The sequence below is a fragment of the Notothenia rossii genome, assembly GCF_949606895.1.
Source record: "Notothenia rossii genome assembly, chromosome: 9".
NCBI lineage: Eukaryota > Metazoa > Chordata > Actinopteri > Perciformes > Nototheniidae > Notothenia > Notothenia rossii.
In genome coordinates, this window is record NC_136907.1 from 37,799,394 (window position 1) to 37,943,572 (window position 144,179).

A 144,179-nucleotide genomic window follows, 5' to 3' on the forward strand; every position below is an offset into this window, starting at 1 on the left:
ACCTCACAGTTCCTCTGCAGTGCAGTCAGGTGGCCTTTAGGCTTGTTATTAGAAAACAAAAAATGTTTTTTATAATTAACTTTTCAGTTAGTATAAATTCACAGCTTCCATCTGAAGTCCCGCAGGTTTCTACAGAGAAAAGAGATGAGGTATTTCCAGCTCAGTGTGACGCCTCACACCTTCACTCTCAGAATATGTAGCACATGACCTTGGCTCAGGCGCTTTAATTCATTCTGCAGCAGTTTTGAGGGCAGCCCCGCAGGCGATGCTGCATCCCCCCCTCCCCTCCCCCCCACACAACCCCAGGCTATCTGTCTGACAGTCAGCAATTAGAACTTCAGCAGTAACTACCCCAGAGCCTCATTACCAGTTCATTAAATCTGGTCTATCAGGAATTATCAGGAGGAACACCGGAGGAGAGTGGCAGCAGAGCTTTCGTTCGAGTGATTCCCCAAACTTCTGATCATGCACCATCTCTGAGCCTTTATTCCCCATGCTGAATACTAACCACCTAAATATGAGATCTATGGGACACATGACTTCCCAGCATGACCAGGAAGCAAACAGAGACATGTTTCACAATCATAATATACAGTTTTTATTCCAAAGAGCAGCGTGTACCAGCGGAAGCTTATACACATTCAAATTCAAACAGCAAAAAGGTTAAAATCCTCCATAATTTAAATACACCTCGGAAAAATAACATCCATTTATTTATCCTTAAAACAGGTAATAAAAGCTACAAAATGACTAGAGATCTATGCACAGAAATAAAAAGATAGAAAAGTCAGAGTGGACTCCATCTGCTCCTCCTCTTCATCATGGCTGCACCTTCAGGTGAACTTATATGTGGGCCTGTCAAGGAAACTCACTGTGTCTTCTGAACGTGATGAAAAGGTGTCAGAAGAATGTCTTCATTCACAGTAAGGCAGGATTCTTCATATCACAAATATGCTGTCTACATCACTATATACTCAGTATATAGTACATGCGGGGGACATATTCAGGATCAAGTGGATCATTAGGAAGCATCATGTGACATGCAAACAGAATAAATCAAATGTCAATGGAAGTAACAATATTGACTAGTGTGTAATATGTGTAAATGTCATTCTGCAGGAAGTATTGTGGAGCTGCAGTGATCCAGATCCATATTCGACTAACGAAACAAAACATCTGTATTTGGTACAGATCCTCTTCAATCATAAGAATAACGGATCTGTCTGTCTGTGTGTGTGTGTGTGTGTGTGTGTGTGTGTGTGTGTGTGTGTGTGTGTGTGTGTGTGTGTGTGTGTGTGTGTGTGTGTGTGTGTGTGTGTGTGTGTGCTTCAGGGCTATAAAGGATATGAGTCGTAGTCCAGCTTCTGGGTAAGGACTCCGGTCAGGATGAACTCGGCGTTGTGGACGTCTGGAACAGAGACAGCCGAGACATAACTTCACACACAATGCTGCTGACCATGTGCTCTGCCAAACACTACCCCTCCTCACGCCATCACTACCAATGACAATATGTGTGTGAGCAGCTGTGCTTCTACTCCATGAAAGGCATAGTGGGCATGCTAGGGATGGGAATTTGAAAGCAAATGTATATTCAAATATTTCACCCCCGAAAAAACGGTTAACCGGTTAACCGAAATGTACATATCCTATAAAAAATCGTGAATTCTGTTCAGTCACAAAACATATTTTTTTTAACACTCATTGTTCATTAATGTAACTGCTACACTGATACACAGCTTAAAGGTCCCATCACATGCTTTTCCGGTTATTACGTGTCCCCTTGTGTGTTATGAAGGTTTTTCTGCATGTAAATGGTCTGCAGAGTCATAAACCATCAAAGTACACCCTATAGTGTAGAGAGTAAAACTCTAACACAGAAAATACCTGTCTATGCTGCCCCAGAACGCCTCGTTGGACATTTCTCTTTTTCAATTTTTTTCTTCCGGGAACTAGGGATGGGAATTTGAAAGCAAATGTACAGGACTGTCTCAGAAAATTAGAATATTGTGATAAAGTTCTTTATTTTCTGTAATGCAATTAAAAAAACAAAAATGTCATACATTCTGGATTCATTACAAATCAACTGAAATATTGCAAGCCTTTTATTATTTTAATATTGCTGATTATGGCATACAGCTTAAGAAAACTCAAAAATCCTATCTCAAAAAATTAGAATAGTTCCTCAGACCAAGTAAAAAAAAAAGATTTATAACAGCAAAACACAATCAAACATTTGAAAATGTCCATTAATGCACTCAGTACTTGGTTGGGAATCCTTTTGCACGGATTACTGCATCAATGCGGCGTGGCATGGAGGCAATCAGCCTGTGGCATTGCTGAGGTGTTATGGATGCCCAGGATGCTTCAATAGCGGCCTTTAGCTCATTAGCATTGTTGGGTCTGGTGTCTTTCAGCTTCTTCTTCACAATACCCCACATATTCTCTATGGGGTTCAGGTCAGGGGAATTTGCAGGCCAATCGAGGACAGTAATGCCATGGTCAGTACACCAGTTACTGGTGGTTTTGGCACTGTGGGCAGGTGCCAGATCATGCTGGAAAATGAATTCCTCATCTCCATAGAGCTTTTCAGCAGACGGAAGCATGTAGTGCTCTAAAATCTCTTGGTACACAGCTGCATTTACTCTGGGCTTGATGAAACACAGTGGACCAACACCAGCAGCTGACATGGCTCCCCAAACCATCGCTGACTGTGGGAACTTCACACTGGATTTCAAGCAACTTGGATTTTGCTCCTCTCCAGCCTTTCTCCAGACTCTGGCGCCTTGACTTCCAAATGAAATACAAAACTTGCTTTCGTCTGAAAAGAGGACTTTGGACCACTGTGCAACTGTCCAGTGCTTCTTTTCCTTAGCCCAAGTCAGACGCCTCTTCCGTTGTCTTGAGTTCAGAAGTGGCTTGACCATGGGAATACGGCTATTGTAGCCCATTTCCCGGACACGTCTGTGAACAGTGACTTTTGATACCTGGACTCCAGCTTCAGTCCACTGTCTTTGAAGCTCCCCCAAATTCTGGAAGCGACTCTTCTTCACAATGCTGTTAAGGCTGCGGTCATCTCTCTTGGTTGTGCAGCGTTTCCTGCCACATTTCCCCCTTCCAACAGACTTTTTGTGGATGTGCTTTGAAACTGCACTCTGTGAACAGCTTGCTCTTTGAGAAATTTCTTTTTGTGTCTTACCCTCCTGATGGAGGGTGTCAATGACGGTCCTCTGGACAGCAGTCAGATCAGCAGTCTTCCCCATACTTGTGATTTAGTTTACTGAACCAAGCTGAGTGTTTTTCAAGGCTCAGGAAACCCTTGCAGGTGTTTCGAGTTAATTAGACGATTCAAGTGATTCGTTGAACACCCTACTAGTATACTTTTTCATGATATTCTAATATTTAGAGATAGGATATTTGAGTTTTCTTAAGCTGTATGCCATAATCAGCAATATTAAAATAATAAAAGGCTTGCAATATTTCAGTTGATTTGTAATGAATCCAGAATGTATGACATTTTAGTTTTTTTAATTGCATTACAGAAAATAAAGAACTTTATCACAATATTCTAATTTTCTGAGACAGTCCTGTATATTCGAATATTCGACCCCCCAAAAAACGTTTAACCGGTTAACCGAAATGTACATATCCTATAAAAAAATAAATGTGACTAACCTGGTCGAAATATTTCCACACATTACTCCTTTTTGACGCCATGTCTGTTGTGTAGAACTCTTCTTAGAGTGTAAATAATTACCGGACTATGACTGGTAAAATATGTTGAATACCAGCAAAACTAAATCTCTCCTGTCAAAATGTCTATGCACTTTGCCGCCACACACGGTTGCCAAGCAGCGCTTATTGTTGTTTAGGCTGGCCACTCATGTGTCGCGAGTGTTGACAGGGGGCGGGGGAGCACGCTCATGAACTGTTAGCGCAGGAACCTCGCAACAGCTGCGGCCGCATTTGGGCATAAGATGAGGTTTGAGTCTGCGTGATCTGCGTGTAGGGAGGGGCAGCAGCCATATCATTAGCTAGAACTAGCTAGATCTGATGGATTTGGACATAAACGTGAGTGAAGTATAACCGGACGCGAGAGAGAGAGAGAGACCTGCAGCTCTGCCCGCTGTGAGGGACCGGTGAGCGGAGCAAAACACACCTTTAGACGTCACCTAACACATTTAGCTAGGGCACTGTCATTGAATTATTCAATTTGATAATATGTAATCAACTTAGGCATCACTCCCAAAAAATAAAATAATAATAAAAAAATTAATAACTCATATTCGAACACCTGAATAATTATTCGAATACCTGAATAATTTCGAATATTCCATTAATCGTTCCCATCCCTAGTGCATGTCCGGCATTACTTCCTCTTATATGCGCACTGCAAATACAAGTGCTCCTGCCGGTAACACTACTTAAGGCAGGGGTGTCAAACATGTACACATTTCAGAGAAGACATTACCTGCAGCTTTCACATCTTTGATGTATTTTGTATGTATACATTTGATAAATTAGCAAGGCAAGGGATAAGTTAATCTTCTTCTTTAATAGTTCCCACTTTCAGTGATGCAAACACAGGTATGGTGAAAAAAGAGAGAACTATTCGAAGCAGAAAAAAACAGTGTAATATACCGTCTGAAAAAGGCCTGTGCTATAATCCTTCAATTCACTGGCTATTCTTTATAATATACTCAGATCAGTAGGAGACAGAGATGTTAAGTTAGAAATCAAGGGTTTTTATTATTATTTACAGCAGGGGTGGGGAACCTTTTTCCTTTCAATTTTTACAACATCCTCCGAGGACGTACAAATTATTGAACTCAACCTCTGGTTAAAAAAATAAAATCACAGCCCATTGATTTGGCCTTTCTTTCATGTTGTGCAAAGAAAAAGCAACTTCTTAATCCAGATATTTTACCATGACTCACGGTTGTGGCATGACCACCAAAACAGAAAGATATGGACACAAGATGTGTGTAAATGTATTTAGTTTCCTATCCATGTGAACATGGGCATGCTCCCCCGGGAAGATTTTTTTTAAAATATTGAAGTTAAAAGCAACAATCTGGTGCACTTTGAGAGCAACATGAGGAGATCTATGGGTACATCTCAACACCCATTTGAAACAGAACTGAAAGCAGATTTTTCTTTTTGGATATTTTACAAATCACTCCCCTTTTAAACTGTATTTTTGTTTATTAATAACAAATTGGTTTTACTGTCATATAGTATTTTATACCTGTTTTTCATTTAGTCTCTAATGTCTCATTAATAACTATAATGATCATGTGTGCCTTAACCTCACTGAGCTGAGGTTATTTGAGCCTCTCAGGAGAGAGCTCTCTTCCACCTGGTTGTAGAAAAGCTCTTTAAATTCGTTAGCATAGCTAGCTAACCAGATGCTAATAACAACAGATCGCCACTGTGCTTACAACTAAAGACACAGCCACGCAAACCCTGCGGCATGTGTACGGCTCCTTATGGGTACTGTAATATTTGATGAGCTGGAGCGGCGTTCCAGTGCTCTCCGTCAGCAATCCTTTCAGACGAGACATATACCACGTGAAGACACGTTACGCTCGTGTTGTGTTCAAGGAACCTGTCCTCGGCCAGGAAAAACAGTCACTCGCTTGTTTAATTATTTTGCGATCTAGATTTCTTCTTATTATTTGAAGCGAGAAGTTGTCGGATGTATGGACTGACGGATTTTAAGACTGACGGACACCCCCCCCCCCCCACGAAAACTCTTCGGTTCTCCACGAATTACACAAGTCACCCAAATCAGCGTTAAAAAAGCGGGAGGCGCCGAAAAGCGACTAATTTGCATCACTGCACTTTAGCTTGTATGGTGGTGTGTCAGGATTACTGCACACAGGGTTCCTGCAGGTTTCGCCAACTCAAATGTAAGACCTTTTAAGACCTTTTTAAGGCCACTTTGAATAGAATTTAAGACCTATTTCACGGCAAGAAAGTATGAAGGAAAATTGCTAAGAAAAAAGAAATACTTCCCATAATTACTTACAAAGTAAATGTATTCATGTTCAACATAAGAACAATGACTGAACATAACAGCATAACAGTACAGAACTGTGTTAGACAAAAAGCGTGTGTGTGTCTCAGTGTGTGTGTGTGTGTCAATTAATCGTATTCTAATCGCAATTACGATTTTGGCCTGCCACAATTACGAAAACAACATAAGCGAAAACATTTTTATTTTAGTCTATTTTTATTTTATTTATCATATTTATATATGTTTAATAACTAGTGGAAGTGCGCTCCAAAATATTTGATGATCCTGTTTATTGGTATTTATTATTTTGATATTATTTATTTAAATATATCATTTATTTAATTTATTTTGTATTGGTTTTTCAGTTGAATTATACGTTCAGGGTAATCAACCGTCAAAGATACTGTTCAAATTATTATTTGTTTTAAAGTTCAATAAATTGACGTTTTCAAAGTCAATGAATAATCGTATTTAATAATCGTGATATTAATTATTGACCAAAAATAATCGTGATTATGATTTTTGCCATAATCGAGCAGCCCTAGTGTGTGTGTGTGTGTGTGTGTGTGTGTGTGTGTGTGTGTGTGTGTGTGTGTGTGTGTGTGTGTGTGTGTGTGTGTGTGTGTGTGTGTTTGTGTGTGTGTGTGTCTTACCAATGTTTTTCAAGAAGTACTCTCTACAGAGGTGCAGGTCGTTGTCGCAGGAGATTAAGATGATCTCTGGGAGGTTCTGAACAACACACCAACGTGGAGTTTGTGAATAAAAGAAGTCCAATAATCTTTATGAATAAAATGCTTATAACTATATTATTATATTCTACCTTATATGAAAATGAAATGCATTATCATGATTCCTTCATAACATCCCTACCACTCAGTGGCTGTAAGGACTTTCTATCATGTGATGAAAGTGTGTGAGCACCTTGTTCTGTTTGTGCTCCATGATCTTCCTGTAGGACGGCTGTTTGGCCAGCAGCTTCCCTCCTGCGCTCTCCAGGATGGGCTTCATGGTGCTGAGGCTGGGGCACATTCCCGGGGTGAGGTAGAAATACTTCCCCTGCACCCCCATCAGACAGACAGACACACTCATTAGAGGACAGGGACACACTCATTAGAACCAATCCATGCCCATCAAAGCATTCTCCACAGTATTTAAACTCTGGAGTAACCAGACCAATGGCAGACTTGTTGTCTCACCTTGAAGAGCGGTGCATTGTGGGCCCTCTTCAGTGAATCTTCCAGACTGAAGCCAAACAACACCTCTGCCTCTGCATCCCTCAGGGTGTAGCTATGCTCATCTTCAACACACACAAACTTGTTTTGTTAAATTGCATACATCCTTATTCTTTTCATTAAGAAAATGTGTAGCCTTAATGTAAAAACATACCCACAAACTTCTGGCTCCTCCAGCTCTCCTCCAGCCACTCGGGGCTGACGATGTGTTTCACCACAGACATGGCGCTGAGGAACTTGACGGTGCGAGTCACCTTACAGGCCACCAGGTGAGAGACCTTCTGACTGCCGTCTGCTACCTCCCCCCCTAAAGCATGTAACCTCTGCAGGGGGAAAGAAGACACACTGTTAGCAGTAGGAGACAGAGGAGCTAATGCTAAAAGGAAATATCACTTTCTTTTTGTTTATATTCCTATATCTGCCTCCCCTGTTTTTGTACAGCTTTTGGGTCGTGCATCCTGAGCCACCCCGTTACAGCTTTTGGGTCGTGCATCCTGACCCACCCCGTTACAGCTTTACCTTATTTTGCTTATTATGTTTAGGATACAGTTTGTTTAATGAAACCATTCAGTTGATGACTTTTACTTTACTTGTATATGAATTGTGACATATTAAACCCATATCATTTTGTTATAAAATCGGATCTGGATATTCTTATTTTTATAAAACAAGTGTCAATTGAGAGATGTGTGGATCAGAAAGATCGCACTCTCATTGGTTGAGGCTCAAGCTTTATCAGCAGGGAGAATTGAGTCTCCACTGACCGCACAATGTCTGACGGAGCTAGCTGGCTAGTGCTGCCATCCAGTGGAGACTCAGACAAAAGGTTTCCTCCCCTCTTACACACACACTGGGTGTTTCTCAATGTCGAGTAAGCTTGCTTGGTAGCACATGTCTTCCGAGCGTCTTGCTTCAGAAGCGAGGCAAGAATACTTCTTGGCATTCGGAAAACGAAGAGTGGAACAGGCGAGCAAGTGTGTAGGTGTGCGTCATATGAGAGGCCCCGCCTTACATTTCCCGCCAAAGATTTGGGGAAATTGGTCCGTGCGCAAAGCATTGTGGGGATTTTAAGACCACGGAGTCTACACATGTACAGCATCAGAATTTCTCGCTACGAAGTACGCCGGGCTCGGTAGAATTCCAAGTATGCTGGACATTGGAACAGTCCTTCGGCGGCACTCGATGACGTAGTATGCTGGAAATAGTGGCTCTGGAGCAGCTTTACTCGACATTGAGAAACACCCCGCGACCTACAACAGGCTCTAGATGTTTAACAGCAAACTATAAGGTCAGCATCTTGTCTGAAGGTCACTGTCTTTAAACAGCGGTGTGAAGTCTCATGCTTATTTAAATACATGTGGTTTGTGTGCGTGTGCTTGCATGTGTGTGTGTGTGTGTGTGTGTGTGTGTGTGTGTGTGTGTGTGTGTGTGTGTGTGTGTGTGTGTGTGTGTGTGTGTGTGTGTGTGTGTGTGTGTGTGTGTGTGTGTGTCAAGCCGACCTCACCTTTGTGTACTGCTGCACTTGTGCCGGCTCAAAGCCTGTGAACATGACTCGGGGAGTGGACTCTAGAGGAAGCTTCTTATTGGGCGACTGGATGTCTTCCAGCCTGAACACACACCATTGGACTTTTAGCCACAAAATGACACATCGTAACACGGTACTCTGCAAAGCTCCAACTGTGTGTGTGTGTGATACAGAGTGCACTGACCTGGCCTTCTTGTTGGTGGGCTGGCTGCTGGAATCGCTCATCTTCTGCTTGTGGAGCAGCTGCAGGCTCTACACAGCACACATCAGGACAGAACCACACTCAGATGAGCCAACATACACACTCAAACAAGCAGAGCAGCATCTACCATCCACTGTTTGCTCGTTTCTTTCTGTGCTGACATCTTTCACATTGAGATAAATGTGAAACACTACACAGGGTTCTTACACCTTTTCCAAAGTCAAATTCAAGCACTTTTCAAGCATTTTCAAGGTGCATTTTCAAGCTTTTCAAGCAGCGTACAGCTGTTGTAAATTACATATTTATATGCACATACTTATACTCAAATGATTATTTCCCTACCTCACATTAAATCAGATGTTCTTTATGCTATAAACAACCAAATGTGTGTTTCGTAATAGCATTCTACATAAGGATGACGAATTAAAGATAAGAAAACAAAGTTTAATATTGTAAAATGAGTGACCCATATCATATATAGTAGACTGGGCATCCAATATAACCTGGCTGAGCCAATATAAAACAATCAGCCAACTAACTTTTCAATAAATTCTTCATTAACACTTTTAACATTTTTGAGGTCCTTTTAGGGTGGCAGTAAACATACGGCTCTCCAAGGTTAGGACAAAACCATTGAAACACAAAGCTGATATAAAAAAAAGCGTGTGCAGAGATCCTCTTTCTTTGTAAGAGTTTTGGAGGTTTCCAGGGAATTTTTTTCAGAAAATGAAACTTTTATTGCCAAAATCTCCCGATGAATATATGTTTGAAGCTTGTAAAGGGAAGATGACTGCTCTCCCTCGCACTAATGCTTTTACGTAGCGATGCTCCCCCCTCCCTCCCGCTGACATTATGAATGTATGGCGTATAGTAATCATAGATAACACGGCAGGGTCCGTTACAGTTTGTTTTCATCTGATTTCAAATAAACAAAGTCTTGGCTTTCAGAATATTAAACTTGTTTCGGCAAATTCAGATGATAAATACAACTTTGAAGCTTGTAACGGCATAATTACAAGCGGAGAACGGAGTAACTTTACATCAAAGCAGGCATAACAACAGCCGGTGTTTCTCGTGAGTGTTTTCCCCGTAAAAAATAACACAATACACACAAACGCAAAAATACACAAACACACACACACACACACACACTCACGAGCTTCCCCCAGACCAGTAATACAAACGAAAATATGTTTCCTCCGTTAGAAAGCTAGGAATATCCTCTTTCCAACAGTGTATAACTCAAAATGTGTCTTCGGGTCAATGTGACTGATTTCGATGGAGCAAGTTTAGGCACGAAAAATACTACCAGTAGAAATACATTGCTTTTATGTGCTTCATCCTCTGAAAACCACAGGATGGCGACAGTCGCACATACTGACATAGGTACGCCCCTTTTTATTATTGTCACCTGCATAAGCAATTATCCCACATCGAGTTCGCTAACGTTACTAGCTTAAACAAACGTAACATGCAACGTTAGCCTAATCCAAAATGCTCTACTACGGCTTACCTTTCATATTGCTCGTCAGCGCAGACTCTCCCATCGCGAATAATTGAAATTCTTTGTGGCAAACTGTGCAGAAGGCGAATCGTTGGGTTGATCCTCGTTTTAGCCACAGCTTGTATTTATTTTCGGATAGCCAACGCTCGTTAAAACAGCAACCTCCTGGCATACTGTCATTCTCTCATTAGAATGCCCAGGTCACACAAAAATAAAACACTCGCAGGTCGCGCGCATAGCGTGGGAAGGCCGGAGCGGAGCTGTTTTACGTAGAAGCGAAGCAACTAAGCTCGCTCCGACTTCTTTATGTTCTTTTAATCTAAAAAGCGAACTATTGTAAAAGTAAAGCATTTACAATTTCAAGCACTTTATCTCAAATCCAAGCACCATTCCCAAAATTGAAGCACTTTTCAAGTCATGAAAACACCTCGTAAAAATTCAAGCATTTTCAAGGATTTCAAGCACCCGTACGAACCCTGACTACAGAGCATTGCATCACATCAAAGAAGTAGGCAACAGTGTAAAACACGTCATCATAGACTTGCAATTAATAAAGGGTCAATAGAATGATTTAGGGTAGCATTACAAAAAATCATTCTAATGTCGTTGAACTTGATAAAAGCCATTTTATTTTGTATTTTTCTTTGAATTATTCTCCAAAAGCCCAGCCAGCCTGATTTGACTGTAAGGCTGCTCCTGTGTGAGTCAATGTGCAGCAACAAGGCAAACACACAGAGTAAAATCGTCAGACTCACCGCCACAGCCTCAGGAGACACTTTGATTGGCGCTCTCCAGGCGCCTGCAGAGGGAAACACAGAGGTCAATGCAGGTCATAATCTTTCCTGAGATAGAATATTCACAAAATGTAGACATACATACATTTTACTGCAAGTCCATACACTTTAAAAGCACCGATTACAGGGCTGATCCACAAGGAGCAGTGCTGTTATTGAAGGAACACACTCCAACAGAGGAGTGTGTGTGATAACTGCTGCCTCGCTTATTGTAAGATGACCCAGATATTATCTTTAAGGAGTGTGAAATAAGGCTTGCAGGATTTGTGAAGAAAAAAAGTATTCGCTCCATGACTAACGGCATTGGAGGGATTAAACAACATAAACGATTCTTATTCTTATTATGATTGAAGATGATCTGTAACAAATATTGATGTTTTATTTAGTCACGAGAATATGATTTGTAAACGGATCACTGCTTTCTGCAGAATGACATTTACACATATTCTGCCTGTGAGGAATATTGCTCTTCCTGGCATTTGGATATTGTACTAGTCCATATTGTGATTTCCATTGACATTTGATAGTGTGATCCTTTCTGAGTCTCACAATTAGTTTTAGATTTTTGGGGTCAAGATTTGTCTTTTAATTCAAAATGAATCCCGCTCCTGCTGTGTGCTAATAAAGACGTTGAGGCATACTATGGCATGAAATCAGGGTTAAGTGTGCAAAAGATTATGGCGTGTTTCAACAACAAAAATATATATTGAAATAATAAAACACACCCAAGCTAACCCTAGAACAAAGGTAACATTAATAAATGCAAGCCTTTTATGGGTGGATTTCTGAATTCTCAGTGACTAAATAAATAAAATAGGTAGGTCCAGGCTAGCTCACAAAAATGCTTGACATTGATGTTACTTTGACTAGGTGACCTTTCTGTTTTTTTATTTCCCTATTATTTGACCATTTGACAATTTCTCCATTAAAATAACACTCATTATCCAAGATAAAACGTGTGTGTGTGTGTGTGTGTGTGTGTGTGTGTGTGTGTGTGTGTGTGTGTGTGTGTGTGTGTGTGTGTGTGTATGACTGTATCCATTTACTCACCCAGCAGGTTCTGGACCAGGTGTGTGTTGGGCACCAGGGGCTCGGGGTGTGTGTACATGCAGTATCTGCTGTGCTGGACCTGCCGCAGGGCTTCAAAGTTGCCAAGCAGGATGTCACACAGCCACTGCGCGTTCACACACGGGATCTTCCACTCCTTAGCCTTCTCATATTTCAGCCCACTGGGTCTGAGGAGAGATCAGCAAGATGACCATATGACTCACACTGTTAGCACTCTTTCGTTTAGTGCTAATTCAGAGGCTTGGCATTAGACTTGTGTTTTGTTTAGGTAAAAATGGTTCATATCATCAGGTAGCTGACTTTCTTCCCGTTAAGTGGGTATAACACATTCATAGTTTGTTAAATGTTAAGAAGCATTTAAACTTGACACTTACACTTATTGTCAGTGAAAATAATAATAGCAGTTTCTACATCTGTTGTTAAGACTAGAGCTTTTGAAGGAGATTTGAGGTTGCTTGTCTTTCATAACCTTTGATAGTTCTGGGGGCAGGACACCAGGCTTATGAACATTGATTTAGTGTTTTTTTTTGTGGAAATATATTGTAATCCCCAATCCTTCTACAATCCTCTCAAGTACCCCAGGGGTCCTCAAACCCCCGGTTTGGAACCACTGTCCTAACACAGTCGACAACAAGTGATAAATAAACTCTGGGGGAGGACACCCGTAAATGGTCAACCACCGACTACGGATGGACGGGTACCCAGAGCCCAGGTATTAGCATGGTATCGACTGGAAGTGTATGATCAGAGCTACAATTGACACCTGCAGCAACCCCCCCCCCCTCACTCTTTGCAGATGAGGACGGTGTTACTGCGACATAGATATCCTGTGTATCTGGCACCAGCCAGGTAGGCCATCAACTTCAGGTCGTCCCTGTCAGCGTCCACAAAACCCGTCACTGAGATTATCTGATGGAGAGGACAGGCAGACAGCATCAGACATACAATAGTAATATACATAAGACACTGAAAATGACAGAAATGAGCAGAAAGTGAAATAATAAATTAGTATTACTTATGGTCTTAGCCTACAATGCCAAAAAGAAAAAAGGCACTTCCTTGTGTTGGTATATACAGTACACCATCAGATAACACTCATGAATGACAGCAGCAGACATGTGTCGGCTGGACCTACGTGCTGAGAGCAGGGTTTGGCCCCAGGGGGGAAGGCGAAGGGCAGATGTAACGTTCGATGAGGAGGAACCATCCTCTTCCTCTTCAGGACGGTGTTGAGCCAGTGGGCAGTTACACAGCGCTTCCCCTCTCTGAGAGCCTGCCACAGAAAACAGCATAATCATCAACGACACGGACAAAGATGGACAAAAGGTTGCTAGCGTGAACTGTGGACTCGCCGGAGCATTGCAGCGGTGGTAGTACGCAGGCTACTGTCCAGCAGCTGCTGCCTCTCTGTTGGACTCCGGTACTGCACATTACTGACGAGACGTTTCTCAGTGAAACATTCGGGGCTTTTCAGAAAACATCCGGGGCTTGAGCCCAAGTAGCCACCCCCTAGCGCCCCCACTGTCACCGATTAACATCTGAAACTTCTATGTGTTTTAAAAACTCTGGACGGCTAACATCTCGCTGTTACTTAGCCGCCTTAAGCTTAGTAGTTGTGATATTTGCGACCGTGATGTAGATTATTTATAGCAGAAATGTGTGAGACACAGAGCACATTTCCTGCAATTATTTATTTTGGGTCTGCCTACAGAAAAAGTCATCACTGCACCACTCTATTAATGCAAAATGAATGTACACATTACATTGAAGGAAAGTCTCTCGGGAATCGGGTTACATTAATGTAGTTTCTGGACAATTTAGACTTTTTGCACATTACACATTATTCATACCATGCACATTCTTTAAACTTTGTTGTATAGCTCTTTTGTGTTTAAAAAATATATTCAACAAATATCACCAGATTGTTTTCTCTTACTATGTTTACTGTGACTGGTATGCACCTAAACACCAAGAAAAACGTGGGATTCTGATTGGTTAAGACGATCTGCAGTGTTTAACATTGGTAGAGTTCTGTTCTGATAGCACACATTACCTGAACATACATGCTGCTGACTTGACTCTCACACAGCAAGTGTGTGCAGCGGCTGGACAGGGTGGGGTCTACAGCACCCCCACATGCCTGGATCACCTGAGGAAGGGGTTTGGCAAACATGAAATAATCCACAGCAGAATTACATTTTATTCTCCATCTTTGCTTATTGGCACTATTTTAAACACATGTTAGATGCATTAATGTCTTACTCTCTTCCATGTAGCAAGGAGTTGTTTGTCAGCCATCTGTTCTGGGTAGTCAGCAATAGCAAACACACAGCCGAGCAGGAAGCCATCCTGTGGAACTGAGAGTTGGAATAGTAAGAAAGTGAATCTGCAGGTTCTTGTTCTAGTCCTTAATTAATGCGATTAGTTGACTAATTGTTGCACGTATATGATATATTATGATTATTAATATTATGTATAAATATTTTCTCCCAAAATGGTTTCATGGTATGAATTAAATGTACATGTAGAAAGCGAATGAGACCACAGAGTCACAGCGCACCGCACGGACAGGGTTAAGAATTCTTAATGTGTGTTGGAACAAGCAGCGAGGACACACACGGAACATTTAGGTCTAGTTTTTAATCATTCATATCTGAATATAACAACTATAAATACTACACAGGAAACGGAAACACTGAAAATATGCGTCGTCATGGAATTAAAGATTTAAATTATCGTTTTATGAGGTCAGAATGATTATGTAAGGGATAATGTGTAGCGAGGCGTTCATCATCATGAATTATTATACACATTATCCCGCTTATCACATGGCCACTTTCTCAACAAAGTAACAATATGACTCCCAATATTTTTTAAATGCTTTTATGGATTTAGAAAAGGATTTTATTGATTTAAAAAATAGTTGTATGTATTTATTTAAATTGACATGCATCCGCTAAGAAAAATAGTCCGTTGTTACTGTTTGAAAAACGTAGCAACGTCAGGAACTGCTTCGATAGAGTTTTTGAGGTTTTTTTATGATTACAGATTTGAAAACATCGTTGCTTGCTTTAAAAGTAGCACAATTCATTATGTCAAACCTTGGAAAGTATCTAGATATCCCTGCCCTAATGCCAAAGGAACTGGCAACTGAATATGTGTCGCCGTCTGATGTCTATGTCTGGACCGCTGCATAAAAAGGAGGGTTTCTGCCCGTTACTTCTCCGCTGTTTTCTTGTCGCTCTTGTCTTGTCAGTTCGAAAAGCAAACTGCAGTTTGGTTTTCAGCCAAACAGTTAAATCGAACAGAATTCTTTGTGCAGATGTGAGCGTCCTTAACAACGGTCAATAAGTGCTTGACAGCGGTCTGTCTGTTCTGGATTAACAACATCATTATCCATCACACATCCTCTGTTTTATTTATTTGATTTTTTATATAATAATAATAATAATAATGGATTTAATTTGTTAGCGCTTTTACAGGTGCTCAAAGACGCTTTACAGATAATAGTGAAGAGAAAAGAAAAGAGAAGAAAGGAACAACAAATAAATATATAGTTAAAGTTAAAGTCAAATAATACAAAAACAATCACACATTAAAAGCCAGATTGAAGAGGTGAGTTTTTGTGAGTTTTTTTGAAGGTGGTGAGGTTGGTGCAGTCTCTGATGGGTTGTGGGAGTGAGTTCCAGACGGAGGGGGCAGCGACGGAGAAGGCTCTGTCCCCCCAGGTCCGGTGATTGGTGCGGGTGGGGATGGATAGGAGGTTGGCTTCTGATGAGCGGAGGCAGCGGGAAGGGGTGTGGTGGTGCAGCAGGTCTGTGAGGTAGGGGGGGGCCTGGTTGTTGAGGGCTTTGTAAGTAATGAGGAGGACTTTGAAGTGGATTCTTTGACGGACGGGGAGCCAGTGGAGGTTCTGGAGGATGGGAGTGATCTGGTCCCGGGAGCGGGTGTGGGTGAGGAGGCGGGCAGCAGAGTTCTGGATATGTTGGAGTTTATTGAGGAGGTTTGATGGTATGCCATAGAGCAGCGGTTTTCAAAGTGTGAGGCGCGCCTCCCCTGGGGGGCGCCAGAGAGCTTCAGGGGAGGCGCAGCGTGAGACACAAAAGAACGAGAAAAAGACGAGTAAAGTGACACTTGCCCACTTGTGGCTGTCTGTGGAGACCGAATTCCCCCACCTCGCCAAAAAGGCTGTAAAAGTGCTCATTCCCTTCACCTCCACCTACCTGTGTGAGTGCAAGTTTTCCGCATTGACTTTGATCAAAAGCAAGTACCAGTAAAGGCTGCAGCCAGAGTATGATCTGCGTTTATTCCTGTGTGCATCAAAGACGCAGACTCATTGTTCCCACTAAAGTAGGGGTGAGTGTAATGAGGAGGCAAAGTTGACGTTCAGTGTGTTACCGGGAGCATATAAGGATGTATCCACCATGTTGAAAATGTTAAAAAAAAAATGTCTTGAGAACACGGCGTGCGGAAATATACGGGTCGTGCTTCAGCTAGATGTGCCTGTCCTCTGTAAGAAGGTGTCGGCGACTGACATGCAAGGAAGAACGGCTGTCCACAGGCTGTTCCAACTTTAACAACTGTATTAACTTCCAGGGTAGTGAATTGAACATGCAATTGTAATTGGGTGTGTGGTATATTTTCATGCACGGACACGCATGTTCCACAACACACAAACTGAACAACACTCAATTTTCAGATCGCTACCAGCGTCCTTGCGATCTTGTTATAATAACAAGTGCACGTTACTGATGCAATATGGTTGAGACCATTCGGGCTTATTCTAGAGGGGTGCAAGGAATAGTCCAAGTAGTGGGGGAGTTTTATACAATATGTTTAAAACATACAAATAAAAAGGTTTAAAAAAGTTATTGTTTAATGTTTTAAGGAGGTGACGCTACTCAGCCAATCAAATCGGTGCAGTCAGCACGATCGATTCAAACACACACACACAGAGACGAGACAAGAGGAGAGAAACAGTCGGAGTAATTTCAAATGGGGGAAGGTAGACAGCGAAAACAGAGCATTTAATTACATTTTCTCTTACTGGACCTCTTTGAAAGGAAATTGAATACCCCTGCATTATACCAACAACAACAATAATAATAATAATAATAATAACAGCAATAATAATTGGGAGGGGGGGCGCGGCTGTTCTTATGTTCTCTGAGGGGAGGCTCACCTACCCACACTTTGAAAACCCCTGCCATAGAGGATGCTACTGCAGTAGTCGAGTCGTGAACTGATGAATGCATGAATCAGGGTTTCAGCAGCAGAGGAGGAGAGTGATGGGTGGAGACGGGCAATGTTTTTGAGGTGGAAAAAGGCGGTCCTGGTGATGTGATTTATGTGGTGGTTGAATTTGAGCTGACTGTCGAAAATGACTCCGAGGTTGCGGATGTGAGGGGGGGGAGATAGAGTGTGGCTGTCAATGGTGAAGTTGAAATTCTGGATGTCTTTGATACGGGATGGGGGGCCGATGATGATGATGTCTGATTTGGCACTGTTCAGTTGGAGATAGTTTGTTTGCATCCATGCTTTTATTTCTGAGACACAGTTGATGAGAGTGGATATACAGCATTGTCTTGTTTATGTTTCTTATGCTGGTGTTATCTATTGTGTATCTTGTTTTTTATGTGTTTGTACGGCGACCTTGAGAGCCTTGAAAGGCGCCTATATAAAATAAATGAATTATTATTATTATTATTAACTTCAACCTCTCTGTGAAGGTCAGGTTTAATGCTCCTCAGAAACTATTAGAAACAAGTATTTGACAAATAAACAAAACAATTGACAAAACTTTGAACTATGAAATATATTAAACTTTGGTGAGCTTCAGCGGGGTAATGCCATATAGGAGCTCCCTCTCAAATACCCAGGGGTTCAATTGGGCCGGGCTGTCCGGGGCTAAGACCCGGCACATAGGACGATGCTCTGACGTCATCACCCTCACACATTTGTCATATGTTTACAAAAGACGATATATATGTTAAGACTTTTCTCGTTCTTAATATAGACTATATTTAGGGTCGATATGTGTTGACTTTACTTTAAAATAGCAGATCTCTGTGACCGGATATAGTTTGGCTTCGTGAACATGTGTCTCTTCCTTGGAGGAGCAGCATCGCCCGGACTCCGCTGCTCCTCAGCGGCTCCTCCGTACAGAGAGTCTGCACTGCAGCGCTGTGTGTCAGCGACGTGCAGTCAGGGGAGGAACGGATTGGCCATCGGGAGAGTCGGGACTTAAACACCACGGCTTTCTGGCTAGCACTTAGCATGTGGGACCGGACAGCTTCGATCCCCATCAACAGACTCTACCCCCCCCCCAGAGCGGAGCAAGGCAACAAAACTTAAAATAAGAATTAGCATTTTACGGCGCGCTATGCATGGGGCCGCCTTGAGGGAGTTTCCCGACATGTCGTTTCAGTCAAGTAAAGGGTGTTTCATGTTGTCATTGCTGTGGACCTTCTTAATACCTTGGAAAATGCCGTTTACTTTTTAATAGCCTTAATTTTCGCTAAATTGATTTATCAACTTCCGCTGCTGGTTCAACGGACATAAAGGGCTCATCAGAGATCTGCGGTTTTACAGCAGCAGAGCCACAAATCTGCATCTTTGATACTCACAAGCAGTACGTTCTATACACAACCTTAATGGAAGTGAAGGGGAACTCTAAACCGCTTGGATATGTGTCGTCTGGCGTGGCCGACCGTGACCCCATCATGCCAAACTATTTTCTTATGGGGAAGCGGAATGCAACCCTGCCTCAAGCAGAGGTCTTAGTAAAAGGTAAAGTCTACAAGAGACCAGTTGGTGGTGGCGAAGTCCATATGGACTTAGCTTGGCAACTGGAAGGTCACCAGTTCAAGTCCCGGGAAGACCAAGTGCTACCGAGGTGTCCCTGAGCAGGGCACCGTTCCCTATACTGCTCCCCGGGCGGCGTTCATAATGGCAGCCCACTGCTCCTAACACTAGGATGGGTCAAATGCAGAGAAACCATTTGACAATAAAACTGTTTCAGCTTCCTGACATCAAGGACAATACCACAGGCACTTTCCTGTTTTGCACGTTTCCTGCACAAATTACATTACATTACATTGCATTTAGCTGACGCTTTTATCCAAAGCGACTTACAATAAGTGCGTTCGACCAACAAAATACAAACTTGAAGAAAACAGAATCATATAAGTACATCAGGTTTCATAGAGCTAAAACATTTCAAGTGCTACTCAACTGGGGGGGGGGGGCTGTCAATAATTATTCATGTTGTACCGTACGTAACCATCCATGCTCTGGAAATAAAGACATTTCATTCTATCTGATGATTCTGTGCTCTCTGACCGGAGCCCTGCCCACAACCCGTTTAAAGGGGTCCAATACCCAACAACTGCATAAAGATTAGACTTGACAATTACAGTGATGCAAACACAGGTATGGGGAAAAAAGAGAGAACTATTCGAAGCAGGAAAAAAACTGCGTAATATACCATCTGACAAAGGCCTGTGCTATAATGCTTCAATTAATATACTCAGATCAATAGGAGACAGAGATGTTAAGTTATAAATCAAGGGTTTTTATTATTATTTACAGCAGGGGTGGGGAACCTTTTTCCTTTCAATTTTTACAACATCGTCCGAGGGCCGTACATATGATTGAACTCAACCTCTGCTTAAAAAAACTAAAATCACAGCCAATTCATTTGGCCTTTCCTTCATGCTGTGCAAAGAAAAAGCAACCTCTTAATCCAGATATCTCACCATGACTCGCGTATGCATGCATGTGCACGGTGTGGCATGACCACCAAAACAGAAAGATATGGACACAAGATGTGTGCAAATGTATTTAGTATCCATGTGAACATGATTTAAGTGGGGGGGACCTAACCTCCTTTAGGGGGGGTCCGGGGGCATGCTCCCTCGGGAAGATTTTTTTTTTAAATATTTAAGTTAAAAGCATCAATCTGGTGCACTTTGAGAGCAACATGAGGAGATCTATGGATACATCTCTCAACACCCATTTGAAACAGAACTGTAAGCAGATTTTTCTTTTTGGATATTTTACAAATCACTTAGTTTTAACAACTTTTTTGTTACTGTCATATAGTATTTTATACCTGTTTTTCATTTAGTCTCTAATGTCTCATTAATAACTATAATGATCATATCAAGGTGTGCCTTAACCTCACTGAGCTGAGGTTATTTGAGCCTCTCAGGAGAGAGCTCTCTTCCACCTGGTTGTAGAAAAGCTCTTTAAATTTGTTAGCATAGCTAGCTAACCAGATGCTAATAACAACAGATCGCCACTGTGCTTACAACTAAAGATACAGCCACGCAAACACTGCAGCATGTGTACAGCTCCTTATGGGTACTGCAATATTTGAAGAGCTGGAGCGGCGTTCCGGTGCTCTCCGTAAGCACTCTAGTCTAGTCTACACTCCTTTCAGACGAGACATCTTCTTCTTCTTCTTCTCTTGCTTTTGGCGGATTGCAAACAACTTAAAAGGTGCATACCGCCACCTACTGCACATGAGTATGCATAATCACATCATTCCAACTCATTAACCTATGTTCTAATCAAAATTAAATTAAAATAAATCAATCAATCAATAAAACCATTAAGTAAATAAAAAAACAAAAACAAAATAACAAATCTATGTTCTTTCCTGACCTAATGTTAAATTATTTTTCCTACCCCAGTTTCACTCAAGAATTTAAACAGTGCCTTTCTGGTAGCTTTTACTCCCTCTCCTTTTGTTCCCAAAACACCAACCACACTCCACTCCCTCTCTGCCTCTAAGACTTTAGCCTTTAATTGTTCTCTTTCCGCTTTATAGATATCACAATGTAACAATATATGTTCTACATCTTCTTTTACTGCACAGTTCCCACACTTGTTACTGTCACTTTTCCCCATGATATACAGCGTACTATTCAAAGCCGTGTGATTTATTCGGAGTCTAGCCATCATGATTTCCTCCCTTCTGTTTCTTTCTTTATGAATATTAATTGTAATTGTATTTTGTACTTTGTGATAGTCCTTGCCTTTCTGGTCTTTCTCCCACCTTTTCTGCCAGATCTCCATCCCTTTCTTTTTAATGACTGCTTTTCCTTCTCCTTTACCAAGTTGAACTGGTAGTGTTATTTGCTTTTGTAGTGCAGTTTTTGCTAATCTATCAGCACACTCGTTCCCTTTCACCCCCTCATGTGCAGGCACCCAGCAGAACTGAAGATCTATGCCGCTTCTGTGCACTCTTAACAGGCTATGATTCAGTTCTATGAGAATGTCTTCTCTAGTAGTTGTTGTTGATTGTATGCTTTGTAATATGGACAATGAATCTGTACATATAACCACCCTATCTGGTCTGACCTCTTCAACCCACTGCAATCCTATTATTACAGCAAGCATTTCTGCTGTATACACTGATAATTGATCAGATGTTCTTTTTAAAATAGACATTTTAAAGTCTGGGATGTATATGCCAACTCCAACACGCTCTTCCTTGTTCTTAGAGCCATCTGTATAAATTTGCAGGTAATTGTAGTACTTTTTGTTCAGATACATACTTGTTTTAATTCCCACTTCATTTATTTGCCACTCTTTTTTCCTTTCTACAATACTCATATCTATTTTAGCTTCTGGGAACAGCCATGGGGGAACACTGCTAAATTGGGTTGCTTTGGCAAACGTGATATTCTCCACTCCATATGCCCTCGTTCTTTCCTTACTCGTCCAGCCAAACCCACGTCCCTGGAATTTTGCATATTCCCAGCAATCCTGTAATATTCTGTTTGTAATATTTTCTTCTCCACAACCTTGTAGTCTGACCCAGTATGACAGAGCAAGTTTCTCTCTTCTGATCTCCAGAGGTGTCTCTCCTGCTTCTATCAGAACTGCATTAATAGGGGATGACTTTATTGCTCCAATACACAGCCGCAATGCTTTATATTGTATTCTATCAATTTTTAAAAGCGATGTTTTTGCTGCTGCTCCATATACTATACAACCATAGTCTATTGTGGACCTCATAATTGATCTGTAAATGTCTATTAATGCTTGTTTATCTGCGCCCCAGTTGCATCCAGCTACAGCTCGCAATAAATGTAATACTTTTTTGCATTTTGTTTCCACTTGATTAATATGCAGCATTTTCCATGTGTATTTGATATCAAACCACAGTCCTAGGTATTTGAACTCATTCACCTTTGTCATTGGACGCTTTTCCCGCTGCTGGAGAGGACGCTGGCGTTGACTGTTCGCCGCTTCTCCGCCTCTGTCACCCTCTATCACCCTCAACTACCATTCGTTCTTCAATCTTTCGAATTGGACCACTGCCCTGCATTTACACATCTTTAATGCAATGCATTGTTTTTAAAAACATTTTTTTAACTTATTTTGGACTTCTGCCTCCGTTGCTGGCTGTAGCCGGCTGCCCTCACGTAGCCATCAACGTGCCGGGTGGCTATTGCTATCTGCTACATCGCATACTGTCTGTCTCCGTCCCACGCAACAAACGTGGACTCTCTCTGCCTCCTGCCTTCATCTCTGGGGTGCATCTGTCCCGTCCCGCTGCTCACATCCTCCTGCCATGTCGTGGATCTTCCTCGTCTCCACAACAATCCTCCACCTCTGTGAACCTAGCTAGCACGCTAGCTGCTATCTGCTGCTATCTGCTGCTATCTGCTGCTAGCTGCTATCGCTGCTATCGCTGCTATCGCTGCCATCACACTGCTCCCAGCCATTCCGCCTGTCATCATGCTGAAATACTCCATCTCACAGCTGCTGTCATTGACCAACTCCTCCACTCCGTCTTCCATCTCAGTCATCAGACATCTTGGACTCCTTCGTCGACCCCGCTACATTCACCGAAGCATCCGCCGCAGTTTTGTTTACCTTCAGCACGGACAATCCATTGCATCCATCTGCTCCACGCAACGCACTGTTGCACACCTGACGCGTCGTCAGAACGCAACTCCTACGGCTTCTCTTACACTCTCCCCCGCTCACCTACACTCCCAGCTGCACGGAATACCTGGAGCGGATCCCACTCCCCTCCGCCTCCCAACACATATAACAAGCCATTTCTCCCCACCATCAAGCCCCCCTCCTCTGCTCCACTGCCCCCCCTCTCATGCCCACCCCCGCGCTGCTAACCTAGACAACCTCATACCTCTCCAGCCTGCCACCACCCCTACAACCCCCCACTTGACCAATTTTGCCCTTCTAAATATACGGTCACTCAACAATAAAGCCCACATCCTTCACGAACTCATCCTGGACAAATCCATCGACTTCCTTCTGCTCACTGAAAGCTGGCAACAACCCAATGACTTCTTCTCGCTTAATCAAACATCCCCCCCTGGTTTTAATTACATCACTAAACCCCGCCCCTCACGCCGTGGTGGTGGGCTGGCTGTCATCTACAACCAGAACATCCGGACTACAGAACTCACCCTCCCCTCAGTACCATCCTTCGAATTTCTCGCCTTCAAAACCCCTCCCTCACTGACAGTTATCCTCATTTACCGCCCCCCTAAACCACACCCCTCCTTCCTCTCTGATCTCACTGAACTCCTAACCATTGCTTCATCCCTCTCCCCACGTCTGTTACTCCTCGGCGACCTTAACATCCACATGGACTCCACCACCTGCAAACACGCTTCTGAATTTTCCTCCCTTCTGGACAATTTCTCATTTACACAACATGTCACCTTCCCCACCCACGATAAAGGACACATCCTTGACCTTGTCTGCTCCACCAACCTCACAGTACTCGACCTCCACCCCTGCCCCTTTCCCCTCTCTGACCACAAACTCATACAGTTCACCACCGCCTCCCCCGTCCGCCGCCCCCCCCCCATCCAGGAACATCACTTTCCGTAATCTACGCTCTGTTGATCCCCAGCACCTCTCCGACCTGCTATCCTCTTCTCTCCCCCTGGACTCGAACCTCAGCTCACCCGATGATCAACTCAACCACCTTAATTCAACCCTACTCGCCTCCCTCAATAGCTTGGCCCCCCTCAAAAGGAAAAATGTCACTTTTAAAACCTCCTCACCCTGGTTCACCCCTGCACTCCGTAAACTGAAGCAAACCGGCCGCCAGCTTGAACGCCTAACCATGAAATCATCCCTCACAGTTCACCATGATTCCTACACACTCCATCTCACTATCTACAGAGACGCCCTCAATGCCGCAAAATCTGCTTACCTCTCCACCATCTTCATCGACCCCTCCCGTAACCCCAGGACCCTCTTCTCCACCGTCAACAAGCTCCTCAAACCCCGTGCTGACACCCTCTCTTCCTTCACTTCCACATGCAGTTCATTCCTCCAGTTTTTCTGACAAATTCACTGCCATTAATCACTCCCTATCCGCTGCATCTGACACACAAACATCTCCCCCAACATCCACCGCCACAATTCCTCCCTCCATCTCCCTTGACCTCCCGAGCCCTCCTCCCCACGGCATTCTCTCCCAGTTCACTCTGGTTACCCCCCCTGAAATACTCCAACTGATCAGCTCCTCCAAACCCACAACCTGCTCGCTTGACCCTCTACCCACCCCTCTTCTGAAGTCCTGCCTCCCCGTCCTTTGCCCCTACATTGTCAACCTTTTCAACTCCTCCCTGTCCCAAGGAACCGTTCCCTCTGCCTTCAAAACTGCTGCTGTCACTCCCATCCTCAAGAAACCCGGTCTGGATCCCTCCTCCCTCAGTAATTACCGCCCCATCTCCAACCTCACCTTTCTCTCTAAAACAATAGAATGCATCATCTCCAAACAACTCCACCGCCATCTCCAAAAAAATGACCTTTTTGAACCCCTTCAGTCTGGTTTTCGTCCTCACCACAGCACAAAAACGGCACTCATCAAAGTCCTCAATTCCCTCCTCGCCTCTGCTGACACCGGTCCCTCAACATCCTCATCCTCCTTGACCTGAGTGCAGCCTTCGATACCGTGAGCCACACCATCCTGCTTACCCGACTCCGGGATATCGGTATCGAAGGTACTGCACTCAGGTGGCTCCAGTCCTACCTCTCCGACAGATCCCACTTCATCTCCCTCAACAATCACTCCTCTACCACAGCTTCAGTCACCCAAGGTGTTCCCCAAGGTTCAGTACTCGGCCCCCTCCTCTTCCTCATCTACATCCTCCCCCTTGGTCAGATTCTCCGCCATCACAACCTGGACTTTCACTGCTATGCTGACGACACACAGATCTACCTCAGCACCAAATCCCCCCACAACCCCCCTCTCACATACATCGAATCCTGTCTGACTGCAATAAAATCCTGGATGCAACACAACTTCCTCAAACTCAACAGCAATAAAACTGAACTCCTCCTCATCGGCTCCAAATCCACTCTCAGCAAAACCCCCAACCTGACACTCACCATCGATGGCACCCCTGTTTCCCCCTCCACCCAGGCACGTAACCTTGGCGTGATATTCGACCCCACCCTCTCCCTCGACCCCCACATCCGCCAAGTTGTAAAAACCACATTTTTCCACCTCCCAATATCGCCAAACTCCGTCCCTCTCTCACCCGCCCCGCAGCTGAGCGACTCATTCACGCCTTCATCTCCTCCCGCCTTGACTATTGCAACTCACTCCTCTTCGGCATCAGCACAACATCCCTCAACAGACTCCAGCGTGTCCAGAACGCAGCCGCCAGACTCCTCACCCACACCAAATCATGGCATCACATCACCCCGGTCCTCAAACAACTCCACTGGCTTCCCGTCTCACACCGCATTCACTACAAACTCCTGGTCCTCACCTATAAAGCCCTCCACCATCTGGCCCCCCCCTACCTCACTGACCTCCTCATCCTCTACCAACCACCCCAGTCCCTCAGATCCACCTCAGCCGGTTTGCTCTCAATCCCCAAGGCCAAACTCCGGAGCTTTGGGGACAGAGCCTTCTTTGTGGCAGCCCCGAAGCTCTGGAACTCCCTCCCCCAAGACCTCCGTGAGTCTGATTCCCTCACCCTGTTCCAGTCCCGTCTCAAAACCCACCTCTTCAACTCTGCTTATCCTTAAACCCGCCCCTCCCCCCTCTGAACCAACATCCTCCTGACTGCTTTTCTGTTTCTGTTTTGTTTTTGTCTTTGTTTGTGTTTTTGTTCTTGTTTTGTTTGTCGACCTGACTCATAATGTAAAGCGTCTTTGGGTCTAGAAAAGCGCTATATAAATCCCATTTATTATTATTATTATTATTATTATTATTATTATTATATAGTGTTAGCTGTTGGCCATCAATCTTGCGTTTGTTTGTAAATACCATGTAGCATGACTTGCTTTCTGACATTTTGAATCCCCAGTTATATGACCACCTCTCCACTTTTGTAATCGCTCTAGCTATATTCTCCATTACGTATGGTGCATTTCTTCCCCTCATCCAAATAGCCCCATCATCTGCGTACAGAGCCGATTGTATGCATGTGTCTAAGCATGTAAATATATCATTAATCATGATGTTAAATAATATTGGACTGACTGCACTCCCTTGGGGAATACCATTTTCTATTTCAAAATAGTTGGAAATATCTGCTCCAACCTTTACTCTAAATGTCCTGTCTGTTAAAAAGGCCCTTACCCAATTGTACATTCTCCCTCCAATACCCATTCGATCAGTAACCCATCCCTCCACATAGAGTCATACGCCTTTTCAATGTCAAAGTACACTATTGCCATTATCTCTTTATTTTTCAATGTTTTTTCCACATCGTTACTCACTCTTACTAGCGCATCTATTGTGGAACGCCCTTTACGAAATCCGCTCTAAAAACTACTCAGCAGCCCTTTCTGTTCCAGTACATGTGAGAGCCTACGGACAATGATCTTTTCCATCCATTTACATAGGTGTGATGTAAGAACTATTAGTCTGTAGTTACTAGGGTTAGCTGTATCTTTCCCTGGCTTATTGAATGGTAGCACGATTGCTGTTTTCCACACACTTGGCATATCTCCTTCTCTCCAGATTTTTCAGACGAGACATAACCACGTGAAGACACGTTACGCTCGTGTTGTGTTCAAGGAACCTGTCCTTGGCCAGGAAAAACAGGCACTTGCTTGTTTAATTATTTTGCGTATTATTATTTTAAATCTAGATTTCTTCTTCTTTTTTGAAGTGATAAGTTGTCCGTCAGTAGGACGGACTAACGGACGGAGGGACCCCCTCCCCCCCAAAACGAAAACTCTTCGGTTCTCCACGAATTACACAATTCACCCAAAGCAGCGTTAAAAAAGCGGGAGGCGCCGAAAAGCGACTAATTTGCATCACTGCAATTAACTTTAGCCTGTTGTTAGCGAAAAGTGATTCTCTGAGTGTACTTCAGACTTGCTTTTAATCTGTAATACATTTTGTGTTTTATATATTTTAAGTGTGTTGTTTTCAGGGCTCGACATTAAGGACTGCCCGATGGCCCGGGGCCATCTAATATTTAGCTCGGGCAATGAAGCCTCACCTGCTGGTTGCCCGATCGGGCAATCTATTATTCCAGTATCATGCAGCTCGCGGATCCAGCAATGAGTGACCCGACAGTAAAACTAAACATATCTATAACTAGTTTAGGTAGTTTGAGAGGTAATTAAAATAGCTACGTGTGATATTCTAACCTGAAGAGTGTGTTTTGTCCGCTCACCGCTGCATGTGATCATGCAGAGCTGCGTGTCGACTCGTCAGCAGCAGCTGATCTCTCTCTCCCGTCAGATTAGACTTCATTCGCGCTTATGTCCATATCGATCAGATCCAGTTAGTTCTAGCTAATGATAGGACTACCTGCTTATTAAAAGACACCGAAACAATAAGTGTCGCTATGCAACTGGGTGGGGCCACAAAGTATAGCGCAGCATTATGCATTTGTTTACATGCCCACCGGAACCCCGAGGCATTACCAACAGATCAACGCACAATCGACCCATACAGGACATCTCTTTCTCCACATTAAGTGTTAGACATTAGAATTGACTATTCTTGTCTGTCAAATACTCTTCTTGTCTGTCACATAAGTGGCGCAACTGAAGCGGTATTGCGCTAAAGGGAAATTATTTTGATCAAAGAGATTTAGATTTGCCGGCTAACGGGAACTCTGAAATCGCCATTTTGTATGCTTCGCGGATGCGCTCGGCTCCTCTCGACTGCTGCTCGGGTCTGCTCGTTCAGCTTCCGGATGAGGAGGCATTCGTTCGACCAACTTACAGTAGATAACATTACAAACATTTTTAACAGGGGCCATAATAGTGTAAATAATGTTTGTTTTGGCAGTTACAACTGAATGTAATGTTTTCTACTTTTTTAGATGGGAAGGCATTTGCCTTCATCAGATGGAAAGTGTCTTGACCAACAACTTAAGTATTTTTTATAGCTATGCAGGGCATGCAAGCGAGCTAACACAAACAAGAACAAACAAACAAGTGAAATGAAGAATAAAATTGAAATTGTACAATATAATATTGTGGTGGTTCATCTTATAATTCAGTCGAGAGAATGCACCAGACTAGGGGAGGCCCCCCAAACCCTTCGTGCCATTTGGTCCGCGCGCATTTTTCAGGGCAATCTCTATTGGGCTCAGGGCTATCTGTAAATTAGCTTAGATGGTCCAAAGGGCCATCTCCCAAAATCCTTAATGTCATGCACTGGTTTTAATTATGTTTTTATGAAGTTTTACTCTGGAAAGTGTCTGTGAGTTTCTAGAAAAGCGTTCTATAAATAAAATGTATTATTATTATTATTGTTATTACTCACTTTCTTGACCGGGCTCGTGTCCGAACAGCTGGGAGATGTGTGGAGTCTGCTGTAGCTGCGGCTGCAGGGCGGTCTGCTGCTGGGTCAGCTGGTTCTGCTGTTGCAGAGCCTGCTGCTGCTGATGATTCTGTAGGTGCTGCTGCTGCTGCATCTGCTGCATGTGTTGCTGCTGCTGCAGGAAATGCTGCTGCTGTTGCTGCTGCTGCAGATGCTGTTGGTGTAGCTGCTGATGATTCTGCTGCTGCTGCTGCTGCTGTTGCTGCTGCTGCTGCTGCTGTAACATCTGCATGCGTTGCTGTTGTTGGAACTGCTGCAGCTGCTGTTGCAGAGCCTGTTGCTGCTGTAGCTGCTGCAACCCAGGCCGGAGGAGCTGCTGGGGCCGAAGCTGCTGCTGGGAGAAAGCATGTTGTTGTTGTTGCTGCTGCTGTTGTTGTTGTTGCTGTGTAATCATCTGCTGTTGGTGAATTTGCTGCTGCTGTTGTTGCAAAAACTGTTGCTGCTGTTGGGGTAACTGTGCAAACCCTTGTTGTGGAACCTGTGGCTGTTGCTGCTGTTGGTGGTGTAGCTGCATCATTTGATGCTGCTGCTGCTGGAGGTGCATCATGGGATGTTGCGGTTGCTGTGGTAACTGTTGCTGCTCAGCTGCCTGGTGTGACTGTTGCAGTAACTGCTGCTGCTCTGCTGTAAGGGGCTGGCCGGCCAGTTTAGACGGGAAGAGAAGAGGGTTGGTACTGTTAGGGGTTTGAGCATGGCTCTGATTGGTCTGTTGCTCCAATGGCTTTGTCTGATTGGCTGTCAGATTCTGGATGATCTGCAACAGAGGAGGACAAGGGAGAATTAGCAATGTAGAAAGGTCCCAACGATATCAGTGTGGTAATTTGGTGTCATTGTTTGTTTACATTCATTAATTGTACAATTACAGCAGGCAGGGATTTTCTTACATGTGCTACGTTGGCAGGTCGATTGGCTGGCTGCATGTCAGAGTTGTTGGTTATGTTGCGGAGGGTTCTAGCAGCTGGGCTCCACCCAGGGACGCCCTCTGGAACTGGTAAACCTACATATCAGACAGAGGTGAAACGTTAATTTACAGCATACTGGGTTAGAAATATGTAATACCTTCAATAAAAAAGTTCTGCCATTGATCCCATTAACCTTCTGGAATAGGAGGTGGAGTAAGTGGAGAAATCTGCCAGTAGACTGGACTGAAAAACGAGCTCCACTTCAAAGACATTCATCACAAAATCTGACATCATGGTCTGACAGAGTGAGGCCTCTTTGAGCTGTCAATGTTACTTCGGCCCAATCCCAAACCATGCCCTACACCCTACCCCTACACACTCCCCCTCCGTGACGAAGTGAACTCTATGGAGTGACACTCGCAGCTCAACGAGGCTCCCCCCTGTCAGATGGAGGGTATAAAAGCAAGCTTTGGGACGGCCTCCCCTCACTCCGGCAGAAACAGGAAATGCCGTAACTGTATGTAACAACGGTTTCAAATCAGCATCTCTTCGACAAAAAATTTCAATTAATAACTCAAATAAAACTCCTAACATCTTTCATTGTGTTTCAAAGCTCTTTTAGTTTTAAACCTGATGTTTATAAGCTTCTTAGTTTTTGCAACAGTCTGTAAATATACACAACTTTATAATAAAATGCACACATTTACCTTTTTCTAGACTAAACAAAGGTATGATCCTAAGTGAATTAACATATGAGGTTATCATGAGGTTGTTAACATCGCAGTTTATCAGTGGATGTTTGCTGGAACTACTTGTTAACAGCTTGTTTCCTGACAGACACACAAAGCGTGACTCCGGTCAGGTAGAGACCGGTCTCAAGTCAGCTCCGCTGCAGACTCGCTGTTTGAGGGCTTGATAGCCCACTCCCCCTCCACACCGCTCCACACTCGTTGGTTTGGAACAGCCCTCAATATGGCGGACCCTACGCGTGAACGCGCAAACGGAGGGGTAGTGTGTAGGGGGCGGTTTGGGATTGGGCCTCAATGATGTAGCAGGGCTTTAAACGGGGATGAAGGGCTGTATGTAGGAGGAAGTGTGCAGCCTGTGGATGGTGTACAGCAGTGGTTCTCAAACTTTTTTCAATAATGTAACCCCTTATCGGCGCAAAAACAATGTTAGGGAAAAAAGCCTATATAAAGGGGTACAGTACAGCGCTGCACCATCAGTGTCTGATTTATTAAAACAACAACATTGTAACTGAGAAACACTTAAATGCTACATTTCAAAGGTTTACGATCCATCACTAAATTCACGGCAAACCAATTTTAACATAATGCAATAAAACTAAGACGACATTAGTTGCATTGAACTGATCTTTTTAATAAGTTGTACTTACAATGTAGTGAGAAACATGGGCTTGTGCTTCACTGAGGACATTGTCATTCTGACAGGGAGGCTAACTGCAGTTATTACACTTAGCGTTTTGAAATATGTGTAACTCTGTTCATATAAAACCCACACTGCTCAAACTTCCTTACTTTTCCTAAAATTAGTATATTTATTTATGTATTTATTTTGGGGCGTGGGGAATGAAGAGAACAAAATATATGAGCATTCATACCTATAACGGCCAGACGGGATTTTGACCCCTCATATAAACATATGCATAATGCTGCACTATACTTTGCGGCCACACACTGTTGCCAAGCAACGCTTATTGTTTAGGTGTCCTTTGATAAGCAGGCAGTCATATCTTTAGCTAGACTAGCTAGATCTGATGGATATAAACATAAAAGCGAGTGAAGTCTAATCTGACAGGAGAGAGAGATCAGCTGCTGCTGACGGAGACACACGCAGCTCTGCTCTACATGATCACCTGCAGCTCTACATGATGCAGCTCTATGATCTGACCTGCAGCTCTGTCCGCTGTGACGGACCGGTGAGCGGAGCAAAAACACACACTAAGAGTTAGAACATCACACTTAGCTATTTGATCTACTCTGGAACTAGCTCAACTAGTTATAAATATGTTTATTCTTTACTGTCGGGTCACTTATTACAGGTTCAGCGAGCTGCACGAGACTGACGGGCTGTCAGGAGAGGGAGAGGAAAAGAGAACACCCCGTTTATTTTTACCATTTTATTATCCAGAATTACGGTAAACTTTTTAATAAAGTAGTTAACCTACTAGTAGTTTGTTTAAATGTATTACTTATTTTGTTTTTTTCATTAACATAAAATAAATCTCACGTACTCCCTGCAGTACTCCAGCGTACCCCTAGTGGTCCGCGTACCCCCATTTGAGAACCACTGGTGTAGACTGACCTGGCTGTATGGCGTGAGTGATAGCGGCGGCAGCAGCAGAGCGAGCCTCAGCAGACGTAGCAGCTGCGCTGCCGGGGACCGGAGGCACAGTGGCACACAGGTTGATCAGCCCACTGCCTGTGGACGGCGCTGGTTCTTTGTTGCCGGGTGGCCCCCCTCGCCGTCTGGCTGTGCCGCTGGAAATAGGGGGCGTTGGGGTGACGACCTCTGCAGGGGTCCAGTTCAGGTTGGGGCCTTCCTTTTCTGTGGAGGAGTCGTCGTCGGAGTCGTCGAACATGCGCTCGCTGCGGCGGTCAGCTTTGCGGGGGGAGCTCGGGGAGACGGAGTTCAGTCTTTTAGGTCCCGGACGTCGGCGGGGGCTGGACTCCTCACCAGACGAGCCGCCACTAGACATCCTGGAACGCCGGGGGCTGAAGCTTCCGTCTGAATGGTAGCGCTGGTCATATGAGTCAGCTTCACTGTCCTCCTCCTCAGGCTCTATGTACGTGAGTCTGGGGTGATAGAGCAACTCATCCTTCTTGATTTTTTCTGTGAAAGAGGAAAAAGGAGAGTTGTCACAATTATAGTTCATAATTTCAAGTCTTGTAGTGTTCAGCTGCCAAAGCACTGCAGATTGAAATGAGCTTTAAAGATCTCCTATCATGCTATTTTTAGGCATATATTATGGGTCTCAGATATATAAAAATATATAAAAACATGTCTATGATGTGTTTTGCTGAAAATACCAAACAGATAGGAAGGATTTCTAAAATAGAAATCCCTCTATCCCAGCCCTGTTAGAGAAACGCAGATTGTGGGTCCATAGCTATACAAAATAAAAAAGAGGAGGCGGAGCTAATGCCTGCTCACAATTACCCGGCAGCTACAGTTAAATTCTGCCGTGATTAAACGCCATCATGTTCCAAACTACTTCAAGGATTATTTCTGAAACAGTATGGAGCTCAAACTCTTTTTCTCTCTCAGGTTTACCACAAGGTGAGTTCCTTTTTTTAATGTAATGTAAACAAAGACCATATTACGTCCAAAACACATCAGGCATTGTTTCTGAAAGCAACTTTCTGATAGTGCCGTGGGTCCGCATGTCCGATATGACGTAAATCACGTCATATTGGACATTACCCACGCAAATCTGGATCAGCTCTGTTGTATTCCCGTTTTGAGAGATTTGGGTAGGAAAAGAGAGTGTGTTTTATTTTCTGACACTTTGTGAGTTCCCTGACACACCGGGGACACATATCTTTTAATGCTGTCAAAATTATCGCGTTAACGTCGATAATTAATTTTTTTGAATTAATTGCTTTAAAATATTTAACGCATTTAACGCATGCGTAGAATGGCCTGCTCCATACTGGGGTAGGCTACACAGCCATACCAAGAAATGGATTAGCACCACCTTAGCCCCACCATGAAAAATGAAGTTAGCCAACTCGCGCGGAGTAAATTGCACAGACAGCAGCTAGTAAGATTGATTTCAGTAGCCACTTGTCTGGAAATACCGAAGACTAGAAATCGTCTTCTCTATAGAACATCTTTGATCATGTCTTCTGGCCAATCAGAATCAAGATAACGGCGTGGTGTTGTTGCAGAAAGTCCCGACGGATACTAATTTTCCACGATCATTTGGAAATAAAGTCTTTAAAAATCAGACTATGTGATTTTCTAGATATTTTTTCTCATTTTGTCTCTCATAGTTGAGGTATACCTAGGATGAAAATTACAGGCCTCTCATCTTTTTAAGTGGGAGAACTTGCACAATTGGTGGCTGACTAAATACTTTTTTGCCTCACTGTATATATATATCGTTTTAGTTCATTTTATTAAATCTTTCAATTCTGTAATAGAAAAGTAATCATATTAAAGGTTTGGACTGTTGTATGGCTGCAACAAACGACTAATTTGATGATCGATTAATCTATCGATTAATGAAACGATTAATCGACTATTCGGACTATTACTGTATGCCTTGCACAATTTCTCAAACGCTCTTATTTAGCCATCAACTTGTAGATTTAGCTTGAGGTTGTTTTAGGCATGTGGAAACTAACAATGAAGACAATAAAGATGAATACTTGATTCAAAAATACATATATTATTGAATTAACTAAACACATTTTGAACAAAATTAACATTGCTTTTTATTTAAATTAAATAAATAATATTTCACATCAAAAGAAACCACAGTGTTTTAACAAATCGTATTAAATAATGTGATGACAGAACTGTAAACAGAATAGCTGAAACTTTAACAAATAAATAACTCAGTTACCTCTAATCAATAACCCATGTTTGTATAATGTAGTTAACTCCGTGTGTTGCTGCTAGCATACACACCTGACGTGGAAACGTTACTCGTGGATGGGGCTACAGAGCTACTAGAAAGACAGTCGAATCCGGTGCATTCCTCCGTCTGAATGTGGTGCACTTTTGCTAAATGTTTAGACAAATTGCTCGTGTTACCGCCCTTACATGCTAAACTCTTATTGCACTTTTTGGACGAGCATTGTCCACATCGAGACGGGTAAAGTTTAACCACACCTCTGAGCGCGTTTTCTCCACCATCTCTGCAGTGTGTTGCTGCATGTAGCAGCTGCGTGTGTGTAAACTGCCCCGCCCCCTCGCACACAGACGGGGAAGAGAGATCTCGTCCGGACGCATTTGTTTGTCTTTTTGCATATTAGAAACGAGTTGGCGACACTAAGACTGCGATATAATGTTTTTGTAGCAATAATACATGACATATATATTTTAAATATCTCCAGTACCGATAAAAAGAACAATAACGTTGGAGCTTAACTGCGCGTAAAACACACGTGATGACATCACCAACGAATCGACGACTGAATTAGTTGGCAACTAATTTGGTAATCGATTTTAATCGATTAAGTCGATTAGTTGTTGCACCCCTAGACTGTTGGTGGTTCAAAACAAGTAACCCGAGTACATGACCTTGGGAAGTGGGAAACTATAACAGGCATATCATCGAATCTTTGAATGAATGCATTGATACAGCAGACACAGCATTACCATCACCTTTAACAGAATGTGTGATCCAGTCTGGGGTGACAATCTTGATGCCCGGGTGTTTCAGGGCACACTCAAACTTGGCCTGAAAGATGAGAAATATACAACCACTGAGTGCCTACAACATGACCAAAAAAACGGTATTTCTATGACAGACATTCTTAGCAATAACATGCATGGTGGATATGGCAAAATGTTAGAGTACACAGAGCTGGACCTTACCCCCTTCGGCTCCTTCACTACTAAGTGGGTGACCTTCTTGTTGAGGTTAAGTTGACATGCTCCCCCATAAAAGGTTATGTAAGCCCAGAACGCATTGAGATCATCTGGAAGCTACACACACACACACACACACACACACACACACACACACACACACACACACACACACACACACACACACACACACACACACACACACACACACACACACACACACACACACACACACACACACACACACACACACACACACACACACACACACACACAAGTCTTTCAAAAGTAACTCCTGTCAGGTCAGCAAAAGGCCACAGTTACCAAATATAAGTTTAGCTTTTTCAAAATAATGTTGAAGAATAGACAACATTTATCAACCTTTGTGAAATCCATGTCTTAACTAGAATAATTCAAGTGTCTCACACACACAACTCACACTCTTACACACACTTACCCTAGGAAGACAAGCCGTCACACCAAAGAATATCTGTCCTGATTCTGGGGAGAACCCTGTAACACTGGTGCTCATAGTTAGGGAGAAAAAAAGAAGATTTCTTTGGGCGAATAAACCCTATTTTTGTATTATCTGGAATCCTAAACATTATTTTTCTCTAGTCATCGCCACTGTTATTTTACATTTTTAAATGACACCACTTGGAGGTATTTTGGACTTGATGGTGGAAGGATACGGTAACAGGTCTCCACATCTGACCGAGAGGATCACCCAGGATGGCTGGAAAACATAGATTAAAGCAAGTTGATATTAACTGCTTTCTCTTTGTTACACTATTTTAAAGTCGAGCAACGTTTGTTTAAAGATGTTTTTAGTTAGAGGTCTGAAATAAGGTCTGTGGTTAACACTAGATTCAAAGATTTGAAGGTTTTGTTCTACAACATAAAATCTGTCAGTCACTGCTGAATGCCCTAAGATTCTAAGTGTTATAAAAATGGCGGGTGCAGACAAGTGTCTAAATGAGACAAAAAAACATAATGCCGAACGTAAGCCACCTTCAGCTTAGAATCAGAATCGGTTTTATTACAAAGTAGGCTTACACATACGAGCAATTGGCTTTGGTATATGTACGTAAGTATTTATGTATATTATAGACCCTCCAGAAAAACGCGGGCAAAAATCCTTGATTAGGCGGGCTAAAATCCTTGATTATGCGATTAAACATGCAGGGTTTTTATGTGATTTTATACGGTGAAATTGCGGGAAGTTGCAAAATATGCGGAAAGTTGCGAAAAATAACAGATTTTTTTTTAAATATTGGGCTGTCTTATTTATTCTCTCTCACACACAACCTGCCACTAACATTAAACCCCTTTCCTATTCAATTAAACACATTCAATGTTTATTTATTGTAAAAGCAATGGGGCTATTTGAATCACACTCTCTCTCTCTCTCTCTCTCACACACACACACACTTTTCCGCCTCATTCTGTTTTCATTTACTCGTTCGTTATCTGACCAGCTTCAATCTTGTAGGCTACTCACTTCGTTTCTTGTAGCCCTCGAAAGGGTTTTGGAGGTTGATGCCTCGGTGAACGTGAGTTGTTTGGCTTTCTTGTCCGCAGCAGCAGAAAGCATTTTCGAATGTTTGAATGAATCAAAGTGGGTCGTCACCGTCGTTTTCTCTAAGACTTATGCTCCAACATACAGTTGCACGAGGTGTAGAATAGTTTCCCCCCACTTTCGTGAAAGACATCAGGGTACTGCTTTGCCTGGTCTTTAGCAGAAATGTTCGTCGTGTGAGTTCCACACGTTCACTCTACGGGGTTGTTTACCTTCTGTGATGCGCGTGCTGATGACGTCACGTCATCGTCATCAGTAATGCACGTCAAGACGAGTTAACTTTTTCCCCCCTCAACTTTGTGTGGGAAAATGAGGGGATTATGCGGCCTTTTGATAAATATGCAGCCCTTTAAAAATCTGCGCCATTTTGCTGATTATGCGGTAAATTCTGCGATCGCAAGATCGCGTTTTTCTGGAGGGTCTAATATTAGCTGTGGTGACGTGAAGTAGGGGTGGGCGATATGACGATATATATCGTCGAGACAATATTAGGTCTCCACGATATGCCTTTTCAGAGATATCATATCTATCGTGATAGTGCACCAGGGTAGGATTTTCACGGCGGCCATGACGGCCGGTCTGGCCGTGAAGCCCCGAAAATAATTGTACGTCCTACGTCCACCATGGCCTGCGTGCCCCTGATATTGTTAAAATCTCGAAGTTGCTTTAAAAGCGTCAGAAAAGTGGTTTCTGAACTGCGTTATGCTGCGTTCACAACGGACGCAATGCGAATATTCTCACCCTAACCGCTGCAGTTTCACCGCGGCTGTCAGCTGTGTTTACTCCTGTCATTCAAACAGGATGCGCTGGAGAGGGGGTGGGGCTTATATCCATGTAAATACTATGGTGGAAACCAACTACGACAAAATTAACCTATTTTACCGTGATTTAATTGTAATACACGTTTCAAAATGATGCCGAAGTAACAACATCCTGATACCGGTTAGTAAAAACCAAGCTGTCTAGTCAGGATTCAGACAGTATTGCATTTCATTTATTGCCTTGGTTGATTCTGTTGGCTTATATTTTATTTTATCAATAAGGTATGTATATTGTTTTTCCCTTTTGAAACAGATTTTCAGTTATGTTAAAGTCTTTGATTGCACTTCAAGTCTAAAGTTTACATTTTAATTGTTTGGCACTGACTTTTCCTCATTGATGTTTTATGTTTGACTTAGTTATGTTTTACTCTCCTTTTCATGTTTATTGATGGATGTTACATCACTGCTAGTGCTACCTAAAACAGAAAGTGCATTTTTATACTGAGAAACTGTGCCTTGAATATTTTTATTTTATTTAGCAAGAGAGTGCACTTTACCTGGTGAAGAAACCAGTGTTAACGTTTTTTGTGTAGGGTGTAGGCCTACCTACTTGAACACTGAGGAAGCCATATCAAAATTCCTGTTGAATTGTTCATTCAGGGATTCATTGCAGAATTAAAACCAGCTTGAAATGGTATTTTGGTCTGTAACTCCTTTGTATTTTAGTTTTTGTTACCTTGTAGGTGGTTGTACTGTTAAGTAACTTGAAAAATAACCATAATAACCGACACAATATCGTGATAAATATCATCTATCGTGATACTGCTTGAAAAATATCGTGATATTATATTTTTCAATATCGCCCACCCCTAACGTGAAGACATGCCACCATGTAGTTCCTTTATAGCCTAGCCTCACGCAATATTAGAAACCTCAATGTAAAAATCCCATTGTTTTTTTACGAGGGAGCCCTTGCAATGCTAACTTCCGGATCTGCGTACAGAAACATGTCATCACTGCATGGCGCTAGAGCGGTACATGCAAAAATAAAACCGAGCTCAACTTTGTTTAGTATGAACACACTGTGGCACAGGCCTTACCTTGACCACAGGCAGGTCAAACACCTCTCTGGACTCGCCCACCTCGGGGTTGTCCCCGTCCTCTGCGATGATGTGAGTGGCCAAAGCATTGTAGGACACCTCCTTCCCCTTCCCCGCCTTCAGCAGCTGCACCACCTGAAACACCAGCACACCGTTCAGTTAAGATCATCTCACTCCACACTGCAGCCCCAGACTGGCTTCAACAATGACATCAACATCAGAGCTGCAACCATTAGATGAAGTCATATAGCATGTATTCAGCCTTTCAAACATGGAGACTTCCTGCTTCTCTCGGTTTTTAAAAGGTTATTATATTTTGGTTCTTTAAAACAAGATATACTGTATAAAGACATCCCCTTGGACTGGGATGGACATGTTTCACTACTCTTTTAAATGGTTTAGTTCCACAGTTAATCGAGAAAAATATTCAGCAGATGAATAACTTATACCTAATCTTCTTTATTAGCAGACTTAACTAACAGATTAAAGACTGGCCAAAGATCAACAACATGAAATGAAGAGAGTGTGAGAGGAGGCAATTGCCGAGTTCAGTTAATAGCAATATTTTGGAATAAACAAGTCACTAGTACAGAGCTGCGGTTCAGTGAGCTCTTCTATAAACACACAACATGCTGCTGTGAACAATAAGCATTAAGCAAGGAAAAGTCTCTCTTTAGGGATCATTTAGTAGTTGACCTTTTCCCAAATGATTTCCCCCCGCATACTTATAAGACCAGAATGATTTTATACAGTTCAGTACAGTAAATGTCAAACATATGTGTTCATTAAATCTTATTGATAATGTTTAAAATGTTTGGCTCTTAATGCGTACGTGAACTCTCTACAATTTAAGATGTGTTAGGAATATATAATTGCAAAAAGTTGCCGTTTAGTGGCTGATGCCCTGCTCTAAAGCTTAGGAAAGCCATTTCCATCTCAATTATGTTTTATGATTGTACACATGAATATGTGTCACTGAATTAAAAAAAAACCTTAAAGGAACTCAAAGGCTCTATTTAAAAAGGTGCTATGGAAAACGACTTTACTGAAACCTTGTGTTTTCATGTCACAGGGTGTTGTATAACTTGCCAACAATGTGTATATAATTTTTTAACACAATCACATTACCTAATTTGATACACAACCCCATACATATACCGTAATTTTCGGACTATAAGCCGCACCTGAATATAAGCCGCAGCAGGGGCATACCACTCTCGGTTCCACTTTTACTTTTGCGCGCTACCTGTCTCACTCTTTTCCGGCCTCCAGCTTTTCCTGCTGGAACCCGCCGCTTAAAGGTAGGGGTTCGCGGACCGGCCATAGAGCCCATAGAGTTAAAGGTATTGGCCGTTAGCTGTAAAAATCCATAGATTAGCCGCACCGTTATATAAACCGCAGCGTCGAAAAATAGGGAAAAAGGCGCGGCTTATAGTCCGAAAATTACGGTATATGCCAAGGTCAGGGTCCTTGAACACAACACGAGCCTAACGCGTCATCACGTGGTATATGTCTCGCCCGACAGGGGTTTAGAGCTGCCGGAGAGCACCAGGACGTCGCTCCGGGCCGGGACTTCACAAATGTCAGTACCCATAAGGAGCCGTACACATGCCGCAGTTTTTTGCGTGGCTGTGTCTTTAGTTGAAAGCCCAGTGGTGATCTGTTCTTCTGTCATACTGATGATCATACAGTCAATAACTTTGTTGTTATTAGCATCTGGTTAGCTAGCTATGCTGACGATTGTAAGAAGCTTTTTCTCCAACCAGTGAGGTAAAGGCACATCTTTATATGATCATTGTAGAAAAAAATAAGAGAATAAAGTAAACAGGTATAAAATACTATATGACAGTAAAAAAAAGTTGTAATTAATAACCAAGAATACAGTTTGAAAGGGGAGTGATTTGTAAAATATCCATAAAGAAAAATAAATCTGCTTACAGGTCTGTTTCATATGGGTGTTGAGAGATGTATCCATAGATCTCCTAATGTTGCTCTCAAAGTGCACCAGATTGACGATTTAACTTCAACATTTAAAAAAAAAAATCTTCCCGGGGGAACATGCCCCCCGGACCCCCCTAGAGGAGGTTAAATCATATTCACATGGAAAGGAAACTAAATTGCACACATCTTGTGTCCATATCTTTCTGTTTTGGTGGTCATGCAACAACCGTGCACGTGCATGCTCTCGTCATGGTAAAATATCTGGATTAAGAGGTTGCTTTTTCTTTGCACAGCATGAAAGAAAGGCGAAATGAATGGGCTGTGATTTTTGTTTTTTTAAGCAGAGGTCAATCATTTGTACGGCCCTCGGAGGATGTTGAAAACATTTAAATGGCCCTTAGCCGCATTCACACCTCAGGACTTTCCCTGGTACTTTGGTTCTTTAGTTCCGTTAGTACCAATAATGTCGCGTTCACACCGCCGGGACTACTCAGTGCCGGGAACTCTTTTGGCAATTTTGTTGGTTTGAGTCATTTGAGCTCGGATTCTAGTAGGGACACGTATCTTAGGAAGATATGAACTTCATTGTTCTTGGTGAAGTTGATGCTGAATTCACTATTTAGTAGATAATCATGTGACACTTTATCTTTGCACTACGGTCTGTCTGCTGAGCCTACCTATTATATATATATATATATCATGTACAGCTGGTGGGCTTTATACCCCCTCCTCCGTGTAGTTCTTCTTCTCTCGTTTTTTTTTGTACTCGCCGTGAAGTGGTTTTGCGGCCTGTCAGTAAACCCAGAGAAGAAGAAGACGAAGTGACGTCAGCGTAATCTTGCCTCAGGGAAAGTACTGCGGTGTGAATGTGATTGGCACTAGCCCCCTGGCGGATTCAGTGCCGTGGTACTTTAGTGCCGGCACTAAAGTACGGCAAGTCCTGCGGTGTGAAAGCGGCTCTTGAGAGGAAAAAGCAGGGCTCGAGCTTAAAAAAATAGTGTCGGGGAGGATAAAAAATTGTTTTGGGACGAGAGATGAACGGCGATGAAAATGAAACTGACTGCACGTTTTGTGTAGCACACAGTTATTAAACCTCCTTGTCAACATAAACGCACAAAACATTTAGCAACCCGCGAAATACACACAAACAAACACACAGTACGTAGCTACAGCTGTGCAGCCGCACAGCTGGCTGTGCCCGCGAATTCCTGGCACGCAAATTTGCAGGTCTAGCTATGTACTGAGTGTGTGCAGCGCCATTTATCTATTATATGGCTCTGACTGTGTGTATTTTGCGGGTTGAGTGATGTACAATGACAATGGCATCCCGTGGAGGAATTCTGAAATGTTTTACCGTTACATCACAAAAACGCACTGCAGAACCAGACCCTGGAGCGCCGACCTCTTTATTTACTTACTCCTCTTCATCCCCTATCGGTAATAAGGCTGAGATGAGAACCCTCCATCGTATTTAGTCCTTAGCAATATGCTGCGCCTCTCCCCATGTAGGGATTGGTACCGAGCCCCGGTATTAAACGGGCCCCGGGCTGGAATTATTAAGACAGTGGTAACGTTAAGCTCCGAAGTTATCGGACTTTTTATCGGTACTGGAGACATTTAAAAAATATATGTCATATGTATTATTGCTACATAAACATTATATCGCAGTTTTAGTTTTGCCAACTCCGTTTCTAATATGCAATAAGACTACAACATGCGTCTATGATGTATTTTCGAGCTTTCTAATCCAGACGAGATCTCTCTCTCCCGTCTGTGTGCGAGGGGGCGGGGCAGTTTGTAAAGGTCTCCTGACTGTGTTACAGACTGTCATCCTGGTTAGTGGTTACTCTGGGTTCTGTCTTCAGGACAGAGTGTTGGATTTTTTTGTTAATTGGATGGGACTTGATTGGATTCAATATTAGAGTAATTTTCTCGTTTCTGTGTTTGTTTAAATATATTTGGCCTTTGTTTATGTGATTGACTGATTTACTCAAATAAAAAGGTTGATGAATTATCATCTAATGATTTGTATGATGTTTTATTTATGTTAAAGCTCACTTTGAATGATTCTAGCTAATGATAATGTAGAAAAACTAATATTTTAAATTTCGGGACGGTCCACATTAATTTCGGGATGGCTTAGATTGTATTTCGGGACGGTTTCGGGAGGATGGTGAAAAAAGTTAGTCGAGAGCCTTGGGAAAAAGGTTCCCCACCCCTGGTCTAAGTTCTCAGTGGGTCTCAAACGGTTTGGTCACCATTTATGTAAACACATATTTCCATTTGAGAGGGTAGTGATCAGTGTTGGGCAAGTTACTTCCAAAATGTAAAACATTACATATTACTGTCTTTTTTAAGTAATAAGTTACATTACAATATTACTTTCTCTGAAATGTAATGAGTTATACTACTTTTATATTACTTTTGAGTTACTTTCACCAAAATAACCGCAAAATAATGGCTAGGTATTTTAAATGCTAAAATGTAGTTTAGTTGTGCAAGTGTGTAGGCCCTTAAAGAGCCTGTGACACGAACCCAACAACTGTTGTGCAATGAAATAGTGGGCTACTAGTAATCTCGAACCGTCAGTTTAAAAAATAAAAACCGATACCGTTCCGATAAATATCAATAAATTCGAACATCGCGGGAAAATTCCTTCGACTCATTTTGAGGTTTTGGGGGAAGCCGGATGTGACGTCAATGCGGGAACGTTTCACTGTGCGGCGAGAGAGTCAAACACGGACAAAGTGTGTTGTCATGCGTAGAAATGGTGAATTACTGAGTTTAGGCACGTTAATAACGTTTTAATGAAGTTGACTACAGTATATTCATATTTGTCAGTGCTTTCATGTCAATTCGGCGAACATAAACATAAATGCTCGTGTTGAAGATGATGATTAAATTAGGATTAAAAATCGGTAGTGAGAGCTGCTGAATTTCCTCCCGTCGGATGTGATATAAAAACAAATCGATTATTTTTGTAAACTCAAGTGGATGAAACTACATTTATTAGTGCTTTCATGTCAATTCGGCGAACCTATGATACATTAAATGATCGTGAGGATGATGATTTAAAAATCGTTTGTTTGAGCCGGTCTGCATTTCCTGATGAGAAAACAAACCTTAGCTTTTTGTAGTTGCAGTCAGTGGTGTAGTGGGTGTTGGACGCGGGGGTACGCCGTACCCCTACTTATTTGAAGCATGATTTCTTTTTTTAATAGTCTAATACATCTAAAATCATTGCCAGTGTTATCAGTTGCAAGTGTGTGTTTGTTGTAATAATGACGAAAACATAATAGGCAGATTTCACAGTAATTATAATAAAAACGTAGCTCAAGCATTTATGCAACTCGATTTGAAGCGTGTGTGTGTGAGGGGCAGAACTGTGTGTGTACGGTGACCAGGTGTCCCGCACTGTGCGGGACTGCACACACAGCATTTTTATTATTTGTCCCGCGTCCCACACATTGAGACTATGTCCCGCATTTGAGTGATAGTCGCGCAAAGGCCGGATCGGTTCGCTGACAGCCGGCACCGCCCTTTATTATTATATTGTCTAAACGGCATCATGTAAGTTGCGCTGACAGGCGACACAGAGGAGAGAAAGAGAAAGTAAAAGAGGGTAAAAGACGGAGCGCTGGACGTCAGATAAATGAACAGAAGAAGACAGACAAGAAGTAAACACTAACAGGAACACGGTATGGGCTCTTCAGAGTTTAAGGACTTGTTAGTGGATCAGAAACTGTGAACAGAGTTGGACAGTGCTGCCGTAAAGTTGTTGTTGTCGCAGTTCCAGCCGTTGGATAAATAAACCAGTTTCAGTGTTTTTTCATATTGGATACGGTATGTTATTGGTTATGAACATGATTTTATGATTATTGAAATGTATGCAGTTCGGTTTCATACGGGTGTTCTGTTCCCATATATCTAGTTTCTTTATTTCCCCTCAAATTGCACCAGATGCATGCTCCCGTACCCCCCCAGAGGATTTTAGGTCCACCCCCACTTAAAATCACATGGACAGGTTCCTAAATACATTTACCATTGTATTTAAATAGTAACCCATGTCCATATATTTATTTGTGGGTAGTAGATTTAAACTATAGTTGCCTGGCTGGGTGTATAATTTCCGGCCTGACTTATTGTCTCGGTCCAGCCCTGGCTGTACCTGTTCGCTCTGCCATCGCGTGAAGGGTCTGCTCACAAGCGACCAACAGAAAGGTTAATGTTGTTATCCCCCCCCACAAGTATATTTCAAATCTGTGGGAAACACTGATAACCCAACCCATCCTCTCCACCTACAGCTGCACAGACAAGAGCTCCTTCTCCAACAGACTGCTGCATCTCTGCTGTCACAAGGACCGATACAGGAACACATTCCTGCCTACTGCCATAACTCTGAACAACAAATCACCTCTGGCTGGAAGAGAACTCTCTGCTCCGTAGTTTCTCTTGGAATAAAACCACATTGTACATTTTACATTTAAATAATCTGTTCAATATTTAATATTAATATTCCTTCTGTCATATATGTATGTATATATATATTTGTATATATAATACCTTGTATTCAACATGTATTTTTTTTTACTTTCTTGTTTATTTCTAGCCTTTGAATTTGTATTGTATGCCCTAGTCTTTTTATGCTGTTGCAACACAACAATTTCCCAAATTGGGATCAATAAAGTACCATCTTATCTTATTTTATCTTAGTCACTATTTGGCAGGAAGTGCAGCTCCGTGCCACAGGTCACCAGCACAACGAGGGAACGAGCAGTGACACATGCGCAATAAGGACGCACAATTGAGCAAGATGTTGATGGTCACAGGTTGATGCAGAATAACACCGAGCCTAATCCTGAGCACCTAGCTGTTCCATCAGAGCCGGATCAGCAGACATGCTGAGCACTCTTGCTTTACAGAAAACAAACTAATACATGCCAGCTTTTTCTGTGAAAGATCAACCAAAGGCATTAGGCTAGCAGCTAACCATCTGTGCAACTACGAAACTCATAGCGAAGGAGCCGCATGAAAGTGTAGTGCTGGGTGATTAAGCCTCTTGACATAATATTCAGTGAAGTCGGGTTTCAGGAGCGCAATCTCACATATAAATGACTGGATACTATAGGGATCACCCAGTACTGTATGTGAGGGTCCAAAGAGCAACTTCAATCATTTAGCATGTCAGCTAGTTAGCTTGCTGGTTAGCTTCTCCTGGAGCACATCATTTGGATTGAATGCTGCTAGCAACTTAGCATGCTAAACAATTTAGCTACAAGAAGCTATCGTTTTTGTGTCCAGAGCCTCACCTTTTCGTCAATGTCCCCTACCACGTAGAATTTGACATCTTTGAAAAGTTCGTCGGAAACCTTATTTTCTTCTTCAGACATGATTGTCCATGAATGTCATAAGAATATTTATAAAAAACCCAGTCAAAAGCTTAAAAGAGAAAAAAGTCTATGTTACGGCAGCTGGGTTAGAGTGTACAGTAAACCGGAGACTCTAGCGCCAAATCGCTGAGCGCGCCTTGGACTACTACATTCTGAAATACGTAGGGTTTTTTTAATATATTGTCCTTCGTACAAACGTGTATTTGTCCTTTATTGCTCTCCAATCCATTATATCACAGCTTCTAAGTCTGCATAGAAAGGATACGATGAAGAGCGCTGATAAAACAGATGTACAGGGTCGAATTGTTTATTTAAGAGACATTCAATCACCCTGTCATATGAAAGTTTATGTTTTTATCCAAACATGTAACCTAGATTATTTTAATCAGACAGTGAAGTGAGGACATGTGTTTTTGTATTGTTTACAGACAACGTCTAAAACTTTAAGTCATAGTGAAGCCATCAAAAAAGGCTTTGGGATGTTGCTGTCCATATTGTATAACTCTGTTTTCAAATGAATATTTCTTGATTGAAATCATTTTTTTCTTTCAATAATATATATATATATATATTGAATATACGTTTTTCTAAAAGGAACAGTGTATAGTGCAAATGTAAATGAATACAACTGTTTATTTTTTCTGTAAATGTCTGTTCTATTCTTATAATAACCTTGTATTGACTCTTGTGTAATAACATTTTGAATACTAGTGTTTAAATCAGGGGTGGGGAACCTCCGGCCTCCGGGCCGTATACGGCCCGCGAGACCATTTGGTACGGCCCTCGAGGTAATTTATAAACACGCGCAAAAAAGAAAAAAATTCAAGAAATCTAAACCGAAAAATAATAAAACAAGCTTGTTTTTCCTGGCCAAGGTTAGGGTCCTTGAACACAACACGAGCCTAACGTGTCATCACGTGGTATATGTCTCGTCTGACAGGAGTGTAGTTCTAACGGAGAGCACCAGAACGCGGCTCCGGGCCGGGACATCACAAATTGCAATACCCATAAGGAGCAGTACACATGCCGCAGTATTTGCGTGGCTGTGTCTTTAGTTGTAAACCCAGTGGCGATCTGTTCATCTGTCATACTGATCATACAGTCAATAACGTTGTTGTTATTAGCATCTGATTAGCTAGCTATGCTAACGAATATAAGAAGCTTTTTCTCCAACCAGTGAGGTAAAGGCACATCTTTATATGATCATTATAGTTATAGAAAAATAAGAGAATAAAGTAAACAGGTATACAATACTAATATAAAAGTAAAAAAAAGTTGTTATTAATAAACAAGAATAGAGTTTAAAAGGGAAGTGATTTGTAAAATATCCATAAAGAAAAAAATCTGATCATGCCCCCCAAACCCCCCCCCCCCCTCCCCCACTTAAATCATGTCCACATGGATATGAAACTAAATACATTTGCACACATCTTGTGTCCATATATTTCTGTTTTGGTGGTCAGGCCACGGTGTATGAATGCGCGGGTCATGGTCAAATATCTGGATTAAGAGGTTGCTTTTTCTTTGCACAGCATGAAAGAAACGCGAAATGAATGGGCTGTGATTTGAGTTTTTTAAGTAGACATTGAGTTCAATAATTTGTACGGCCCTCGAAGTATGTTGTAAAAATTGAAATGGCCCTTGAGAGGAAAAAGGTTCCCCACCCCTGGTTTAAATGAATACAAAGTCAGGGTTAAATGTCCATGGCTCTTACCATAATTTACATCACTCTTGTACTAGGCTCTACACCAGGGGTGTCAAACTCAATGTAATTGCGGGCCACATCAACATTAGGGCTGCACTCAAAGGGCCGGTTGTAACTTTAAGACTATATAAAAATACATATATAAATATATATATAAAATAATGTATTATATTACATTATTGCCTCTGCATTGGATTATTATCAGGTAATCACTTCATAATCAACCACCTTTGAAAGCAGAAGTCTGGGGCAAATAATTGCAAGTCTCTTCAGTGAGAATGTCAGAAAAATGATTTAAAAAGAAAAGCCAAATTCTGGAAAAAAAGTCAAAATGAAAAAAAGGAAGTGACATTTAAAAAAAAAAGTAACATTTAAAGAAAAAAGAGTCAAATTCGGAGAAAAGGGCACATTCTAAGAAAATAGGCATATTTACATTTTTTCTTTTGCGAGCAGTAGACGATGTTGAACCTAACTCTGCCATGGTGAACGTGGCCGCCTGTTGCTTGCGAGTCATTGAAGTACTGCTGCAATGCACGCCCAATGACGGCACGCCCAATGAGGGCACGAGATACATTTGTGCGTGCTAGAGATGGAAGGCTGACAGACAGGGCGGCAATCCAATCCGTTTCCCGGCTAAACGGATTGGTTGTAGTTTTTACAGTATTACGGCTTCCACAGATGACATGTTTTTATGGATTTTTTGTCAAAGCACTTAAGATATTCATTGCTATCGGGATGTTAAGAGTATTCCATGGAATATAATAAAGAGTGTATCTCGAGCCGGTTTCTGAAACTTACCTACCCCACCTTTAAGTCCAACATTTAAAAAAAAATCTTACCAGGGGAGCATGCCCCCGGACCCCCCTAGAGGATTTGAGGTCCAACCCCACTTAAAATATGTCCACATTGACAGGTTCCTAAATAGATTTGCAATTTTTTTTTAAATAGTAACCCATCTCCATCAGTGCTTGAATTGGAATAAAAAAGGTGCCAGTACTCTAAATCAGCAACAAGTATTTGGCACAAAGTCATAGTATATCCTATAATGCTGGTGGGTTTGTCTCTTTACTGTATATTTTAGAAAGGCTCACTGTACTTAAACAAAATGACTCAGGGTGCATCTCAGATTAGAGGGGGTGCAGTGGTAAAGTGCTATTTTTATAAGTGGGGAGTCGACCTGACACCCTCTAGTCTAGGGGGGTCCGGGGGCATGCTCCCCCGGGAACATTTTTTTTTAAATATTGAAGTTAGATGCATCAATCTGGTGCACTTTGAGAGCAAAATGAAGAGATATATGGATACCTCTCAACATCCATAATGAAACAACTGTAAACAGATTTACTTTTTCTTTATGGATATAAAAGAAAGTAAAGCTTGACTCCTACTGGCTGGTTAAATGACTCCTCGTCCCTGAGGCCTCTACCAGTTTTTTGTGCCATTTTGCTTGATTTATTTGTCAATAGCGTTGCTGCACAAAGTGATAGCCCTCTAGTTTAAATCTACTACCCAAAAAGAAACATATGGAGATGGGTTACTCTTTAAAAAAAATTGCAAATCTATTTGGGAACAGTGGGGCCGGGCCTCAAATCCTATAGGGGGGTCCGGGGGCATGCTCCCCCGGTAAGATATTTTTTTAAATGTTGGACTTAAATGCATCAATCTGGTGCATTTTGAGGGGGAAATAAAGAGACTACACCCATATGAAACAAAAATGTATACATTTAAATAATCATAAAATCATAAGTACATGGCCATAACCAATAACATACAATATCCAATATGAAAAAACATTGAAACTTGTTTATTTATTTGTTTTTGGTTCATTTATAGTTGTGAGTGTGTCTGGGCTCCTGAATCGGCCTCTCCTGTCTCCCTCCTCTCCCCCCTGCTCCTCTTTGAGGCAACAGCAAAGACTAGTTTTAGCTCTCAACAAGTTTATCTTACCTTTTTTCACCTAGTTAACATTTTGTTTGTATTATTCATGCATATTTTACTAATCACTACCCCCTCAAATGGAAATATGTGTTTACATAAATGGTGACCGAACCGTTTGAGACCCACTGAGATAACTTAAACTAAGTTAACTATCTAAAGACTCAGAGAGTAATTTACCTCACCAGAGCTGTAGTTTTCAGCCTCTCAGTCTGACAGTAAAGGACTCTCCCTCCACCTTGTTGTTGAAACAGCTCATTATTTCCGTTAGCGCAGCTAGCTAGCACCAGATGCTAACAACAATACACGTAACCGGTGCGCGCGCTTTCTTGCTCGCTCGCGCCACACATACACCAACACACACCCTCCCGAGCTTGAATGACACACAGAGACCAATAGAGGGCATTAGTATGATCTGTATGAAAGTGGCAATGTCGGCAGGCATATGTAGACAGCCAGTCACCCTCTGTGAGGCAGAGTCAGACCCACATTTGCGCTGCGTTGTGTTTACAATATATACGTATATTGCCGGCGGCTGAGTACCGGCATTTTACTGAGTACCGGCACCTTGCCGGTACTCAGTAAGAAGTGCCGGTACCACATGGGTAAAAATCAGAAGTGCCGGTACTGCATACCGGTGAGTACCGGCCCAATTCAAGCACTGATCTCCATATGTTTATTTTTGGGTACTAGATTTAAACTAGAGGGCTATCACTATGGGCAGCAACGCTGTAAATATTGACAAATAAATCCAGCAAAATGGCACAAAAAACAGGTAGTGGCCTGGCTGGGTGTATAATTCCCGGCCTGACTTATTGTCCCAGTCCGGCCCTGATTGACGCATGACAACAAATATAGTCTCTTTATTTCCCCCTCAAAATGCACCAGATTGATGCATCTACTGTAACTTCAATATTTAAAAAGATATCTTCCCGGGGGAGCATGCCCCCGGACCCCCCTAGAGGGTGACTGGTCCACTCCCCACTTATAAAAATAGCACTTTACCACTTCCCCCCCTTCTTATCTCAGATGCACCCTGAGTCATTTTGTTTAAGTACAGTGAGCCTATCTAAAATATAAAGTAAAGAGACAAACACGCCAGCATTATAGGATATACTATATGACTTTGAGTCAAATACTTGTTTTTGGGCTGTTTAAATAAATTGACTTGAAACAGTTGCTGATTTAGAGTACTGGCCCCTTTTTTATTCCAATTCAAGCACTGCATGTAACCGTATAATAAACATATAATATTCTTTGCAAGCTCTTGTGGGGCCACAGAAAATGAAGTCACGGGCCGGATTTGGCCCCCGGGCCTTGAGTTTGACACCCCTGCTCTACACAAACAGCCAAACCACATTATTATTGATTTTTAGGTTTTAGCTAAGTAACAGTTTTAAGAGATATGTTTCATGTGAACACAATATATTTTATTCAAATTTTGAATTATTAATTATAATTAAAATACAAGTTGTATGTAAATCAAATCAAACAAATGATGAAAAAAGGAATGCTGTACGGTGGCCATCAGAGCAGTAGTGTTTAACCTGGGGTTCAGGGGTGGTACAAAGAGATAAGCTATAATGTGATGTCAATGTATGCATGGAACTTTCTTTGTACATAAAGTAATAGAAAACATGCATACCCATAACTGCTCTGTCTCCTGAACCTTTACAGCTGAGCTAACATTAACTTTGACACATATAAATGTATTGCACACATATCACAAAAAAGAAACATTTACCGTGTGCGCCTCTTGAACCCTGTAGAATTATGCCAACGGCATGCGTTGCCATGGCAATGCCTTATGACCTGACTGTGGTCATGCGACTCACCGACCACATCCCAAATATGAACCATTCTACATTTCGCTATTCAGATAATACTCTACATTTTAATTAACTAACTAATTACACTCAAATTGACTAAATCATAAATTGATAAGCAAGGCACACAATGAACATCCAAATATAAACATTTCTCAGACCGTTACACTCCCAACAAATTACTATGATTTATGAAACCGTACATGTGAATAAATCTAGTCATTTCAAGAACCAAGGTGGATATATGTGCAGTACCTTAATTCTCCACACTGGTAAGTGTTCAAAATGTCTAAGGTTTCAATAGAACACCTCTTAGTTGTTTTCTAGAAGTAAAACTAATTTATGAATAGGACGTTCGAGAATGGATGGTTTAACTGATATTTTTTCCTTCTTTCCAAGCTTCCTGTTTCCCATTTGAACTGTGACCTTTCGCACTTGTCCATCTTCATCTTTACAAACATCTAGCACTCTGCCAAGTCTCCACTCATTTCGAGGAAGCTCTTCCTCTTTAACAATGACAATATCCCCTATTTTGACATTTCGTCTCGGAGAATGCCAGCACTGTCTAAGGGTGATGTTTGTTAGATACTCCTTCTTCCATCTACTCCAGAATTGCTCTGCTAGATATTGTACTCTCCGCCACCTTTTTCTGGCATACAAATCTTCTGCCACAAACTTTCCTGGTGGAGGCAGCGGAAAGGAGGTTTTCATGGTGAATATATGGTTTGGGGTAAGTGGCTCTAAACCTTTTGGATCTGTAATGTGGTCAGTTGTGAGTGGGCGACTGTTTACGATTGACATGGCTTCATAGGAAAATGTTCTCAAGGAAGCGTCATCTCTTCAAGCACTTTTAGAGAGAACCCAATTCAGGACGCTCTTAACTGTCCTGATCTGCCGCTCCCAAACGCCTCCCATGTGACTGGCCTCTGGCACATTCATAGAAAAGTCACAGTGTTTTTCAGCCAAGAAGGTAGTTAATCTGTCCTTGTCTACTTCTTGCAACGCCTTTGTCAGTTCATTTTTTGCACCAACAAAATGTGTCCCTTGATCGGATTTGACTTGTCTTACAGCTCCACGGATAGCTTGGAAACATCTCAAGGCATAGCCGTGGGAACATGCTTCAAATGGGGGGTGCTGTGGGGATGACACCAGGGCTGGTTCTGACCAATGTGCTGCCCTATAAGGCAATATTTTAGCTGGCAATGAAAAACCTCTACAAAAGACCACTACACTGCAAAAAGAGAAATATATTGACATGTTGGACAGCTTATATAACAAGGCTTCAAATTTATTATATATTATAACATGTTTTAATTGGAGGGATGGACTTCACGACTTCGGGTACCCCCCCCGGGAAGATTTTTTAAACATTTTAAAGTAAAATGCTTCAATTTGGTGCACTTTGAGCGCCCAATTAGAGACTGATCTAGGGGGTACAACTCTAAACACCCATATGAAAAAGATCGGTTTGCATTTTATCAATCAAATAAGCAGGTATGTGAACATTTCCAATAACCTACCATAGCCAATAACAAATACATGTAACTTATTTTATTTGTGTTGTTCATTCATATCTTATTTTACAAGTTAATATTTATTTATTTATGTATATTTTAAAATCTCTCCAGTTTTAAACGATATTTTTGGTTTAATGTCCTATAGTATACATTGGAATGATTTCAAACCTGTTTTTATTTATCCTAATAATTATAAAGGTGTGCCTTGGAAATATTTGTTTACATAAATGGTGATCAAAACGTTTGAGACCCACTGAGATAACTTAGACTAAAGTGAACTATCTAAGCCCTCAGAGTCCTTTACCTCACTGAGCCTCTCAGTCTGACAGGAGAGGACTCTCCCTCCACATTATTGTAGAAACAGCTTCTTATATCCGTTAGCGCAGCAGAAGCTAACAACAATCCCCGCCGGTACCGCGGTATCCCCTCTCTCTATCTCTCTCACTTTAGCTGTGAGCTGCGGGCGCCTGCTAAGCCAACATCCCCCACTTCATCACTCACAGCGCCCATCGTACAGGGCAAACGGAAAATGTAACCGGGGAAAAGGGTGTTATCTTTACTTAATTATGAATGTTGTTACATCAAGGCTGAAAATTCGTTTTTCTTTTATTATATCTTGTGGAAGTACAGATCCCCTGTCCTCCACCAGGGGGTGCTGCAGCACCCTCAGCACCCCTACTTCCCACGGCCCTGTCTCAAGGCGTTTATGAAAGCATCAGTTGTTAGATCCTCCAACATTTCTACGTGGACTGATCTCGATGAGAAACAGGTGAATATGAGTCCATATCTCTTTTGGTCTTTACGACCTTGCTTTGTGTGAAATGGCCCAAAACAATCCATTCCACAGTATGAGAATGGGGGAGAGGGGTCAACACGGTAAGCAGGTAGATCCGCCATCTTCTGCGTTTCTGTTGGCCTGCGAGCTCTTCTGCACACAACATATTGCTTAATGTGGTTTGCCACAACTTTGCTACCACCAACAATCCAATATCCATTTGCTCTCAGTTCGTGGAGGGTCTGTCCTCTTCCTTGGTGTTGAGTTTTCTCATGGTAGTAATCTAAGATCAAATGTGTGACCACACCGTGTTTTGGTAAGATCATTGGATGTTTCAGGTCAAGAGGTAAGGAGCCCTTCTTTAATCGCCCTCCCGCCCTGAGAACACCATCTTGTAACTCCGGGTCGAGCTGAAACAATGGATGACTGAGTGGCAGTTTACCCTGACTCAGTAGTTGTATTTCGTTGCTGAAAGCATCCCTTTGTGCTAACTTCACTAGCACAAGACTGGCTCTTCTTCTGTCTTCCACGATTATGGGTTCTGCCATTTTGGATCTTTTTGCCAGTCGCTGGATACGAGCAATAGCACTCAATGCTATGCTCCATTTTGAGAATCCTTTCAATCTCTCCAAGAAATTGTCCTCTTTTACTACATTTACTTGTAGTGATTGGGTTGTTTTGACTTCTGGATCAGCCAACAGAAGCTCTGTGTTCCATTTTGGTGTGACAATGTCTCTTTCCCACAAGAACTTTGGTCCAGTCAGCCAATTTGAGCTGACTAATTCTGCTACCTTTAGGCCTCTGGTGGCATGATCCGCTGGATTTTGATCCGTATCAACATAGCACCACTGTGCTGGGTCTGATCTTTCTCTGATTCTTTGGACTCTGTTTGCAACAAAAACATGAAACCTTCTAGCTTCATTGTTAATGTAAGCTAAGACAACCTGTGAATCAGTCCAAAAATATTCTTGATCAATCTTGAGCTCTAGCTCCTCTTTTAACATGCTACTGATTGCTGATGAGACCACTGCTGCCGTCAACTCCAGCCTTGGTATGGTTACAACCGTGGTGGGTGCAACTCTCGCTTTACCTATGACCAAGGAGCAATGTATACTTTGTCTTCACTCACCACTCGGATATATGAACATTGACCATATCCATAGCTACTAGCATCGGAAAAGTGGTGTAGTTCAGTTCTCTGAACCTTGCCAAGGTATTCTGGGATGAAGCACCTTGGTATCTGGAGGTTTTGCAGATTATGTAGGTCGTTTAACCAGCTGTCCCACTGTGGCTTTAGTTCTTCAGGAAGTGTGTCATCCCATCCTATACCTTGCTCGGCACATCTCCTGCAGTATTTTCTTCCCCAGTAGGAGGAAGGGAGCCGCAAAGCCTAGTGGATCGAACACAGAGGCTACTGTTGATAGGATTCCTCGCCGTGTTGCTGGTTTTTCTGCTGGATTTAGTGTAACCTTGAAGGAGAATGTGTCGCTACTCATGCTCCACTTTACTCCCAACACAGTCTGGACTGGGAGTTTACCATGGCTGAGATCCACATCCTGAACTCCACTGGCTCGCTCGCTGTCAGGTATTGACTCCAAATCTTCTCTGTTGTTAGAGATGAACTTGTGGAGGTGCAGTCTTCCATTTGCAGATATAGTTTGTGCTTCTATTACCAGCTTGATGGCCGTATCCACAGATTCCACACTGACGAGACCATCATCCAGATAGAAATGATTCCTGATGAAGTGAGCTGCTGCAGGATACTGCTTTTCATTTTGGCTTGCAAGATACTTCAATCCAAAGTTTGCGCAGCCCGGGGAAGATGCTGCTCCGAAAAGATGAACTTTCATACGATACTCTTTTGGCTGTGAAGTTGTGTCACCATTTTCCCACCAAAGGAATCGTAAGTAGTCTCTGTCTTCTGGGTTCAAACGAAACCTGTGGAACATACATCTACAACTACATCACAAATGACTGTGATTGGATGTTTGCGAAATGTACAGAGTACGCCTGTCAATCCATTTGTGAGATCAGGGCCAGTTAGTAAGTGATAATTTAGTGCTGTTCCATCATATTTGGCTGAGCAGTCAAAAACAACCCCGATCTTTTCGGGTTTTCTTGGGTGATAGACCCCTTGATGTGGGATATACCACACATTTCCTGCTTTGGGTTGGTTCTCAGCTTTCTCTGCGTCTCCATCTTTAAAGATGCCTTCCATGAACTTGATGTAGTCCTCCTTGAATTTTGGATTTTTCTCAAACTTTCTTTTTAGATGGTTCAGTCGTTTGAGAGCCAGTAGCTTGTTCTTCGGTAATTGTGGGCGCACCTTAAAGGGAAGTAGCATTTCCAAGTTTCCCTCTGTATTTGTATGTATTGATTCATTGAGTATTTGCAGGAACTGTATGTCATCTTGTGATATGCTCACTTCTCTATAATTCGTATCCCTGAAGTCGGATTCCAGGGCTCTAATGACCATGGTTGGTGTCAATGGAGGAAGTTCCTTCACATGTACACGGTGGCACAGACCTGTTACTTCTTTTGACTTTGCTACCTGTGTTGAGCTGCCAACAATACTCCAACCTAGGTCTGTCTTGACAGCATATGTTTCATCGTCACCTCCAGTTATGACCTGCCGAGGTACCAGCGCTCTGGAGCAGTCATAGCCTATTAAGAGTCCGACCTCACAATCCATCAGCTCAGGTAACTCCTTGGTTATGCTTTTCAGGTTTTTCCACCTTTTGGCAGTTTCAGAGGTAGGTATGTGCGAATGTTCAAGGGGAATGAAATCTCTGGTATAGGCAGGTGGCAAGTTAATGAAGCTTTGTGAGGAAAACCCTCTAATTCTAAGACCGCTTACTCTGTTACTCTGTACAATGGAATCTTTTCCCATAATAGTGGTTAGCTTTAACCTGACCGGCTCGAAATGTGTCCCTGCATTCTCACAAACCTCTTGGTCTACAAATGTGCTGCTACTCTGAGTATACAATAGGGCATAAACCAATGTCTCTTTTTCAGGTGTGTTGGTTGACGATACCCAAACGGGCACGACCATGGATGTGCTCCCACCATTGCTCTTGTCCAAGCAGCAAGAGAGGGAAGACATATTTTCTTCTGCTTGCATAGTTTGGGAAGAATATGTGTCTGCAGCAGCAGAACGGTCTTCATGAAGTGGTGTTGGATGAGGTCTCTTGCATATGCCACAAGTAGCTTTATTCCTGCAGTCCCTTGAAATGTGTCCTCTCCTAAGACAGCCAAAGCATAGGTTATTGTCATGGATGAACTGTCTCTTGTCTTCCCTAGGCTTATTGGCAAACATTGGACACTTGTAGATGGAGTGACTTTCTCTACAGCACAGGCATGTGACTGGACTTGATGTCAATGAAGTGTTAACTGTATTTACTATGTTCGAAACGTTTGAGCTGCTCTCTACATCACTGTAATTAGTCTCTGTACTTTCTTGAGCAGACGGTGTCACATTTGTTATGAATGCACTAGCATTTGTGCGCTTTTTATCTCTGGATGTTCTCTCTTCACTAGATTTCAAGGCATGAAAGGATGTTATAGGATTGCATGCAATTTCTGCCTCTGTGGCTAAAAACTTGGCAAACTCTTTGAATGTAGGATATTCCTCTGTTTGTAGAAGCTGCTTCGTTACTTGTCTGTTTCAGCGAGAGGTCAGCCAGTCAGGGAGTTTTTGGAGCATCTTTTGGTTCTCTTCACAGTCGTTCAATACTTGTAGGCCTTTGATGTGTGGCATAGTATTGCTGCATGCTGTCAGAAAATCACAGAATTTTCTTAGTTTGATAGACTCTCTTGAGCCGATTTCGGGCCAGTTTTTCAGTTTTTCTCTGAAGGCCTGCTGGATTACAAAGGGGTGGCCATATCGTGCATTCAATGCTTTCCATGCTTGGTCATAAGCTTCATCGTCCTTTCTGTAGAAGCTTCCTTCCAACACAGATTGCGCCTCTCCACTGATGTATTTTTGTAGATAGAACAACCTGTCTGCTGAATATGTGCAACGCCATTCTATCAAGGTCTTGAAACTTGTGCTCCACTCCAAGAAATGTAGTGGGTCTCCTGAGAAGACTTTAGGCTCAGGTGCAGGAAGCCTGGTGAGAACCATTGTGTCATGTAGGACTTTTGTCAGCAATAGTTCGTTGTTAGCACTGTTTGTTTGTATCTTTTTGCTGTTCTCACGTTTGTTCTATTTGTAGCTCTTTATGAGGTACCTGAGAAGAGTAGGACACCTCACTGTGCACTGGTGAACCTTTGTCATGGATTTCACTTGGGTCAGCCTCAGAGTATGCCTTTAGCTTGGCAGCTATTATTTCAATCTCTCTCTGATTCTCCAGTCGTTTAAGTTTTTGCCTTTGTGCAGCAATTACATCTTCCATCTCAATTTCAGCCTTTTTAGCAGCAAGCTCTGCAGCACAGTCTTCTATTTTCACGGTCATTAATTGTGATTCTGATGAAAGACATAAGCTGTGACTACGATTCCTAGTTTTGGAGACTGAGGACTTACTATATATTGACTGTGCATAGTCTCGGTCAAGCACCATATGAAGTCTTGCATTTTCTGCCTTACCATCAAACTCCTCTAGCCCGACTTCACTCATGCGTACCTTCATTAGCCCCATAACGTCTGCTTTTACAGCTATGCAGGAATCAATGTTCCCTCTAATGTTAGTGGAAGGTGCTGAAATGAACCGTAATTTGTCATACACATCTTTAACTATTGTCTCCCGCTCTTCAACAGTGTCCATCATGTCACACAAGTCATTGTCTGAGCACTCATCCTTTAGTTTGGTGCGTGTGTCTCGAACTCGATCTTTCCAATGTGCATATTGCATATTAAATTTGCTCTCTAGTTGAGATACTTCCTTTTGCTTCAACTCCAGCATTTTTGGGGTTAACCTTCTCTCTCTTGACGATTGTCTGAGTTTGGCACACTTGGAAGTGACTGAAGTGGGTTCCATTGTTACTTTCTGGATTTCAATTCTGGCAGGAATATCACCAATGAGTATCTCGAATCTTTCCTTTTCAGCATCATCAGTTTGGGATTTTAGCAGCTCACTTAACCTAGTCAGTTCAGACTGAAGAAACTCACTTTGTTCCCTTAATTCACCACTGTGTGATTGTTCTCCGTGCACTGACATTTTACACTTTAAGGAAAAACACTATGTGAAAACTATTATAAGTCTAACCCAGATACTGATATGGTGTTGCTATTTACTCTTATAAAACCCTCTTTTTTTTTGTCTTTATATTATGCATAGAAATCTCATTTGACCATTACTAACAATAATAAGCCATAAACAACAATGGGCTATTATTATTAACCAATAAATCAATATTAAACAAGTCTCTGCTTTTTTGTTACACATATACAATGTCCAACACCCTGTAGGTAACACAGTCAAACCTGTGGCCATTTGCAGAGCCGTACTCTTCTGTCTGAAGCAGCGATGAGATGAAACTGATACTGCCCGTTGCAAGTCTGTAGTAAGGATGTTTGTAGAGTGAAGTCCTACACTGCCCTCTGTTGGTGAATCCGCGCCACTCTCAGTCGGTGACAAGATAACGTCAGTATTCTCTTGACTTTTCCCTTGAAACAGCCAGCCTCTTTTCCGACATCTGCTCTGGTAACCGTCGACGCGCTGTCTTAGCGATCTCTCACGGACTTCCCTTGGTTCTCTCGTTGCTCTTTACTTTCGGCCATGTTGGCGGTACGTTTACACTGTAGCTACACCGGTCCAAAAAATATATATACCATGAACATACTGATGTCTTTTTGACGGTTTATTCTCTCCCTCACTCATAAAAACGATTCAAGACCTTTTTAGACTTGACACAATATACAAATGTTCGCTTTATTAAATATTTTTAATTAAGAAATAAACCTAAGTATAGTTCATTAGTGTAACACAAATTAGTTTAATCAATTCACTTATTAAATGTATTTAGGACAGATCAACTCAAAATGAATTGTTTTCATCTGGGGACCGCCCCTTTGCACATCCCCTTTGCGCATGCGCACATCCGTTCTGTCTTTTGCCTCCTTTTCTCTGACACTGACTGTGGAAACTGACTGGGGAAAGTCTATTCTTTGGTAAGTATTTTAGTAGTTTTTTAGTAGTCTCTAGTAGTTTAGAACGTACCCTGTTTCCAAGTAATGCCTTTTCATACAGTAATATCGACAAGAATATTTGAAACCACCGTGTTATATTTTGCTCCGTTTTTAGTTGTAAACGGCAAGCTAGCTATGGCTAGCCAGATAACTGGTAGCTAGAAGCTAGCTTGCTACATGTGGGTAGCATTGAATACCTGCTGGATAATGGAGATCAGTGGATTGTATTATATTAGATTTAATGTTATTTTCATTGAACACAGTAAACCAAAATTGAGTTTATATCCAACCAAAAAAATGCAAAGAGTAATTAAAGTGCATGAGGTGAGCGCCGCCATTTTCTATCATAATGCTCAGGTCTGTCCATCTCTTCTGGCCTTAGTGCAGGCAGGCAGAGGAGGACTGTAGGAGTTCAGTTGAGTTTAGGCACTGGTCTTTTTTTTACTGCCAAATATTTAATCTAAATAATGAGATAATATATGTACTGAGTCTTTTATGGGTAACCTCACTCACAAGCAGGCACCCACAATTGTGCAGAAACGTAGGCCTAAGTTACTTATTTGATTCCATTTGACTTCTCAGAGTAGTTTTAATGCTGCATACTTTTTGCTCGTACTTGAGGTAAACCTTTAGAAAAAGAGTCATCACTTTGAATTTGTTAGATTTGGGTTATTCTCCCGCAGTCCCCTTATATCGTCTCCACACTCAACACAATGGCTAATGCTAAAGCTAACGCAGAACTCCCGTCAACTTGTAATAAAGCTAAAGAGACAGGAGCTAATTTATACAGAAGTATTTACAGCGTTGGCCTACAGTGCAGCGGGCTCCAGTAAGTTAGTCTTCTGTTCTGTGAAAATGTTAATAACGGTCGCACACGGTTTAACGTGCTGCGGCAGAGCCCCCCCCACCCAATTTTTTTCCCGTCAGATACCATGTCCTGCTTAGGGACATTTCGACTGATTTGACCTTTCTGGTCTTCAGACAACCGCTCTGTCGCACCCACATTAACTAAATTCTGTCCTGATTTGTCGACCCTGCTTCTGCTTTAGTGTGACAACATCAACACCAGGAGGGAGTGCATCCTGAGAAGCCTTGTAATATACCTAACTGAAGATCCAGACTCGTTCTTCAAGGAGTATCTGGTAAGTTTATACAATATTTTTCCCATGTAGCGTTGAACAGTGTTATCCTAATTTATTAATACCATGGCATGTATTTATAATGAGAACATCCTATGGCACACCACCATTCATACCCAAGGCTAGATGTCTATAATGTCAACTTCTCGCTTGTGTGTATTACTTAGGTATCTAACCTGTGTATCCTTGTGACTATTATTATTTTGTTGTTTTGTTTCCCATTGTAAAGGTCCTTGGGTCTCTTGAAAGGCCCTATAAAAATTAAAATTATTATTATTATTATTATCAATAAATAAATGAAAAAATAAATACAGGAATAAATAAGGAAATAAATAAATAAATATGGATATTAATGAATAAATAAATGTATACATTAATTCAGGGACAAATAATAAATAAATGCATAAATAAATACATTTAAGAATAAATAAATGTAGAAATAAGTAGGTAAATGCATAAATAAATAAATATGACAATAAATAAACGTATCAATTAATACAGAAATGAATAAATACATGCTGAAATAAATAAATTCTCGAATAAATAAATATTGAAATACATATAGAAATAAGTAGTTGAATGGATTAATAAATACAGAAATACATGTTTAAATTATTACAGGAGTAAATAAATAAAATAATAAATAGATCCTGAAATAAATACATGAATAAAATAATAAATATAGAAATAAATAGGTAAATGTATGAATAAATAAGTAAAAGTTGATAAGCAAACAGGACATACATGGATAACTATCTTTATTAAATTTAATTTATTTCTACATTTTTGTACAACTATTTATTTCTGTATTTCAGGCTCTGTATGTTGATAAGGTTGGAGGTCCTTATCTCAGTTTAAAGCAGTATTGGTCAATTAGGCGAGCCAAACAGAAGCAAATCTGCTTCTTTAAACTGCAGTTGATGGTTCAAGAATGCTTATTTATATTTCATACAGTTTTCTGTTTGTGGGGGTCAGCTTTTTACTTAACATACGTGTTTGTGTTGTTTTCAGGCCTCCGCCGCTGACGATGCAGAGAGGGACATTTCCAACACAGTCATGGGGATTTACACGATCCGAAAAAACGGGGATGGGGGGCCAGAGGACATGGGAATTGTTATCGAAGGCATTAAAGTCATGGAAAACGTAGGCAGCGTCATTGTGGGACTCATCATGCTCTTGGGGATCATTTATGCCCTTGATCTCAGCTACCCGGACAACCTGAAGTACACCTTTGAGTTTCTACAGAAGATCGTAATGAACTTGGATGGGCACAAGCTGAATGCAAAAATACAGCAGCTGAAAATCAAGCTGTTTGCATAAGAGGTGAACAAGTGTATTGTCAAGTTTCCTTAACAAATATTTAGCTTTTTTGTAATTGTAGGTTCAAAGCAAATGGCTACACTACACTTATTCAATTACCAAATATACTGTAGGGTTTGTGCAGTGCGCTCTTTTATATATCAAAACCACCCAATGATATTCCCTGTTTGGAGAGCAGTGCAAAGCATCCACCTTTTTATAGTGTCTTTGTTGTTTGTGGCACTTGGAGATCTAGAATCGCTGGGTGTTCATTTTTCACCAGTTTCGGCACTGTTACGGGAGTGCTATTTGCACCACTTTAAAAATGTTCTTTAAAAAAAATATTTTTACATCTTGCTCTGTGTTTTCAAGTAGAGCTAATATTGAGATGTGTATATAAATATTGATGTTGAATTGAGGATTACTGTCACCTTCCTCATCCATGATTGGCATTATTATTATTTTTCTGAGTTGCTTTTATCTCCTGCTCAGTCTGTTTATTGATATGTTTTATAAAAAAAGAAATGCAGACAGACAAATAACTCTGACAGAGAACTTTGACACTGTTTACACAAGTAAAGTGAGGATTGGCTATCCACCTCAAGGTGTAATTGTTATCTGAGAATTTTCAATAAAAATATCTCAACTAGGTTTTGTCTCATGAGTGTCTTAATGGGGGAGAAAGTGAAAAATAATTATATTTTTACATTATTTATTTACCAATTAATTATATTAGTTTGAGTTGGACAAATGTAAATTAATTTAATTTACTTAACGTAATAATTTTATTTCAGCTTTATTTGATAAAAATGAGTTGGACTAACTCAATTCAATTTTATTAAATGGATGTTTTTAGTTTCAGTTGGGGCTACGAATATTTATTGGATGGAAATCCTGCCCACAATTGAATTGAGTTCATCCAATGAGTTTTTTTGAGTGCTCTCGCTCTCATTCTCCGAAGACAATGTGTAAACTATAAAATGAACAGTTGAAAGTTTACATTAAATCGTAACACCTAACACATTAGCAAAATCAAAGCTGTTAACTATGTTCGTTATTCTCGCGACCAGGAGAGAAGCTTTAAAATGAGACTAAATGGAGTCTCTGAGAAGATTCAAATGGGATACTTTAATTAAAAAGGCGCGGTAGTGTTACAGACAGAATATTGTTCTGGTGAGGAGAGAAAAGCCTCAGCTCCCTCTCGCAATGGCGGCCGAAAAGAAGAGACACACAAGTCTTCGTACTTCCCGCTTCCTGGCTGTTCGCTCCTCCTCTCTGGGAGCTGTAGTGACGCAGGGGACTCCCCCCTCGTTCTTCTGAGTCCGATCCGATATTACGTTATTCTGAGGATTCCGACATTTTACATTCATTGCTTACTTCCGTATGCCTCTTCTCCTCATATTCTCTTTCATCACTTTTCATTTAACACATTCTAAACGCTGTAATTCATACTTTAAAAATACTGGAAATACTTCACAGCATTTTGGTTTCCGGTGGAGTTCCGGATGTTGTCACATGCTACCCACGTCTGTAAACAATAATGTATTCAAATAAACTGTACCTTCATTTCATATTCAGCATGGTAGTATCTCGACATCTATAGTTGTAGTGTTAAATCCGTAGGTTTCGGTTTGCACCACTCCATGTCATTTCGCTACTAAATTCACCTCTTTAGGAAATGGTATATTAGCCACATGCTAAATGCTAACCGGAGATGAAGGATTTTCGGAATAAAAGCTTAACTGGTTGTGCACGAGAATTTCGTTTTTTTTCAGTATAAAACAGCATTAAAACTGACGGTATGTTTAAGCTACATTCTACCATCAAAACATTGATTTTAATTTCTAACAGTCCCTCCTTACACACCTAAAAGGTGTGTATCTAATACTGAAATCAATGAGTTCTTCATCTGAACTTTGCATAGTACATAACTCATGTTACAAACATACAATCAAAATGGAATGGTTCAATAGCCTTAACTTTACAAAAATACAAAATATACTTTGACTGTGCTCAAACATAAAAGTTTTCCCTTGTGCATAACTTCTATTGTTTACATTCAATATCATTCTTCAAATATTGCAGCAATGGCTTGGTATTAGAACATTTCTTCCTCCCTCCTTTCACAGAAACCGTTCCCATACCACGCTCAGTGTTAAGGCACTTGTTTTTTACAAAGTGAAAAGAAACAAACCATTTTAGAATAGCAATGATTTATACAACATGAGATCCACCATATTAGAATAGTATAAAGAATAAAATAAAATATCTTGGATTGGCAAAGTAAATTGAAAAATAAAAATAAACTATCTTGGAATAGTGTAAAGTAAATTTAAATGGATTCACTCCATTTTAGCATTTTTATTTTGCTCACTTCTTCACATGATTTCATCATTTAAAGAATCACATCGGCTGGACATTAATTGATCAATCTCATCTTCGAACATCCATATCATTTAAACTAACTCATCATTGTCATCAACATCTGTATAAGGGGGTTGGTCGTGTTGTTCTGCTAGCATTTGTAATGATCTCCTCATGAGAAATGTACCCTCCCTCCTTTCATCCCATTTAAGGTATGAAAGTAATATGTTCTCTAGAAGGGGCCGTCGTGTTCAATCGGTACGTTCTACTCTGGGGTACGGCATTCTAGACAGTCATTTCTGGGAGAAGATTTTGGTCAGTTACAACAGTTGTAGAATTTCATCACTTAAAAGTTCCTACTCAGTACCTTTGGGTGGTCTGTTCTAATGCAGTGATAAAGTCCCTGAAATGGTGTGAGAACCAGTGGAATATCAATAACTCATTATACTAATTTATCTTCAATTATGGTCTACTTAAATAGCTATGCTCACCCCTTTAACAGTGTGTGGAACCTTGGGTGCCCGAGCATGTGATAATTACTCCCTCCTTTAACAAGAATTTTAAAAACTGAAGTAATTTCATTAATGGTTTGTAGTTCAATTAAGGAATTTTCACTTATGGCAGATATGTTTCTCCTTTAAATAACATCTCTAAATGTCAGGTCATCACTGATTGAATGGATGACCTTTAGGAGCTGGTGGCGCTTGTCTTTTTAAACTCATACTCTGGTGCCGTGCGCTCCCTCTGCAGCTGCAAGTAAGATTTAAAACATCTGCAGGGTGGGTCGAGCGACCCCTTCTCCCTGAACGATATTTGTTGTAAAATATGCACCATCACAATGAGTGATCCAAGGCCCCACATGTATTACTCCCAATTATATTAGTTTTTTTTTTAATTAAAATGTGCAATCTCTCTTTGTCCAGTGTTTTTTTAAAACTCTACATCTTGGACGAAAAACAAATGTTATTTCCACCTTAATCTTCCCTCCTGAGGTAATAACCATGCTACAATGGAGAAATCAATACTCTAGATTGGAATACTATCTTTGGCTTGGTACTAGCTCTACCTGTAACATTTTCCATACAAATAAAGATTTGTCTACACTTATAGAGTGGTTACTAAAAAAACTGTAGACTTGAATTGTAACAAATTAAATCTTCCCTGGTTCACACATGAATAAAAATCTCTTAAAGAATAATTTGTTCATATGATGAAAAGATTGAATAAAATGTTCTACCCTCAGTGTGTTTTTAGGCTTATTTAATAGTTTCCTCTTTATAAATTCACTAATTGATTAATTCATGGCTAATAAATATTTTTCTTTACGTATTTCTCGTTGGTGAATAAGTGTGTTTATGTGTAAACTCACTCACTCCCGTTTTCCTTCTCTGCCCCTCTGGTTATCAAGCCACGACCCCCTCACGTTCTGCCGGACCATGCCAACTCCTCCGTCCTGTCCTCTTCTCCGTCCACCTTCTCCTCAGTCCATCCGCTCTTGGATCCTTCCGCTGTAACTCTTTTGAGTGGCCCAACTGCTTTGCATTTCATCTCCTCCTTTAAAGTCTCTACTTTGTTGCATGGAGGGCGTATTCCACTCTCATGTCCCACCCTCTGCTCTTGTGCCCAAATCTTGTGGCTCAGCTTGGAACTTCATGTCCTGTGGGGGACCGATGAGAGTGTGCCTTTTATGTCACCTGTAGTTCTGGATTCCTCAGGTGGAGATGGTTCTGGATAAAGTCTTGTCATTGTTGGTTCAGCTCTGGTTCTCTGTCTGTTCGATGGAGAAGGAGGAGTCTTCCGTGGTGAGGTCTTTTGTCTGCTTGGAAGTTGGGGTCGTAGCGTCCTGACAGGCGGAGAGATAGAGAGAGAGATCTCGGGACGCATTATCTATAGTTAATTCTAACACACTGAGGTAAAATAAATCCAATCTTTCCCACTCTATTTTCCTAATCTTACTATCTATCTTAGTTGTTAAATGTCATCTAAACACAATTCATGCCTACTAATAATTTTACCATATCCCTAAACATTGCTTTCACCCATGTAACATGTCTACTCCAATTAACTCTTTCTGGAAACCATTTTCTTCTATACATTTAAATACCTACATGTTTCAAGCACCACATATTTCACACACTATAAAAGAACGTCCCCATATTTTCTCCATCACTTTAAATCTCACTGTTATTTAGAACATAAGTAACTTTGGTGACTGGACATATCTGCAATGTCGCCACTATCTGCTGGGAAATCTTGTTCATAGAGTTTGTACGTACAAAGCTGTACTTGTGGGTTAGTAGCCTGTTTCTACTGTAATCATTTTCAATAATTGTGCTCAGGTCACCGGTCGGTTGTTCATAAATTTAACAGGGGGTGTTTCTGGTACAGACTAAAACATGGATCCAGTGTATTTAGAGATTCCCCTAATCTGTTAATCCCCATCACTTACATATCCCGATCACTTAAACCCATCTCATCATGTGTTACAAGAACTGCATATAAGGGGGGTGAATCATCTTGATTATAACTGCCTCTTGTTTGGGAACGAGTATTTCTAACTCCTCCTTTTGTTGCTCAGCTGATCTTTTGGCTCTGGGGATAAGTGAAAGTCTCTGAAACACAGCTGGAGTTCTGTTAGTGATGTGGGCATTCTCTATGAGTGAATTAATGGTTCCATATTTTACTTGATATTGTACTCCCCATCCAACCAACAAGGTGCCTATAGTGTAATGAGCACAATTGACAATGCTATTCTGACTCTTATCCCTAGGGGACCCCACAATTGGTTTGGCTTTGTTCTTGTCATCATCTCTATTTTATCCCTGGTTGTGTCAGTTACAGAATTTAAATAATGAGTACTAAAATAACATATACGAAAAATTGGACTCTTTTTCAGATGTAAAACCAAAAAAAGGTTTTCACATTAATGTACAATCTATAAAAATCTATAGACATAGACAATTCGTCTTTTGAGCTGTTTCTATCTTTATCTTATTTCTATTTATTGTTTTGTTCCAGCTCTGCCAAATCAGTCCTGACTTCCAATCATTTTCTGGAAGTTGCCAGTGAAGGGTGACAATGTGTCAATTTGCTCCTTTTTCTTTACCTTTAAACCGGAGCGTGTGTGAAGTTCGTTACAACTTCTCACACTTCCGTCCACCGGGGATGAGCACTGTCTTTTGTGAACTTTCACCCTCACCCAATCACCTGGCCGAACAGGAGTCTCTTCTGGTGTCTCTTCTGGTGTCTCTGTAGTTTTCCTAGCCTGTGTAGACAAAACTTGCATAATATTACTCAGAGTTCTGACATATTCATCCACTTCTATTTGTCTAATATCTAAAACTGGACCTCTCCGTCCTTGGAGAAGGCCCGAGCTTCGGCATACCTCTTGTTGTTATGAGACCTATTGTTAACTACATGTTATTATTTATTAACTACAACGTCACCGAATCAACATATCTGTATAATCATGACACTCCCTCCTTTGAGCATAAAATGCTCAATTAATATTGCAATGATTACCCTATTATGAACAGGACATGTAAAACCAATAACGTTGCATTAAATAAATATAACTTCTCCGTGTACCCATAAGGCGTACAAAAATATCGTATGATGTATGGCTTTCTGATGGTAAACATCTATATTCACAAAAAAATCTGCCATTAGCACAAAAAATAGTTTACTTGTTTCAATAATGTCTTTTGTCATGGTATTATGCATCATCGTTGCTGCGAAAAACAATACCCCTTGTTTCGCTAATGCGTCTCAATAATTCTAGGATTAGAGGATTGGTTGACACTGCTGAACTAACATATGATAAAATAATATTTCTCCAAACTGGAGGGAAAATATGAACTATTCTCACAGAGGGTGACCTGCATGAAGGGCTGGTGCCCCTCACTCAAATGAGATATTGCCTTACGCACTACACTATAAATCAGTACAGTTAGTCAAGAATAAATAAATAAAAACTGATTCTTGAAACTGTTGTAAAAACCCTACAACTTCTTCATCCAAGCTCTTAATCAGTGTTATGTTATTTAATCTGCAACTCATGCCTTAAAACAGATACTTCAGACTGATTATAAAATTGTGTTTATGAGAAAAATTTAAATCTGACTCCATAAATCACATAATTGTTTGACTAAAAACTATACTTCCTATAACAGTAAATGAAGTTCCCCTTTAAACACAGCCCCGGTCTTCTGACGGGGTCTATCTATGTACTGGCTGGAAAATGTTGGGCCAGTTTCTGTCTCTCCGTTACTATTCTCCCGCTAACAGTCACTCTAGTTCTGCTGGGTTCTTGTTGACTTCTTCACTGGTTTGAGACAAGCGACCCTATTGGAACACCTCCCTTTGTAGCCAGACTTCACCACCGCAGAATCAAGTTTCTGTTTTCAGGTCTGGACAGCTTCACGTCAGGTGTATCGCCGTCCCTTGCATATTTTGGGTGGAAGCCCATCGTCTTGACCTCACTAGCTGTGTGGACACAATAGTTTTCTGTGTGGTGGAACAACATCACTCGTAATGTATTTTCCTTCTCGTAATTACAAAAATAGTCTGCTAAATGTTCTACTATGTCTTAATCTTCTACTACTCTGTGGATGCTTTATGTGTAAATGCAATATTCTACTCACTATCTTTTAAATAACATTCAACCTCTCCCTCCTGTGGTGACATATGTGGCTTTATGTAGCTGGATTTCAAAATACCCTTGTGCTGAAGATGCATCACCTGATGGTCTGGCCCTCTGAGCTTCCTCATTGTTCTGGTTGCTACCAGGCTGTCAGTGGCATTTGGTTCATGTTTGGCACACCTGTTCGTCTTTGACATCCCTGGGACCCCCTGCTTCTGTCGTCATCATGGAAACCTCCCCTGGGGTAAATGCATGGAGGGCCGTTGTTTGGTGCATTGTTCTGCGGACACTCTCTGGACCAATGTCCCATTTGGCTGCAATGGTAACATCTCTCAAACCGGAAACCTCTTCCTCCTTTTTGTCGGTTCTGCATCTGAATCTCTGGCACTACTCGAGGTTGAACTGTTTGAGGTGTCTGCCCTGCCTTCTCTGGTTCTTTGGCTATCTTTGATGTAGCTGGCATTTGCCTTGCCGCATTCTTGTTTTTATTAGCTTCGGTATCTTTCTCAGCTATTTGTATCTTCAAGAGTCTCAGTTGTAATGCTACCATTTCTGTCTTTTGTTTTTCTCTTTGTCGTCGTCTTTCTTCTGTGATTTCTTCTAATCGTATGTTCTCTTCCATCAGGTGTTTTGATTTACTGGTTAGCATTCTTACTTCATACTCCAATTCTTTGAGATGTTTGTCCGTGGAGACTCCATTCAACTGCAAGACTTCTCCTATAAAACCAACATTCGGGGAGGGAGGAGGGACTTCGGCCAAGCTTAGATACAGCTTCGGAGTTTGGATAACTGGAGCCTCTTTGTTTTTTTCTGCTATGTCTTCCCTCACTGCCAGGTCTGCTACTTGGACCACATTTATAGGCTGGCATATTCCAGGTGGAGTATCAGACTTGAAACTCTTATAAATCTTTCTTCAGCTTCCCTCCATGGTTAGCTGTTGTAGGCATTTTTCGTGCTCATAGTCGAGTACTGTTCTTCTATGGGCTTTTGTTGGTCCAGGTTGATCATCTGCTGGAATCAGTCCTCTTGTTTGCCATTGTTCCAACAGTTTCTCTATTTGGTTCCATCTCTTCTGTCTTTTACTTGGAAAGGTCAAAGCATCTGATCTGATTTTTACCCTTTCCATGATATCTGCAGTTGAGCCTGGCTCTGCGTCTGGTCTCAACTTAGTTTCTTTCGGTGACATGCTCTCTTCCTATTCGAAAAAATGTATTAAGTTATCAAAGATCGAAGTACTAATCCTCCGACTAGCACCTTTGTTCCTGATAAATAATATCCTATGTCATCCGAACTTAACTTTAAATCTGGGTTTTAAATTTTTGTAGTTGCTCAAGGTTTTTTTTATTTTTAATATTTTTTTAAGTTATATATAGGCTATATATATTTTTAAAGTTTTTTGTAAAATATTAATAAAGTAAATTCAAATATAAAAATTCTGCAAATTTTAAAATATGAAATGTTAAAAATAAAAATTGTAATTTTGACTTTGAAAATTAGAAATCTGGTGAAAATCTACTGTGTACAGTACATACCGAAGTGTATGGAATTATGTAAATGTCATAACTTGTGTTAGCTTTTTGAATATTCTATACTCTTATTTGAATGAGTATTATTTAAAGTTTCTTATCTTATAATTAGAAACCACTTGCAATTCTATATTGGCGATCAAGCATGTGTTTATTTATAACACTTAAAATTAAACTTCAAAATGCTATGGAATTTTTCCTAAGAGGTGTTTCCTCTATCTGTGTAATAATTCTGTACTTTACGACCTCCTGCGGGACGAAGCCCTTGGGGTCATTGAACGCGTGCCGTACGGCGAGCCGGTGACGTGGTGCCATCGTATGGTAGTCACTCGGAAGCACGACGGTTCCCCCCGCAGGACCGTGGACCTCTCCCCCCTCAACAAGTTCTGCCAACGTGAGACCTTCGCCACTGAGTCCCCGTTCCACCTCGCACGCCGCGTCCCGAAGGGCACCTGGAAGACCGTCACGGACGCCTGGAACGGCTACCACAGTGTTCCCCTGCGTGAGTCGGATCGCCACCTCACTACCTTCATCACGCCCTTCGGCCGTTGGCGCTACACCAGGGCACCACAGGGTTTCCTGTCGTCAGGGGATGGCTACAACCGTCGGTTTGACGCCGTCCTCTCGGACTATGAACGCAAGGAACGTTGTGTGGATGACACCATCCACTATGACACCGACCTGGAGCAACACTGGTGGAGGACCATCGACTTCCTGACGCGTGTCGGCCGATCGGGGATCGTGCTGAATCCGGACAAGCTTCAGTTCGCGGAGAGGTGCGTCGACTTCGCTGGCTTCAGGGTGTCGGAATCTACCATCGAACCGCTCCCAAAATACTTGGACGCCATCCGGGACTTCCCCACCCCAGGCTCCACGACGGACATCAGGAGTTGGTTCGGCCTTGTCAACCAGGTGGCTAACTACGCCCAGTTGCGTGACACGATGGCTCCATTTAAGCCGTTCCTCAGCCCACGCTGTGCGTTCCTATGGTCCCCCGTTCTGGAGGAGGCCTTCCAGACGTCCAAGCAAGCCATAATGGAGGCCATCCGCGAGGGCGTGGAGATCTACGACATGCAGAAGCGTACCTGCCTCCGCCCTGACTGGTCCATGCGTGGCATTGGCTACTTCCTGCTCCAGCAACATTGTCACTGTGCCTCGGGCATACCGGACTGCTGTCCAGGAGGGTGGAGGGTCACCCTCGCGGGCTCGCGTTTCCTGTCCCCTGCGGAGCAGCGCTATGCAGCCGTCGAGGGAGAGGCCCTAGCTGTGGCATGGGGCCTGGAACAGACGCGGTACTTCACGCAGGGGTCCGACAACCTCGTCGTGGTCACCGACCATAAGCCGTTGGTGAAAATCTTTGGCGACCGTACGCTGGATGAGATCACAAACTCGCGTCTGTTTAGACTGAAGCAGCGCACCCTCCCATGGCGCTTCGACATTGTGCATCTGCCTGGCAAGAGCAACTATGCCGCTGATGCCATGTCGAGGCATCCTTCCCCCTCGGGTTCAGCGAACGGCCTCTCATTGGGGCTGCCGAGCGGGCCTGACGCCATGGAGTCAGCACTCATGGCCTCCATCCGCGACGACGCACGGGAGCTCGGAGCCGTCTCTTGGCCCCTCCTCGCACGGGAAACAGCGGCTGATGGATGCCTCGGCCACCTCCTCCAACTCATCGAGCAAGAGGGTGGGATTGACGTTAACGACCCTGCCCTGGTGAGTCTGTCATCGGTCTGTGAGTCCGTCTACGCCCAGGACGGCGTCCTGCTCTATCGGGACCGCGTCGTGGTTCCCCCATCCCTCCGTGGGAGGGTCCTTCGGCATCTCCATGCCGCTCACCAGGGGACCTCAGCTATGGGGCAGCATGCCCGAGCCATAGTTTACTGGCCCGGGATGTCCGGGGACATTCAGGCCACCAGGGACGGCTGTGCAGACTGCAACCGCAATGCTCCGTCACAGGCGGCTACACCCCCCCGGCCGTCCCCACCCCCGTCCACGCCATTCGAGGCGGTGTTTGCTGACTTCTTCGACTATGGGGGCCGTCACTACCTAGTTGTCGGGGATCGGCTCTCGGGCTGGGTAGAGGTCCTGAGCTCTACGGCGGGTACTGCCCTGGCGGGCTCAGCTGGCCTGGTCCAACACCTCCGGTCGTTCTTCGCCACCTTCGGCGTACCGGAGGAGCTCTCGAGCGACGGTGGTCCGGAATTCAAGGCGAGCCACACCGAGGACTTCCTCCGCTTATGGCACGTCGAACACCGTGTGTCTTCCGTTAGCTTTCCGCAGTCGAATGGGAGGGCGGAGGTTGCGGTTAAGACTGCTAAGCGCCTCTTGATGTCCAACACCGGCCCGTCGGGCAGCCTTGATCAGGACCGCTTCCTGCGCGCTATGCTGCAGTTGCGTAACACGCCTGACCCCGACTGCGACCTCTCGCCAGCACAGATCATCTTCGGCCGCCCACTTCGTGGCTCGCTCTCCTTCGTGAACCGCCTCGAGAAGTTCTCGAACCCGCATATCCGCCTGCTATGGCGCGAGGCATGGGCGGCGAAGGAGGACGCCCTTCGGACCCGTATGTCCCGTACCACCGAGTCTCTGGGGGCTCACTCGAGACCGCTCCGCCCATTGGCACTCGGCGAAAGGGTATTCCTCCAGAACCAGCAAGGCCCGAGCCCCCACAAATGGGACAGGTCGGGGATCGTGGTGGAGTCGCCGGGCCACGACCAGTATCGGGTCAGGGTTGACGGTTCGGGACGTCTGACACTGCGCAACCGGCGGTTCCTCCGTGCCTACACGCCGGCCACACCCTGCGCCCGCGAGCAGTCGGCTGCGCCGTCGCCGCCGCCCGCTGCCCTGGGTCATCAGCCCCCACCTATCCACCCGGGCTGGGCGACGCCCCAGGGGATTGCTCAGCGGCCGGCTGTCGGGCCCCGCGACTCGGCTATTGGCGCTTCCCCACCGACGCCTGCTGATGGGGCGTCCTCTGACCTCGCTGTTCCTACGGGTGCCTTCCTGGGTGCACCGCTCCCGGTGCCGCAGTCGCCGCCGACGCTGCCCCAGCCGACTCGGCCGGGCCGCTTGAGGAGGCCGCCTGCACGTTACGAGCCCGAGTCTGGCAGCTGGATACGGGATGTAGACCGTTAACCTATTCCGGCCCATAGCTTTCCGGTCTGGGGGGGATGAAGAGTTTATCGCCGGCCACGAGAGGGCAGTGTCACTGCTGTCGCTGCCCGGTTATGCCGTGCTCTGACCCGGAAGTGCCGAGCGGCCATTTTAGTTCAAACATTGTTCATGCACTCCGCCTCGAGTTGAGACGTTCGTCCACTCATTCATGTAAGACTGTTTCCACTATTATATTATACCATATATTATACTATTATACTACTATACTCTGTTTCGTGGTATATATTTGTGTTGATTGAATTGCATGGATGTAATACTTTGTCAGCTTATCTTGCTGCATTATTCTGTTTTAGGGTGTCGTCATCCTTGTCAATAAATCACCGAAACTGACATTGAGGAGTGTGTTTCTTCAATGCCGTTAAAAACTGTGCAATATATACCTGGCTGCTAAATCCGCAGAACTGTCACAGGGTGTGTATTATGTAAAATGTGTAACTTTAAAAATATAGGCTAAATAATTTCTTTTTTTAATCTTTAATACTTTTTGTATGCATGCTTTAGGTAACATTAAGCTGTCTCTGGCTCTTCTGCTGTAACAATGTAAATGTATCCCCTGTGGGACCTTTATATATAAAGTCTATGTGTGGGTATTCTGATCGCAAAAACCAAGCCAATACTGTGCTGCGTTCATGGAGCTGTGGAAGTGGGGAAGGATAACGCTTGATTGCGGATACGTGATTTCAGATTCTAGCACAGTTTATTGCTCTTATACCTTGATTGTTGCCAACTACGATGCTCAACAGCTCGCTTAACGGAACTTTGATGCTGATATCAGTTTTGTTTACCACCAATCAAGGGAGTATTGTGTCTAGAAAGTGTGTAGTTGTATTTCTTGCGCTACCTAACATCCATGAAGGCATCATGACAGAGGGAGGGCTGTCACTCAGGGTGCCAAACTACTCTTTGGTAAGCCTCGCCCCCCCAAGCAATATCGGGGTCAAAAGTCTGAAAGCGAAAAAAAAGATCTGAAAGCGAAAAAAAAGATCTGAAAGTGAAAAACGATCTGAAGGAGAAAAAAAGATTGAAACCTGAAAAAAAAAGATTTGAAACTGAAAAAATAATTGTTTTGAATCTGAAAACGTAAAATCTGAAACTGAAAAAACAAGTATTCAAATATGAAAATATGTATAAAAGTGAAATATGAAAATAAATATTTTATTAAAAAAAATTGCTGAACTGAATCAAAAATAATATTCAACCTGAAAAATTATTTCAAATACTTTTTTTTGTTTTGAATACAACATTGTATTTTTCAAAGTTCAGGATGAAAACTTGGACTTTCAAATAAATTGTATTTTTTTGAATGATCAAAACTTATGACCCTGAAATAGTTCCATATTAACCTGATACTTTTACTCCACTACACTTATTTGAGTTACTTTGCCGATTCTGATTAATGATGTGAAATATAAACAACCCTTAAATCAGACTTTAGTTACACCTGAGTAAAATTCAGGGAAGGTGATTGTCAAGTGCCAACAATCAGGAGAGATATTTGATAGTTGGTGCTTGAGAAGACTAAACATTTATCTGCAATTGACATGAATGGAAACGAGTAATAAAGTATATACATTACTCGTTATTCTCTACTAATAGTTCATTAAAGACTGTATAATGGCTATTTTGCACATCCCTTTCAAGATTTTCAAAGGTTATTGACATACAGTATCATATACACAACTAAGTTGTATGCAATGAATGAAAATCTTGGGTCACAGGTTCCTCAACAGCGCATTACAAGACATCTATCAATATATGTACATCCACCATTAAACTGTCAAATTCTGCACATTTCTTATACTATCTACATACATAAGAGTATAATTAATGTGTATAATATCAGTTAAAATAAGTGCTTCAACATAGTTAACATTGCAGGAAAGCAATATATTAGACGTTAAGTACTTTGTCAGGCTTAATATTTATCTGTAGATACCCCCAAAGCTTTTTTCTTATTTAAAAGAAGACCTTAATGTAAGTATTATTTAATGTTTAAATAAAGGTTAATTTGTTTGTCTGTTTTGCACATCCTCATATTAATATCTTTGTACATCCTGCACTAAACTGTTTTATTGTAGAGATCACTTACAGTATCTTCTTGATTTTTTATATTCTATATTGCTATCATTGACCTTCTACTTTCCCCCTATGAAAGTATGTACTCTTAATATTTTTTTCATCAAATATAACACATAAAATCAATAATTCAATGACGTGCTTTAACCACTAGGCGGTGCACACAAGGTACACTCAACCATAATAACTTTGTATTATTAGTGTAGGACACTTATGTATGTACAACATCTGAAGATGTGTAGTTTTATTCATGTTTTCACATACTTTTACAGCATATTGCTATACTATTTCAGACTCAGTATTTACATTCTTATATTCAAAGAAAATCAGTAATATCTTTAAAAACTACAAGTCCTTTTATATCAGCTGTGCACCGTTATGGTGTAAATATAACCTATCTATGAATTAAATCAAATGTAAAAGTCAGCCGAATTACTATTGATACTGCAAGGAGACGTATTGTGTGAAGAGAAATTGAAGATGTTTAATTGTTGACATATTTATGATCCACGTCAAGTATTCAGTTTCGGCGGCATTTCTTCCAGTTTTTCCAAAGGTCTTCTCATCAGGGCTCTATAAATAGAGAACTACGGCAGATCTGTAATATGTAATGCAGCCGAACCGTGTATTACAATGCCGTTATGTGATGACTTTCAAAGAGAAAAGAAAGAACACTCGGAATTAAGTATTATTTTATTCTTTTAAAATGTTTTTCCGATTTCATATCATATAAACACCAAATCCCAACATGCATTGCGGCTAAAACATCCAATCGGCGAGCTTAAAGCATAGCTGAAGATCTTGGGTAATCGCTCGAAATGCCTACGTCTGCTTCCGGTTATTTTAATTTTTGAAATTCAGTTCCTGACGAATGCCAAAAAAGCCAGAGATTATGGAACTAAACAAATAAACAAAAACAAGGATAATTGTGTGTTATTGTTGAGTAAATAACAGTGTGTTATTTTGCAAAGAATAACAAATTAGAAGGAAAAAAAGATTTAAAAAATACAGATTTCAGTATTCTGAGGCTCTGAGCCCCATTTATTTTCCTCACAGACGGCAGCAAAAGTCCGAAATTATACGATTTAAAATAAAAGCAATAATTGTGGCTTGCTATTGAGTAAGAACATGTTTTTATGAACCACACAGCTTCCGGTCTTCCTATAACACGTAATTCCGTGAGACTACCAATAGAAATACATTGCTTTTAAAATCCTGTTGTGCAACACGAAAAAAAGGGGAAAATCGTGTTGGTGAGCACGAATCAATAGATTAAAAATCGTGTTGGTGAACACGAAATGTCATGAGACTGGGTTGCAATATAGGCCTACATAAAAAAAAGAATTCCTCAGGCCAGCAGGCCACTTAACAGGCCAGGCCTTCGGGAAACCTCCCGGTCCTCCCGATGGCTAGTCCGGGCCTGTTGCCATGGCAATGCCCCATGACCTCACTTTGGTCATGCGACTCACCGACCACATCCCAAATATGAACCATTCTACATTTAGCTATTCAGATGATACTCTACATTTTAATTAACTAACTCATTACACTCAAATTGACTAAATCATACATTGATAAGCAAGGCACACAATGAACATCCAAATATAAACATTTCTCAGACCGTTACAGTGCCCCTGAGCAAGGTGCTGTCCCTGCTCCCCGGGCGCCGTACATAATGGCTGCCCACTGCTCCTAACAGTAGGATGGGTCAAATGCAGAGAACTAGTACGGCAGTGGCTCAGTCAGTAGGGGCTGCGAGCTGTAGGGTCGCCGGTTCAAGTCCCCGAACAGACCTAAATATGGAGTGTGGACTGCTACTTGGAGAGGTCAGTTCACCACCTGTTATGCAAAATTCACCTTTTCATGTCTCTTCTACATCAACATGTGTCCCCTCTTCTTCATGTCTCTTCTACATCAACATGTGTCCCCTCTTCTCCATGTCTCTTCTACATCAACATGTGTCCCCTCTTCTTCATGTCTCTTCTACATCAACATGTGTCCCCTCTTCTTCATGTATCTTCGACATCAACATGTGTCCCCTCTTCTTCATGCCTCTTCTACATCAAAATGTGTCCCCTCTGTGGAAAGAGACTCTGAAAGTTTCAGGAACAAAGATTCTCTCTCTTTTTGTCCTGATCCATTTATATAAAGACCTGTCTGAAAATGAGCTGATCAGATTTTGGAAACTTTATGATCTTTATGATGTTATCACCTCATTCACACCAACCGTGTTTCAGGGCCGGTTCGGAGCTGGAGCTTGAAAAGCACCGGGTTTTCCTCTTCAAACCGCAGCGGAGCAGCCTCTTAACTCCGGAATCCGGTTCGTTTCGAGCACCAAAAAATTGTCCGGCCAGAGCAAAAGCACCACATACGTCACGCTTACGTTGAGGCAGGGGCAGAGACAGGATCAACTCCTGAACAACAACAAAAAGCCCGCGTTTTATCCAGTTTGTACACAACGATGGAGAAACTTAACAACAGTTTCAGAGTTTCAGTGTTTCTGCCATAGACTGTATATATAAAGGTTTCTGCTCATGGTGAAGCAACGTGTCTGTGTGTTAAGGTGGAACCTGAGCATTCACGTTGATCACCTCTCATTATAACTCATTATAAATCTATAAAACTATAAATATTAAACTTTACTTCACGTGTTCATTTGAAAACAGCTGTTATACCTCATTCACACCAACGCAACTCTGGTTCAAGCTCCGTGCTAGAGCTTTTCAGGTTCAGAACCGGTTCTTCGGTTTAGCTCCGGCTCTTTTCCCACTGCCCAGAGTCCGACTGGTGCTGCGTCATTGCGTCATCGTTTGCGTCATGAGGTAACCGTTTGCGTGCCTGCTGTGTCACAGCTGACACCGACAACAACAGCAATGGCAGATTGTGCTCCAGCTTCCTCTGTACCTCTTCAGAAGACCAGATTCCCAGTAGGTAGCTGGTCTCTTCAGTGGACCACTGCTGCTTGTTAAGTTTCTTCATCGTTGTGTACAAACTGGATAAAACTCTGGCTTTTTGTTGTTGTTCAGGAGTTGATCCCGCCCCTGACCCTGCCCCCGCCTCAACGTAAGCGTGACGTATGCGGTGCTTTTGCTCTGGCCGGACCATTTTTTGGTGCTTGAAACGAACCAGATTCCGGAGCTAAGAGGCTGCTCCACTGCGGTGTGAAGAGGAAAACCCGGTGCTTTTCAAGCTCCAGCTCCGAACCGGCCCTGAAACACCGTTGGTGTGAATGAGGTATTACATACCCGGGTGAAGGTTACAGTTCATTTAAATGAAAGATACAACGTTACTCCACACTCATGGTTCAGTCCACCTTAAGAAATAAGACCGACCTCGGAAGCAGTTGTGTTTTGAAAAAACCTTTATTGACACAAGTACACTTTTTTTTATAAGAATATAGTCCAAACCACAGAAATGACTCCGGAAAAGCTGCAGATATAGAGTCATAAGAAATTAATGCAACTGATTTCATCCGTACGGTTTAGCTTTATGAAGCAGGCACGCAAACGGTTACCTCATGACGCAAACGATGACGCAATGACGCATTACCAGTCGGACTGGGCGGTGTGAAAAGAGCCAGAGCTAAACCGAAGAACCGGTTCTGAACCTGAAAAGCTCTAGCACGGAGCATGAACCGGAGTTGCGTTGGTGTGAAAGAGGTACTAGAGCACCATTGAGGTCTTTCTAACCAAATGTCTCTCAGAGAGGCGTGGGGAGGGGCTCCTTATTTTCATCTAAAGTAACAGACAGAGAATCAGCACGTTGGAAACAGGGCCGAAACAGAGGGGATTATGGGATGCTGCAATGATCTGTTTGGTGTTTCAATCAGAGACAGGCTCTGGATATATCTGACACCTATAATATATTGATGAAAAAAAGTAGGGGACCTTTAAGTCTAGGCTAAAAACATAACTTTTTTCAGCTGCTTACCCAGAAGTCATTTAACTTGTTTTAGCACCTACTGTATTTACAATGTTGTTTTTAAACTATTCTTTATCTCTTTTATGCATGGTTTTTTATGAATCTGTTATTCCATTGTGTTTATTTAGTGTGTTCCTTTCTTTTGTCTTATTGTGTGTTAATATTGATGTAAAGCACTTTGAATTGCCTCTGTGTCTGAAAATGTGCAATAAACGTACCTTACCTTATCCTATGGAGTTAGCACAGTAAACAACGTTTCAAACAAAAAATCACTCACTTGAGGAAAACACAACTAAACTATTTGTTAAACCAAATGTACACTTGAGGAAAGCTAAATACAAGGACGAGGCACTGAGCAAATCAATCAAGTAAACCTGCCTTGGCAATAATGCTGGTTGTCTAAATCACGCGCAAGAAGAACTGGCACAAGACAAAGGGAGACTAGCACAATATACAGGACTGTCTCAGAAAATTAGAATATTGTGATAAAGTTCTTTATTTTCTGTAATGCAATTAAAAAAACAAAAATGTCATACATTCTGGATTCATTACAAATCAACTGAAATATTGCAAGCCTTTTATTATTTTAATATTGCTGATTATGGCATACAGCTTAAGAAAACTCAAAAATCCTATCTCAAAAAATTAGAATAGTTCCTCAGACCAAGTAAAAAAAAAAGATTTATAACAGCAAAACACAATCAAACATTTGAAAATGTCCATTAATGCACTCAGTACTTGGTTGGGAATCCTTTTGCACGGATTACTGCATCAATGCCGCGTGGCATGGAGGCAATCAGCCTGTGGCATTGCTGAGGTGTTATGGATGCCCAGGATGCTTCAATAGCGGCCTTTAGCTCATTAGCATTGTTGGGTCTGGTGTCTTTCAGCTTCTTCTTCACAATACCCCACATATTCTCTATGGGGTTCAGGTCAGGGGAATTTGCAGGCCAATCGAGGACAGTAATGCCATGGTCAGTACACCAGTTACTGGTGGTTTTGGCACTGTGGGCAGGTGCCAGATCATGCTGGAAAATGAATTCCTCATCTCCATAGAGCTTTTCAGCAGACGGAAGCATGTAGTGCTCTAAAATCTCTTGGTACACAGCTGCATTTACTCTGGGCTTGATGAAACACAGTGGACCAACACCAGCAGCTGACATGGCTCCCCAAACCATCGCTGACTGTGGGAACTTCACACTGGATTTCAAGCAACTTGGATTTTGCTCCTCTCCAGCCTTTCTCCAGACTCTGGTGCCTTGACTTCCAAATGAAATACAAAACTTGCTTTCGTCTGAAAAGAGGACTTTGGACCACTGTGCAACTGTCCAGTGCTTCTTTTCCTTAGCCCAAGTCAGACGCCTCTTCCGTTGTCTTGAGTTCAGAAGTGGCTTGACCATGGGAATACGGCTATTGTAGCCCATTTCCCGGACACGTCTGTGAACAGTGACTTTTGATACCTGGACTCCAGCTTCAGTCCACTGTCTTTGAAGCTCCCCCAAATTCTGGAAGCGACTCTTCTTCACAATGCTGTTAAGGCTGCGGTCATCTCTCTTGGTTGTGCAGCGTTTCCTGCCACATTTCCCCCTTCCAACAGACTTTTTGTGGATGTGCTTTGAAACTGCACTCTGTGAACAGCTTGCTCTTTGAGAAATTTCTTTTTGTGTCTTACCCTCCTGATGGAGGGTGTCAATGACGGTCCTCTGGACAGCAGTCAGATCAGCAGTCTTCCCCATACTTGTGATTTAGTTTACTGAACCAAGCTGAATGTTTTTCAAGGCTCAGGAAACCCTTGCAGGTGTTTCGAGTTAATTAGACGATTCAAGTGATTCGTTGAACACCCTACTAGTATACTTTTTCATGATATTCTAATATTTAGAGATAGGATATTTGAGTTTTCTTAAGCTGTATGCCATAATCAGCAATATTAAAATAATAAAAGGCTTGCAATATTTCAGTTGATTTGTAATGAATCCAGAATGTATGACATTTTTGTTTTTTTAATTGCATTACAGAAAATAAAGAACTTTATCACAATATTCTAATTTTCTGAGACAGTCCTGTATACTCCTGGTAAGGGGGCACAGGTGGACACAATCAGGGCAGGGTATCACAGACAGGGGAAGGGAGCACAGAGAGCTGAAACGAGAGGGAGAGTTACTCTTCAAAATAAAACATGAAGGCACGATACAACAAGAAGACAGGACAAAAACGAGTTGAAATGTAAAATGACTGAGAGCAGAGCCAATAGGTGTGTATTCATAGCCATCGCTATTTCTTTTAAACGACATGATGACTCTATATTTACCATGAACATCAGCAACAGATCCTTCCTCTCACACACCACCTGACAGCTTCATGCTTTTCTACTGATGGATGTGTAATTCAAATTTTCGAAGATGTCATTTCTTCTACAATTTGTTCCTGCGGTAGTTAATTCATTCATTCATTAAAAGGTGTCAAGCCGACTGTCAAGCCCGTACACACAGTTAGGTCTGCGTGCATTTAGACACGCAGGCACACTCGCACACACGCACACTGCACGGTGAATGTTCGATGCATCAGTGCTAAAGAACCTTGACAAACCAGTAATTGGAGAAGCTTTCTGACAGCTATGATGATGTTGATGGTCACCTCTTGACCTTGTAGCTATGAAATGTAGACATTACTTTAGACACACCACCTGTCATTAAGCACCGTGTTGGTCTTTATTTCCGTCCCCCTTTACCCTCCCCCTTCCGATCAAAGTGAGACAGCCATAGGAGCAGTGATTGGCTAAGCCGTCTGACAGCTACATTAGTGCTGAGGCTGCTCACCTGGTGACACACACCATTAGATTTAGACACATCTCGTTAGGCTCTATATTTTTCAATTAAATTAAAGACATTTAATAACAAATTAACAAAAGAAGAAGAAGAAGAAAAATATTTTTGCAAAAACACTTTATTTACATCAACAATTGTATATACGTCAAATAAAGTGCTTCATTGTGCAAAGTATCGATTTACTTAAAATAAATCATTAAAAAAAACATCTAATAAAAACTTGTGCAAAGTGCAATTGATCATTTACAACCGAACAAACAAGCACCAGCGCTGTTTCAAAGTGTCTATCCCCAATGTGTTTATAAAACCCACGCTCCAGCCAGAGTCAGGCTCTGATGTTGCACAGCCAGATTGTGTTTGCCTCTTGCCCTTTTCTGTTCTCCACTCCGTTTTTTCTGCTTGAATAAATTGCCATTTTTGCCTCACCTGAGAGGTAGTTCACCTTTCCTTGACATTTGTTGAGAACAGTATAGAATAATAAGAGAAATGAAAGAATTGAGGTTTGTATAAAATCTCCAGTCTGGTGCTCCACTAAGTGGAGGCCCTGTCTTTCAGTCCATTTCTAATTATGTTTTTCTCAATGTTCATGTATATTGTTTTCTTGTCAGCTAGGGTAGGGTAGGGTTATTTGAACAGGGTTTGTCACCTTGAGAAGGGGGCCGGTCAGCTCTCTGAGCCCTGAACTCAGGTAGGGGTCTGCCGGAATGGCATTCTCCGTGGCCATAACACGTTAAAAGGCTCTTCCTCCAGAGTTGAAGGATCCTCTGGCCACCCGGACAGAGTTTAAACCCTCGTCAAAGAACCCCTCTGACACTGTCTCTTCCTCCTCATATTCGCTGATGTAAAGGGTGGGATACAAACCCATTGCTCACCTCCTGGTTTGGCTTGGCTCTGTTATTTCCTGCCCTGTGTCTGACAGCAGTGAGTGGATCACTCGCCTCTGCCCATTCATTACATTACATTACATGTAACTTATTAGACACTTTTATCCAAAGCGACTTACATACTCAGTACTGTGGACAATCCCCTCATGAGCAATTTGGGGGGAAGTGTCTCAGGGACACAATGACATGCTGACTGCAGTGGGACTCAAACTTGTTATCCTCTGATTTGAAGATCAGCGCATTAGCCCACTGCGCCACATGCCTCCCCATTATTTTTCTCCAGGCTGAAGAAGAAGCTAGTGGGAGCATCCATCTCATTGTTGTTTAGAAACCGGAACCTGACCAGTGCACCCAACTTTAACGTCCAGCAGGTTGGCTCAAGCCATTTTTTTTTCCTTTGAGGACTTCAATATATTCTCGATCTCCTGTGGTCTCACTTATTGTTTCTAGTTCCACTATATCAGTCTCCAGGTCTTTCATAGATCTGATGATGCACTAAAAGAAACGACTTGTAGGATTTACTTGATTAAAGTGTTTGCACTCACATTTTTTAAGTATATTTTACTGCTGTAATATCAAGTAGAACTTACTTTCCAATATCAGGTAAAATGTAATTATCACCAGACATAACATTTGTGAAGATATTAAGTAAATCTTACTTAATAATGTTCAAGTTACACGTTATATTTATTTTAACTAATTAAGTCAAGTCTAATTATTTTCTTCATGGACAGGAACATCACTGTTATCAAATTATTAAGTAAATCTTATATATCTGTAATAGTTACTGTTATGAAGTAAATAAGTAGATTTTATCACTTTTTTTCTGTTTAATATGTTGAATTACACATTTGTTTGAAGTTATATTACTCACTTTAATTATGTAATTGTTTTGTTACTCATTTACTTTTGAAAAATGTTACCTAATAAATGTAATAATCTATGAATTTTTTAGCACAAATCACACAACTAAAATACAATACAATTAAACTTTATTTTGTCAACATTAAATATAATTTTTGCTAAAAGATAACATACAACCCCAAATACTACACACTGACCCTTTAAATCTGGATACTCAATAAACACAATCTCAGCAGTCATCATTAAAAATATACTATAAAAAAATACTTTCACTTACTGTAAAAAAAACAACAACAATATAATTATAAGATATTTTAAGTATGACAAAGATATGTTAGCAATGGTAATAAAAAAGAATTTTTTCGACATGAGAATACCAGCAGTGGCCCAAGCCAATTTGTGTTGCATCAATAATGTTGCGGATAGTAAACGTAGAAATTATTTTTGACTACTTTATATACTGCAGGGTAGCTTAATCCATAATCTATAGTATTACTAAAGTAATTCTCTATAGCAGGGGTGTCAAACTCAATTTCATCGCGGGGGTTGCACTCAAAGGGCCGGTTGTAACTATATAAATATATAGTATATATATAAAATAGGGCCGGGACTTTAACGCGTTAATTAAGATTAATTAATTACACAAAAATTAACGCGTTAAAAAAATGTACGCATTTTAATCGCACTTATTTTTGCACCGCGGAACGTTTCTCACTGGATGAGTTTCAGGGGTACCGATTATACTGGAGCACCAACTAACGTTCATGACTTCAGACAACAACAAACCACAGTGAACAATAGTCAAACATGAATGAAGAAGCTGATGAGACCGCTTTGGTTGGCCCCGTGGATGGGACATTTTGTTTTAAAAAATGGACGGATGGAAGCGTCGATAAGAGCACGGTTGTTTGCAAATTATGCAAAAAGGAATTCGCATATCACCGCAGTACATCAAGCCTCAAGTATCATCTCAATGCAAAACATATAGCAGCTAGCGTGGAAGCTAGCGTGGACGTTAGCCCGACTCGGAGTACAAGGACCCACACCCAATTCGCGTTGATCAAACAGTGGCCTATGCAACAGAGAGATTTTATTTTTCATCAGGATATTGGAAGAATAGGAGGGATTGAGGTCAGTCACTGGCACTTTTTTATTTTATTTTAAATGGTACAGTACACTTTATGTTGAACTATTTATTATGTTGTTGGTGCAACTGGCACTTTATGTTGAACTGTTTATTGTTTTGGCCAAGGTTATTGAGAGAGTTGGACTGAAATTGATTAGATTTTTTAAATCAACTGTTGGTAAATCAACAAAGTCTGTTATGGCCTCTGAAGCAACAGAGAGATGCTTTCTAATAGTCAGGGTTTCCAATGTTCTGAATGTACTTGAAAGTATTGTGTTTTACTTAAAAAACAAAGTGTTATAGTTTACAGAAGGTCTACCTACCTATAGGCTACCTGAATCTCAAGAAATGTACTATATTCCTAAATATGCTATTGCTATGCACTTTATGGAAAAAATTGCACTTTTCTGTTGATCTTGGTTAAGTACCACCTTGAAAAAAATAAACAATGTTTTGTTGCTTAAGCTTATGTATTCAGTCATTATTCAATGGTATACTAAAATCCATGTGAAAAAAATAGCTTCTCACTGTTCTCAGGTCAAATATTTATATGTGATTAAAAATGCGATTAATTTCGATTAATTAATTACAAAGCCTCTAATTAATTAGATTAATTTTTTTAATCGAGTCCCGGACCTAATATAAAATAATGTATTATATTACATTATTGCCTCTGAATTTGATTATTATCGGATAGGATTAGGGCTGCTCGATTATGGCAAAAATCATAATCTCGATTATTTGGGTCAATAATTGATATTACGATTATTAAAAAACATTTACTTTGAAAATATAAATGTATTGAAAAGAAAATGTGAGCAGTATGTTTTTAACAGTTGATTACCCTGAATTCAACTGAAAAACCAATAAAGAAAAAAAGAAATAATCGTTTTATTTCGATTATGTTGTTTTCATAATCGTTGCAAGCTAAAATCATAATTGCGTTTAAAATACGATTAATTGAGCAGCCCTAGATAGGATAATAACTTAGTAATTAACTACGTCTGAAAGCAGAAATCCAGGGCAAATAATTGCAAGTCTCTTCAGTGCGCATGTTACAAAACGAGATGCATTGTGGGACATGTAGTTTATGGGCAACCTGCTTCTGTAAAGCGGCATGTAGCGGTCAAATAAACGTATTATATTCTTTGCAAACTAATCGGGGCCACATAAAATGAAGTCTCGGGACGGATTTGGCCCCAGGGCCTTGAGTTTGAGACCCCTGCTCTTTAGTGTGTTCCAAAACACCATAGAAATAATATAGAAAATACTGATAGTTTTTTTGCGGTATTTCTATAGTAATTCTTAATAGTAATACTATAGTGTTTTTTTTTAAGGGTAGTTACTGCTCTCCGCCTCTTCCAAGGGACGAGGGAACCGTGCGGCAGAGTTTCCTTTAAAAATAAATGTTGTCGGTCAACATGTCCGTTAAAGTTTAAATCTTCCGGACAAAATTAGAAAAGTGCCGGTCAGAGGATAGAGAGGAGACCAATAAAAAGCTCTCAAACTATTGAGATTTTTTTCAGTGTGAAGAAAAAAAATGTCAGAGAGCTGAAGTAGTAGACAGGATCAGCTGATATTGTCCTATTCTGCAAATCCATGTATGTGTATCAGTGCATGTAGAGACCAGAGGGAGCGTGAAAGCAGAGCCAGAAGAAGTTTGAATACTAAATACAGCATCCCATTGTCAGCCACACTTTTCTTGAAACACAATGCATTTTTCAATTTGGATAGAGTTTAAAATAAAGTTTTAAATGTGTACGTTTACCTTTATTAATACATATCACTGCATATTCCTAGAAAGTTTATCAACTGATGAACCTACTGATCAGGATGAAGGCACATCAGGTAATTGAAGGGAGGAGGAGAGCAGGATCATTGAACCTCGATGATGTTGTTGTAACGCTTGGCCCTCCGTCATCATCACAGGCGTATCCATCCATCATAACTCCTTGATATCAGTGTCTTAATGTCAGTTTCATGGACTTTGAATTCAGAAATGCTCCAGGCACCAATATTAAATGTACATATTTGTGTTAAGCTTGAATGTTTTGATCAACATTGAAACACTTTCTATGTCATGCTGTAATATAAACATAAAAAAATATTGAAATGTCTGCCATTTAATAAAAAATAGCATTCCATTGGTCACGGTTTCAATATTTATTTAGTTATACTTTAAAGGTAACAGTGCGTTTTTTTGCTCTTGTTACATATTCACTTCTGAATGATTGCTCATACATTTTAAGAGGTACCTAATGTAATATCTGGATCTTTAACTGTACATGTGAAGTTACTTATTTTGCATTTGTGCTGTTAATAATATATTTTCTAGAGAGTAAGGCTGTGATTTTTCCAGTTTTACTTTTTAAAAGTGATTTAAATGTGCAACCCTGCTCTGAGTCTTTGCCCCAAATGTGAACTTAGGTTGCTGAACGATGATGATGAGCAAGGCCCTCATGGAACAGCAGTACATTTTTATATCAGCTCGTTATTTGGAAAACCAAGAATGACCTCCAAGAGCCGAAGAGAAAGAAAAATGTCTAATAGAAAAGTTCCCCGGGGTTTTACAGACAGAGGTACTTATTGCCACCCAGATTAAATCAGCAACATCACATTAAAGAGACAGAGCAGCACACTTTGAATTAGGGCATTGAAAGTGTGATATTTAGCTGGAATAGCAATAGCCTGAGCCTGATGGCTGGTGAGAGATGACAGAGGGAGAGAAGATGGGAGGAAAAGGAGATGGTCGCTATGCAACAGGCCAAGGTCCCCCTACTAATAAATCCTAGAACAATTAAGTCATTTCAATATTCACTTTGGGCTGATCGTTATACATTACATACTTTCCATTCATTCTTATATCAAAAAAAAGAAGGCTGAAACAAGTTTACAGAGAATTAATTCAAATGTTGACTAATTTAAGAAAATATCTTTGTTATAACATTTTCATTTCAATCTTTATTTCATTTCAATCTTTATTTCAAACAGATTAAAAAAATAAATAAATAAAATTAACAAATGTGAGAAACAAAATACCATATTGTTAAAATACAGTATTTATCCACATTCATGATACAAAAAGTCTTCATATTAATAATAATTTAAAAAAATCATATGTGTCCGAAAGGGAGTAGGAGGAAGCAAATGCTTATTAATTCCCACCCCTTACTTGATCAATGATTCTCCTTCAAATCATTATGCAAGTTGTTCCTACTTACATTTACATGTATACATACATATACAATAATTTCTCATCTTCAATCACCTTTCTTCATTCTCATATTTTTCCAAAAAAGTGTTTCTGCACATCCTTTTAAACTGAATTGTGCTTGTGCTTTGTTTGAACTCCTGCTCCAAACCATTCCATAAAATCACCCCACAGATTGTTATACTCATACTTCTCAGGGTTCTTCTGACCTTGAGTTGTTTCAAATGTAGATTTCCTCTCAAATTATACCCACTCTCTCTGTCTATGAACAGTGTTTTTAATTTCCTAGTAAGTAGATTATGTTGCTGTACATGCCGTTTTAAATGTAACCAGATCAGTGAACTTCAATATGTGTGACTTCAAAAAATAATACATTAGTGTGTTCAAGATATCCAACATTATTGATAACTCTTATAGCCCTTTTTTGTAATGTGCTTAACGGCTGTAGGTTGGTTTTGTACGTGTTTCCCCAAATCTCCACAAATTAAATCAGATATGGCAATATTAGTGTGTTATATAGAGTATACAATGAGTTATAGTCCAGAATGTGTCTGGCTTTTCCCAATATTGCGATAGTCTTAGCCAGTTTTGCTTTTACATGAGTGATATGAGGTTTCCAGCTGATGTTGTGCTCTAAAACCACACTAAGGAACTTCATTTCATATACTCTTTCTATGTTTATGTTATCTAGTATTAATTGCACCTGTGGATTTGTTTTACTTTAAAGGTCCCATGTCATGCTTTTCCAGTTATTACTCGTCCCCTTGTGTGTTATGAAGGTTTGTATGCATGTAAACGGTCTGCAGAGTCAAAACCCTCAAAGTACACCCTGTAGCGAGTAAAACTCTAACACAGAAAATACCTCCCCAGAACGTCTCGTTGGAGATACGTCACTGTCCATTGATTCTTCCGGGTACCGCATGATGTCATGCGTTACCCGGAACCAAATGGACCAATCCGTGGAGCCGTTACGTTACGTCCGGAGAGCCATTACGTTAAGCCCCCGCTGATTGGTCCAAATTGACCAATCCACGGACTTCCTCACACACACACTCAGTGCAGGCAGCTCTACTGATCTCTCCTCCCTGGCTGCAGGCTGATAAAAGACAATTGGGATCGCGGCAAATTGTCTCTGCAGACCCATTCTCACAGCGTTTATCAACCTTTTTCTTACTTAATATCAAGCCACACTTATTGTTTTTACTTCGGCTGTGACTTTGTGTTTGCTCAGGGTGAGTTTGGCTGTGTTTCGCTGTCGCTAAACAAGGAAACCACACCTCCACGGAGCTCAGCGCGATTCACAATGTCCCGACCAATAAGAGCACACTGTGCTCACAGGGAGGGTGGGGGCTGGAGCTATTGGAGCTACAACGAGCCGTTAAAGGCAGAGAGTGAAATTCAGTGAATACACGTAGTTTACAGAGATGCTGTATGAGAAACCAAAGTGATTTTGTAAAATTGCACAATATAAATGTATTCTAGTAGACCTCAACAATGGAATTATGATCAGTGGAAATGGCCATGACATGGGACCTTTAATCATTTCTGCTGTTATCACTTCCATTAGCTCTTTCAAATTGTCACCGGAACAAAAAATATTAGTGTCATCTGCAAATAAAATACATTTCAATATATTTGATACTCTGCAAATGTCGTTGATGTATATTATGAACAGCTTTGGACCCAACACGGACCCCTGAGGTACTCCACAAGTTATGTTCATATATTCTGATTTATGTTCACCAATTTCAACAAATTGTTGTCTGTTGCTTAAATAATCTCTCACCCCTCTGATGCCATACCGTTCCAGTTTTATCAGTAAAATATTGTGATCTATGGTGTCAAATGCTTTTTTTAAGTCTATGAATATTCCCACTGCTTGTTTTTTATTGTCCATGCAGTTTGCTATTTCCTCACTTAATTCCATTAGTGCCATAGATGTTGATCTGTCTTTCCTGAATCCATATTGACTGTCGTCCAACAACTGATGTGTTTCCATGAAATTGTCAAGTATTTTTGTAAAAAGCTTTTCAAGGATCTTGAAAAACTGAGAGAGCAATGAAACAGGTCTGTAATTTGTGTAATGGTGTTTATTCCCAGTTTTATATAATGGTATGAGCTATTTTCATTTTATTTGGGAATTTACCAGATTGGAAGACAAGTTCAAGAGATGTGTCAATGGTTCTGCAATTTCTTCAATAATGTTTTTTACTATAATCATATCAATATTATTCCAATCGGTCGAGGATTGTCATGTCTCGCAAATTATGTTAGTTAGTTTTTGTCTTGGTCTAGTGATTTTCCCCTTTTATTTTTGAATAGTAACCTTCCCTCTCGTTTCAGATACTCTGACCTCCCTTCCTTGTGTGTCTCCCACTCCTGTGATTGTCGACCCCGCCCCTGATTGTTTCCACCTGTTCTCCATTACCTGGTGTATTTATTGTCCTCGTCTCCCTTTGTCCTGTGCCAGTTCGTTTCGTTCCTTGTGACTACCACCAGCATTAGCAATCCAGGATTAACCCCAAGCAGAGCTTTGAGCCACGTCTTGTTTAAGTATTTTTGTTGTTCATGCTCCTAGTGTTTTTCCTCTTTAAGAGTGATTTTGTTTTTGTACCACTATCGTTGAGCTTTGGTTTGAATAAAACCTTTTTTTTGTTAAATTCTGTGAGTTGTGCATTTGAGTTCATACCCGTTTAATCAGTCGTAACAGTACGAACTGGCCTAAACATGAACCCAGCCGACTCTGAACAGCTGAGAGCAGCGCTTCGCTCTCAGGGAGGCCGCCTCGCTCAACAGGATCAGTTAACGGCCATCCAGCAGGGAGTATCACACGTCACAGACAGCCAGAGGGAGTTCGAGTCATCTGTTACAAACCAGATTAACCACCTGGCGGGGCAGATCCACCACCTGCTCGCTCACCTCAAGACTGAGCCCTCACACCCACCTCCGGCCGGACCCGAAGCGAATGCGGACCCGGCGCCCGCTTCCCACACCGTGTCAATCCGCCTGGCTCCGCCTGAGAAGTTTTCCGGGGAATCCCATGACTGCCGTCCATTCCTGGTGAATTGCAGCTTACATTATAGCCAACTACCGACAGCCTTTCCCACGGAGAGATCCAAGGTGGCTTTTATGATTTCCCATCTCACCGGACGAGCGGCGGCGTGGGCTACGGCTGAATGGTCACGTGACTCGCCGATATGCGAGTCTTTGGGACAGTTTACGGACTCCCTGACGAACATTTTTGACCACACGTCCCCAGGCAGGGAAGCAGCTCGGGCTCTTTACAAGTTAAGTCAAGGAAGACGCAGTGTGTCAGACTACGCAGTGGAATTTCGCACCATTGCGGCCGATAGTGGCTGGAATTCTTCTGCTTTGTTCGATGCCTTTATTAATGGGCTTTCTGACCCTATTAAGGATCAGCTGGCACCCTTGGATCTGCCAGTGGAACTAGACTCTGTCATTGCCATGTCCATAAGGATTGATAACAGACTTGCTGAGAGGAAACGGGAGAAGGACAGGGCTGCACTACCCTATTTCCACCCTAGAGGGCACTCCTACTCTTCTCACTCTCAAGAGACTGCCATGCCACGTTCCTCTTTCCTTCCATCCCAGAGATCAGCGTCCCCCAACAAGGCCGAGGAGCCAATGCAGCTGGGACGTGCCAAGCTGTCCACGGAGGAGCGGCGGCGCCGCCTGCTGGAGGGAAGATGTTTTTACTGCGGTCAACAAGGTCATCTTCTCTCTGGATGCCCGGTAAAAGACGGGGCTCACCAGTGAAAGGGAGGGCACTGGTGAGCCGTCTTTCCACGGCAGACTTTCCTCCCCGCAAGTTGACCAACATAAAGGTAATCTGCCATGAAAGAAGTAACTCTCAAAAAGTGTTAATTGACTCTGGGGCTGACGAAAGCCTGATGGATTGGGGATTAGCTCATGAACTGAGACTTAATACTGAACTTTTGTCGTCCCCTTTGAAAGCCAGTGCTCTGGATGGCAAACTTCTATTTCATGTCACACACAAGACCGAACCCGTCACTATCATGATTGATGATCATTGTGAACTCATGTCGTTTCACTTGTTTAATTCTGCTCAACATCCTCTCATCCTAGGTTTTCCCTGGCTAACCAAGCATAACCCCCATGTTGATTGGCGGTCAGGTAAAATTAAGGGGTGGGGGCAGGAGTGTTCACAGGATTGTTTTAAGTGTGTGGGAAACATGGCAGTAGGAGGGGTTTCTGGGGAATGTAGTACCGATCGGGTTACTAATACTCAACATAGCCTGGACCGCAAGAATCAAACCCCAGATTTAACTTCTGTTCCCCCCTGTTACGATGACCTGGCCAAGGTATTTTGTAAAGTGAGCGCCACCTCCCTTCCTCCTCATAGGCCGTATGATTGTGCCATCAATCTGTTACCTGGGGCTCCAATTCCGAAGGGTAGGTTATACTCCATCTCGGGTCCGGAGAAGGAGGCTATGAAGGAGTACATTGACACCTCTCTTCGTGCAGGTCTGATCCGCCCGTCTTCCTCCCCGGCTGGGGCGGGTTTTTTCTTTGTGGGAAAAAAGGACGGGTCCCTTAGGCCATGCATTGATTATTCTCCTTTAAATGACATTACGGTAAAGAACAGGTATCCTCTCCCCCTCATGGCTACTGCTTTTGAACAACTTCAAGACTCTAACATTTTTACCAAGTTAGACTTGCGTAATGCCTACCATCTGGTGAGAATTCGTGAGGGGGATGAGTGGAAGACTGGTTTTAACACACCCACAGGGCACTATGAGTATCTCGTCATGCCATTTGGTCTCACCAATGCTCCAGGAGTTTTTCAAGCACTCATTAACGATGTTTTAAGGGAGTTTTTAAACCGTTTTGTGTTTGTATATCTTGACGATATTTTAATATACTCACCTGACAAAGACTCTCATGTTCACCATGTACGTCAGGTCCTCCAAAAACTCCTGGAGAACAAACTGTATGTGAAGGCAGAGAAATGTGAGTTTCATGCTAAGACTGTATCCTTCCTAGGCTTTATCATAGCTCCTGGTCTGATCCAGATGGACCCGGCCAAAATCAGTGCGGTGGCTAAGTGGCCTACGCCAGACAACCGCAAGGGGGTGCAACGTTTTCTAGGCTTTGCTAACTTTTACAGGCGCTTCATCAGAAGTTTCAGCGCCATTGCTTCTCCCCTTCATGTTCTCACGTCCCCTCAGGTGCCTTTTGTATGGTCTCCTCAGGCCGAGGAGGCTTTCCGCCGTCTCAAGGAGAGGTTCACCTCAGCCCCCATCCTCATCATCCCCGACCCAACTCGTCATTTCGTTGTAGAGGTTGACGCCTCAAATGAAGGGGTGGGGGCTGTCCTGTCGCAGCGGTCCAAGGAAGACAACAAACTTCATCCCTGTGCCTTTCTCTCCAAGAAACTCTCCTCTGCAGAGCGGAACTACGACGTGGGGAACCGTGAGTTGTTGGCGGTAAAGATTGCTCTGGAGGAATGGAGACATTGGTTGGAGGGGGCTCAGCTCCCTTTTATAGTGTGGACCGACCACAAGAATCTCGAGTACATTAGGAAGGCTAAAAGACTAAATTCTCGCCAATCAAGATGGTCTCTGTTTTTTAACCGTTTTAACTTCACTCTGTCTTACAGGCCGGGGTCCCAGAACGCCAAGCCGGATGCCCTGTCCCGTTTGTTTGACCCCGAGCCGGTTGCCAAGAAGCCTGAATCCATCCTGCCACTGAACCGTGTGGTAGGGGCGGTCACTTGGCAAATAGAATCTGTGGTGAAGCAAGCTAACGGTGAGAGCCCAGCACCTAGTGGTTGTCCGCCAAACCGTCTGTTTGTGCCTGTTACTGTACGTCCACAGGTCGTCCATTGGGCTCACTCATCACTGCTCACCTGCCATCCTGGCGTCAAGAGGACCATATTCTTTATCAAGCAACGTTTTTGGTGGAGATCCATGGAGCGTGAGGTCCGGGAGTATGTGGAGGCCTGTCCTGTCTGCGCCCGCAACAAGACATCCTCCAGGGCGCAGATGGGGCTGCTCCAGCCGCTTCCGGTTCCCAGCCGGCCCTGGTCTGAGATTTCCGTGGATTTCGTCACTGGGCTCCCAATGTCAGAAGGTAACACCACCGTACTCACGGTGGTGGACCGTTTTTCTAAGATGGTTCATTATATTGCCTTACCCAAGCTGCCATCTGCCAAAGAGATGGCAGAGATCATGATGACTCATGTGTTCCGTATCCATAGTTTCCCCAAAGATATTGTCTCAGACCGGGGTCCGCAGTTCATCTCACGCTTCTGGAGGGAGTTCTGCAACCTCATCGGGGCGTCGGTGAGCCTGTCATCCGGGTACCATCCGGAGTCCAATGGCCAGACCGAACGCCTTAATCGGGAATTAGAAACTGGGCTCCGCTGCCTCAGCTTCCAGAACCCTTCCTCCTGGAGCAGGCATCTCACATGGGTAGAGTACGCCCACAACACGCTCCCCACGGCCCCTACTGGGTTGACTCCCTTCCAGGCTGCCTATGGGTATCAACCTCCTACCTTCACGGACCTCGAGAAGGAAGTCACAGTCCCGTCCGCCCATGCCCTGGTTCGGCGTTGTCACCGGATCTGGTCCGCCACCCGCAGGGCTCTTCTAAGGAGTGGGGAACGCATGAAGGTGGCGGCAGATCGGAAGCGTCGGCCAGCTCCGGAGTACAGGCCCGGCCAGAGGGTCTGGCTCTCTACCAGGGACCTTTCCCTTCATGTGGTGTCACGAAAATTGGCACCTAGGTTCGTAGGCCCATTCCCAGTGGCCAAAGTAATTAACCCTGTCTCTGTTCGCCTTCGTCTCCCCAGGTCTCTGAGGGTTCATCCCACCTTCCATGTGGGACGACTGAAGCCGGTAAAGGAAAGCCCCATGGTTCCCGCGGCCAAACCCCCTCCACCCCCCCGAATGCTCGACGGCGGCCTGGTCTATACGGTCAAGCGCCTGTTGGCGGTCCGGAACAGAGGCAAAGGGAGACAGTTCCTGGTTGACTGGGAGGGTTATGGACCAGAGGAACGCTCCTGGATCCCATCAAGATTTGTTGAGGATCAAACTCTCATGAATGACTTTTTTCGCCAGCACCCTCAGGTTCCTGGGCCGTCAGGAGTCGTCCCTAGAGGGGGGAGTACTGTCATGTCTCGCAAATTATGTTAGTTAGTTTTTGTCTTGGTCTAGTGATTTTCCCCTTTTATTTTTGAATAGTAACCTTCCCTCTCGTTTCAGATACTCTGACCTCCCTTCCTTGTGTGTCTCCCACTCCTGTGATTGTCGACCCCGCCCCTGATTGTTTCCACCTGTTCTCCATTACCTGGTGTATTTATTGTCCTCGTCTCCCTTTGTCCTGTGCCAGTTCGTTTCGTTCCTTGTGACTACCACCAGCATTAGCAATCCAGGATTAACCCCAAGCAGAGCTTTGAGCCACGTCTTGTTTAAGTATTTTTGTTGTTCATGCTCCTAGTGTTTTTCCTCTTTAAGAGTGATTTTGTTTTTGTACCACTATCGTTGAGCTTTGGTTTGAATAAAACCTTTTTTTTGTTAAATTCTGTGAGTTGTGCATTTGAGTTCATACCCGTTTAATCAGTCGTAACAAGGATTTGCTTTTACATTTTTGCACAGTATCTACAGTATGATCTCTTTTTCTTCGACTGGTGTGAGGAAGAAAGAGCTATTGTTTTCATTCCAGAGGTCCGTATCTTCCCCTTTAGTTGTTTCTACGGTTTTAATTTTTTCTGCCAGATCTTGCCCCACATTTACAAAGAATTCATTAAAACCATTAACCACATCTTCTGTATTATTAATAACATTATTTTTTTGCACAACAAAACGTTTTGCTCCATTTCTAATGACACTATTTAATACTTTCCATAAACCTTTCATATTATTCTAATTATTCTCTAATATTTTATTATAGTATTCTTTTTTACATATCCTCAGAATATGGGTTAATTAATTCTTATATCTTTTATATTTATGTTCTGCTTCTGAAGTTCTATATTTTATGAATTGTCTATACAGTATAGTGTATTTTTCTTTTTGCAGGTGTTTTTTAGGCCATTAGTGATCCATGCACTGTGAGTTTGTTTGTGTTTCTCTCTGCATTGTTTCACTTACATTTTTTTAGAAATTCATCATAGGCCTTGTCAATATCGTCTCTCTCATATACTACCTTCCAATTCTGACTTAGTAAGTCATTCTTAAATGCAATTGTTATCTTCAGTTCTCAATGTTTTGTATTTGAAATGGCTGGCAACTTTAGTTTTCTTAGAACTGCAGTGATAGACAATAAAAACAGGTAAATTATCACTGATGTCACTATATAATAGTCCGCCTCCTGTATTGTTGTTGTTTTCCAGAATGTTTGTGAATATGTTGAGAAGTGATTCTACTACGTCTGTTAATTTTAGGATACAAACCCATACTGTTCAATGTATTGATGAAGTGTTCTGTCATCTTATGCTTATTTGGATTCAACAGGTCAATATTGTAATCCCCACAGATAAACATCATGTTTTGTAATGATTTAGTAAACATGTTTTCTACCCTATCTGTAAATGTGTCAATACAGGTTCCAGGAGCTCTGTAAATACAACTCAAAATAACATTTTTAGACTTTTCCATCCAAATTTCTACTGTAACACATTCAAACAAATCGTCAACAGCTGTTGTCATGCTCTCCACCACCTTATAGTTCATTCCTTTATCCACATAGATCGCCACACCCCCTCCACTCTTATTCCTTCTGTTTGTATAATTCAGTTCGTAGCCATCCGTCTCAAAGTCCACACCTTTCTCAGCACTGATCAGGTCTCTGATATTGCTATGACGTTGAATGGGTTCTTAAACTGACTTATTCTTTAATGTTGAGGAAGTTGGCATATAGGCTTCTGCTATTGAAGTGGATAATTGATATGTTCTCTTCTGATTGCCACGTTACATTGAATTGCCCTTCTGTGAAATAGTTGCAGCTGTTGTTGATATTGTTCAGTAAGTTGTTTTCCGGATCAATGTCATTTTCCATGTCCTGTGCTTTATGCTCTGTACATGCAAAAGTTTCTAGTCTTGATGGAGATATGTTTTTATTATCTGGAATTGTCATGGGAGTGTTTTATTTCCGTTACCTTGTCTGATTTGTTTCATTGGTATTTTTCCAGTTCCTCCAGGTCCCTGATGATTAACACTTTGACTTGTTCTGGTGATCCGTTAAGCTTGATGGAGATTTTTGCAGTTTGCAGTCCATGTTGATGTATCTTTTGCTGTTTTCTCAGGAATCTGGCCTTTCTGGCGATCTCAGCATTTCTTTTAGTGAGGTGTTCATTCATATATACATCCTTAAGCCGTCTTCCCTGTTTCAGAAGTTCAGTTTTCTGTTTTCTGTTGGCAAACCTTATTATTATTGCCGGTTTATCAGTTGTATTTCTCCGTGGTAGCAGGTGACAGGCCTCGATGTTGTCGCTGTCAATCTCTTTTCCCTTGGAGTTGAGGAAGGCCGTCACCTGTAGCTCCACAGATGTAGCATCCTCCTCGCTTGTGTCCGCTCCGGTCATCCTCGTCGCCACGGTCGTATGAGCGGGGTTTCGTCTCTAGTCCAGTGATAAAATAAAATCATATCATACATACTGTATATGTCAGGCCTTTGGAAACAAACTTATATGTGATGATATACGTGACAGCCATTCAGCAGAAATGAACTCTGAGCGTCTTTAAGGAAACATTTGTGTTGGATAAATAAAGCAAAGGAATGGGTGGAATGGGTGATTTTACATCATGCATAAAACCATTTCAAAAGTAATCAGAATCAGAATACCTGTATTAGTCTCACAGAGGGGAAACGTACGTAGTTACTGCAGAAAAAAGAGCCACAGACAGCTTAATGTTACATATGTATGTTACATGCATTAAAAAGTACTAAGTTATGATATAATAAAAAATATAATAAAAAATAAAAATTTAAATAATTTTCAAAATACACATCCTGTAACAGTTCTTAGGATTTAGCAGCAAGGTAGGCCTATATATAGCAAAGTTTTAACGGCATATATATATATATATGTGAAACCAACACGTTCTCACTCACAACCCCTCCCCGTCACTTTATTACATACAGGGTGCCCCTTGAGCGTCAGTTTTCAACGGGCAGGACATCCCATTGACTTGCATAGAGCTCCCTGAACATTGGTAATAGACGAGTTGGGATCGCGGCAAAATGTTCTCCGCAGATCCATTCTCACAGCGTTTATCAACCTTTTTCTGACTCAATATCAAGCCAAACTTACCCCTAATTTCCACCGGGTTCGTCTGCATTGCATTACGGCCGCGTTACGGCTGTGCCGCGGCGTTCACCATGATCGCGGCCACTCTAGTGAATGGGTGCTATTCCACCACACGCGGCGCGTTACGGCTCAGAAGCGTCCCAGAAGCGTCTCGGCGCAGGGCTCCTCTAAAATAAGGATGAATCCTATTTTTTACGCGACGCAGCCGTATACTTATACGTATATTTTTCATGCTTATGCAACGCTATAGATGCACATCCATGTTGGAATCTGCAGGAGAGTTAACGTTAGCTCTCAGTAGAAAGTGACGGAGGTGACTCAGTGCATTCAGACCAGGCCTGGAATTTCGTCATTTTAGGGGCAAGGCCACTTGGCCTTTTGAGTTGTCAATTTTTTAAGGGCACAAAGGCCAAAAGCCAGGGCACCAAGGCCATAAATTAAAACAATGATTTAACATACGATATGAAGTGACTACGATTGTATATGCATTTACAATACTTTTATATATATTTATTAAGCATTCAATGGAAACCAAATTGCAATTAAACAAATTCTTTATTAAAACTACAAAGGATTCTTATAGCACAGACATGTTTGGCTCACTGTGAGACTGTGGCAGTGGGCCTACGTCAAGGTGCGTCCTTATTCTGAGTCACTTGAAGATGGAGATGATGACGAGTCAGGGAGATTTGGACTTTTGGGGTTCCTTTGACCATAGAGATGAATATTGGGTCTCCTTTTGTTGATGCCAGCTGCCCACCATTTTGCCACAGCTTCATCACTTTGATATTCAGCAGGAGCACGACCCTGGGATTTGATGAGGAGTAGATCTTCAATTGTTGAAGTGTGCAGGCTTAAACGCCAATCGCCCTGCATTCTCTTCATTACTGAGAACTGCCGTTCAACTTGAGAGGTAGAGACAGGAAAAACTAGGACTATTTGTATTAGGTGCAGCAGATTGGGGTACATTCTTCCCTTCTCCAATAAGAATCTGGACCATAATGGGAGGAAAGTTTCCCTACTATGGTGACGCACAATGTCGTATGTAGACAGTTCAGGCATGCCACAAGACATGTGAATGGGTATTTTGATCGCGTTTTGAAAATTGGGCGATATAAACGAGCAGCAAACTTTGAACTTCCGTCTGCGATCGCCGGTGGTCAAATAAGTCTGCACAGAGGTCTTTGACAGCTAACAACACAGCGCTAACTGCCTAGCACTAGATAATAATAAAAAAAGAACACAACTGCAACATAACTTATCCAAGTAGTAACAAAAACACTTCAAAATATTATAATTATGCATTACCATACGAGCAAGAAATAGTAATGTTATCACTGGACAAATGAAAAACTTAACGGCAAACAGGATCATCACAAAACCTTACCTCACCTCAGCCTTTTTCTTCAGCGGAGAATCAGCTAGCTAGGTCCTAGACCGTCCTACGCACACGGACGCGTGAGGGGGTGGGCGGAGATAGGTCCTAGACTGATGTCAACTGTCATCATAGACCGTCCGAGCGGTGCATTCCAGGCTCAAATCAAGCGCACCGCTGATTTTTTTTTCCTCCTTCAAAATATGCTGGTGTTGAAGCCGTATCAGAAAAGAGGCAGACTGCTAAACCACAAAACGTAGTCAGAGAGGGCATCAAGGCCACTGTGGCCTTATGGCAGATATCATTTTTAAGGGCACAAGGCCAAAGTGGGAGGCCATGGCCCTCGTGGCCCTCGTGAAATTCCTGCCCTGATTCAGACGCAATTCAGTAAAAGTGTGTATTGGGCGAGGATGCCTTTATAACGTCAGCAAGATGTGTTCAATGTAGTACAGTAAAATGCAGTCTTTAGCGAGGAATATCAATAAATACAGTTTTAATAAGGAGATGACAACATAAAGTAGATATTAGACAGTATGCAAACGAGATAAAGGAGTGTATATTGAGGTAATTAGGATCTGCTGTGTAGAGAATCATGGAATTGTACTGGTATTTAACAATACCATCCTTATTAATAAATGCCATCCTTATAAATGTATATAAAGACAATACCGTTTTAAATGATACTTGTGTTTTAATGTTTTATACCATTAATTGAATCAAAGGTGTTTTAATGAATTCTACTGAAATGATTGTTACATTTTCATCATGTAAATATTTTGTTCTTTTATTTGCCTCACCAGAAAACAGTCCCACCTCCTCTTGAAAACATTTTGCCTCCTGCTATCGACTTCAGGTTCACATCAGGTAAGCCCTTGAGTGTGTCAGACTAGTTATTGTTTCAGAGGTTAATTCAAGACGTGTTATGTTTACATACTGATCAGGTAAACGTACCCATTTCTATTGTTTGAATCACAGATGGGATGGAGATGTAAACTATGCAGCACTAGTGTCACGACTTAAAGTGATATTTTAAAACATTATCGACTCCACCGTGGAACCTTTGGACAGAAACGTGCCTTGCCATTCATGTAGACTGGCCTGTGCTCTCACTTATCAAGGTAAAAGTTGAAATAATCGTCTGTTCTTTTTATTCTAGGACCCATGTGCCACTTTATATACATCTCTGAGCATGAGGTGGGGTTAAAAAGAAGTAGTTGGACATTTTATGAACTATCTCAATATCATGACTATTTGGTTCATTTTCTTGCAAACCAGCCTTTTTTTGATGGCTTAAACCCCTTGTAATGCATGTGAATAGCACCTATTTTACCGTCTGTTAACAGCTAATGTAAACGGTCTCGTTATGTTTTCAAGACGGATTTGATTTTTGTTTTGAGGAAAACACATGTTGTGTCCTGATTTGTACTCAATTTAGTGTTTTGTTTGTATTTACAGGGAACAGCAGAGGTCGAAGTGCAACAATCTCGTGATGCACAGCATGAAGTTATATGATGCCCAAGAGCCAGATGCAGTTATACCCATCAAGTAATAACCATGTGTCTCCATGTATGTTAATGTGTTGTGCTTTAAAACAAACTTGTTACTCTTTTACAGGGCCATATTCACCATATACATTGGGGGGGACACATCCCCCCCAATATTTAGATACACTCAAAAGTTTAAATTTTTTAATTTTTGATTTTTTAATTAAAATAAAATTGCTTTTCTATGACTTCTTTATTTTCTTTAATTGTATACTTGAAAATCTATATTTTCTGTTATTGTGAACTTCACCAAAATGATATTTCTTTTCATATGTAAATTGGTTCCTTATGTTGTACCCGGGGGTGTATTTCGCTGTTGTACGTCTGAGTCCACCTTCAGTTAGCTTGATGCTCCAAGCAGGTCAGTCGTGTTTTAATTTGCCCTCCATCAGTTCTGCTATCTTTTCTAGTTAGCCCTAAAGTAATCTATATTATTTTATTTCGTAATGGTAATCTTAATGAACCCTCCGGTTTAGCTTCTTTGTGTAAGTAACTTGTAGTTCTGATGTTAAAACCGAACTTTTCAGGAATAGTAGCTAACTAGCTGTGGGCTAGCTGGTTTCAGTTGTTAGCCAGGGTTTGGCAGGCTAGTGTCAGCTATGTAGAAAATGACGGTGTCGTTTTGGATGTAATCCAATAGATATTTATTCATGTGGATTATTTCTATTTTATTTTGTAATTTGTAGGGTGTGGAAAGATTTAAAACGTTGATGTGTGACATCTATGGAATACCAAAGGTGCCAGAATTAATTAAATAATAAATACTCTACAAATATTATGAAATAGTATTTCATAATCGTCAGAAGCATTTAAAAGATACTCACACGCAGGAGGTTTGCAGTGTGCATCATAGCTTGTGCTGGGTTTAGAACGCTCAGAATTGCTAATAAACATGTTTAATTATCTTATATCCAGCGCTGCTGGCCCGTATTCATCGCATCAGCAACTGCAGATCGCAGAGGTCAAGCTGTAAGCATGAGCAAGAGGAAGGGTGGCAGTGACATTAGACAGTTTTTTGGGCAGCCTCAGAAAAGAAAAAAAGTAAGTTAAGAGCAGTGAGAAAGTGAGTATTGTTACCAGTCAGATAGCTTGTTTACTGATAATATTTCTTCCATGTTCACTCTGGTGTGTTCAGAGTAAAGAGAGAGAGGGAGAGAGAGAATGTGAGCATGGCGACCAGACAGGCAGAGTGTGCGCTGGTGACATGGAGGTAAGTCAGAAAGGAGCTATATTGATGGTTAAGACAGAATAATGAGAACATAGCAGTCTAATGTTAATGTACAGACTCCTGTGTCCCCCCATGTATAATGTGTATCAACAGTCTTTCTAGTCAATAGTTTACTGATATTTCTTCCATGTTCACTCTGGTGTGTTCAGAGTAAAGAGAGAGAGGGAGAGAGAGAATGTGAGCATGGCGACCATACAGGGAGAGTGTGCGCTGGTGACATGGAGGTAAGCCAGAAAGGAGCTATATTGATGGTTAAGACAGATTAATGTCAACATACAGATGTAGCACTGAATTTCGGACTCCAGCTTACAGCTTCCTGCCTACTACCTGCCAAAGACCAGTATAGAGGAATGTTAAGCCCTCCCACTATTTTCCAAGAGGGCGTTGCCAGATTTTCAATTTCAGGTTTTAACCAGGAGATGGCGCTTCATTCACAAATACAGAAAGACAAGTTTCATGGACTTTCAGTTGTGTTTTGAAGAGCATTTGAACACATCAATATTTTAGATCAACTAAAGTATATCTAATCTTGTAATTCAATAATACATAGTCTTTATATATTAAATAATCATAATGTAAATGTTTACATTACACTTCTTTATTTGTTATGCTCATACTTTAACCTTTACAATCGTTTGCTTTAATATGCAGTATATTTTTGTGTTTGCTTCCTCCTGCTCCCTTTCGGACACATACTGTATGATTTATTATTAATATGAAGATATTATTAAGATAAGATAAGATGTTACTTTATTGATTGAACATTTTAGTTTAGAATGTGCTGTCCCATGGTAATTCAGAAGGCTCACAGGTCACATTCCGACCATTATTTAAAACAATAGGTGCTTTCACACCGTCTACAGTTTGATTTGTATAGAGGGAGCTCTGTCAGTTTTCGAATTACCCATTTGCTTTCGGGGAGCCCTATTTTTCAGAGCACATCCTGCTACTAAATATGTCACACGCGCGCTCTGTTGACTGGCGCAGCAGCGCGGATGCGATCAATTGCTATAAAAACACTCTTCTACTAATACAGACGGTGTCACTATGCCGGCGGATGTGGCCGTTGTTGAAGCCTCTTCAGGCTCCGCATCGGCAGGCCTCTCCCTCGGTGTGGAGCTGTCAAACTCGACCCTAACGCCGCTTACAGCCGGCCAACTAAAAGTTGTTTTCCGTTCACGTTGTCATTTTTAGACTCCTTCGCTTCTTTGCTTGTGAATCCAAAAGCTGTGACGCTTGGCTGTTTTCGTTTTGCCATATTTTGTTATTACACAGCCAGAGTTAAAAAAATATCAATATGAACATTTCAAATACCGCGCCGGCATCACCGCCATAACCATAGCAACGTAAGTAAGAATGCAGCGCCGCCACGTACAGATGGGAACACCCAGACATATTCACAAATATAAAACAAATATTCAGAAACTGTAATGAACAATGACTATTATTTATTTCAAGAACTGTTATTTACAGAAACTCTAGTGAATGGGTGCTATTCCACCACACGCGGCGCGTTACGGCTCAGAAGCGTCCCAGAAGCGTCTCGGCGCAGGGCTCCTCTAAAATAAGGATGAATCCTATTTTTTACGCGACGCAGCCGTATACTTATACGTATATTTTTCATGCTTATGCAACGCTATAGATGCACATCCATGTTGGAATCTGCAGGAGAGTTAACGTTAGCTCTCAGTAGAAAGTGACGGAGGTGACTCAGTGCATTCAGACCAGGCCTGGAATTTCGTCATTTTAGGGGCAAGGCCACTTGGCCTTTTGAGTTGTCAATTTTTTAAGGGCACAAAGGCCAAAAGCCAGGGCACCAAGGCCATAAATTAAAACAATGATTTAACATACGATATGAAGTGACTACGATTGTATATGCATTTACAATACTTTTATATATATTTATTAAGCATTCAATGGAAACCAAATTGCAATTAAACAAATTCTTTATTAAAACTACAAAGGATTCTTATAGCACAGACATGTTTGGCTCACTGTGAGACTGTGGCAGTGGGCCTACGTCAAGGTGCGTCCTTATTCTGAGTCACTTGAAGATGGAGATGATGACGAGTCAGGGAGATTTGGACTTTTGGGGTTCCTTTGACCATAGAGATGAATATTGGGTCTCCTTTTGTTGATGCCAGCTGCCCACCATTTTGCCACAGCTTCATCACTTTGATATTCAGCAGGAGCACGACCCTGGGATTTGATGAGGAGTAGATCTTCAATTGTTGAAGTGTGCAGGCTTAAACGCCAATCGCCCTGCATTCTCTTCATTACTGAGAACTGCCGTTCAACTTGAGAGGTAGAGACAGGAAAAACTAGGACTATTTGTATTAGGTGCAGCAGATTGGGGTACATTCTTCCCTTCTCCAATAAGAATCTGGACCATAATGGGAGGAAAGTTTCCCTACTATGGTGACGCACAATGTCGTATGTAGACAGTTCAGGCATGCCACAAGACATGTGAATGGGTATTTTGATCGCGTTTTGAAAATTGGGCGATATAAACGAGCAGCAAACTTTGAACTTCCGTCTGCGATCGCCGGTGGTCAAATAAGTCTGCACAGAGGTCTTTGACAGCTAACAACACAGCGCTAACTGCCTAGCACTAGATAATAATAAAAAAAGAACACAACTGCAACATAACTTATCCAAGTAGTAACAAAAACACTTCAAAATATTATAATTATGCATTACCATACGAGCAAGAAATAGTAATGTTATCACTGGACAAATGAAAAACTTAACGGCAAACAGGATCATCACAAAACCTTACCTCACCTCAGCCTTTTTCTTCAGCGGAGAATCAGCTAGCTAGGTCCTAGACCGTCCTACGCACACGGACGCGTGAGGGGGTGGGCGGAGATAGGTCCTAGACTGATGTCAACTGTCATCATAGACCGTCCGAGCGGTGCATTCCAGGCTCAAATCAAGCGCACCGCTGATTTTTTTTTCCTCCTTCAAAATATGCTGGTGTTGAAGCCGTATCAGAAAAGAGGCAGACTGCTAAACCACAAAACGTAGTCAGAGAGGGCATCAAGGCCACTGTGGCCTTATGGCAGATATCATTTTTAAGGGCACAAGGCCAAAGTGGGAGGCCATGGCCCTCGTGGCCCTCGTGAAATTCCTGCCCTGATTCAGACGCAATTCAGTAAAAGTGTGTATTGGGCGAGGATGCCTTTATAACGTCAGCAAGATGTGTTCAATGTAGTACAGTAAAATGCAGTCTTTAGCGAGGAATATCAATAAATACAGTTTTAATAAGGAGATGACAACATAAAGTAGATATTAGACAGTATGCAAACGAGATAAAGGAGTGTATATTGAGGTAATTAGGATCTGCTGTGTAGAGAATCATGGAATTGTACTGGTATTTAACAATACCATCCTTATTAATAAATGCCATCCTTATAAATGTATATAAAGACAATACCGTTTTAAATGATACTTGTGTTTTAATGTTTTATACCATTAATTGAATCAAAGGTGTTTTAATGAATTCTACTGAAATGATTGTTACATTTTCATCATGTAAATATTTTGTTCTTTTATTTGCCTCACCAGAAAACAGTCCCACCTCCTCTTGAAAACATTTTGCCTCCTGCTATCGACTTCAGGTTCACATCAGGTAAGCCCTTGAGTGTGTCAGACTAGTTATTGTTTCAGAGGTTAATTCAAGACGTGTTATGTTTACATACTGATCAGGTAAACGTACCCATTTCTATTGTTTGAATCACAGATGGGATGGAGATGTAAACTATGCAGCACTAGTGTCACGACTTAAAGTGATATTTTAAAACATTATCGACTCCACCGTGGAACCTTTGGACAGAAACGTGCCTTGCCATTCATGTAGACTGGCCTGTGCTCTCACTTATCAAGGTAAAAGTTGAAATAATCGTCTGTTCTTTTTATTCTAGGACCCATGTGCCACTTTATATACATCTCTGAGCATGAGGTGGGGTTAAAAAGAAGTAGTTGGACATTTTATGAACTATCTCAATATCATGACTATTTGGTTCATTTTCTTGCAAACCAGCCTTTTTTTGATGGCTTAAACCCCTTGTAATGCATGTGAATAGCACCTATTTTACCGTCTGTTAACAGCTAATGTAAACGGTCTCGTTATGTTTTCAAGACGGATTTGATTTTTGTTTTGAGGAAAACACATGTTGTGTCCTGATTTGTACTCAATTTAGTGTTTTGTTTGTATTTACAGGGAACAGCAGAGGTCGAAGTGCAACAATCTCGTGATGCACAGCATGAAGTTATATGATGCCCAAGAGCCAGATGCAGTTATACCCATCAAGTAATAACCATGTGTCTCCATGTATGTTAATGTGTTGTGCTTTAAAACAAACTTGTTACTCTTTTACAGGGCCATATTCACCATATACATTGGGGGGGACACATCCCCCCCAATATTTAGATACACTCAAAAGTTTAAATTTTTTAATTTTTGATTTTTTAATTAAAATAAAATTGCTTTTCTATGACTTCTTTATTTTCTTTAATTGTATACTTGAAAATCTATATTTTCTGTTATTGTGAACTTCACCAAAATGATATTTCTTTTCATATGTAAATTGGTTCCTTATGTTGTACCCGGGGGTGTATTTCGCTGTTGTACGTCTGAGTCCACCTTCAGTTAGCTTGATGCTCCAAGCAGGTCAGTCGTGTTTTAATTTGCCCTCCATCAGTTCTGCTATCTTTTCTAGTTAGCCCTAAAGTAATCTATATTATTTTATTTCGTAATGGTAATCTTAATGAACCCTCCGGTTTAGCTTCTTTGTGTAAGTAACTTGTAGTTCTGATGTTAAAACCGAACTTTTCAGGAATAGTAGCTAACTAGCTGTGGGCTAGCTGGTTTCAGTTGTTAGCCAGGGTTTGGCAGGCTAGTGTCAGCTATGTAGAAAATGACGGTGTCGTTTTGGATGTAATCCAATAGATATTTATTCATGTGGATTATTTCTATTTTATTTTGTAATTTGTAGGGTGTGGAAAGATTTAAAACGTTGATGTGTGACATCTATGGAATACCAAAGGTGCCAGAATTAATTAAATAATAAATACTCTACAAATATTATGAAATAGTATTTCATAATCGTCAGAAGCATTTAAAAGATACTCACACGCAGGAGGTTTGCAGTGTGCATCATAGCTTGTGCTGGGTTTAGAACGCTCAGAATTGCTAATAAACATGTTTAATTATCTTATATCCAGCGCTGCTGGCCCGTATTCATCGCATCAGCAACTGCAGATCGCAGAGGTCAAGCTGTAAGCATGAGCAAGAGGAAGGGTGGCAGTGACATTAGACAGTTTTTTGGGCAGCCTCAGAAAAGAAAAAAAGTAAGTTAAGAGCAGTGAGAAAGTGAGTATTGTTACCAGTCAGATAGCTTGTTTACTGATAATATTTCTTCCATGTTCACTCTGGTGTGTTCAGAGTAAAGAGAGAGAGGGAGAGAGAGAATGTGAGCATGGCGACCAGACAGGCAGAGTGTGCGCTGGTGACATGGAGGTAAGTCAGAAAGGAGCTATATTGATGGTTAAGACAGAATAATGAGAACATAGCAGTCTAATGTTAATGTACAGACTCCTGTGTCCCCCCATGTATAATGTGTATCAACAGTCTTTCTAGTCAATAGTTTACTGATATTTCTTCCATGTTCACTCTGGTGTGTTCAGAGTAAAGAGAGAGAGGGAGAGAGAGAATGTGAGCATGGCGACCATACAGGGAGAGTGTGCGCTGGTGACATGGAGGTAAGCCAGAAAGGAGCTATATTGATGGTTAAGACAGATTAATGTCAACATACAGATGTAGCACTGAATTTCGGACTCCAGCTTACAGCTTCCTGCCTACTACCTGCCAAAGACCAGTATAGAGGAATGTTAAGCCCTCCCACTATTTTCCAAGAGGGCGTTGCCAGATTTTCAATTTCAGGTTTTAACCAGGAGATGGCGCTTCATTCACAAATACAGAAAGACAAGTTTCATGGACTTTCAGTTGTGTTTTGAAGAGCATTTGAACACATCAATATTTTAGATCAACTAAAGTATATCTAATCTTGTAATTCAATAATACATAGTCTTTATATATTAAATAATCATAATGTAAATGTTTACATTACACTTCTTTATTTGTTATGCTCATACTTTAACCTTTACAATCGTTTGCTTTAATATGCAGTATATTTTTGTGTTTGCTTCCTCCTGCTCCCTTTCGGACACATACTGTATGATTTATTATTAATATGAAGATATTATTAAGATAAGATAAGATGTTACTTTATTGATTGAACATTTTAGTTTAGAATGTGCTGTCCCATGGTAATTCAGAAGGCTCACAGGTCACATTCCGACCATTATTTAAAACAATAGGTGCTTTCACACCGTCTACAGTTTGATTTGTATAGAGGGAGCTCTGTCAGTTTTCGAATTACCCATTTGCTTTCGGGGAGCCCTATTTTTCAGAGCACATCCTGCTACTAAATATGTCACACGCGCGCTCTGTTGACTGGCGCAGCAGCGCGGATGCGATCAATTGCTATAAAAACACTCTTCTACTAATACAGACGGTGTCACTATGCCGGCGGATGTGGCCGTTGTTGAAGCCTCTTCAGGCTCCGCATCGGCAGGCCTCTCCCTCGGTGTGGAGCTGTCAAACTCGACCCTAACGCCGCTTACAGCCGGCCAACTAAAAGTTGTTTTCCGTTCACGTTGTCATTTTTAGACTCCTTCGCTTCTTTGCTTGTGAATCCAAAAGCTGTGACGCTTGGCTGTTTTCGTTTTGCCATATTTTGTTATTACACAGCCAGAGTTAAAAAAATATCAATATGAACATTTCAAATACCGCGCCGGCATCACCGCCATAACCATAGCAACGTAAGTAAGAATGCAGCGCCGCCACGTACAGATGGGAACACCCAGACATATTCACAAATATAAAACAAATATTCAGAAACTGTAATGAACAATGACTATTATTTATTTCAAGAACTGTTATTTACAGAAACTCAACATTTCTAATCTGTTTGACACAAATATGCACGATTGTTTTGGGCTCCCCCTATTTATCTCAAAGTCAGCCTTCAGGGGAGCCCCCTCCCTCTTCGGGGGAGCCAAGCTCCTCCTATCTCCCCCCCATTTCGAACAGTGTCTGTGGCTGAATGGCCAGCGATTAGGTGCGGCGTATTTATCATAGGTGATCAGAGCTAACTGCCTGCCGTCAGATTTCATTTAAAAAACAGATCTGATTTTAAGACTATTTCTGCGCTCATAAAGAATGATAAGAATAAGAATAATGCGTATTGAACTGGTTTCATTAATTAGTGAGTTTATTTAACACTAGAACCGCCAATCGGGTCAATTTGTGTGATGTGTGTTGTGTGTGTGCAATGTAACTTTTTTTCAATAAAATATTAAAGTCTCCCAGTCCGTGACTTTTCCTGAAAGTGTGTTATGTAGCACCCTATGTTGTTAAAAATTGCATTCTAATAGCGGGATTTGACGGGTTTAGGTAGGCCTATAAAAAAAACTCTGGCGGTTCTAGTGTTAAGGTAATTAGGTACAGTAGAAGCCCTTTTTTTTATCAGTAACGAATTTAGCAGTTGAACATAAAAGTCAACTAACTGAGGGTCACTTGCAATTACAGTGTTGTGTCTAATTGTAAGCTTGTCACTCAGAGTAACCTACCGTTAATTTAGCTGCTGGAGAAGAAAGATCAAGGGGGGAGGGGGGGAGAGAGCTGTGGTTGATGGGCCATTAGTTGTGTAAATACACAGCTGAGAGCTGCCGTTTCATTCAGACTGTTTAAAAAACTGTAACAACGGACTATTTTTCTTAGCGGATGCATGTCAATTTAAATCAATACATACAACTATTTTTTAAATCAATACATACAACTATTTTTTAAATCAATAAAAACATTTTCTAAATCCATAAAAGCATTTAAATTAATATTGGGAGTCATGTCGTTACTTTGTTGAGAATGTGGCCGTGTAATAAGCGGGATAATTTGCAGCGACTTGTTCCTTATGGGGAAAATAACACCCGTCATGTGTGTGTAGAGGTGTGTGTGGTTAAAACACTTTCATGAAGTGAAGGAATTTCCTTCTATAAAACAGCTGTGGGCAGCAGTGAGTGTCACGGACATGAATTCATAGATCAAGGCAGACTGGTGCACACACTCTCCTGTCCTGCCAGGCGACACGCCCGTTCTAAGCCGTGTCCCTCACTCCTCACATCCCAAGCATCCCCGAAAAGTGTATTATGTTGTTACATCTCAGATGTTATGTTTCAGTTGTGCTCTGTCTATGTTCAGTGATGCAAACTTGTCCCCTTTCGGCGAAATTTGCCGTTTTGAATCCAAAATAAGTCGTTTGTCTGATTCATGTAGATATGCAATACAAATATTTTTGGGGTATGGGAGGGGCTGGGACCCGGAGTAATCTGCGGCCGTGAGCTATTATGTGCCATCATGACACGCATGGTGTTCTTTTTTTATATATTATAATGAAGTACGAGCTGTGTGCTCGAGTCTTCCTGCCTGTCGGCTCTGCTCATGGATGTATAATAAGGCTCTGCTGCTCCGAGATGATGGTCTAGCTTCAGCAGCTACATTACCTACGGGTGCTTTCGTTAATATTAACTGTGCGTCCGGAGTCACTGTGGCACAGACTGGACCGCTGGTGAACAGCTGTTAGAACGGGCCGTTCATGTGTTCAGAGCAGAGCTCCCTGTCGGAGCGGCAGAGCGTGATGTGAACTGAAAAGTTTTTCTGTGGCAATATTATTTAAGGAATCGTTGAGCTAGCTAGCTAGCATACATTGTCACTATCTGCTAACGTTAGCTTTAGCCTTCTATTTCTAATAGTTTTTTTCATAGGCTATAAACAGAGGTGGTATAAGTATATATTGTACTTGAGTAAAAGTAGAAGTACTCAGATCTTGTACTTGAGTAAAAGTAGAAGTACTCAGGTCTTGTACTTGAGTAAAAGTAGAAGTACTCAGATCTTGTACTTGAGTAAAAGTAGAATCACACAGATCTTGTACTAGAGTAAAAGTAGAAGTACTCAAATCTTGTACTTGAGTAAAAGTAGAAGCACACAGATCTTGTACTAGAGTAAAAGTAGAAGTACTCAAATCTTGTACTTGAGTAAAAGTAGAAGCACTCAGGTGTACTTGAGTAAAAGTAGAAGCACACAGATCTTGTACTAGAGTAAAAGTAGAAGTACTCAGGTCTTGTACTTGAGTAAAAGTAGAAGTAATCAGATCTTGTACTTGAGGAAAAGTAATAGTCCCAGAGTGTAGGAATACTCTGTTACAGTAAAAGTCCTGCATTCAAAATGTTCCTCAAGTAAAAGTAGAAAAGTATTATCATCAAAATATAGTGAAAGTAGCGACAGTAAAAGTAGTCATTGTGCCGATTGGTCCATTTCAGAATAATAGATATGATATGTTTTATAATGATTGATCATGAAAGTGTTCTCAAAGCTGGTAAAGGTGCAGCTAGTTTGAATGACTTTGTATACTGCAGGGTAGCTTGTGGATTTACTCCAGGTGGAACTAAAGTCTGATTTAACACTTGATTATATTTCACTTAATTAATCCAGATCTGTGAAGTAACTAAAGGTATTAAATACATGTAGTGGAGTCAAAGTACACCATGTACCTCTGAACTGTAGTGGAGTAGAAGAACAAAGTAGCAAAACATTGAAATACGTAAATAAAGTACAAGTATCTCAAAATTGTGCCCAAGTATAGTACTTGTTGAGTTTATGAACTTAATAACTTTAAACCGTGTGGCTATAAAGATAAAAAGACTTAAGCCTTGCACAGAGGCACGAAAATACATTTTCAAAATGCTCAACAGTGCTGCCAAAATTATAAACTGACTGCTCCACAATTTGAAATAAATGCTTTTATATATTTCTATTAGATGTGACTCTTTGGCGTTTCTGTTGTTATTAACACTGCTGCTTTAGTTGTTCTGACTGCTAAAATCCTCTGTCATTCCGTGGGGTGGGGGAGCCGGGGGCTCGGATCCTTGTCACCTTTTTCATACCTGATGAGTTTGCATCCCTGTATGTTAAAAAGCCTCAGTCACCTTAATTCATGTAATAAAAACATCTCAGGTCAGTAACACTCAAAGCTAAATGTGCAATACCATGTTCAGCTATGTTACTATTTATAATGTTATTGTTGTTACATCAGAAGATGTACATAATGAAACGATTTCTTAACTTACAGTAGGCTATTTTTTACAATGTGTGTTGGAAAGATTGATTAAATTACAATGAATATTGTCATTGTTGAAGGCTTTTAGAGAAGGGTGAACTATAAGCCTGAATTACATAACATTTTATACCTAAAAACATAAAAGCCACAATAAATAAATCACAATTATTCTAGTTATTTTTACCTCCCGTATTGCTTTCAACCCACCAGCTTTTATGGTGTTGTTACGTCACTAACTGTAAGCTTGTCACATACAGTCTATGGTCACTCAGAGTAACCTACTGTTAATTTAGCTGCTGGAGAAGAAAGATCAGGGGGGGAGGGGGGGAGAGAGCTGTGGTTGATGGGCCATTTGTTGTGTAAATACACAGCTGAGAGCTGCCGTTTCATTCAGACTGTTTAAAAAACTGTAACAACGGACTATTTTTCTTAGCGGATGCATGTCAATTTAAATCAATACATACAACTATTTTTTAAATCAATAAAAACATTTTCTAAATCCATAAAAGCATTTCAATTAATATTGGGAGTCATGTCGTTACTTTGTTGAGAATGTGGCCATGTAATAAGCGGGATAATTTGCAGCGACTTGTTCCTTATGGGGAAAATAACACCCTTCATCCAGATGAGGATTCCTCCGCTACACTTTGGGATCCTGATCGACCGACGAAGCTCCATTAAAATATACATATTTTTGGTGAATTACTGAGTTTAGGCACGTTAATAACGTTTTAATGAAGTTGAATACAGTATATTCATATGTGTCAGTGATTTCATGTCAATTCGGCGAACATAAACATAAATGATCGTGGTGAAGATGATGATTAAATTAGGATTAAAAATCGAGAGCCGGGCTGCATTTCCTCCCGTTCGATTTTTTCGAATAACAAAATTATTTTGTTAAATAAAAACATGGTGATGTTTTGTAAATGATTACATGTCTCTTATTTAGCACAGTAGTATGATATCCGTGACATATGGATCTTAACAAAGTTCCGCTGTACATCCAGCATACTGTATCTGACTTTATTTCACATGAGCTCCAGTGTGGAACCCCACTTTACCCCCTGGTGGATCAATGATCCATTGCAGCTGGCTTCATTATAATTACATTTATCTATCACGGGGGCGGTCTCAAGTCAAGCTGGAGGTTTTCCCTTGAGCGAGGGCAGATCACTTACTGTACCACTCTAATTGTTAAAGGGGACCTATCATGCAAAATTCACCTTTGTACGCCTTTTAAACATGAATATGTGTCCCCGGTGCGTCAGGGAACTCACCAAGAGTCAGAAAACACAACCCTCTCTATTTTTCTCTGTGCCCAAATCTTTAAAAAAGGAGCTGCAACGGATCTGAAAAAAACGGATCCAGATTGAGCACCGTCAGGATGGTGGCGCTAAGGCTATTGGGCCAACTCCACCAATCAGGAGGAGACAGCCACTTGCTTTGCCGTTCTAAAGCGCTGGAGAAGCTGTAGAAGCTGTAGTAAATGTAAAAGGCCAAACTATGGTGCTGTTCTCATTGAATCCAAAATGTCAGGCTCAGTGTTGATTTGAGCGAAATGAGGAATGGCTAAAATGCATGATCTGTTTTTTTTGTTTTGTTTTTTAAAGTATAAATATGCCTTATATAGGTATGGTCCTACACTATATTATTAAAATATAGCATGATAGGTCCACTTTAATGTACAGACTCCTGTGTCCCCTCATATGTATAATGTGTATCAACAGTCTTTCTAGTCAATAGTTTACTGATATTTCTTCCATGTTCACTCTGGTGTGTTCAGAGTAAAGAGAGAGACGGAGAGAGAGAATGTGAGCATGTCGACCAGACAGGGAGAGTGTGCGCTGGTGACATGGAAGTAAGTCAGAAAGGAACTATAAGACAGAATAATGACAACATAGCAGTCTAATGTTAATGTTAATTTAAGATGAGATCTTCCTCATATGTATTTCAGATAATACCATCAAGCAGGGAGAGTGAGTTTGACAATGAGAGAGAGAGCAGCCAGGCAGGCGAAAATGAAGGTACAGGAAAGGAAGGGGAGGAGCTTGGACTTTGCCCAAATCATCCAAATGTGAAAGTCATACCCAGTCAAACCCTATCCAATAGAATACTCTACTTTCAGGAGAAGTGGTTTGAAGATCATACATGGCTCCATTACAGCCCCTGTGTAAAAGGGGTCCTCTGTTTCTATTGTCCTAAATACTTTGCAGCACAATAGTCTAAGCTTGCGTCAAAAGCAGATTCAGCGTTTGTGAAGACTGGTTATAACAATTGGAAGAAGGCACTGGAGAAATGTAGTGTGCATAAACACAGCCAGTGTCACAAATTAGCTGTGATGACTAGGATTCAGGAGCCAGAGCCTGCTAATGTGCAACTTTCACGTGTGCTTGAAAGACGGCAGCAACAAGCAAGAAGAAATCTGATGAAGATTGTTGAGGGTGTGAGGTACTTGGCGCGGCAAGGTCTGGCTTTTCGAGGCGATCAGAAGGAGAGTGGGAATTTAAGCCAGCTTCTAAAGTACAAGGCAACGGGCAATGCAGAACAATTGACTATATCTTCGCTTCTAAAAATGGTTAAATGAATAATCTTTTTTCTCAAAGCAATGATAAACCTGTGAGTTGGATGTAGAAAAAGTCAGAATCAATATAAATGTTTTTAAAGTAAATTCAGTTTGAACATAGTAAAAAAATGTAAATGATAGTGTCCGTGCAAAAAATAAACCATTACTTATTGTGAAAACCACCCTTGAATGATGGGATAGTAGACTAAAAGCTTTAGGAATCCAAACTATAACATATAATAAGTACCCTGTATCAAGATTGATGCAAAACAAGTATTTCCAAGGCACACCTTTATATGATCATTATAGTTATACAAAATAAGAGAATAATAGAATAACAGGTATGAAATCATTCCAACTCCTACTACAGTTTAAAAAGGGAGTGATTTGTAAAATATACATAAAGAAAAAGTAAATCTGTTCAGTTCTGTTTCACATGGGTGTTGTTGAGATGTATCCATAGATTTAGTCCCTAATGTTGCTCTCAAAGTGCACCAGATTGATGCTTTTAACTTCAACATTTAAAAAAAAATCTTCCCGGGGGAGCATGCCCCCGGACCCCCCTAGAGGAGGTTAGGTCCCCCACCCGCCCACACCCAACGTCAAATTGTCCCACCGACATTAAGGATGCTTCTCAGTTTCGTGACTATTGTTGTGTTTTGCCCCCACGGGCAGGGGCATGGGGTTAAACAGGTTTTAAAGTATCCAATGTGTTAGTGATTTTTTATGTATTTTCCTTTAGAGTGGCAGGAAATTAGTATTCAAATTTTTATTGAATTTTTGGTCCCCCCTCAATGTTGACCCCATGAATACGGCCCTGCAGTAAAGACACTAGCTCTAGTATATTTTCTCTGTATAGAGAAGTTTTAAAAATGTCAACTGTTGTCTTTTCTAAACAAATACTTTTAGGGCATTTTTGTCTTACAACTATTTAGCAATAAAGAAACACTTTTAAAAAAACAATTCATAATTTGTTTAACGGTGGTGGTAGATCAACCCACAACAGTCAAATATATATTTTAAACAATATATGTTATGATTGTCCTTTTTGCAGTTTTATATAAACAGTTGACATTATTGTGGAAATACAATTTATGTGAATAAAAGCAAACTGAATGTGATTTTATAAATTACAGATCAAATTGTGCAAAAGTATTATTGCTCTTTCAGAATGCAGCCATAACATCGTGGGAGGAGAGCAGTACTACCCAGTGACGGTAGTAAAGACCAGAAGGCAAAAGGTTTGTTCGTCATAAATACAGATCACTGTGTCAGGTCATATAATGTACATCTAAAGCATGCTACAGATGCATTTTTTGGATTTGAATGACACATAACTTACATATTTTTGCTTGAAATGGTAAAAATATTTTCGATAATTTTTTAGGGGAAGCAAATGCAATTGGTGGAGTGGGAACCTTGTTCCACGTGGTATGTAGCATTTTATCATTACGGTATTTTAAATTTCACTGCAAATGTACCAATAACTAATTAGTCTAAGCATTTGATTACCATTTTTATCTGACAGAGGTGTAACATATATTGCCATATTTTGAATTATTTTCATGGCTGATGTCAAAATATCTTTACAATTTATTACAGTGGGAAGAAGTGGCCCCGACAGTGGGTGGAGAAGGACAACACCACAACAGAGGAACAGCAGGACTGAATATTCCCACCCGTTGTGCTGCTATTTGATCTGTTATGATTGTTTTTTTTGGTTATAGTTATTGTTGTTATTGTTGTTGTTATTGTATATACCTGCTGAATGTTCATGTTCATTTGTAATAAAAAATAATGTTATTCAACTTAAAAACCTCAAAGCCTTTTGTTTTTATTGTAGAATAGTTTTTTCCTTTGTATATTTGTATAATTTCTTCTTCAAATAAAAATGAAATAATAATTTTAAACCACTTGATGGACATCAACAATATACATAAATAAACAACTTCAAATGGGTAAATAGTATTTTTTTTTATTAAAAGAACATCATCAAACAGTTGCAGAAAAAAAAGAAGCAAAGACCATGTTTAAACTGCATGGGATGGGCTAATGGTTTCACTTGCCCTTAGAAATGAATGGGAGAAAATGTACTTATACCACATTTTCCGATGCGTTTTTTATGGAAATACTACTTCCTGCGTTTTGACCCAACATCAGTCCAAATAGATGAGTCCAAAGACGTATGCATACCACATTTGTAGAGGCTAATTCGTAAAACTGCTACGTTCGAGCTGTGTGCTAACAGAACTCGATAGCAGCGTCCATGGCAACCACCTTAGCAACCATGAAAAGATTGCATGTGTAAAATTACCTGAAGTAATCTTCGTAATAACTAGCAAACTAAAGATCATGCACATCTACTGCACAACGAATCGAAAGTACAACTCGTATTTCTCGCTAAAAATGACATCAAAATGCATTTTAATGGCCAAACAAACCTCAAAATAGGCCTTTTCCACTGACAATGAAACAAATTTCCGCCATCTTTTTTGTTACGTCAGAGCTGTGTGCCAACAGCACTCGATAGCAGCGTCCATGGCAACCACCTTAGCAACCATGAAACCATGTGTACCATTTCCTGAAGTAATCTTCGTAATAACTAGCAAACCAAAGAGCATGTACATCCACTGCACAAATAATCTGAAATAACAACTCATATTTCTCGCATCAAATGACATCAAAACGCATTTTAATGGGCAAACTAACCTTAAAATAGGCATTTTCCACCGATAATAAAACGAAGGTCGGCCATGTTTTTATTTTCTGCGGAGAGAAAATTGAAGATCACGTGACATAGATTCCAGCCATTGGAAATGAATGGTGAAAGAAAACGTAGCGATCCTACAATTTGAGAGCCGTCTTTGTAGAAATACTAAATACCCAAGTTGTGGACCAACGTAGTTATTACACGTTTTGATGTGAGACTGGGTTGGCATATGATACGCTAGCCATTCCCATTGAGATCTGATGCTGAGTTTTGCGTGCATATGATATGCCACGTTTTGTCCGTCGGGTCTTGGTAGACCGGAAGCTGTGTGGTTCATAAAAACATGTTCTTACTCAATACCAAGCCACGATTTTTGTTTTTATTTTAAATCGTATAATGTCGTACTTTTTTTGCCGTCTGTGAGGAAAAGAAATAGGGCCCAGAGCTTCAGAATAATGAAATCTTTAATTCTAATTGGTTATTCTTTTCTAAATAACACACTGTTATTTACTCAACAATAACACACAATTATCCTTGTTTTTATTTATTCGTTTAATTCTATAATATTGGGCTTTTTAGCATGCTTTTTAGCCGTAAATAAAGTTACCGGAAACAGACGTAGACGGTAAACTGATTACCCAAGATCCTCAGCTTGAAGCTCTGGATGTTTTAGCCGCAATGCACGTTGGGATATGGTGTTAATGCAATATGATATCCGGAAAAAAATCTGAGTTTAGGATGGCCAAAGACACTACACTACCCATAATCCCCAGCAATCTCTTGGGACTACAGTCCCGTTGACAAACCCCGTGATTAATCTTCAAGCTCTGGGATTGGATGTTGGAGTGGCAGTCTGCCAAGGTTACGCCGAGCGTCAAACTCTTTGAAATGGAACGAAACCATGGCAGACTATTCAAACTGGACTCGAACGCACCCCCAGAACTACACATGCTGGCTATTGTGTTTCGCAACATGTTCTACTATGGCACGTCTCTACTGGGAATTGTAGTTTTAAAAGACGTTTTCGTTGTTCCCAAAATTAGAAGTTGACAGTATTAAACTGTGTACAGCCCTGGAGGTTTAGCCGATAGAAAACACATTGGTGTGTACACATTTAAAACATGTAATTACTAAATGGGTGAAGATGGCTTTTATCCATAATGGGCAGCATTATATACCCACATGACAGCTCATTGTTACTTTGTAATTCTACTCCACTACAATTCAGAGGTTAACCTGGTATTTTTACTCCACTACATTTATTTTAGTTACTTTGCAGATTCTGATTAATGATGTGATATATAAACAACCCTTAAAGCAGACTTTAGTTACACCTGAGTAAAATTCAGAAAAGGGGATTGTCAAGTGCCAACAATCAGGAGAGATAATTGATAGTTGGTGATTGAGAAGACTAAACATTTATCTGCAGATCTCTATAAAGTATATTCATTACTCGTTATTCTCTACTAATAGTTAATTAAAGACTGTATAATGGCTATTTTGCAAATCCCTTTCAAGATTTCAAGATTTTCTAAGGTTTATTGACATATCATATACACAACTACGGTGTAGTAATGCAATGAATGAAAAACTTGGGTCACAGGTTCCTCAACAGTGCATTACAAGACATCTATCAATATGTGTCTATACCTCCACCATTAAACTGTCAAATTCTGCACATTTCTTATACTATCTACATACATAAGAGTATAATTAATGTGTATAATATCAGTTCAAGTAAGTGCTTCAACATAGTTAACATTGCAGGAAAGCAATATATTAGACGTTAAGTACTTTGTCAGGCTTAATATATCTATCTGTAGATAGATACCTCCAAAGCTTTTTTCTTATTTAAAAGAAGACCTTAACCCAGGGTTGCCCAATACGTCGATCGCGATCGAGGGTAGTGTGCGTAGATCGCATGGCATTGAAAAAAGAAGAAGAAAGTTAGCCTATCATGCATCCTTACTATGGCATTTGCCACTTGATTGACGTACAGGTAAGCCAGTCTGAGTTGTATTGTGCCATACGGGTTCATGCAGTTATGAGGGGGCCTCACCTCCTCATCTGAAGCACAAATGCGGCGCACTATTATACGCTTATGCAGCGCAATTAGTGTAAGCGTGCCACAGTTTATCCGCCGTTTAGTCCACCCCCCCCCCCCCCCCCCCCCCGACACAGATTGGGCAGGGGCGGCCCTGTAGGTAGATCACTTGGTCATTTTAAAAGTAGCTCCCAAGCTGAAAAAGTGTGGGCACCCCTGCCTTAACCTAAAGTATTCTTTAATGTGTTAATAAAGGTTAATTAGATTGTCTGTTTTGCACATCCTCATATTAATATCTTTGTACATCCGACACTAAACTGTTTTATTGTGGAGATTACTTACAGTATCTTCTTGATTTTTTATATTCTATATTTCTATCATTGACCTTCTACTTATGAAAGTATGTACTCTTAATATCTTTTTCATCAAATAACATTATTCAACAAAAATAACATTATTCAACACAAATAATTCAATAACGTGCTTTAACCACTAGGCGGTGCAAACAAGGTACACACAGCACACTAATAATAACTTTGTATTATTAGTGTAGGGCACTTATATAACATCTTAAGATGTGTAGTTTTATTCATGTTTTTACATAATTTTTAGGGATATTGCTATACTATTTCTCATGTTTTACTTTTAACATTAATAACTGATTTATAAAACATCACAGACAGAAATGTATATCCATCATTTAATGGTAGGCTATTGCAATTGTGATTCCATAGATGTGTCTCCCATCACCCAAAACCCCTGACTATTCTTTCAACTCAGTATTTACATTCTTATATTCAAAGAAAATCAGCAATATCTTTAAAAACTACAAGTCCTTTTCTATCAGCTGTGCACTGTTATGGTGTAAATTATATAACCCATCTACCAATTGGATCAGATATAAAAGCCAGCCGAATTAAGGTTGGTACTCAAGGAGACGTATTGTGTGAAAAGAAATGGAAGATGTTGTTTAATTGCTGATATATTTATGATCCTCATCACGTTTTCAGTTTTGGCAGCAGTTCTTCCTGTTTGTCTTGAAGTCTTCTCATCACGGCAGATAGTAATATGTAATGCAGCCGAACCGTGTACTACAATGCCGTTATGTGATGACTTCCAAAGAGAAAAGCAAGCACACTCGGAATAAAGTAGGCTATTATTTTCTTTTTTTAAATGTTTTTCGGATTTCGTATCGCATTAACACCATATCCCAACATGCATTGCGGCTAAACAATCCAATCACCGAGCTTCTAGCTGAGGATCTTGGGTAATCAATTCAGTGGGTTTGTGTTGTGTATCGCGATGATGCTCGAAATGTCCCTTATAGGCCTATGTCTGTTTCCGGTGACTTTATTTTGAAATTCAGTTCCTGAGAAACGGCTAAAAAGCCAGAGATTATAGAATTAAACGAATAAATAAAAACAAGGATAATTGTGTGTTATTGTTGAGTAAATAACAGTGTGTTATTCAGAAAATAATAATTAAAGGTTGTAAACCTAATGAATAATACTCGTTCACAACCTAATTAATAAATTAATTACAAACTATTCATAAACCCTTTATAAAGGTAGTCTTATTGTAAAGTGTTACCAGTATAATCACACAAATTCTGTGTTTTATATTTAATCATTCTGTGTTCTTCATTTATTGAATGTTCAATACCTGACAAGGCCGGAGATGAAAAACCTGGGTCGCAGGTTCCTCAACAGTGCATTACAAGACATCTATCAATATGTGTGTATACCTCCACCATTAAACTGTCAAATTCTGCACATTTCTTATACTATCTACATACATCTTATAAGAGTATAATACATATGTATAATATCAGATAAAATAAGTGCTTAAACATACAGTAGTTAGCATTGCAGAAAAGCAATATATTAGTACTTTGTCAGGCTTAATATGTATACCCCCAAAGCTTTTTTCTTATTCAAAATAAGACATTAACCTAAAGTATTCTTTAATGTTTAAATAAAACCTTATTAATTTGTCTGTCTGTGTCTCCTATTAATATCTAACAATAAAAATAATAAAATTCAATAACGTGCTTTAACCACCAGGTTTCCCTTTCTATCAGCTGTGCACCGTTATGGTGTACATATACCAATATACCGATTGGATCAAATATAAAAGTCAGCCGAATTAGTATTGATACTGAGAGGAGACGTATTGTGTGAATAGAAATTGAAGATTTTGTTTAATTGTTGATATATTTATGATCCACATCACGTATTCAGTTTTGGTGGCAGTTATTCCTGTTTCTCTAGAAGTCTTCTCATCAGGGCTCTATAAATAGCTAACTACGGCAGATATGTAATATTTAATGCAGCCGACCCGTGTATTACAATGCCGTTTTGTGATGACCTCGGAATAAAGTTTTTTTTTTTTTTTAAATGTTTTCGGAACATTACCCCAATCCATAGATCCGTGGGTGAATAATATCAATCACCACATTACACACATCCCTTCACATTTACATTTTAATTTACATTAAAGTATTTCGTGAGGCCTTCTAAAGTGTTTTTAAATATAATTAGGGTTGTAGTTGAAGAGTTTGTAAATTATTGCGTTGCCAAAAAAAGCGCACAACGGCACCTCCATTAATTCCACAACCACACACATGGATTAACATCGATTTAATACATTAATGTAGCCTTTGTTTCTGCTAAAAGAGGTGACAACCAGCTGGGGCAACAAGAACATCGGCGAAATCGAGTGTGACTATTCAAATATAAATAATTATTATATTAATATTGACAATAACAACCGACCATCGGGGAACGTTCTCATGACGTCTATTATCAACGCTATGGGAGGTCTATGAAGGTCTGTGGGACGCCCTGGCCGTTGAAAACTGACGCTCAAGGGGTACCCTGTCCGTAATAGAGTGACGGGAGGGGCCCTGACCGACCGTCAACATGTGATGGGTTGGGAGTGAGAACGCGGATGCTAAATTGATCAACATGCATTTAACTGGTGCTTTAAACAAGTACTCTGTTATTATAAATACAGTCCACATGCAGCGGACACTTCTAAAGACATTAACATCATGTCTATCATGTTAAAGCACAGCCAGGTGAATGTTTGCCACACATTGTATCTTTAGTTCCTTTGCACAATTTAAAAATACACAAACCTAACAGATAAGAATTATAATTAAGTGCAGGAAGTATAAAGTAGGTTTTGAACTGCTCAGGAACACGCCCCCCTCACCTGAAGTTAAGTGAAAAGTTACTGAAATACAGAAGTAGATGAGAGAGAACACTGATCGGGTTGCAGTTCTAAAAATAACATCAACGTCCACTGCTCCAATGTCCAGACGCTATAATGTGGACATCAAACACATCATGTGTTCACTGTGCTCTTTACTGAGGTGGTGCCTTCACTGCAATGAGCTGGTGCAGGGAGGCTCCTCTGTGTTCCCTAAATCTCTCTTCATGGGCTCTTCAGGGTACCATGAGACATCTTGTTTCCAGTTTAACTTCTTGAATATTTAAATATTCTTCTTATTCAAAGATTGTCCAGCAAGGTAGCAGGAGTCATTCTAATAATGTAAATGTTTTTAAACTTACAAGAGAAATATAAATGCAACAGTAATTTGTCAGCGCACAATAAAGGGTTCTGCCCTGTCCCTTCAGGACACAAACAGATTTGATATCCTTGTTCTAACAAGCCTTTCCTTAACTTCAAAGACCCCCTGCTCTCCTCCTGCTGCATCCTGCCTTCTTCAGTTAGGGAGGCCTTTTCAAATTAAAAAAGCGATGGAGCAAAACTTCCTTTGTCAGCCGGCTCTGCTGTGAACTCATGCAGGACCGTGCTGCAGCCCGGGGTCCACAGCCCGGGGTCCACAGCCCGGGGTCCACAGCCCAGGGTCCACGCTGTGTCCCGGGCTGCTTTCAGCACGAGGATTAGAGCCGGCACTGAGAACAGACAGCCTGCTAAAGGCCTCTAACCACAGCAGAGACACAGAGATAGAGATACAGCAGAGACAGAGACACATTGACAGGTAAACAGAGAGACAGAGACACAGAGACACATAGATAGAGAGACACAAAGACACAGAGTCAGAGAGACACAAAGTCAGAGACACAGAGATACACAGACACACAGAGTCGTAGAGACAGAGAGACACAGAGACAGAGAGACACAACAGAGACACACAGAGTCACAGAGAGACACAGAGACAGAGACAAAGAGACACATAGATAGAGAGACACAGAGACACAGAGTCAGAGAGACACAGAGACAGAGACACACAGAGACAGAGACACACAGAGTCAGAGACACACAGAGTCACAGAGACAGAGAGACACAGAGACAGAGACACAGAGACAAAGAGACACAGCAGAGACCCAGCAGAGACACAGAGACAGCGAGACAGAGACACTTAGGCTACTTCCCTCTCTTACTTCCGGGTTTTAGGACGCGTCACTGCAACACTAAGTTGATGCGATTTGATTGGATTGTGAGGCAAGGGAAGCAAGCCGCCTCTGGCTTCCCTTGACATGGATTGGTCAATCCCTCCATTTTCTTTCACCAAGGGAAGCCAATTTCGGCTGGCCTCCTCTCGCAACAGAGAGTGCAATCTACTGTTTCACCATAACATCTAGAGGGGCGCTGTTTCACTCTTTGTAAAATACTCAATGAGAATGGGGGAGAGACGTGCCGGCAACAACACACAACAAAGAATATCCGAAACTAAACAAAGTGTTTTTATTGATTTATTAGGGCCCGAGCACGGAGCGCTAGGACCCAACGGCGTCCTAGCACGAAGGAACCTATTGTTATTGGAGGAATTCCTATTATTATTTTTCTGCGCTTTCAAGCTGTCTTTGAGAGATTTAGGACGCTTCAAAAGTTTTATTATTTTTGCACGGATGCCAGGACCAGTGATACATTTGACATGCTGGACTCAATGGGTTAAATATTCCAACCTGCTCACTAGCACCACCTATCAAAATCCCATTTCGGAATACATTTACAAAGTCGCACCGTAACTCCAAATGACCTGACATTTTCACACATATCCGGGAAGACCTGCTCTACAAATAATCCTCTTGGAACCCTAAGCTCCGCCTACATTTCTTTTTTTTTAAATAGCATAATTTACAAAAACAGTTAAATATTCACTTAAATTTCAATTTTCAGTTTTTCAACACCAAACTTCGTATACAGCATTGGTGGAGGGTCAGACACATTACCGTAGAAAATTAGCATGTTCAGACGATAAATATTGCCGCCATTAATCAAAACGTACTCACAAAAAGGCGGGGCTTAGAAATAAATGCTCATAACTCATCAACAATGTATCCAAACATCACAAATGTTGGTGGATAGGTTCAGTCTGTCTTCCTTTTGGACTATAGGGGGCACCAAAAACACCACCAATTTATAACTCAACAACGGATGGACAATTTTTTTTAGGATGACTAAAACTATGAACTGAGATTTAAAGTGTCGCAACAAATAAAGAATGTGGGCGTGGCCTATAATTTTTTTTTAAATTGCGTAGTATAAAATGAGCTTCGGACGCAAAACTTGGAACAAACGTCAGAGCCCACAACTTTTTCGAGAATGTAAAAAAAAAACGTAATTTTTCAAAAATACTGGTCAATAGCGCCCCCTATTGTGTGGTAGTCACATATAGTTTCTCAGAAGTTCACGAATTTTGGCACAGACATTCCTCATGGAGTTGCGGAAATTTTTCTAAATAACTTCCATAAGCCCCGCCCCCCAGGAAGTCGTCCATTTTGACAAATGTGTGTTTTTCATGCATTTTAAGCACATTCTTGCAAACTCCTAGGGCAGGGGACGGCAACCCGCGGCCCGCATGCGGCCCTTTAAACCCTCTGCTCTGGCTCCCTTGAGTTTAGACAAAAATAAGAAGGAAATAAAAGTATTTGTAGGACTATTTATATTTTGTTGCATGGTTGAAAATGTTTCATATCTTGTATTTTGAGGTGATACTGTGACACATAAATAAAAAACAAAACGGTTTTAATTACATCAACTAAAATATGCGTCACATCCTGCTACGGTCCCGCGCGAGCGCCTTTTCTTGGAGGCGAATAACCTGACCCCCGGCTCGATGAGCGAACTATGGATAAATCAAAGAAAAGTACCGGAGGAACACAGGATTTATTTCTGTGTGGACAGAGTTATATGCTTTCAAAGCAAACGATGCTGGTTTACCGGTATGTTTGATATGTAGAGAGAAGTTGTCAAAGGTGCTGCAGCCTTTACGCATCGAGGAACAACACGGGAGAGGAAGACAGCTGACGATCTTCAGTCATAATTCAATGGGGTATGTAATTTATTTCAGAAAACACTTTTTGTTATATTCCATGGAATGCTCTTAACGTCCCGATAGCAATGAATATATTAAATGCTTTGACAATAAATACATACTAAAATTAATCTCTGGAAGCCGTAGCGCTGTAATAAGCACGACCAATCATTTTAGCCGGCCCGGCTAAAATAACTGGATGGCCTAACTGCCTGTCAGCCTTCGATCTGTGCACAAACTTATCTCGTGGCCTCATTGATGATGCACGTTCGTGTATGTTGGAGGAGGGACTCTGTAAGAAAGTCTGAAGGAAGAGGCATATTTTTTCCAGTTGTGTATTTTCAAATTCTAGTGCACTCAAGCTGGTGTCTCCATTCTTACCTACCCTACCTTTAACTCTTTTTAGGGTGCAGCTATATGTTTTCTTTATTTCAAAGTGGGCCCATTTTTATATTTTTTTTTCCTTCAAATGTGCAGAGGACTCCCCAAGTGCTGTGTTTAATTTATTTTAAGGTAGGCCTGTGTATTATTTTTTAATTCTCCTTATAGGAGTTATTTGTTTCTTATTAGAGGTTAACAGTTTTATATAATGTTGTAAATAGCCTAATAAATGCAAAAAAACCTGTAGTTTTTGTCTGACATAACAATAAATACAACTTTATGAGCTATGAAATATGTTTTGCGGCTCCAGACAAAAAGAATTTGGGGAAAGAGGAGCAAAACGGCTCTTTTGGTCAATAAGGTTGCAGACCCCTGTCCTAGGGGAATGATCGGAAAAGTTTCAATCCAGGACAAGTTAAGCTCTTATCCAATATGATGCTAAATTGCGAAGAAAATATTTGATAGCTCTATCATGGAGGTCGTAACCTAACAGCGAATACACCATTTTTGATGATTTACAAGTCGCAAATTACTCCAAATTACTCCAAACTACTCGCATATGGTTTTTCTGATATTCACGAAACGCTGTATACAAATGTATCTTATGATTGCGGACATATTTCAAATTTGCTTTTATTAGCCCCGCCCCCCAGGAAGTTGACGATATTGAAGAATGTGCGTTTTTCATGCATTTTAAGCACATTTTTTGCAAACTCCTCCTAGGGAAATAATCGAAAAAATTCCAATCCAGCACAAAATCAGGCCATATCCAATGTGATGCTAAATTGTGAAGAAAATAGCTGCTAGCTGAAACGAGGAGCTCGTAAGCTAACGGAGAATATACCATTTTGGACCATTTATATGTCGGATAAGCTACTGAGACCCCTGCCTGTCTGCCTGGCACATCAACTCACACACACACACACACACACACACACACACACACACACACACACACACACACACACACACACACACACACACACACACACCTACACATTGTACAACAAACAGCTCCTAAAGCATATACTGAATATCAGGCTACAGCCCTTGTATATTTTATTATGTGTAGCACTATATGGTTTCATGAAAAATATACACCACTGTTTATTTGTAGATATCTCCTAAAGCCTACAAATAAAGTGTGAAATGTAGCCTGTTACATATATTATTAAGCGATATATATTATACACACTGTTCTGCTTTCTGCACTGACCTCAGCAGCTGTTCTCACTGTAAACATCGCCTCACAATGAAAGCAGTTGTATTAAAAAAATAAATAGCCTAACATCCAGGGGAGATCTGATAAGTGAGTAAACAAACGGTAAAGGACAGAAAGTCTGATACACATTTGATCATCTTAAATAACTTTTAATCACAACGGAAACAGTTTGCAGAGCTGTGCTAGGTTGACATAAGTCCAGCCATGCGTCACGGCTCTTTTAAACATCACTGTTGGCTGAAATCGACTACGGAGAATACTTCAGTGTACCCTCGGTTATAGCTCCTCCAGAGAGACTCCTCTCTCCTCTAAATCAGTGTATCCTTGGTTACGGCTCCTCCAGACAGCCTCCTCGATAATCGATCCCCGACGAGCTTTTAAAGAATTTATTTTCCTTCGAGACCGCGCACCGACATCCGTTTCCGGGTCGCTGCCGGAGGACCTGGGAGTCTGTGACGCGAAAATGATAGAAATCACAAACAGCTCATTTCGGTGGACTCGCGCGCGTCTGCTTGACTCCGGGACGACCGGCCGCCCTCCCCGACAGGCGCACGGACGCGAGGGCCCGCTCATCCCTGCGCGCACTTCTACGACCGCAGTTTTAATTAAAATTACAACTACAATCCGAAAAAACAGGGGAAGCCTGGCTTCCCTTGGCCTCCAGGAGAAAACGCAACTGATCCCACTCCCTCCTCCAGTCTGTCCTGTTTAAAGTGTCACTGTGGCTTCTTGTAGCATTGCTACATTTACTTTTTTAAATTTGAAAAGCTCATAAATACAAGCCCTCTTCCCCACATCCCTAGCTCCATTGACATTTAAAGTGCAGACTTTAAAATCACTCATTAAAAAGGATGTGAGGAGAGACACACCGCTTCAAAACAACAAGTTAAAACTACATGCAGTGCATGTCATTTTCTTATTCATTTAAAATCTCCAGCTGTAACTTCACTTTCAGTTTCTTCAAACGATAAAACTCCTGCTCAGTAAAAACCCTTATCCCCTTTTAGATTCATCTGTGCTTTAATAGATTATAAAAGCAAACTCTTATCTGTAAAAAACTCTTCTATCTAACTCTTCCTCCTCATCCTCCTCCATCATTCCTTCTTCACTTCCTTCCTCCTCTGCCTCCTTCACCTCCTCCATCTCCCTCTCTTCCTCCATTTCCTCCTCCTCACTCACTGCCACTTTCTTGGCTTGAGAGCCATTTTCCTTCCCTTTTTGTTTTATTTTATTTGTAGAAGTTTCAATTTTCCCTTCACTTACAGCAGATACAAAGCGTTCTGCGGTCTCCAGCTTATTTTCCCCAGAGTTTTCTCCAGCCTGCTTCGGGGGCTTTTGGGGGCCCTCAGCCTGCTTCGGAGGATTTGAGGGACTCTCAGCCTGCACTGAAAAAAAGGGGAATGTGGGGTTGTTCAATTTGCAAATATGCAAATATATGAGACATAATTTATTCATGTTTCTCGTCGAAACATGAATCAATCATGTAGAACTATTTTAATCTTGAGGGCTGCACGTTCTATACGTCTCAATCATGTTAAGAAATTAGAAAAAAGTTATGTTTATCTCTGTAACTCCGCCCACTGAGCACATACGTCAGCAGCTTGTTCTGCAGCCGATTACTCAGCTTCTAATTATTATTTAGAAGCTGAGGGGGGGAGGGGGGGAGGGGTTGTACCATATTTTCTTCCCGCATCGGAGGAGTAAGCTGGTTCTGTCCCGAGAACATCTCTACAAGGTAAAAGTTATTTAAAGTTATTTAATGTCATCAAATGTTCGTCATAGTTACAGGTTATCACAAGACGCATTGTTTGCAAAAAGCTGAGTTCACATTTACCGTTACAACGAGCAACGTAAATACAGCTGTCAATTTGTAAACATTGTCATTCACTGGTGTTAGCTAGGATAAAGCCATGAAAATCATAAGGTGAGTTTATATTGATTGACTTGTGTTTAGCATGTTTTTATACTGTGAGGATTTGTAGAGCGTAAGTCCGACAGTTGCTTGATTTACAATATTTAAAACTATGAACCTTGCCCAAAGTTATGCACATTAAACCGAGCTCAGTGGGGAGGGGGGAGTCATATCTGATGGATGAGCTTGCGGCATGTTTGCATGTCTATAGGCTACGTCTTGTTTTAAATTATTGTTTCATGTCTGCTGTCAGGTGGTGTAGAACTTTACTGCGTCGGTTGAAGTATTATTTGAATTAGTTGAAGGATTAAAATAACGTATTATAGAAGGAAGTTTAATTCAAGGTGTAATTCTGGTATATTCATTTTAATGTCACCTTATATAGAATGTGTGTTAAACTTGTGATTTCTGCCTTGAGTGACTGCCTTGAGTGACTTCTGCCTAGCAGATACCAAGAAGAGGCCCCTAGGGTCTCTCTGTTAATTATCAATAGTCCTTGCAATTAACAGGGGAATTCCCAGAAACATTTTCCTGAGATATAATGCAGTTAAATCCTTGTTAGTTAATGATGCACATCCTGCAGGCCTTGAGAATTGAGTCACACAGTTAAACGAGACCATAGTCCTTTGTTATTATGTTTAAATGTATTCATTCCAGATAGCTGACTTTTAGGTGAGAAGAAGGTCAGGGAAGACCTTAGGGCATGGGAACAGTTAACTTCTGTTGGTTGACTGATTCTGTGGCCGTCATGGGACGATGGCGTTTGGATATTTACAAGTATGGCTTTCATAAAGAAAAACAGGAGACATTTGTATGATGGGCTGCATAGGGATAATGTGTGTTCGTTCTGTCAAAGAATCCTCTGTCATGACTCCAAATCATTGATTGGGGGATCTGCCTAAGGGCAGAGGGACACACACACACACACACACACACACACACACACACACACACACACACACACACACACACACACACACACACACACACACACACACACACACACACACACACACACACACACACACACACACACACACACACACACACACACATACACTGTAAGAAGCAACAGATGGGACAAACTGCTGACTCACTGCCTGGGGTCCCGCCCAGAAGTGAAACCGACCAATGGAACACTGCCAACTCACTGGCTAGCTCGCTCAGAAGTGAACTCGCCAATAACAAATAGCTGGGGAAGAGCAAGCGACAAAACTCCTCCCCACCTGTGTATAAATGTTGTGATCATTTTGAAGATCGGCGCTCTTGTTCTGACTGACTGTCTTGGTACGTATATCACAGGGTGGTAGAACCTGAGCCCGGAGTACTCTGCATTTTTAAGCTGCTGTTGCAGAGTGCTTCGTGATTAGGAGATTAGGTGATGTATTGTATGTTTTACCATTAAAACAAATGATTGTTTAACCCTTATCCTGGTGCTTTGACTTTTCCTTCTTTTAAAACAAACTCATAGAGGAACGCGCGAAGCAGAGATTCTGCCTCAACAAATGGTGACCCCGACGTGATGACGTCATGAGGTGGCGACGTGAGGACGTGCCGACGTGGTGACGTCATGAGTAGGGTTTTTGAGAGGAAAATCAGCAGCCAGCGGACGAATGGTCCGGAGAAGAGGCCTAGAATAATCTCTGACAACTAAAACGAGGATCATACAATTGAAAGGTGAGCAGACGAGCCTGTTTCTATCGAAGGTCTGTAATTGGCTAAACTAAATTTTAGAGTTGTCAGAGACATATTCCGGTGTCATAGTTGTTACGGTGGAATATGCAATACATATTTTAGGTAGGTAGGAAAGTTATATACATATAAAAGTGAATCAGCAAGTATTTCAGCGTAGGATATTGAGTTCCTACTTCTGGAAGGGTATGGAGTCCCTGGCCTAGTGGAGGTATGGGAGTCCTCACAGGCTATACTTGCTGGGGAAGCCAAGTAGAGTATTGAGTCTCTATCCATGGCTAAATTGAATAACAAATCTGAGGTTCATAGGAACCAAAAGTTACGTTATAAGTGAATCCAAGAGGAGAAAACGCAAACTTCAAAAAGCCATTTGAAACTAACGGATCTCGCTATCTCTTGTTCTGTTGGGTTTTAACTCCCATTCTGTTGAAAGAAATATCGCATCTTAAAAGCTACACAGACAGTGAGGAGGATATATTTATGTGCCAGGTGAATAAATAGAATATATTATTGAACATAAAACAGCCTTAGTCAGATGAATAGATACGGAGTCATAATAGAGGGAGAATTTGAACCAGAGGAGCATGAGTTAAGAGCTTACGAGAACAGTGGGTTCAAGAAGAAAAAAAAAATTGAATAAAATGATAGCAGAAGTGTTAATTGTTGAAAGAAGCCCCCCTTCTCCTAAAAAGGCTGAGCGCTACAGCGGGGGAGAGAGAGGGGGATGTCAGTATTTGTCTGTGAGAGTCCCCCCCCTCTTTCCTCTCAAGAGCAGCAGCAGCCCGGAGTGTGTCTGCTTGCTTTTTTCTCTAATGCCTGAAGTTGGAAGGAAATACATAAAAAATTAACAGATCAATGAGTGATTTGATGTAGTAGATATATTGAAATAAATAAGAAACAATGATTTGCTGCTATTTAAACATAGTCTTTGAGAACCGATTGATACCGTTGCATTGCGAATTTCATGGTAGTTGTCATTAACTAAGGATTGTACTTAATTATATTCCAAGGGGAAAATTATATTACATACAGTAACCTTAGGGGAAAGTAAAAAGTGGTTTACTGAGTATATGAAGTACATTAAAGTTAAGGCTTTATTCAAATTAAATATAATAGTGGATTTTTCCACCTAGAAAAAGATATAGAAAGAGGAGAATTTTTTAAACATTAAATAACAAACTCACTGGAAGAGATATAGTAATGTTATTTAGGAGTTGTATTTATCATATACAGTTACTCTCAGTTGATGGTTGTTTAAAGTAGATAGGAAACTGAAAACGTAAACGATCCACCAGAATTGTGTTTTTAAGTTTATGAAGAAGGAGTAGAAAGTAAAAAGAAGGTTTTTGTAAGTTTGTCAGAGGGAATCTGTTAAGCATGACAGAGGTCCTGCACAAGGTTTTGCTCCAGCCATCCCACACGGTTACACAAAGGGGTGATTTATGAGAAACTTGTGGACAGGAGCCGGCAGCTGCAGGGCGCAGTGAGGGAAGGGAGAGAGACAGGAGAAATAAGATGGTTTGAAAAGTATAGAGAGGGTAAATGTTATATAAAGTTAACTAATATTCTGGAAAAGGTCATATTGTTTTATGAGTAACATAAAATAAGAATATATTTACTAGATATAAGAACAACAGGCTTATCTAGGTTAACAGAAAATTGCTACTAACCAGTTTCAGATGCAACTATCCTATCTTTGTTCTAAAGAGAACATACGTTGCATTTATAATTAATATTAAGAAAGTTCACAATTGATACCATTAAAGACCGTTTGGGATTAATAGGCCGTGTCTGTAATGGACATCCGTGCTTAGATGGAATAAAAGTGTTGAGATGTTCTAAAAAATGGGAGTTTTCACAATGCTTTTTAGTTTTTATTGAAACAATTAAGTAATAAGGACAGAAAAATGTTCCGTGATGATTTATTTAGGTTTCAGCTTTAGTAAAAATGAAGATTACATTTTGTAACAATTCCTTTAAGTGTTCCAAAAATATATTCATTAACTGTAGTCAGATTACTTGTTTTGGAAATGTAGCGCTGAATACAGTTAATTTTGTATTCTGTTACAAATCTAACCATGCTTGTAACACAAATTAGATAAACAATTTGAAAAAGAATAGAATAAGCAAGAAGATTAAAGATGTATCTATAGTGGTTAAGAAAGGTGTCTTTGTTTTGCCTATTAACTTAGAACTGAAGTAATGAAGAATAGGAAGACTGTTACCATTAATGGGTTTAACATTCACATGTTTCAGCATTCCTGACCATATAGACACTCAGCTGTTATATTTTGTCACCCGCTGGGGGAGAGATTTAAATTGAGTTTTTCTCCAGTAGCTGATTTGCTGTCATTACAGCAGCATTGGATAGTTGTGCGCCACCTTTGGGTTGTACTCTGAATCAGTGTGTTGGTGAAAAGTTGCTCATTGCAAACAGAAGAACTGTGCAAAGAATGCATCTCTGAGGAGGTATTGACAGTTTGCTTGTGCCTCGTTGTCAAGGCAACAGTGGGGTGAAGAGGTACTGCGGTTTTTGGGGATTTCTGCTGTACAGAGGACAACGTGTGTCTGCCAAGTGATTCCTTCCCTCATCCCAATGCCAGAGAGAGTTTCATTGAAGCCCACTGACCAGGGCCGGTTCTAGCTTTTTGGGGACCCTGCCACTGACTACAGCTGAAGAGGACAATGAATCCTTGACTGTTCTCAATATGACAAGATCTTGAGACAGGCTAGTCTCAGTCTGTTCAGACTCTGAAGAAATCATGCGAGGATTTTACAGCATAACTGTGCAAGAGTTTACCAGAAGGTGGTGTAGAACGATATGCTTAGCATTTAGGAAAGGAGGCTGATGGTTTAATGATGGTCTGGAATACTGAAAGGGTTAAGGTTTAATATCCTTGTTTGGCAAACAAGACATCTGATTATTATGTCACACGATAATCTTGACATAGTGACTAGCTATGGGTAAACGTGTGGATGTTATACCATTATTATCATGAATTAAAAATAAATAGGGAAATAGTATCTGGTTAAAGATGAATGGATTTCATATCCTCGAGAGGATTAGTTATATTGTGAATACTTCAGAAGGTATTTACTAATGTATTTTGAAGAACACATAACAAGAACACAATTCCAGTTTTGTTTTGTTTTTCGATTAAATTGTCCATTAAAAAACTGTTCAGCTTAGGTCTGGCTTTAGACTTTAATAGTAAAAGACTATTTAGGCTTATTTTTGTATATCTGACATTTTTTAAATATGTTGGCTATTCACTAGATAGAGAGATGGCATTACTCTCCATTTGTTAAGAACATTTCTGAAGATTAAATATTTGTTTCATTTCTAATATTCCTATTTAAGATGTAATTTTAGAGTAGGAAGGCTGATGCTGAAATTGAAAAATGTGGTAGTGTTTGCATGATGTAAACAAAAATAAAAAAAAGGCTTTGTTTGTTCAACCACCAGTTAAATCTGAAACAGTAATAATGATTGATTTGGCCAAAGCTTAGTTTAACATCCTGATGTAACATTATGAGGTATGTTCACTTCTAAGGGTAAACAAATTGATAAAATGGATTATTGTTATTATTATTGATTAATTTGGAATATTAATTCAAAAGGCCGTTTTCTGCAGGTTCACTTAAGAATGCCTGGCATGAACATTTGTCAGGCTTTGTGTTTCCTAGGGGCGGTATATTAATACAGTGTATTGATAATTTGTTTGTTTAAACATCTGAAGAAAATGGTGCTGTGAACACAGGAAAAACTTTGTTGCCTTGTTTGACATCAACACAATGTTGTCAATAAGTAAAAACTCCAGCTAGTAGAATATCAAAGTCTCTGCAGAGCACGACACATGGCCAAAAAGACTGAGACCAAATGACCTTTGACCCTGACTGACAGTGTGACTTGAGAAAAGCACTGTCAATGACTGACTCTGGGGCTGACCAAACTTGACTTTACAACCTGACAGTGTGAGTATGAATGTATGTCTGCATGTGATCAGTGCAGCTGCATGATTCTAAAACAATAACTAACCAAGCATGTCTTTGGACAAACATATTATTTTGGAGCTCCAAGGGAAACGAGAGGTTTCCTAAAAATTCCACAAAAGGGGGAAACCGCACATGTGACCCGTTTCTTATTCCCACAGGCAGTGGCGGTTGACAGAATATGAAGCTCAAACTAAAATCTAAAGATTCTGTTTCTTTTAGGACTGCCAGCTGGAAATAAACACTTATTTTCCCTGGAGTGTTGACTGTGAAAAATAATGGATGTACTTTTGTGAATGATGTTTGGTATTTTCTTATAACCACTGGTTACCTGAAGGTTTTCTTCCCATACAGGATTTTGTTACACATGTGTACATGTGTAAAAAGGGGGAGTGTGGGATTTCTTCATTTAGGGACTGAAAGAAACCTGCCGCCCCAACTCGGAGGTTCAATCTGACCATGGATTGACAGTTTTAGATTTAACCTGCTCCATATCTGGGGATAAGATGCTGTTTGATGAATGTTGACAGGTTTATAATATTGATTGAGTTGTAACAGGTAACACAGATGCAGAATCAGTGGCCAAGGGGCTACTGTGAGAGATGTAATTCCAGAATGGAATACTGAAGAAGTTGACCTGTGATGATGAAACAATTTTGTAATATTTCAACAGATATTAAAGTAACTGAGGTTTGAAATATAGAAAGAACATATTACAGTTAAGTTAAAACATAGTAATGTAATGAGATATAATTTAATTTAGACAACATCTTGTAACTAGCCTGGTAAAGAAGTAAAAGCAATATACTTTATTGTTTAGGTCATTGAGGGGATGTACATTTAATTTAATTTAAATTCATAATAGAAAGACATTTGATGACAGTATGTTGGATTTCTGTATTCATTTTTTCAGCTTGATAATATCTAAGCACTGGTGGGTCAAACACCTGAGGGCCCAGAAGCCCTGAGCGTAGACTTGAGGGATGGGTATCAGATTTCTCCAGACAGGTTGCTGACGCCAAAGGGGGACCCAAGGACCAGGAGGCCGACACAGCGGAGTTCGTCTGGCTGAAGGTCGTCAGGTCGAGGTGGCTCAACCCCAGGTTCTCCGGCCCCCACTGAGTGACCCAGAGGACATCTCATGCCGTCTGCCGAGGAGAAAAAGGGGACATCTGGTACTACTGGAGCGAGTGTGCGGCGGGGAAACCTCCGGCTAGGACCTTGGACGACCTCAGGACGGATCTGACTCTCGTCTAGGACTCGACTAGGAAGCGGCCATCAGCGGACTGGAGGAGCAGGATCCTGAGGACATACATCCAGCAGAAGGCCCAGAAGCTGCTGTCAGCAGTCTGGGGGTCGAGGCAGCAGAGGAGTCTACTTCTCTCTGATCAGATTAATCAGTTCCACCTTTGAAGGAGAGGCCGCATCTCCCCCTCCCTATCAGCTGCCCTTGTTGGCGCATTCCTTTGAGGGGGGGGGGGGCCCTGATGGTTCACCTCACAAGAACACTGCTTTCTGGCACTCAGGTTCGCCCTCTGATAGTTCCTTCACTGACATTGAAAGTTGTGTTCTGTTCCCAAAGGTTTAAGGTTGGGGGACAGACACAGTAGCAAAGAATGACAGTAGTTATGTTTCAAATGTCTTATGTAAGTTGATCTTTTTGATATAAGATCAAAAGGGGGAAATTAAGTATTATTTGAAGTAGTTGAAGTATTAAAATAACGTGTTATAGCAGGAAGTTTAATTCAAGGTGTAATTCTGGTATATTCATTTTACTGTCACCTTATATAGAATGTGTGTTAAACTTGTGATTTGCCTTGAGTGACTGCCTTGAGTGACTTCTGCCTAGCAGATACCAAGAAGAGGCCCCGAGGGTCTCTCTGTTAAATATCAATAGTCCTTGCAATTAACAGGGGAATTCCCAGAGACATTTTCCTGAAATATAATGCAGTTAAATTCTTGTTAGTTAATGATGCACATCCTGCAGGCCTTGAGAATTCAGTCACACAGTTAAACGAGACCATAGTCCTTTGTTATTATTTTTAAATGTATTCATTCCAGATAGCTGACTTTTAGGTGAGAAGAAGGTCAGGGAAGACCTTAGGGCATGGGAACAGTTAACTTCTGTTGGTTGACTGATTCTGTGGCCGTCATGGGACGATGGCGTTTGGATATTTACAAGTATGGCTTTCATAAAGAAAAACAGGTGACATTTGTATGATGGGCTGTATAGGAATAATGTGTGTGCATTCTGTCAAAGAGTCCTCTGTCATGACTCCAAATCATTGATTGGGGGATCTGCCTAAGGGCAGAGGGACAAACACACACACACACACACACACACACATACACTGTAAGAAGCAACAGATGGGACAAACTGCTGACTCACTGCCTGGGGTCCCACCCAGAAGTGAAACCGACCAATGGAACACTGCCAACTCACTGGCTAGCTTGCTCAGAAGTGAACTCGCAAATAACAAATAGCTAGGGAAGAGCAAGCGACAAAACTCCTCCCCACCTGTGTATAAATGTTGTGATCATTCTGAAGATCGGCGCTCTTGTTCTGACTGACTGTCTTGGTACGTATATCACACGGTGGTAGAACCTGAGCCCGGAGTACTCTGCATTTTGAAGCTGCTGTTGCAGAGTGCTTCGTGATTAGGAGATTAGGTGATGTATTGTATGTTTTACCATTAAAACAGATTATTGTTTAACCCTTATCCTGGTGCTTTGACTTTTCCTTCTTTTAAAACCCACTCATATAGGAACGGCGTGGAGCAGAGGTTCTGCCCCAACACGGTCCGGCTCTGCATGTCTACTCTACTCTTGTGCCGACTTGTAAGGGCGCTGATGCAGGTTGTAGGCCTACCTTACGTTAAGAGACCATCTTTACCCATTTAAGGTGTTGATTGTTAAAGATACAATATTGTCTGTGGGACTGCAGTGTTTTCCCTAAAAAACTGTGTTTATGTCTCTGCTTCGATCCGCTCTGTGTTCATGTAAATACCGTAAATACGCACAGATCAAAACAGACACACAATATTGTATGTGGGGGTGTGTCCCGGAAAGCGACACTTGATACTGGAAAGTGGAGGATATTAATGATTGTGTTACATTTTAGCAGCGGTGCACATACCATGAATATGGGGGACAGATCTTAAAGTAAGGGTTACGATCCACCCGCTGTGAAATTAACTTATCTTCCATATTTGCCGTACACTTGTGTTTAAGGAAGTTGAGATGTTTCTCGGTTGTGATTGGATGTTCCTCTTGTCACATGACGAGCGGTGCGCGCTGCTGCAGTGCATGTCTCCATTGAAACCAATGGAAATAAGCTCGCAACACTGATGTGTATGGCTCCGTACAAAGTTGTACTCATTGCATTAGTATAGACTACTGTAGCTTTTTACACTGGAGGCGCCCATCTCGGCCGAAGTCGGTTCATATTAACCTAAAGGTACATAATGAAATGGTAAATGTCGCCTTTAAGGAGCAGAACATTTTTTTTTTATTTGTGTGTGAATAATGAAATAGTTTCAAATATGTTTCTCTGTGATAGGTAATTTGTGTGGAGACGATTGACCTCAGCCTTCCTTTGAACATTGTTCCAAAGGCTCTGTAGTAAATGGTGAGTATTCAAATGTTTTGTGTGATTTACTTGACTAACTTAAACTTGATCTTTAACGAATTGAAAACTGGTATTAGTCTGACAATTTCTGAATATTTATTCATAACATTTACATACTGCAAACATTGCAGGGATATACACATTTTCTGATTTATTAGGCAAAAGTTATTCAAAAAGTGAGAGGCAAAAGTCAAACATTCTGCGATAAAGCCTCCTTCACAAAAGTGATAATGTTTTGTTTGTTGAAATGGCTATAAGGGTGTTTCTTATATGTAGTCTTATATTACAGCAATACTTATTTTAAGTCGATTTGGAAAAAAACGTAAACTAAATGAAATGTAATGTAAATGAACCTGGTTGTTCGTACTTGATATAAAAAGTTATTCTCACTATAGAGTCAAAACAGGAGTAATGTGGTCCCTTTTCCGTGCTCTGGTCAATACATTTTGAATCAGCTGAAGCAACTTAACTGAGTTTTTGGTACACCCTGGTAATAAAGAGTTACAATAAGCTAGCCTTGAAGTAACAAATGCATGGACTAGTTTCTCTGCATCGTTTTGAGGCAAGCACACAACTACAATCATAACATCATTAGAAAATGAAATGATTTCATGATTTTTATGACTGTGATATTTTTGTTGTCTTTGATAAATGCGGAGTTTAAGCGCATAACAACCCTGCCCCTCCAATCAAGATTTCTCTCTCAGCTGGATGTGCTACAGATGTAGCGATTCATTTCAGACAGTTTGAAACGCGAGGGCCGTGATTGGTACGTGATCTGCCCTCGCTCAAGGGAAAACCTCCAGCTTGATTTGAGACCGCCCCCGTGATAGATAAATGTAATTATAATGAAGCCAGCTGCAATGGATCATTGATCCACCAGGGGGTGCAGTGGGGTTCCACACTGGAGCTCATGTGAAATAAAGTCAGATACAGTACGCTGGATGTACAGCGAAACTTTGTTAAGATCCATATGTCACGGATATCATACTCTGTGCTAAATAAGAGACATGTAATCATTTACAAAACATCACCATGTTGTTATTTAACAAAATAATGTTGTTTAGTCAAAAAAAACGAACAGGAGGAAATGCAGCCCGGCTCTCGATTTTTAATCCTAATTTAATCATCATCTTCACCACGATCATTTATATTTATGTTCGCCGAATTGACATGAAATCACTGACACATATGAATATACTGTATTCAACTTCATTAAAACGTTATTAACGTGCCTAAACTCAGTAATTCACTAAAAATATTTATATTTTAATGGAGCCTCGTCGGCAGATCAGGATCCCAAAGTGTAGCGGAGGTATCCTGATCTGCATGACGGGTGCTATTTTCCCCATAAGGAACAAGTCGCTGCAAATTATCCCGCTTATTACATGGCCACATTCTCAACAAAGTAACGACATGACTCCCAATATTAATTGAAATGCTTTTATGGATTTAGAAAATGTTTTTATTTATTTAAAAAATAGTTGTATTGATTTAAATTGACATGCATCCGCTAAGAAAAATAGTCCGTTGTTACAGTTTTTTAAACAGTCTGAATGAAACGGCAGCTCTCAGCTGTGTATTTACACAACTAATGCCCCCCCCCCCCCCCCCCCCCCCCCCTGATCTTTCTTCTCCAGCAGCTAAATTAACTGGATGTTACTCTGAGTGACCATAGACTGTATGTGACAAGCTTACAGTTAGTGACGTAACAACACCATAAAAGCTGGTGGGTTGAAAGCAATACGGGCGGTAAAAATAACTAGAATAATTGTGATTTATTTATTGTGGCTTTTATGTTTTTAGGTATAAATAGTAATTTAATAAATCCTTCCAACACACATTGTAAAAAATAGCCTACTGTAAGTTAATAAATCATTCCAATATGTACATCTTCTGATGTAACAACAATAACATTATAAATAGTAACATAGCTGAACATGGTATTGCACATTTAGCTTTGAGTGTTACTGACCTGAGATGTTTTTATTACATGAATTAAGGTGACTGAGGCTTTTTAACATACAGGGATGCAAACTCATCAGGTAAGAAAAAGGTGACAAGGGTCCGAGCCCCCGGCTCCCCCACCCCACAGAATATCGGCTTTAAAATGAGGAATAACAGAGGATTTTAGCAGAACAACTAAAGCAGCAGTGTTAACAGAAACGCCAAAGAGTCACATCTAATAGAAATATATAAAAGCATCTATTTTAAATTGTGTAGCAGTCAGTTTATAATTTTGGCAGCACTGTTGAGCATTTTGAAAATGGATTTTCATGCCTCTGTGCAAGACTTAAGTCTTTCTATCTTTATAGCCACATGGTGTAAAGTAACTAAGTTCATAAACTCAACAAGTACTATACTTGGGCACAATTTTGAGATACTTGTACTTTATTTAAGTATTTCAATGTTTTGCTACTTTGTTCTTCTACTCCACTACAGTTCAGAGGTACATGGTGTACTTCTACTCCACTACATGTATTTAATACCTTTAGTTACTTTACAGATGTGGATGAATCATGTGAAATATAATCAAGTGTTAAATCAGACTTTAGTTCCACCTGGAGTAAATCCACAAGCTACCCTGCAGTATACAAAGTAATTCAAACTAGCTGCACCTTTACCAGCTTTGAGAACACTTTCATGATCAATCATTATAAAACATATCATATATATTATTCTGAAATGGACCAATCTGCACAATGACTACTTTTACTGTCGCTCCTTTAGCTATATTTTGATGATAATACTTTTCTACTTTTACTTGAGGAACATTTTGAATGCAAGACTTTTACTGTAACAGAGTATTCCTACACTCTGGTACTATTACTTTTCCTCAAGTACAAGATCTGAGTACTTCTACTTTTACTCGAGTACAAGATCTGTGTGCTTCTACTTTTACTCAAGTACAAGATCTGTGTGCTTCTACTTTTACTCAAGTACAAGACCTGAGTGCTTCTACTTTTACTCAAGTACAAGACCTGAGTACTTCTACTTTTACTCAAGTACAATATCTGAGTACTTCTACTTTTACTCTAGTACAAGATCTGAGTACTTTTACTTTTACTCAAGTACAAGATCTGAGTACTTCTACTTTTATTCTAGTACTTCTGAGTACTTCTACTTTTACTCAAGTACAATATATATATACTTATACCACCTCTGTTTATAGCCTATGAAAAAAACTATTAGAAATAGAAGGCTAAAGCTAACGTTAGCAGATAGTGACAATGTATGCTAGCTAGCTAGCTCAACGATTCTTTAAATAATATTGCCACAGAAAAACTTTTCAGTTCATATCACGCTCTGCCGCTACGACAGGGAGCTCTGCTCTGAACACCCGTTCTAACAGCTGTTCACCAGCGGTCCAGTCTGTGCCACAGTGACTCCGGACGCGCAGTTAATATTAACGAACGCACCCGTAGATAATGTAGCTGCTGAAGCTAGACCATCATCTCGGAGCAGCAGAGCCTTATTATACATCCATGAGCAGAGCCGACAGGCAGGAAGACTCGAGCACACAGCTCGCACTTCATTATAATATATAAAAAAAGAACACCATGCGTGTCATGATGGCACATAACAGCTCACGGCCGCAGATTACTCCGGGTCCCAGACCCCCCATACCCCAAAAATATTTTTATTACAGATCTACATGAAATGACATGAAATCCCTGACAAATATGAATATACTGTTTTCAACTTCATTAAAACGTTATTAACGTGCCTAAACTCAGTAATTCACTAAAA

At 41.0% G+C, this 144,179-nt stretch overlaps 2 protein-coding genes and 1 long non-coding RNA gene across 9 annotated transcripts; 2 read left to right on the top strand and 1 right to left on the bottom strand.

Moving 5' to 3' along the window:
- Positions 1-574: 574 nt before the first annotated feature.
- On the bottom strand, positions 575-46,489 carry paxip1 (PAX interacting (with transcription-activation domain) protein 1). Of its 2 annotated transcripts, XM_079648831.1 has the most exons (23): positions 46,300-46,489; positions 39,050-39,184; positions 36,302-36,345; positions 36,067-36,130; positions 35,616-35,726; positions 35,403-35,478; positions 32,373-32,900; positions 30,030-30,142; positions 29,089-29,899; positions 14,604-14,698; positions 14,395-14,490; positions 13,477-13,614; positions 13,129-13,250; positions 12,324-12,508; positions 11,235-11,278; positions 8,958-9,025; positions 8,753-8,855; positions 7,403-7,571; positions 7,213-7,313; positions 6,938-7,072; positions 6,670-6,745; positions 1,344-1,408; positions 575-845 (listed from the first exon to the last, which is right to left on the bottom strand). In XM_079648831.1, the coding sequence occupies exons 1-23, from the start codon at positions 46,378-46,380 to the stop codon at positions 834-836; spliced, it is 3,372 nt and encodes a 1,123-aa protein (XP_079504957.1). In that variant the 5' UTR covers positions 46,381-46,489; the 3' UTR covers positions 575-833. The 2 variants fall into 2 exon arrangements, with proteins under 2 accessions (XP_079504957.1, XP_079504958.1); XM_079648832.1 differs by lacking the exons at positions 35,403-35,478; positions 35,616-35,726; positions 36,067-36,130; positions 36,302-36,345; positions 46,300-46,489 and having other exon boundaries at positions 39,050-39,161.
- A 13,528-nt stretch (positions 46,490-60,017) lies between these two features.
- LOC307018914 lies at positions 60,018-63,351 on the top strand. The gene is made up of 3 exons (XR_013802543.1): positions 60,018-60,244; positions 61,312-61,404; positions 62,413-63,351. It is a non-coding gene; the product is annotated as an uncharacterized lncRNA (long non-coding RNA).
- Positions 63,352-103,383: 40,032 nt separating this feature from the next.
- LOC307019803 (uncharacterized protein) lies at positions 103,384-118,250 on the top strand. 6 transcript variants are annotated; one of them, XM_079650906.1, is made up of 10 exons: positions 103,384-103,567; positions 103,662-103,736; positions 103,904-103,978; positions 109,201-109,275; positions 109,443-109,517; positions 115,779-115,853; positions 115,950-116,019; positions 117,729-117,799; positions 117,946-117,989; positions 118,161-118,250. In XM_079650906.1, the coding sequence occupies exons 1-10, from the start codon at positions 103,502-103,504 to the stop codon at positions 118,225-118,227; spliced, it is 693 nt and encodes a 230-aa protein (XP_079507032.1). In that variant the 5' UTR covers positions 103,384-103,501; the 3' UTR covers positions 118,228-118,250. The 6 variants fall into 6 exon arrangements, with proteins under 6 accessions (XP_079507032.1, XP_079507033.1, XP_079507036.1 ...); XM_079650907.1 differs by lacking the exons at positions 109,443-109,517; positions 117,729-117,799; positions 117,946-117,989; positions 118,161-118,250 and having other exon boundaries at positions 115,950-116,904; XM_079650910.1 differs by lacking the exons at positions 109,201-109,275; positions 109,443-109,517; positions 117,729-117,799; positions 117,946-117,989; positions 118,161-118,250 and having other exon boundaries at positions 115,950-116,904.
- Positions 118,251-144,179: the final 25,929 nt, after the last annotated feature.

Bases quoted from the DNA above. Each gene is read 5' to 3' on its own strand.
- LOC307019803 (XM_079650906.1), top strand. From the start codon at position 103,502: ATGAGCAAGAGGAAGGGTGGCAGTGACATTAGACAGTTTTTTGGGCAG. The intron at 117,800-117,945 runs GTTTGTTCGTCA...ATAATTTTTTAG, and splicing joins TAAAGACCAGAAGGCAAAAG to GGGAAGCAAATGCAATTGGT. The intron at 117,990-118,160 runs GTATGTAGCATT...AATTTATTACAG, and splicing joins TGGGAACCTTGTTCCACGTG to TGGGAAGAAGTGGCCCCGAC.
- paxip1 (XM_079648831.1), bottom strand. From the start codon at position 46,380: ATGTCTGAAGAAGAAAATAAGGTTTCCGACGAACTTTTCAAAGATGTC. The intron at 36,346-39,049 runs GTAAGGCCTGTG...TATGTTTTCCAG, and splicing joins TTGACCTGCCTGTGGTCAAG to CCATCCTGGGTGATCCTCTC. The intron at 35,479-35,615 runs GTAAGGTCCAGC...CTCATCTTTCAG, and splicing joins TAGTGAAGGAGCCGAAGGGG to GCCAAGTTTGAGTGTGCCCT.